We start from the raw sequence: 144179 nt of genomic DNA on the forward strand, positions 1-144179 counted from the left end.
CCTAAAGGACATTTGGACCACAGGACCAAACAAGAGCTTTTAGCTAACTCTGGTTTGTTCATGGAAAATATCCATAAGATGTGGTATCCAGCTACCAAACGAGAACATGACATTTTATCTTCTGAGGTCTGGAAAGATCCATTTAACTCAACCCAAGACATTTTCAGAAGCAGTTATAAGTTATTGATCCCTCAGTGCTGTCTAGTGGTTCCTCCAGTGGTGTGCAACTCCTCACTCCCCTCTCTCCATTTCCTTTCCCCAAGCATTAATGTCTAAAGCTGAAAACAAGCCCAAGCCAGCAATACCTTTCCCTGCATCAAACCCTTTTGATTTTCATGACTAATATAATTGCTTTCTGTCCACTCATTAGCACCAGGATCTACATCAAAATATCATTATTAGTTAAAACGTTATTCTAAATGATGTAAGACATTTCATAATTTAAATTTCTTCTAAACTTCCCTAGTCTGTGCTCTGGACAGTCCACAAAAAGTTATTTTGATACCAGAACCCCTTTTTATGGATTCATGGACATAGACTTGTTAATGAATACATAATAATATGAATAGTAATAATTAATACATAATGAATAAATACATAAACTGGCTTTTGGTGTTTAGGGGGTGATTGGTTTATAAGTGGATTGTTTGTTTATTCTGTGACCTTTGATTGTTTAAGTTAGAGCCATGGCATAGAAAAAGTTATAAAGAGTTACTGAGATTTACTCTCCTTTTGTTGCTCTACCTTCTGAAATATCTGATATATAAACACTCCTGAAAGCATCTCAGGAAGAAAAAAACATGGTGTTTGAAAGTAGTTCTAAAGGACAGGGAGAGAAAAGAAATGGCAAGAAGACCTTTCATATATATTTTTTAATATATGTGTATATGTATTTCTCATGCCCTTTTTGCTCTGTGCAAGGTACTCTTATTGGTTTATAAACATATATATGTCAGTACATATATATGAATGCATTTAGAAAGAGCAGAAGACCTGCACTGTGCTGCATGTGTCTTTGCTCTTATAAAGTGACTGGTACATTATATTTATTAAAAATCAATATGTCTTTTACAGATACATCCCCAAGCCATTGCTGTCTTAATGTTCTGCCTCTAAAGAACAAGACTTTGCCATTCAGCCAAAATACAATTTTCTAGCTTGAACTGTTGGACTAAATTTGTTTTTAAAGAGAAGTCATCCATAACAGTAATAGATATGGTGGCAGTTTCTTTAAAATGAAAGAAAAAAGTCTATTCTGGAGATTTAAGATTAAAAGATTAGAAAATTGCAGGAGTAGTGCACAGTGCACACAAGCTCATTCTGCTTGTTTAATTTCTAAATAGGTGTATGCATGATGGTTTAATTTAGCATAACTAGTTGAAATGCCCAGAACTGTTACAATCCTGAACCTTGCACAGATTACAGCATCACTTATAAGAAATAGGTGGATGGGCATTGTGCAGGGATCTCCACTTTCCCCTTGGGGGCTTGTTTGACCAAGTATTAGTGCTGCATAAAGGGAGCAGTGCTGCTCTCAGACCTTGGAGAACTGTTCAGTGGGTCCAGTGCAGAACTCATTTTTGGATGAACCTTCTATATTCTTCTATCAGAGGATGTTCAGATTGGACATCAGGAAGAATTTCTGCATGGAAAGGGTTGCTAAGCATTGGAATGGGCAGCCCAGGGAGGTGGTGGAGTCACCAACCGCTTGAGGTGCTCAAGAAATGACTGGACATGGCATTCATTCCTATGGTTTGGCTGACAGGGTGGTGTTTGGTCAAAGGTTGGACTTGATCTTGGAGGTCTCTCCCAACCTAAATGGTTCTGTGTGATTCTGTGATATTGCATTGGTTCATTTCATACAGTTGCATAAAATGGCCAGTAGCAGACACCTGAAGAAAAGTGTAAGAACAAAGTAATTGTGCAGAGATACTTTCCCAAAATGCTCCAATTTCCAGCAGTCTGTGTTGCAAAGACATCCTCTGGTAGATTTTTCTTCCATTAATTTTTCATATTTTTTTTAATTTTATGCAAGCACTCGACATCCAAACACTTTGGGGCATAGAGTTTCTCAGCTTACACATATTTAGACATCTGTATATTAAATTGAGATAGCATTAAGCTAAACCTGTCAGGTTTTGAATGGCATTTGCATTATCAACTTGAAGTTCAGGCAGGCAAATTCTTAGGGTTCAGTCATAAAGACACCTCCTTAAAGCAGAAATTGCAGTCTCTTAAAATGTGCAAGATTGGTAGGTGGAGTATGGCCTGTTAATTCTGGGGCAGCTATTCCACATGCAATTGGGTTTGTGGTTCACTTGTCCCAGTTTACCCATCAGCTTCAGTTTGTTATTCATAAGAAAAAGTTTCCCAGTACAGCAGGAGTCTGGTTGGAAAATGGGGCTCTTCCAGACTGTCACAAGCTGAGTAATAAAAGCCTGACTGAGTAATCCGTCCTCAGCCTCTGTGCTGAAACTCCCAGTACACCCTTTGTCAGGTTGGAAATTGGATTGCAGGCCTTGGAATTAAAGAAGTAGTTGGAAGAAGATAAATGTTAAGTATTATTGCCAATTCTCTAAGGTTTCACTATGGCTCTGTACCAACACAGCACTCCAACTTTTAAATTTCAGGTGGATCTCTGCTTATCATGTCACAGAGTTACCTGAGTAGTGTAGAAAGGCAGGAATGTTACAGTAGTTGTGCAAATTATTGGAGGCTGACATACATGAACTCAAAGAGGAGATATGTGGAAGGAAAACCGTTAAAAAAAGATTGCATGAGTCCACACAACCCTTTGAAAATATCTATACAACATCACTACAGGTAATTTTATTTGTATTGCTATTATAAAAATGGGGAAAATACTGTCTAGGGACTTTCCAGTGCCAAAATACTGAGACTTGTTTAGTTCTTTGTCCAGTTTTTTGTCCTGACTGGAAGTCTTCGCTGTCATGAAATAGGAATAGAAATGCAGCAAAAAGTCATTAACCCTGTTGACCCAATAAAGAAATACACCTTTGGGTCCATGAGTGGCTGGCAAAGAAAACCACCAACAAAAGTTCTCCTCCAACCTACAGACTGCTAATAAAATGTACAGCTAAAGAAACTTTTGTGCCAGAGGGTTCTTTCCAGTAGTCTCAGCATCTACAGTAAATTCCCTACATGCTGCTCAGTTAGGTTCAAATCATCTGAATTATTGAATATGACAGAGAAAACCATCCTCATCTTGAAAAGAGCTGCATGCTCCCAGGGGGTGTCAAATCCAGGGAACAAAAGTAGTGCCAGGTCCTTCTGGTGCCATCCCACTGATGTCAACAAGCTTCCATCATCATATCTGACAGCAGAATTTAACTCCTCATTTTTATGTAAAAGAAGCCTTTATGGTAGGATTAAGAAGCCAGGCCACTGCATGCTGAATTTAAATATTTCAATCCCCTAAGAACTGACTGTAGACAAAAGAATAATATGTGTATATAAATGAAAAGCCATATTTAAACCTTAAAATTATTTCTGTATATTTTTAAAACCCCCATATTATGTCATCTAAAAAAATACTTGCATTTAAGTAAAACTTTAGCAAACATCTGAAGGCAAAATAAAATTAAAATAAAAAAGATGTGTCTGGATGTAACTACCACACAAATGGAAAATATACTTAATATTCACAGAGTTCAGTGTATTGTGAAACCTTCATTGAGTGTTTCATGTGTAGCTTTATGTGACTGACAATATTCAGTCTCAGACACTGAGACTCAGCTGAGATCAGAGACCAAGAACAATAATCACTGAACAGATGTTTATAGAATAGATGAATAGATGTTTCATCCATCCCACCTTGGGGAGTTTTCAGCCTTGATAGAAAAGGCAGACAGGACCACCCAGGAGATCTGTGTCAGACCAGCTTTAGTCACTGTCTGGTGGTTGTGATCCCAAATCCATTGTGGTAAACTCAAACACACCTGGTGACAATCTTCCCTGGCATTGTCAGGATATTCCCTGGGATTAATCCAATCTTTTTAAACAGATTTTTTTCAGGAATAATTCCCACTGTAGTTTGGTGTGTAGGAAATTCCATGGTTCACTCTGAGTAGTCTGGTTGAGTGCAGCCACCCTGTTTTGAAGGGGAAAGCAGTTGGCTTCAGAGGCAGTGAACACTCTTTTAAATTGGTTCCTGATGCCAGGGAATGTTTCTGATGAAGTTTAATTGTTTAAATGTTTTCATAAGTGCCTAGCTTCCATTTAATCCATTCCTACATTAGGAACCTATGAGACATCAATTAAATGCAGAATGAAGGACCATCACAGTTCCAGTTTGAGATCTCATCTGAAGAATGATCTTTGCAACCCTTAACAAACACATGATGCATCTTCACCTTGCATACAAAGTGCACAGTTTTGTGATATCATGGATATGTAACCAACAGATATAAAGGTGAGTTATTTTTTTTAAAAAAGTATTTGAATGGGGCTCCTAAGACTGAAAATGCTCATAAATTTAGCATTATGGTAATATTGATCTACCAATCACCTGGGTAGAGAACAGAGAACAACTGGTCAGGTCAAGCAGTTTCTAACATTGTTAGCACCAGAGATTCATGGAATGTCAGAGTTTTGGTTCTTAGCCCCCAAGAAAAATGGTTATATTGACATGTTTACCCTTGCCTTTCCCTAAGGAAGGTGCCTAGAACTCTGTTCCTGATGTAATTATCTAATGGAAATGTGTGCTCTGAGCTTTCTTGTCCAAAGTTAATAAAGGTGAGGAGCAACCTGGAACTGGATGCTCTGATTTCCATGCTATAAATATAACTAATACTTTTGGCTAATTTCTAGTCTTGATTTTCAATGTTTTTTCTTCATTATAATACTGCTTAATATGCGTAAAATCTTTGCACACATGAGCCTCATTGAGACATAAAATAAAGATATTTGTCATTTACCATTATTAACAATTCTATGCCAATCTCAAAGAATGCTTTCTGCTTTTTTTCCCCCATCAAAAAAATCCATCATGATTAATTACACCCTAAGCACCCTGTCAGCTATGTAAACTATTTCTGCTTGATGCCTCTTCCTAGCAGTTGTTCAGTTTTGTTCTGCGTTTGAAGAGAGCAGCTGAATCCTACACCAGGGTGTCCTCCAAGAAAAACAAACAAACAAACCAGCCAAAAAGTGAACTTTACTTTGTTGACATGCAATTTGCCTGATCAATTAATATTCTTACTAGATTAATTAATTCATTTATGCAAAATCCCATCAGATATCTGACTTTTTATCAATTTAGTATGAGGAGTAAAGAGAAATATTGCATTCAGAAATCTTAAACCAGTTCAGAATGTCTATAAACCAAAAAAAAAAAAAAAAAGCCTGACCCAAAGCTACCAAGAACACAAGAAATTGTATCACACTGATTACAAGCTTGAGCAGAAAAAACCTGCTAAATCTGAAACTGAGCCCACTTTTGTAATGTTCAACTTTATGCCATAGACTCAGTACCTAAAAAATGAAAACAGCACTGAAAAAGTGCTTTAGAATGCACCTTCACCACATTATGGATGTTCTAGGTTTCCCATGAGAGAAATATCTAAATGAAGTCAATCCTCTCTCCAGGATCAGGATAAAAGGGTATCTTTTTTCAGTTGAGTCCACCTGATTTTAATTTTTCCAAGAGAGGATATTGCAAGCACTCTTTTGGAAAGCATTCTCTCTCCTTTGGTTGTTATTGGCAGAAATCCTCAAATTGTTTTTTCAGAGGGTAATTATCTTTTCCATGAAGAGTCATTCCCTGTTAATTATTGTGAAATGTCAGCTGTATTTGAGATGGTTGTAGGATTTATCATTTTCCTCTCTCAAGCCAGGATTGTCTTTTGTTCTTCACTTAGCACAGAAGCTGCTAAGCGCACTACAAAAGCAAAAGGTGTTGGAATGATTTTATGTTTAAAATGACATATTTTCATCAATTCTGAATGAATGTAGACATTGATTTAAAGACGGGTATATTGAGATATCTTCTAGAGCCATAGATATCCAGAACTATTCCTGATAAAATAAATAAATTAAAAGCCTAAAATGTTTTCAATTATAAAGTATATGCAGGAAAATCTAGACTGAGGAGTGGAAATACTATAAATTTTCCCAAGGGTATACAATATCATTAAGCTTTATTTAAAAAAAAAAAACAACAACATTTAACCAGATGTTAGGACTTCAGTGCTTTCTCATAAAACATAAAAGTTTTGATGCTATTAGACTGAAAATAGCTGACTGACTTCTATTTATGTATAAGAACACTTTCTTGCCTGATTCATTAGATTGTACCAGAAATTAAAATGCGTTTTGTAAATTACAGCAAGTATTTTTCAATGGGGGATAAAAAAAAAAAAAAACAAAATACTCAAAAGCTGGACATATACTAGATGGAAAGTATATGACTGCTATCTTCTTATGAAGGAGCTGAAAATATGCTGGATCTAAGGATTACCTTAAACAAAAACCAAATTTTCTTCAATAGTTCATTGGGAATTCTATTTTCAATCACAATGTCAATGGAAGTTCTGTGTAATTTATTTTTTTAAAAATTGATATATAGGGTGACGAATTCTTTTGGAAAAGAAGCAATTAGTAATAAATAGCTGCCATCCCGTAGTGTGATGCATCAGTTTAAGGCAGACATGGTTTCTGAACACATCCTTCAACTGAGAAAAATTTCTCTCTCCCATATGTACTTCTTAGATATGTTTGAAATGCTAAATCATCTATTTCCAGAAAATGTCAGCAACTGTTTCTAAAATATTTCCAAACTTTATTGTAAAAATGAAAAAGATATTAGTATTATTACTTAGGGTATTTAGGAAGTTTGGGGTTTGATCCTTTTTTTATGCTTTTCACTCTTTTTGTGTTGTATATGATTTAAAAAATCTTCTATTACTGTGCAACACTACAAAAAAAATCGGTGTCTCATTATATTTATTTTTAGTCACTAAAGAACACTATTATTGTCAGGTTTGTTGGGAAGGCGTTGAGCATCCCAAAATGTGTCCTCTTGACTCTTGAGTATGTTCTTTCTCTGTCATGTCTCACACTCTGTGTGCTTTTTATTCTCAGATTAGCTTCCCCAGGCATTTTTCAAATTTGGGAGCATGTTCTGGAAAATTGGTAGCCAATCTGCCTGAAGGAGGGCAAACATCAACAAAACAAATTTTGTTTTTGACAGAGAATAGTAGACCCATGGAATAATTTATGATGGATTGGCCCTCACAAGGTGTCTAATCCAACATCCTCCTCAAAGTCAGCTCAGCTCTGAGGTCAGACCAAGTTTCTTAGGTCCTCTTTTAGTCAGGATTGAAAACCTCCAAGGGTGGAGGTTGCAAAAGCTCCTTGGGCAAACTGCTGTTCTACATGACTGTTCACATAGTGAAAAAACTTTTCCTTGTATCTAGTCTGTGTCTCTCTTGTTCACTTTATGCTGTTATCTCTTACCCACCCACCGGACACTGCTGATGGGTCTGACTTGTGTCTTCTCACTGACTCAACCTCCATCAGATCCCCCCACATCTTTCCCTTCTTCAGGCTTAACAAACCCAGTTCCTCAGTTTCTCCGCACGGACTACATGTTCCAGCCTCCCAACCATCACATTAAAACATTTTTGAAGTGAACACTTCAGAGAGATCTCTTCAGAGTACATGCTCACTGTGATCTTTTTTAAATAGAAAGATGCATTTTCCCACCCACAGATGATGTTACTGTGAATAATTCAGAGATGATAACCGTCTCCTCTTGCAGATATTTGAGTGCATCTCATCTGTGCACTCTAAGATCAAATCTTAATCTACATGCCTTTAGGATTTTCTGGGAGACTCCTTCTTTTAGATTTCAAATGCAGTGTGCAGAGAGTAAATTTACAAGTATTGCTTTTATGGGGAAAAGTGTTCTCGTGTTCACAGCAATGATGGTAATTACCCTTACTTTACCCTATTTTACATTAAATAACCCTCACTTACAGTTCATGACCTTGCTTTGTGCTAAACTGATTCATCCTTATCACATTGAGGATGTGTCCACCTTCCCACCTGAAGGGAACTATACACATGTTAAAGGTTTCCTTTACTGAGCATCCTCCCACCCATGGAAAATTAATGTTAGGGGCAGCTCTGACTGCTCATCTGCCCACTCTGGTTTGTTGGTAAAATATTACCGGCAAAGATTGCTCTCTATGTGCTCCTTGAAAACACAAAAAGTACATGGAAAAATTCACCCACTGATCCAATGAATTGAATCTTTCATCCTTTGAGCAAATATAATTGAATTGGCTGTTATGGTGGCTGTTCTCAATTATTGCCTCAGAATTTATTGGCTTGTCATCCTGCTAGAGACCTTGAGAGGTAGGCAGGGAATTCTATCAGTGACTGCCTTTAAGAAAACTGTTGTGGTAGCTAGTCATGGTTAAATTTTAATATTTAATGTAATTGTAGTTAAAAGTGCACCTTGGCCCAGTGCCATTGCTGAGCAGCAGCTGAAGTAGCAGTCAGGATGCTCCACACAACCTAAAATGATGGTTGGTAACTATATTCAATCTATTGACTTTTATCCCTGATCAATAAAGTCCATTAGGTCTAGAAAGTTGTTTGTCCCATCCCAAGGTGATATCTCAAGATATCACCTCACTTACTTCCTTACTTGTAGTGGTGATAAAGCATCACCACAACATGGTGGGGTAGAGAGGAAGGAAAATAGAGAAAAGTCATGGCAGGGCAGTTTCAGGGAATTTGTGGCAAGCATACACAATGTAGAGCTGGACTTTGCATTAATAATAGGCCTCTGATTTTGGCACATCCATGGGAATCCATTTAGAAACCCCTGCTGGACAAATATTGTCTGTGGAACTACAGGAGCTCAGCACAAGGCAGCACCTGAATGCAGTTCAAGGATAGCAAGAGAATTTTGTAACCTCAGCTGCACAATCCACTGTCTGTAATATTTTGGGGATTTAAGCCAACTAATTTAAAGCTAGCCTGGGCATCTTGCAAACCCCCATCACACACCTGAGCACGGGACAGACAGACTTTTCACAGAAAGCACCTGTTCCATCTTGCTTTTGCATGGCAAGATCGGAGGAGAAATCCAGCCTGTGCATCCAGAGCAGGCTGTGACCTTCACTGAGAAGAGACGTTGTGAGGGAAGCAGGGTGTGAAATTGGAGCTACCTGCTGTAATTTTGCAAAATTAAAATGAGATGAGCAGCCAGTGTTCCCAGCCAGCTTCTCGCAGATCAAAGCTGCGCTGCTCTGTTCCAGCAGCTGACAGGCACGTGGTACTGGAACAGACTCGCCAGCTGACATCGCTTTCCTGAGAAATGCCATCCCCTTGCAAAGCTGCTGCCCTTGATAAAAAGGGATCAGAGGGTCATACTGCTCTCCCTGCTGAAAGTTTATTACACAAGCAGATGCTCAAGCAAAACTTTTTAGGGGATTTGCGGGATTTGCTTCATCTAACATCCATCTCCTGCCAAATGTCCACTTTGATGTGCTACCTGAGTTGGCATGTGTTGAAGCCAGGAGTGCTTTTTTTTTTAATTTTTCTCCTTTTCTTTTTTCTATTTTTTTTCTTTTTTTCTTCTTCCTCTCCCTTTCCTTCCCTTTCCTTCCCTTTCCTTCCCTTTCCTTCCCTTTCCTTTCCTTTCCTTTCCTTTCCTTTCCTTTCCTTTCCTTTCCTTTCCTTTCCTTTCCTTTCCTTTCCTTTCCTTTCCTTTCCTTTCCTTTCCTTCTCTCCTCTCCTCTCCTCTCCTCTCCTCTCCTCTCCTCTCCTCTCCTCTCCTCTCCTCTCCTCTCCTCTCCTCTCCTCTCCTCTCCTCTCCTCTCCTCTCCTCTCCTCTCCTCTCCTTTCCATTTTCAAATTACTTTTTTCTTTCTTTTTTCCTTTTTTTAAGTGCACCAGACTGTGCTCATTTGATTACTTCATGATCTGTCTTTTAAACACATATTTTTAATCTCTCTGTGTCTCTGGAATTCTCCTAGCCTACCCCTCAGTAGCCTCCTGACACTCAGAGCTGGTGTGATATGCAGTGATGTGAAAGCAACTAAAAGGGCAATGGCTTGTTCTTGTCAGATGACTGCTATGGACTCTGACTAAACCGTGTGCACAAAGTACTATATCCCCACATAAATTCTAAAAAGGACAAGTAAAGTTAAACCAAATTTTGGAATACATTGTCCCTGTGAATTTGATTCCCTGCAACACAAGAAGGTAGGAGTCAGGCCCAGGATGGTTTATGGCATTTACTGCGTCACTCTTTGCACTCCTCACTGACCTGCTGCAATCTGATTTTGGCCCTGTGCATTGTGTGAGGAAAGTGAGGACTCTACAGAAGTGCTCAACAATATAAATCAATCATAAATGATAAATTTGTAATGTGTGACAGTACAAATCCATGTGGTGTTAAATCTTGTGTAACTAATGGGGTAAATATATGTGAGTTAGCCAGGAGTCTCCCACTGCCCTGCCAACAGTATGTGATTAATTCTGTTCTAACAGCCTATGAAGATTTCTGAGTTACCACATGAAGATATATTCCTAGATTAGATATTATATAGACATTAAGTCTCACTCTGTTTTACCCAAATACACACACCATTTTCAGCTATATCTCTATAGCCAAAATTGTTACTTCAATATATGATACAGGCATCACCTATAATTAAAATGAAAATGGTGGCAAAATTGACACAAAGTAGGTTGTTTTGTTTTTCTGAGAAGCAATAAATTGTCATTTCTGGTTTGCTTCTGGTGCAAAACCAATCCAAATCAGTGATAAAAAGAATCCTTAGCAGTCTACACATAATTAGAAATTAGTAGTTGTATAGTTATTATTTGATTACTACAACAGTCCAGGAGGAGGCTTTCTTGGAGAAACGTGTGTGATCCTACAGCTGATGGGGCCTTCCACAGCTCATCTAACTTCAGAATGTACATTAGGACAAAGGGGAATGGTTTTAAACTGACAGAGGGCAGGGTTAGATTGGACATTAGGAAGAAACTCTTGAGAGTGAGGGAAGTGAGGCACTGGCACAGTTTTCCCAGAGAAGCTGTGGCTGCCCCTGGATCCCTGGAAGTGTCCAAGGCCAGGCTGGACAGGGCTTGGAGCAGCCTGGGACAGTGGAAGGTGTTCCTGCCCATGGCAGGGGGTGGCACTGGATGGTCTTTAAGGTGTTTAAGGCCCCTTCCAACCCAGACCATTCTGTGATTCTACGATGCCCAGAAAAGTAAAATAATTTCATCTGATTTCATTCCAGCTACAGATATGAGCAATGAAGTTTTCCATCCTATGGCTGTCAATCAACAAGGCTTTTTGTTGCAGTGTGTTTATTTCCTCCTGAGAAAGCTTGAAAATTCCTCATCTTTGCAGTGTTTTTGAATCTTGCTGAAGTCCTGCCTACACTCCCAGCTCCCTGACCCTCCTCTTACCTCCCCCACAGAGACTGATCCAGGAGGTAGCCAGGGAGGATGCCCAACAAACAGAACCCTGGCCACAACCAGGCTCTGCTTCAGCAGCAATGGTTATATGAGGAAAATGTTACTAAAGTTTCAAAAAAAAAACCTTAATATCTAGTTTCCTCCTCACCTGTAGGGACAAACCAGACATCACAGATGAATGTTGCAGCCAGCCAGGTATGAAAAGTATATGGTGAGAGCAACTCTCATCACTTATCTTCTGAGCCCTGATGCTTTCCAAGCAATTACAACTCACATCCTTCGCCAGCCAGGCATGTGCCCTAACCACTAGACAGAGTCATGATTCTTTTCACTCCTTCCCTGTAGCCTGATGAATCTTTAATTCTTTCATTAAAACTGGATCAGCTTCAGCAAGAAGACTTGTCACGGCCTCCCATTTTGGAGACTAAATTTATTTCCATTAATCTGTTGCTAGCAGCTTTTTACTTCTTGTGGCTCGCTCACTTGAAGAAGTTTTTGCTGACATGATTGTGTTGGCTGTTCACTTGCCAGTCTGTCCTTAGGTACTGGCATCTGATCTGTTGACCAATTTCATCAAGCTTGAAAGAAGGATAGAAGTCTTGCAGATAATTGAGTACTGAAAAGCATGATAAAGATGGACAAGTGGATAGAGGGGGAAAGATTAATCAATTTGGCAAAAAGAAGAGGAGGCAGACATCAAGTGTCAGCTTTTCTACTTAGCAGTGGGATTGCTTCATGTTGCAACCAGGCTGCAGCTGTGCCTTTGCTGCCCCTTGTGCAATGATACGACACTCATTGGTGGAAAGAGTAATGCAGTGAATTCCAAATTCCAGCAGTTCAGGGAAACAGGGTCTGCTCCTTCTGATGGAAGAAACTTTTCCTTCAGAATTGCATGTCCCAGGAAGTTAAACGAGATGACATTGTTGGTTCTTGTCTGTCTGCTACTTCTGTCCTGCTCTTACAATGTTTATAGAAAGTCATGACAATTTATCTTTTTAAGATTACTGATAACAATGGTCATTAAGTAAATGTTATCATCACCATGACTTGTTGACGGAAAAGAAAAATCCCAGTTGGAGTCTCAGCTCTTGGTTTTCCAATACTTTCCTACTTCTTGGACAAAACCCTAAAAATTATTAAAAAGGATATGGAGACCTTGGAAATATTATGTATTTATTGTAGGAAGTACCCTAAGCAATATTTGGGAAAAAGAAAATAAAACATGCAAGGTTCACATTTGATACCTGGGGTAGAAGTAAAGAGAAAGGGAGAAAGGAAGCATGCAGGTAGGAAATCAAGCATTGCTTTGAAAAAAACTGTTCGAATACCAGATCTGGGGAGGAAATATTGATAATCTCTGCCCAAATTTTGGTCATTATTTCCTAAATATCTTGAAATATACAATGATTTACTTTTCTCTTCTCTGTTTGTATCTCCCCTAAGTACCTGGGATTTGACATCTCATTTTTTCCCGTACCAATGAACAACACATTAGATTCTTTCTTTTAAGAAATTTAATTTTCATTTATTCCTTCAGATATGCAATATGGTGGAAACGTTACCCAGTTTGTTAATCAAGTGCCAGAGCTATCTTGCCTTTCTGATTCTTAAATTATCCTAAATACATCTGTATCCTGCCCCAAAATAAATTAATTTACACAGTAACCAAATTTGGAATGGGAGGACCAATCAGTCAATTTAAATGTGAGTTTATTTATAACTTGTTGGTTCAGTCACTTGGGAAGGCGGATGAAAGCTGGTCTGTCTCTCTCCTCTCTGGCTCTCAGCGATGCTGCACTGTCTGTTAGAGCACTGATTTAACAAGTAAGTACTAAAACTGATCTACTTTACGATGAGAAAAACTCAGGTGATCACAAAAGCAAACTACGCTGTTGCTTCAAATCAAAATTCACTCTTTGTGAAAGCAAAAGGCTGGTTGAGATCCTCAGTAGCTGAAACAAAGAATAAATACAGCTGAGGAACACCAGAATTCTCCATTAGGAGTACAGTGCTACAACTGTTCTTTGCATTTATTGATTTTTATAAAATATAAGATCCACACTTATTCTAACCCTGTCATTTAGTGATGTGACAATTAACCTTGTCTTTAATTGGGAAGTAAGAAAAAAGCCACTATGAATATTTCATCCTAGTAGAAGTCTTCCTTTTGAAACTGAAAGGGAGTGACTGTTCTTGGCATTTCTCATGAACTTTGTCTCTTACATTTCCATAGTAATGGTCTCTATGGTGAGCCATCAATCTCCATATCATCTCAACCCAGAAAATGAAACAAAACCAAAATAATTTAAGACATCAGGAAGTAATCTTGAAGAAAACTTGTTTAACCCAATATATCCTAGAATTGTCAGCAGCTGAAGGAAAATGTAATTTCTAGATAAAACAGAAGCTTTACTGTTGTTTACAATTCAGGATAGATTCTGACCCCTTCTCATGCTGGTGTCACTATTCAGCACAATAGGTGCATTCGCTTTCTTGTAGAGGAATATATTACTCAGCATGAGGATATTTTCCTAACATTCCAAAATCTGACAGTTATAAAGTAAAAGAAGGCAATACACTACATTAAGGAAAGAATAGGTAACTACATTCTGAGAAGAGTAAAACTGAGTCTATACAATTAAATAGAATACACTGATATTAAAAAAAAGAAGTAGATGTTTCTTTAAACTGCCAATTCTATGTAAGTAAGGAAAAAGATGAATAGAGTTATTCTGTTAGCTCACTGAGAGTGGACTGGATTTTCTTTTTTTGATTTTTTTTTTAAATTTTTTTTTTAATTTTTTTTTTTATTTTTGGAACACTGCCTCAAATTTCATCCAGTTAATTCTTGCCTCTACAATTAGGTTTTCACTGAATTTTCTGTGACTTCCACCAGCTGCGAACAATGTCTAATGTAACATTGTCTAGAATGTAACGTTGTCTCTTCTTCACCCTTTCCAAGGAGACTAATAAAGTAGTTACGAGCTTTAAAGAAGGGGAAGGGAAGCATGAATGCCCTGCTGGAAGGGAAATTATCCACCTTTACCAGGACAAAACAGGGAAATAAAAATCAATGAGCAACCTGGTCCAGCAGAAGGTGTCCCTGCCCATAGCAGGGAGATAGACACTAGTGATCTTTAATGTCCCTTCCAACACAAATAATTCTATGATTCTATGATTATTTGGAAAGAAATAAACTATTGTCATTTCCAGAGCAATTTTTTTTTTTTTTTCAAAGATCCTTGGACCCCAGAGCTGAAAATGGCAGAGTTTGGAAATTTACAGCTTGTATAATGAGAAAGAAAACAGGAAACTATGAAAAGCAAAATCAAAGCTAGACCCCTCTCCATTTTTAATGTTGTTGAAGGCAGCCTAGTTTATGGTGGATATAAAATAACTAACTAAATGCATGATGTATTCAATGTGTTCTATTTCGTGAGAGAGGGAAAAGCAGAAGGGGCAGAGCAGGAAGGCTCAAAGCCTTCTCTGGCAGCAGTGAGGGCAGCTGCTGGAGAAGTCACACCTCCTGCTGTGCCTTCTGGCTTTTGATTCCTTGGGCACCTCACATCAGCTGCTGCTCCTGCCACTTAATGATAAGAATATCACTGTTAGCTTATCTCTTTGTCAGAGGAAGACACTCCAGCACAGGCTTCTTATTCAAAGCCAGCCCAGCAGTTACAGATGTAACACCAGAGTGTGGACCAGCAAGGGGAGAACACCACGGGTGGAGGAGGGATGCTGAGCCATGGAATGAGAAGGTAATTGCAATTTCATAGAGCAAATGGGTGATGACAAAAAGGGAAGAAGAAAAAGAAAGTTTGTCAGGAAATCCTGGGAGATAGGAAAAAAAAAAAAATTGCTTGTACAACCAATTAAACCATGCCATAGGTTTAATTTTAGGGGATCTTACCCTTAGGGGTAAAGACCTGAATATCATAAAAAGATTCAAAGACAGTACATCAGAGAAAAGTAACACTCAAAAATATTGGCAAGACCATGGAAATGTAGGTCTGATTTTTATATTAGACCAATAGGCTAAATTCCCAATACATTTTAAAGAACAGAACTGAAAGTCATGTGTTTAAATCAGACACAGTGGAAAAGAGTTTTAAAAGGTTTTGTAGACAAAAGTTATTTCTGACATCCCAGAGGTCTTGTCTAATATGTCAGTATTCAAAAACCCCCAACCAACCACCAATATTCCCACAAAAAAAAAACAAACAAAAAACCAAAATTCAAAACCTCTTGTGGTTTCTAAAGTACAGCTGGAATTTAAAAAACCCTAACTACTTACTTGACAGTATTAAAAAAAAAAAAAAAGCATGAGGAATAAGAGAGATAGAATTACAACTCTTCCAAGGTTAGAGAAAAAAGCCCAGTTTTCACAGTCATCACCAAAGGAATCTGTGCAAGACTTGTGTTGTTTGAAATATTCATAAGCAATCCAAAAAAGGGGACAAGTGGAGAAGTGACAAAATTTGCAGATGACAGAAAATGATTCAGGACATTTTAAAGTGAAATACATGCAAGAAATTGCAGCAGGTTTTCCTGATGCTGGGTGATAGAGCTACAATTGCTGATGGAAGAGAGTTCTTGTTAAATCCTAAGGAGTAGACACAGGACAGAAATTCTCACTGTACATAAAGAGAGGCAACCCCTAAATTAGCTTTTGCCAGTCTGAAAAGGATCGAAGAGTCACTGCTTCTGGTCTCTTCAGAAATCCTGCTCAGAGATAAGGAGCTTTCACGCAGGAAAACAGAGCATTGCTGTTGAATATACTAGAGAATAAAACACAAAAAATGCTAGGGGGAAAGAAGTTAAGAGAAATACTTAACTTTGTGCCTGTATAGAAATTCTTTTCTCAACTTGAAAAAGGAGATAGAATTAAAAAAAAGTAGGTAAGAGCAAAGTCATGAAAAAATTTCTCTATAAAGAAGTATTTTGAGCAATTTTGCGATTTTAAGCAAGTATTTTGAGACTTTTCAGATGAGAAAAGTGAGGCAGAGTATGATAGAGACCAACAAAATCATAAGCTGCATGGAAAAAAGAGAATGAGGAACGGTCAGGAGTAAGTTCTTGCATTATTCACTTTTGAAAACAGAAAAACAAATGAGCTGCTCTGAAACTGATAAAAATAAGCATTCTTTCCACCCAGTGTATGATTAGACGGTGGAATTCAATGGGATTTTCAGAAGGTCAGACACTAAACAGGCTCAAAATCTGACACATTTGTGGAAGAGAGAGCTCCTGTGGCAACTGTTATAAATCCATCCTGCAGCAGAGATTGCAAAAGATGAGAGAAGGTGGGAAGGCTGGAGGGACACAGCACTCTGAACTCTGCTTTGGTGTTTGAGCAGGTGTTTTATGTAGCAACTTAGAACCACAAACATAATTGAAGATTTCAGCTCTTTCCCCACTTTTTGATTTAGACAGTAGTGTGAAAATTCGTGGAATGCTGCCCTGTATCTTTAAAGGAATTGCTTTCTGCACAGCTATTCATTATTTGTTTGTTTCCTTATTTAAGGTGTGTGAAAACAGTCTTTAAGTGTCCAAGGGACACAGCAGATGTTCTTCAAGTCCATTAAACTCCATGAACCAAATTCTGTTTCTCCTGTGCTGTCAATGGCCTGGAACAGAAAGTAAAGCAGTTTGGAGTAAGTTATTTTCTTTCTATTTCAATAGATTGATTAGATATGTTGAACTCTAAAAACTCCCCTGGCAAAAAATGTATTCTGGTTTCACTATCTGCTGCTATCTATTTTATCTATCCAAATATATACTTATAGGTTTTATTTCATGGACCCCTGAAAAGCTTTTAAAATGGTAGTGATGAGTACTACAGCTTTCCCTGGCCTGCCCTTTTTGATTGCTTGGGTAGACCCTAATCCTGTTTTTCAGGAAGTAGTAATTCCTGTATTTTGCAAGCAGACTGAAGGTAAATTGACATATTAAATTCTCCATGTATTTTGCAATAGAAAAATGCAATGCCTAGTGAATCCTTGCAATGCTTTAAATCCCTCATAAGTACTTATAAACTGTGATTTAATACCCTCTTAACTGCCTTTCACTAATCTAAATGTGTTCAGCTCTTGAATCCTTTCCTTGTAAGAGTCCTTCTGTTTGGAGGAAGCTGGAAAATTGTTTAGATAAGCAAACGAGTGCTCACAATGTTGTCTCAGAGAACTTTCTATTAGTTTTTGGAAAGATTCCAGATTCCAATTTAAAGTAAAGGGCACCAGACTGAGCTGAGGGGGGAAGAGAAGGGAATTATAAAGACTGACTCAGCTGCAACAACAAATATAAGTTTGACCCAGGATTTAGCTTTGGCAAGGTGCTCCAAGTAGTTTCCTTAAACAGTCTGAGGAGGAATGGTTTATTTGAACAAGTTCAAATGATGAAATATCTTAACACTGGGGTTAGTTATCATATTTACCAGGCACAGAGGAACACTGATTTAGTAGATGTGGGACATGTTTTGCATGCAATACACTATAATCACACAGTTTAGTGCTTCCTGTACTGCAGTGAATTTTGCATACAACAAATGTTCCCCATCAGCTCTCCTTTCTGTTCTTCCCCTCCATTCCAACCCCCTGCCATTCTGAGAATAAATTTTCTGTTAATTCTGTAGCAAGTTAAAAAAGTGTATTCTTTATTTTTTTTTTTTTTTCTTTTGGCCAGTGTAAGCAGGAATGCTACAAAATACTATATTCATCTTAAATCTGCTTTCTTAGTGTTTAAATTTGCAGCAAATCAACCCTTGGCTTCAGACTCCCTGATAAAGGCTTAAAGACATACACAGCTGGCTATATACAACCATAAACTCCATGTTTTCTAACAGCAAAGGTCTTGGCTAACCTCTTTTTCAACCCTCTTCCAAAGTTCCTATTAATTTAGATGATGCAGATCTGTGGCTTTTCATTCTCCTTGGAAACAGTATAACTGTCTTCTAAATTGTAGCCAAACTGCTTTTATCATTACCTATGTTTCTCACCACCAGCACCAGGAACAGGTGTTCCAAGAAAGAAATCCCAGATACTGCTGAAATGAATGGATTTGCTTCTCTTCCAAGTAAAGGCCAAGGGAATTTCATTCCTACACAGCACATCAGAGGTGCTCAGAAGACCAGGGGCATTGAGTTTTGGCCTCTAATTTGGTGTGACCTTCTCTCACTCCTTTCAGCTGTTCCCTAAATTGAATCTCAGCTGGTAATTATTGAATGGCTCAGTCCTTTTATGTTCATTTTTTTCTCTCTCCCATTTCACAAACGGAATTGATTGTTGCCAAATGATGCAGAGCTGTTTGGAGTAAGAGTATTGGTATTAACAGTTCTGGCAGTCCTGTTAGATTTGTTTAGTTTTCCTTCTAATCTCTACATCCAATCCCAGCTTCACGATTTGCCAATCCAGAAATCTTAAAAAAACTCAAACAAAAGAACCCATCCAACACTGAAATGTTTTGGTTTCCTTGATATAATTATTTTCATTCTGTTTCATTCACTCATTTTGCCTTTTTTACCCTAAATTGTGTTGCCTACATTCCACCATCTCCACATGCTACCCAGCATTCACTGAGGTAGCACAGACACTTTGGCAAAACTGTCCTCTTTGCTGTGCCTGCAAATTTTTTCCAGGACAAGAAGGCCACGTTAAATCAGTGGGTCCAGAAGAGTTTAACTCCTCTGACAACTGAACTTGAAAAATACCTGGCACTGACATTAAACCACTGGCATCCACCAGGGTTTGATGCTCCCCAGTGAAACTGCTGTAGGGGAAAACACTGAGGATGAAAGGCCTTGCTGGACAAGACACAACTCTTGCAGACTTCACTATACAAGCTGGAAAACCTTTGAAATTGGTCCTGCTTGCAGAGAGTTAGCATGTTTTAATTGTGTCAAATGCACAGTTCAATTATTGCTTTATCAAACTTTCTATTTTGAATTGGCTTGTGTCTTACTTTCTGGTTTCAGGATGTAAATGTGCAGAGTTTCTCTCTAGAAAGCAAGCTACATAAATAAATAAACAAATGAAGGATTTTGCATTAGTACTTTAGGAAATTTGGGGCTAATTCTGAGAGATTTTGAAGTGGCTATTTCTATTTATCTGGATGGATATTCAGCTCTGGGAATCCTTGCAAGATCTCCGTCAGTCTAGGATTTAGCAAGATTAACCTCCTTTCAAACCAAGGGTTTTTTGAGACTGACAGCTCCTTTTTATCTCTTTAAGTTATTACTGCCAGTTAGTAGAAGCTTTCTTGAACAGAAAATAACAGCTTATTTTAATCCTGATTCAGGAAAAGTTAACTTTATACACTCACTCGAGTTCCACAGAGATCTAACCAGAATCCTAAAGGCTATTCCGAGTAGAAATCCTGGGTCATGGCCTTCATAAACATCTTATAAAATAAATATAGTCCCCAAATTCAATGATATGCCAAAAAAATATTGCACTGAAATCTCAAATAATGGCATTTTGCAGTTCAGCATTAAAACAAGGCAAAAAAAATATAATGGGTAGAATGTATATCAATTGCACCCTCTTTTCTTGACACTAAAATTTCTCACCTGATTTGGATTTTAAAAATATATATTTATAAGCATTAAAATAAGTTTCTGAGCACATTTCTGAGCTAAAGGCTGTCCAGCTCTTTCTGGTTCATCTGCTGACAAGCTCCTTTGGTGTGACTATTTTTCATTTAGCTTATCCAAGCAGGAGCAGCCATGGTTAGAGCAAGCTGATATTCCACTCTTACGGAGAGGACTCGTGTTATGGGAGAGGTGTCAGTAACTACTGGAAAGCAGACTTGTGTATGTTGAACAACCAGAAATCCAAACTGCAGTAATACCAGGTAGAGCAGATAGAACTTGGCTAAACTCATCTCTGTGTTTTATATCTCGCTTACATGGGAATTTTATTTATGAGTACAGATGTTTTGTATTCTGCTTATTGTTCTCATAGAGGAAGAAAGGAGACATGAGCTCTCGTGTTTGGGCAAGTTTGATTTCTGGTGTGACTTCAATGGTCTTCTTTGGTCCTCCATATCCTCAAGCACAATCTATGTCTTTAACTCATCTTGTGGCTGTTTCATGCATTCATAACATTTTCTCATACTGCACTATTTGCTTAAATCCTCTTTTGTCAGCTCTCTGAATTCTGACAGACAGAAGTTCTGAAATATAAAGAACAAATTAAGATTTAAAAAACAGTTTACATGTCATTAACTTTCTACACAATTAATGAGCAAAAGCTTCTAGACAGTTGTAACACCAAATTTCAGCAACCATAATTAAGTTATGCTCAGTGTAGGTTGATTTCTCTCATTACATGAAGCAGTCTAGCACTGGAGTGTGATGCTACAGTGAAATAACACTGACCTTCAGGTTTTTCTAGTGACTACAGCTGCTGTGGGTTTCTTTTTAAAGAATTATTTTAATGTTAAGTCTCCTTTAGCCTTTAAATCCCAGCCTGGCTTCCTGCCTAGTTTAACAGCTGTCTCATTTGGTTAGAGTCAGTCACATGGGAAGGAGGATATATGATACATGTTGACATATATTTGTGACCCTGAGCATGCTTTACTGTGCTGGTCTTTTCTCAGTATACATGAAAGTAAACATATGTGGTGCAAAAGCTACCACATATAAAGTTACAGCTGGCAACAGAAGGAAAAGAAGTGGGAGCAGATAATTAAATAGTTAAAGAAAAACATCAGCTTTTTTGGGTGATGTATGAAAGTTGAGTCATTTTTGTATTGAAAGAAATATTTTTAAAATATTCACACAAATTTGATGTCCACGTGTAAAAACCTAGGTCTGATTGTCTTTCCATTTTTTCTTACATTAAACAGTGATTTGCTGTTCGGACTCTAAGAAAATTATATTGGGCTGAACTTCATCTAAGTGTTTTGTGAAATGAATCTCCAGTTCTGCAATGATTTCTATTCTTTGATTCCTCTAACCAGCTGAGAAAACTAATATGTAAAGGTGATTCAATTAAAAATGGCATTGAAAAGCAGGAAAATCCAGAGTTATATGAATAATTTCACACCCAATGCCAAATTGTCATATTTTATCAGCTAGCCCTGTGTAAAATGAGAATAGCATCTTTTGACAAGTCAAGCAGCATACATAGGCTAAGAGGGCAATTTGTCCATTCTGTTGTGTAAATACACTTGGGAAACAGAATTAAAGGGGAAAAAACTGTAGGGAACTTGACATAAAGCTTTAATCCAGGATGAGACTCATCTCTATTGTTGTTTAACATTAAATGTTTGAGTGCATGCTAGGACTTGGGTTGTCCCAATAAACAGCCCATCACACACTAGCATGGATCTTTCACACAGACTGGGTGAATTTCCCTCTGAGGATTCTTTATATTTTTTTTCCCAATTGTTATAAAGGGAACATGAGCTAACTAGCTCAGATGTACTTATCTAACTTTTAGATGAGTCTGGGTTAGATTAACTTCTCCCTTCACCCTCTACAAACTGTTCCTGGGTAACTCAGAGAACTTATAATTGTCTTTGGACTCCGAACAGGAAGGTATTTACTGACAGGGAAAGAGGAAAACCATCACCACTCCATTACTTGCTTTATTTATTTTCTTGATGTGTTTCTGCTCCCTGGTTTGTGGATGTTTCTGTAATACAGCCCAGCAATGACATACACATTTTGGGTATTATTAAATATTACTGGTTTTTTGTTTTTTGTTTTTTTTTTTATTATTCAGATACATAAATGGATTAAAACATGAGTGAGCACTATCTAAATTCTGGGGGGTTATCCACATGTATGTCAATCAGAGGTGAAAAGAAAAAATATTGTACAATTTGATAATGACTAAAATCAAGGAGAACCATTTTCCCCTGACCATACCTTAAGCAAGAATAAAGCAGAGGCCTTGCTATGAAGTAGAAAGTATATGTCCAAGTGTACCAAATATAAAAAAGGGCTTTTTAACAGAGAAAAAAGCAGAGAGTAAAAATCTGTGTTCAAGAAGGAAAACTTGTTGAAGTATAAAAGGGCAATTTGCCAAAGGAATTATGTTTCTGAAGGAAGCAGTGCATGCCAATTTTTAATCCAAAGCAAAATGTCTGTAGCTGAGGTCTTAACTTCTGGAACAAAGGGATTGTATGCTACATAACACTTGTAAAACAAGCAAGTAATCTCTGCACATGCCTATGTAAGAAATGAATGGAACATTCCCAATTTATAAATGAGTAATAGTGGATCCTGAACATTTTTAATTAGTTTGTTCGGTTCCACTACAAGGAAGCCAGAAAAAGAATGAGGATGGCATGGTAATAAAACTCTATACTAAAAAGAAACCCCAAGCCCACAAAGAAACACTGTCTACATTCTTCAGCAGAGTAAACCTGATATTCTAGACCTTCTCCAAACTTTTATGTACGTGCTTGGATGCAGCCCTTATTAACAGAACTAAATTTATGAATTGGCCCCTGTTCTTGAGTAAGAAAGAAGTGGGACAGGCACCAGTGCATGTTATGGATATATGAAGACAGGCTTCGAGAGCTGGGGTTGTTCAGCCTTGAGAAAAAGAGGCTCCAAGGAGGTGTTTTTAGCACTTTCCACGACCTAAAGGGGCTACAAGAGACCTGGAGAGGGATTTTACAATGGCATGTAGTGACAGGACAAGGGATAATGGTTTTAAACCGAAAGAGGGCAGATTTAGATTAGATCTTCTTTAACATGTGGGATTGATGTGTACATTCTTCAGCCCTGAACCATCACTGCTTGAAAAGACATCAGTTAAATTCTTCAGTCCTGGGTGTTTGAGTGGCAGATCTGGTATGGCATGCTGTCAACACTGGGATGTAGTGTGAGGTTTTGGGATTTAAAATGAGTCACTTGGTTCGCTAGAACATCACTTGGAGTATTTGGGATTACCCAGTATTATCCAATTAGTTTTAGGAGACTGTGCTAAACTGGAAGTGTATCAGAGAATCGTAGAATGGTCTGGGTTGGAAGGGAGCTTAAAGATCATGTGGTTCCAACACCACCCACCAGATCAAGTTGCTTAGGGCCCCATCCAGTCTGGCTTAAACACACTTTCTTGAATCTCAAGGCCAAGGCTTAGAGGAACACAAATAAAACCTTAAAGGTGCTCTGAAATTTGCTGAGTAAACTGTGGGCACAAACCCTGCAGAAAGAACAACACAACAACCGAAAATATTTCTCCCTTGCCAATTTTGAAAGAATTTTCTCTTTCCTAAATGCAGTGGCTTAAAGTTTTGTTTTGATGGAAAACATAAAGGCTATTTTTGCACTTCTGAAGAAAACAGCTTAGAGTTAACTGCCAATTCCAACCCTTAGGGGCATTCATTTTGCTAGTAGCAGTTTCATAAAGAGTCTTGGCTTATCTCCTCTTCACCTCCGCAGTGTTGTTGTTATTGCCAGTCTGCAGATAAACTCAGCTTTGTCTCAGGAGGCTGGAGACTGCACGAGATATGGATAAAAGGGAAAGAAAGGTCTCTTTTTGAGACCAATATGTGATTAATCACTGGCTTATATTCCCTCCACTTCTTTATAAGTTTCTTGCGTGAGACTCCTGACTAATCCCCCTGAAAGGCTGTAATTTGTAACAAAATTGAAGTGAACAATATTACTTTAAAACAAAACAAGTAACATACAGGAACAGAAGCCAGTAAATAAACACAGGGCAGATCCTATGGAAGTAAATTGATAAAAATTCAATTTGGTGAGGTTAATTATACTCAGAAGGGCTTTTCCTGCCTTAAAGAAAATCTGTTTTGGTTCCCTGTAGATATGGAAAATGCTTAATGGAGACCTGTGGGTATTGGAATAGTTACTTTGTGGCTGTCTCTGCTTCTCACTGGCCTAGTCATCGGTGTGGGAAAGCCCTAAAATAAAATGAAATTTAAAATTCTCTGCTTCTAAGGCATAAGTACTTCCCAGGGCCTACCTCTCACCTTTCAATAACACAGGAAAATACCAATCTATCAAAACTATGGCATTGCATTCATGACATGCACAGCTGGCTCCCTACAAAGCAACAGCATTACAGATGAAAGACCAGACAAAAGTTTTCCATCATTTTAGAATGTACTTCTTACCTAAAAACATCTTGTCAAGAAAAAATTCTCAATCACTTGCCTGAGGAAATCCGGGAATCTATTAAGTTTTGGGCTGACAAACTTTTAGCTCTGTAAAAGCTGGGAGGTAACACACCTTGCTCTAACTAGAATGTGTCTCAAGAGCAGCCAAGAGCAGGTTTAAGTATTCATGGTTCCGTGTACCTGACATAGGCATGCAAAGGAATGTGCTTTTGAAAAACAGTTCAGCTGCCTTTGTGAGTTCAGATAATATAAAGGTTTTGTGGTTAATTATTATTATTTTTCAAAAAATTCTGAATAAACAGAAACATTTTTCATTCCTCATTCCCAATTTCCCAATCTGTGTATTGTCTTCTTTCAAATTTCATCACACCACTGTATCAGCATTTCTGAAAGGTGAAACTGAAGTACAATCTAATATCTCGAATACAGTGAAATACTTTCTAATAGTTCTGAATTACACACACTTCAAACCTATTCCTTGGGAGGAAAATACCTTTTTTTTCATGTCAGAGGCTTAAGAGAATGACCATACTCAGCTGAATGAAAGATTGTTGAAGTTTAATAGCCTCTTAGGGACAGTGGCTGTAAGCAAATACAACTAGATTGAGAGGACTACACAAGAATATCTCATTTCTCTGTTTGTTTAATAAATTTCAATTAATTATTCCTTCCTCATCTAATCTTCCCAAGACAATAACATTTGGGAGAAGTTGGGCTTCCAAAAAGCAGTTAGGGATTGCTTTCATAAAGCTTTGGGGGATCATGGTGTCTTTTCTATCAGCCCTTCTGAGAAACATGAATTGAGGAACAGATCTGTGACATCAGTTCCACATTTCTTTCTTTCCCCTGAATTTTTCATTACCCAGGTCCTTTGCACATTTTCAGAGATTGCACATCAGTACCCTTTTTCCTTTTTTTTTGTAATATATTTAAGACATCAAAATGTACTGTGAGATGCACATAGATATTTTTTTCCAGATGTTAATATGAGACAAAGAAATTAGGGGACCTCTTATGTCACAAGTAAAATCTGTGGTACATCTCTGGATTCAGCACTGAGTTCTCAAATCCCACATTACTGACTGGTAAAATACACCAACATTTCCTTACAGCTGGCAGTCTCAAATCTGTGTTATTGCAGGAAGATGGAATGTGGAAGGCACTAGGTGGATTTTAACTCAAATGACTTTTTATCTCTGTTAAAATTAATCAACTTTATCTTCAAGGTTTTTCTTCAGACAGCAATCAAACTGAATCCAGAGGGAAAAAAAACCAGAAGGAAAAGTAGTTTATTTGCTGGGGAATATAATAGGATCTAGAGTGGAGTACCTACTAACTTATTCAGAAATGCTTTAAAATATTTAAAATCTATTTGGCTGATTCTGCCAGAGAGTCTGGGAATTCATTAGGATATAAAGGTATTTGTGGTCTGCAGGGAATAGTATAAAATGGATGGCCACCAGTACCTATGAATAACTTATTTGTCACATTTGAGTCATAACATTTCACAGCCTAATAAGGAAAGATGTGCAGTTTTATATGTTTAATTTACATATGTAAAACTGAATTGAGCATTTCTTTGCATACCCTAGCACCATAAATAGCAGTAGATTTGTGATAACAGCATTAGCTACAGCAGGTTCATGAATTACTATGTAATGTATCCCTGTACAATTTCAATACAGCCCATTTTTCTTCTCCCTCTTTGCTGCTGCACTAAATTCTTTATCTGGAAGCTGGAGACTAAATATAGCATTTGCTATGCCTTGACCTGGGAGGGATGGATAGACTGAAGATGGCTTTGAAGATTATATAGCTATGATTGCACGAATATTCATGTTTGCCTCAAAAATAATGTATATTTGGTTATTCCAACAGAACTGTACTTTTTGTTAGCCCTGGGTCACTGCATAGGAAGGAAAGAAGTTCTCATAACGTCAGAAGGAAAGAAGTTCTCGTAGGGTCAGAAGGAAAGCATCAGGATTAATACTCTCTTCTCTTCTGCCCACTAGTGTTTCCCTGGCTTTTATAATCTTTTCCTAAGCACCCTCAACCATTCAGAGGACCCAAGGGTAGAAAGGATATTTACACTTGTATGACCTTCCTCCGCACCCAGGTGGTTGGGAAGGTTAGGCAGGAGCTGGATGTGATGTTTCCTGCTCTGAGGGGTTAATTTCTTTTTGAGTCCTGTATAAAGTTTCCAAAGAGTTCAGGAAATGAAACATGAAATCCCTTTTCCTAGATCAGATCTCTAACCATTAGACTAAGATTTTTCTATATCCTTTATCCACTACCAGTGGAAGGGCAGAAATTAGGAACTTCTCCCTGGAAGGAAGAAGATAGAAGCTTTAATCTCTTTAATCCCCTCTCATTTATTTTAAAATATATATATTTAAATCCATAAGAGAGGATAGAACCTAGACTCAGGAAGAAGAGAGTGAATGAATTTTTATTCACACTCATATTCAGTGTTTCTCACTTGTTCTATCCAAGACATATTCCAAATGTCTGGTCATTTTGTGGGGTTTTTTCCAGTTTTTTTTTTTTTTTTTCTTTTTGTTCTTCTATTGAGGTACATTGCTCTCCCCTTGTTTTATATTGGTCATTTCTGCTACCAAATTTTGGATCCCGTGCCAGAGGCTTCCAGCTTAAGGCTGAGAGTCTGACTCTCTTCTGCCATCGTAAATATTCTATCGGTAGTGAAATGACAGTGCATATAAATTTATCTTTCACTGTCAAGTGCCCACACTGCAGACAGCCTCATAGCACAGTATGAGCAATTTTTTCAGGGAAATGTCTAGGAATAATAGGAGAAAGCACAGAAAAGTTAGAATTCAGTGGCAACTCAGATGTGCTTATTCAATGCACCCTGAGGTATCTATGTCCCTTTCTCAGGAATCATACCTCGAATTTAGCATTTTCAGAGAATAAAGTTGATTGAGAATTTGCAGTTAAAGCTTGTTTGAATTGCATAAAAGAATGGCCATATTGATGTAGTTTTGGTGAACTGCTGGTGAGAACCAGGAAGGTTTTCAATCAGCCTTTCTGGGAAGATGTTTAGGAACCAGGATACACTTTGAGGAAGTTTTTACATGGGAATTAGTCAGGACTCTCAGTCACACAGGTGAGCTGGCCCCCCATATTGCCAGACCTCATGAGAACTGGGAACCAGCTCTCCAGTGAATTCATGCTGGCCAGGCAGACAGGTAGCCCAGCAGAGTGAAATCTGTGATGTCCCTGGGACAGGGCTGCACAAAGAGATGGTCCTGACAGCTTTTACTGAAAACTGTCACAAATCATGCCAATTTTAGCCATTTTCTGCTGATTCCTAGGGAGCAGGCATGACTTCTCTAGTACAAAGGCTTGATATTTCTTATGTGATTCTTATTTCTCAGTCTGTTTGGGTTTTTTTTAGGAATACTGAGGGATGGTAATTTTCTTCCAAGAAAAATTTGCAGATCTGAACTTCTTCTGTAACATTTTATTTACTTCCTTTCTTCCTAGTGTTCCTGTTCTTCAGACAAAGAAATCTGGAGTTGAGACTTGCTTTTGTAACTTCAGGCATGATTTTTGTTGGACTTTTTGCAGAGACTTGGTTTTTACCATTTTATAATGCACTCTGATATCAGTTAATAGTCTTCACTAAAGAATTAGAGAAGCTCCAATAGAGGCAGTAGGTTTATATGGAGAAGAAACATTCAAACAGATTCTAGTTAAAACTACCAGAAATTTAAAAAAAAAATAAAATTAACCCTGTACTTAATGATTTAATCCAAATCCTTTGGGATTTCAATGAGACGTCCTTGGGGAGATATTACACATCTGCTGAATGGGAATAGGAGGATTTACTCATTCTTCTTCAGCATCCGGTTCTTGCACACATCAGGGAAGATGACAGTTCATGGGTCTGATCCAGTATAGCAATTCCACTGCTACACAAAATCTGGACAATTATATTCATTCCTTCTTTTCCAAAGCACAGTTTCTCAATTTAGATATTAAAACATAAAAGAACAGTGATTGCAGCATTCTTAAATGTCAACTGATAACAAGAACACCTATTAAACAGTAATATGAAGATGCATATCTAATTAATCTGCCAATTATGATGAAAAAATAACATAAACAATTAAGTCTTAATTGTGTTCATTAAAATACTTTAAGTGCAATCTACTTGAAAAAGATGATTAGGCTTTAACTGAGATATTTCAAAGGAGCTACAAATTACTAACCAACCCACTTCCAAAGTGTCAATTAGCACAGTTTAGCTACTTTCTTATTGGTATTCAAATGGTGTTTGAAATGCCAGCAAAACACTTTAGCACATCTAGATGCATGATAGGTTAATAAAATGGCAACAGATTGCTTTCCAATGTATAATTTTGAATTAATGACATTGTATCTAAGCTGTCTTCGACAGTAGCAATCTATTTTTTAATTACATTACAAAAGAAAACTTGCAATATTAAGTCTATAATTAAAATCTTAATTGAGTCAGGAAGTCATAACAATAAAAAGGTTTTGGAAAAGTGCATTTATTTTATTATCCGTTATTCCCTATGTTCCCTTCAAAACAGAAATAATATGCATATTATTCATGAAATTCTAAATCCATATTATTTAGACTTAATGGGACCCTCTACATTGAATTTAATTAAAGAAGAATCAGGCCATATCTATACTGTCTTTGTTTACTAACTAAGCATTCAATTCACAATTTTCCTGGCCCCAAGGATCCTTAATTTAAGGAACATATGACATTAACATAGAACAAAATCGCCTGGGTTTGCAAATCCTGATTTTCAGGCTTGCGTGTCCAGCTAAGGACAAAACAAGACCCGTCTGTGGGAGATACAGGTGAGATATGAGATCCTCCTGTTCATAGCCTGAATGAGATCTTTGGAACACAGTGTTGATGAACTTGAGACACCATGGAGTTATCACACCCTTCTTGGACCATTATCCATCTCACCTAAACAAATTGTGGCTTTAAGAGAAACACCAGGATTAATGTCCTGTCTCAACAGCTGTGACATGGGAAGAATGTTTTGGTGCTGATGTTCACACTGGATTTGCCAAGCATGGACCAGCACTTTGGAAGCATTCCAAGGGAACCATGAGAACTACTTGTCCAAACTGCTTGTGTATCACTCCTTTGTCCCCAGAACACCTGTGTTCTTTAAAGAGTGGAAAGTATACACTGGGAATAGAGATTTCTCCTAGCACTTTAGCTTTTTGTTCTACCTGTGCTTAAAGGTTTCATAAGGTTTGATCTTTATGCCTTATTTTTCTTTCTTCTTCTCTTTTCCCTCCAATTCTAGTTCATGTACCTGATCTCAAAAGGAGAAATATTCACCCAACTGAGTGACCTACACATTGGATAAATTAAGCAGTATCACATAAGAGCCTGGGTACACAAGTCTGTGTGATAATGGGTCATTGTGCAATGGCTTTTACAAATCAAGGAGCAGCACAGTGATTTCTATAATTATCCTGGAATGCACTTCCTGGTGTGTCTGAGGGTTTAGGACTCTGGACACTACAGAAATTAATTTCTGACTGCTTCCGAACGAGAAATATAATTTTCACCATTCCCTTGGAAAAGACAAGGATACAGAATTCCTTTTAAATAGTTTCACAATTTCACAATTTTGTAATTTTGTGTGTATTGGAAGGCATAAAGCTGCATACCTCACCAATGATGTAATTTCCCATTTCCCCCTTTCTGAAAAAACTTTGTTAACAATTCAGTAATATTTTAATTAATAAAAAACAAGGAGTTGACAAAGGAGATTTGCTTTCACTATATATATTTTTTTAAGCTGAATGAGGCTATAATGTTATCCAGAACATGATATCATGGTCAGTATAGGTCTGTCAGAATTTTCTAACTTCTTCACTGTCACATCTACATATTGTGCTTTCAGTTCTCCCTTGATAGCTCATCACAAACTTTTACACATCCCTGTGGCATATCTAATACTGGACTCATTTTGTGCTCATTTTGTGTAAGTGAATGTGTTCTGGATCCTTCTCTGCTCCTGTTCTGTGTTTCTATGTGTCCCTGTATCGTGAAACTTCGACCAAGCCTTTCTGAGGTGAATTCACTTCATATTGATAAGATATTGAAGCAAGCAGGGAAGGATCTGTGACTAACTCAAACTGCCGGAAATGCACATCTCTGTTTGATCAGATTATTCCTTCTTCACTGATTTCTAATTTCCATTGTAATTTTTCCATCTTTAGAAGGTACTCTGTAGTTATATCAAACACCTACAACTTTGGGAAATAACATCATCCTCCCAAATGTAAATGTTTTAACATACTGTATATAATGCAACATGATTGTTTATATATCTAGAGTGAGGAGAGACGAAGAGCTGCATTTATTACAGACCAAAAGTTGCATAAGAACACATTTTCTTGGATCTCCTGAGGTTCACTATTTGAGCTCTGGATGGCCTTGGCCAATCTTTATTTAGAATTCAAATGCTGATGTGGCTTGTGATTCAAAGAAGCAAATAGATGAGCTCTTATAAAGCAGATACACTTCTTTTAATACTGTCTGCAGTTCTGAAATCAGCACTTTGAAGTGAATTGAAATCTATTTGGATTGCATAAAATATTTTAAAAAATAAGTCTTTCTGGTATAACTTGATTCCAGCAGATTCCCCATGACCAAGTGTAATGGTACTGGATGAGGAATAAAGTATGTTCATCATATCACTGTTGAATCATTTTTATTTATTACATTGAGGAAATGAATGATGCACTAATTTTAGCATGTTAATAAAAATATAGTTCATAGCATTCTAATCACAATCTAACACAAATTTTGCTGCAGTAGCAATAAAGGTTATCTCTCTTATCTGTTCTTTAAGCAACTTTTAAAATAAATATTTTAGACATTAATCAGCCTCAATTGTCTCAAAAGTTCTGTTTTCTCCTGTATATGTCATTTTTAATAGGCTGTCCTTATGAACAGAAGTCCACAATGGTCTCCAGTGATACATTAAGATACAGCCTGGGAGAACCTCTGCTTGCTTAATCATTTACTTCATTATTTTCTGTTCTCATTTAGTGAAAAAAACCCACCCTTAATTCCTGGAATACAATTAGTAGTTTCAGGCTATGCTGTTAAAACATGCTGTAGATTGATAATGCTCCAATATTTAGATTTTAGCCTCGGTGTATATCAGCATGAAGTAACTGGATATTATTTTAATCAGACAGTGTGTCCCCTGATCCAATTCATATTTTAATAATCCAGAATTCATCTACGGGACAAATGAATATGAGATTAACCGAAGAACAAAAAGATAAATAAAACAATAATAAAACACAGAGGTAAAGACATTATGTAAATTGCATTATTAAGTTCATAAATCTGTAGATTTGATTCTCCTTTCATCCATCTTTTTCCCATTTTTATTTCTTGCTGGTTATGTGATTTGTATAATTTTTCTCTCACTGGGATGCAAATCATGACTCATCTAGAAAAACAAGAGAAAAGCAGTGGGGTTCAACTCACAGATTATAACAGTGCAATTTAGGTGAGTGATAACAAAACTCTACATTTGTGGTGTAACATTGAACTTATTCTTCTGTGTAAAGGAAGTGAGAAAGAGTGGAGTTTATGCAGCACCAAAAGCAGTCTGGGTTACACAGCAGGAAAAGCTTTTCCTCTGCAGAAAAAGGAGTGGGTTAGAACATTATAGGGATTTCTGCAACTTGTAACTCTATGTTTCTAAGAACAACTTAGAAAAACGTTCATCATGAACTTTTATGATTAATCCTTTCTCTGTGCCTGAGTGTAGTCAGCATGAATGACCTCTTTAAATTCCATCCTGACCCACTGTCTGTGATATATCATTTAAAAACATTTACTTTTGAAAAAAATACTTTGTGAGATCCTGATATGAATAAAGTAGGCAGTAAGACCTGGTGAAAAAAATAAATACATGTGTTTAAAGTATCATCATCCAGGAATCTGCATCTGAAACAAAGGTGTTTCAAATGCAGAAGAGGAAAAAATAGTCAAGAAGGGAATCCTTTCCTTGTATCAGTGCCTCAGACAGGAAACCAGGATGGGCGACTCATAAAAACGGGTCAGATGGGCTGGAAATAGTGATTCATCTTTCAGTTACTTATCAATCTATAAAAATTAGTGTCAGAAGGATATCAGGCTGTGAAATAAACTTAACCTAAGAAACCGTAATTATGAGAGACCTCAATCATAAGAGTGATAATCATGAATGAGTTATAAGATCCGTGGAGACAGCTTTTCGTATGGGCAGAAAGAGAGTTTTGAGAAAATGCCTGAAGAGTTAGTCAAGCCAATTCTCAATTTGAAAATTCAAGTGTCAGAAGATATTAGGGGGTGGAGGAGAAGGGGTGGTACGATGGATGGAGATATATATAGATACATATATATATATATAATATATATATATATATATATATATACACACACATTCACCAGCTCTGATATCTGTGATAGGGCTCTCAGACAGTGCCCCAGAGAATGCTTTTCTCCAGTTCCTCAGCTGCTCCCAGATCTACTTGAGTGTTCCCCACTCCATACCTTCTAGACAGTGCTTTGAGGCTGCTTAGGACAATGACCAGCCAAATTTTGTTTAAAAAATTATATATTTATATATTTTACACCAGTCAGACATGGCTGGCACCTCAAGATCAGAAAGACTTCTGCATTTCTAGAGCTAACTCCTGGTCTAACCACCACCCAAACTTCCAAACAAGGGCTGCTGAGGAAGCAGAAGCAAGTGTTTGTGTTCCTTTGTCTCATTACTTTTTATTCTTTTCTCCTGATGGACCACAAATAGATAAGGAACTGCAGTTGAGAGGCTGTTCAACAGCAGCTGAGGAAGAAGATGGGGAACAAATCACTGAAAAAAAATCAACAAAAAAATGGAGGAAAAATTTATAATGTCATTTATGAGTAAAACCAATGATGAGTAAAATTCATTTCTCTTTACTATTGAAAATGTAATTTCTTCTGCTTTTGAAAAGTATAAAATAGTTACTTGCTTTCCCTTTACTTTCTGAACTCTCAAACTATCATCTTATTCTTTTCTCTTCCCTTTCATTTTTACCATTTTTAGAAATTAATAATTCAAGTTGATTTCAAGATTTTCATCAACTTTCAATTTACTCAAGTAAAAAATTTTGATTAAAATGTTTCATTCACATCTGTGCTATTTTATAAACAGAAAGATTTGATATGACAACCTTAGGGTTTGCTACAGATTAGCTTCAACCCAAAATTCCATATTGTCAGTGACATATAAATTCTCCATTGCACTAAAATATTAGCTCAGCTGGTGTAGGTTGTAGTATTCTTATTGACTTCATAGGTACCTCTTGAACAATGTATGGTGACAATGATGACAACTCAAATCTCACACTTGGAAGTAAATTACTTAATCCGTATTAAAGTGCTAATTATTTGATTTCTGAAGATGGCAATTAAGTACAGCTTCGAGGATTTCTGCGTCAGCTGCAGGTAAACATTCTTCAAAAACTCACCACAGCTCATCAGAAAAAATCTCCTTGGTGATACTGCATGCTCTGTTGCAGAACAGATGTGTCTCACCATTATAAATCAATATATAAAATGAAATTAAATGGGGTGTTTGTCTTTGAAACGAATGCATTTTAAAAGCAAAAGAAAAAAAATCCTTTGTAGGTGTAATCTAAAACTCAAAATGTTCAAAGAAAAAAAGGATTGAATTGAGTGTTTCAAAACTTTTTAATCAATACAAATCTCTGCACTCTTCCTAATACACTGACTAGCATTTATGCTTTTCATGCAATGATCTGAATAATGACATTTCTTAGTGTCAAATAATCTGTCCAATAGTACTTCAAAAAGAAAACACCACATCCCACTCCATTATGAATGTTTTAAAATATTGATTAATTTATGGGTTTTGTTCAGGAGGTTGAGGAGGTTAAAGAAGAAAAATTAAAGTACAGACAATTTATTAGGAAAGCACAATGAGAAATTGAATGAATTTTACTAACTACTAGATACTATTGCCTACAAAAATGATATAAGGAAAAAAAGCCTTGGCTTTATGACCTTTATCAGTATAAGTAAATCTCTGAATGAAATCTCTGCAATGAAATTATGCAAGAATACCAGTTGAAGACATATTGTAAAACTATCTTGACTGTGATGCTGGAACAATTTGGTGTCTGACGTGTGTACACATCTAGCTATTAAACTTTTGATTTTCAGGAGACAAGAGTAATTAGAAGTAAAATACACCTTAACAAATGATCTAGCCTTTTGTCTTCCTCCGAGGACAGCGCCTCAAGGGTTCCTCACTGATGGCTTATACTTGATGTTGTTGTACATGACTATTTTATCATAGAATGTCAAAGGATTATCAGCCTTTCTCTCTCTTTCTCTCTCCACCCCTGCACTTTTATTGCAACAGATATTGTAGGGTTTTAGGTAGTGCAGACCGTGTGGGACAAATAAAACAGGAACAGAGAGGTGAAGATATAGGGAGAAAGCAAATCTGTGTGTGTGATTCTGCTCATGGAAGAGATTCTCAGCAGCTGCGAGTGGTGAGAGAGGATCTATATTCCAACACTTACTGTGATTTCCACCTTAATTTCAAGCTCTTGGATGAAAATGAGTATCTTTAATCACATTTAGCAACTGAAAATTTAAGTATAAATCCACCAATGTAAAAATTCTTTTTGAAATCTGAGCACTCAGCTTTTTACTCTCTTATATGAAAGTTTAATTTCAATTATTTTGATTCAAATGTAATATTTTCAAAAAGAGAAAAGGAGAACAATTAGCTGCATCCCCCAAGGCATACTCAGTAGTTAATTTGAAAACAAAGCCACCCAGCATGAGTGATCAAGTGATTAGTTATCTCATCAAAACCCACAATACAAGGAGATTATTCCAGTCTTTAATTAGAAGAGTAATGAAGAAGTCAAGCCAACAAAGTATTTAACTCATCCCATTTAATCAGTTCCTTGGAATTAAACAAAAATCTCACTTTCAGTCTGGCAGTTTAAGACATGCAAAGGCACCAACTGTCCAAAGAAAGCACCCAAATAATGTACATTTAATTTAGCAGTCAAGAAAGATAGCAGTTTTACAAATCTTCATTTGTATTGTTTCATCTCCTTTCTCCTGTTTGTGAGGTTCTTGTGAGTGGTAGGATCAGGTTTTTAAAATATCATTCTGCATAGTCCTACATTTTGCATTTGGAAAAGGTTTGTGGGCAGAACAAAACTCCTATCACCCACCTCTTCCTCATCTGTCCCTTGAGGCCTGAGGTGCATCATTTGAGAAGAGAATAGATGCTGTAGGCAGAAGTGTTTGGCTCAGCAGATCTGGATCAGCCCTGCTTTGCCATTTGGCCACCCTTTGACAATCTTTCAGCTGCCACAGTGTCAGGTCAACAGCCATAAAACAGGGATAATGTTCAGGGTTTTGCTCCAGATCAAGTAGGAGCAAAATCTTAGAACAGGTCTCACACCACCTATGCTGAAACTCATCAAAAGGTGAATATTTTCAAATAAAATCAGAAGGCAACCCAACAGAGCTCTGAGACTGAGGTGCTGGCCTGGATATACAGGCATGAATAATAATAATATCACAGTGGAAGTCCACATGCTATGCAACTTGCCTGGCAAGGTATGTAGGCAGTTTGGAAGGATCTGGGTGTGACTGAGGTGGTTAAACCTCCCTGTGTATTAAATCTGTGGGGATTTAACCCAAATTACATAGACTGTGTCCATACTTGCTCATAAAACAGTGTGAGGACTTGGGCTCAAGCACTGATCTGTGATTATATAATTCACCAGCTTTTAACCCTGGCTTATAATAGGCACCAGTGAGCACTTTCTGGGATAATAAGGAAGCATCAGTGGACTGTGATCCCCAAAAAAACCCAACATGGTGACTATTACCATGTATTTGAAGGAAGACCTAAATCACTCTGAAAGTAAATTGAGTTTATGCCACAGGCTTCAGGGGAAGAGCAAAGACCTTGTGGTAATTAATTTTCCTGTGTTCATTTTTTAAATGAGTTTATACTGAATTATCTGTATTGATCAGGAGACTTTTCTTACCTGATGATAAAAAGGCAGTAAATTCTCACGTTTGCATACTCTCCCTCCACTTTCCTCTACATTTTTTGCTAGGAATATTTGTGGCATATTTCAGAACTGATCCCAAATCTCAAACCAGCCCCTGGAACTAAGAGACCATAAATTGTTGGTTAGCCTTGAGGCTCTCAGATGGCAGACTCTATATGAGGGCAAATCCTCACGACTGTATGTTTTCCTTCTAATGAGGTGTGCTCTGCCAAGCTCTCTGATACAATGGATCAAGCTCCCTGCATCACTGAAGCTCCACAAACTTACATGCCTACAACTAAATTTGCTCCACCAAAAAATATTTTACTTTTAATACAGGAATGAGGTACTTGCTAGTGCTACGTTAAGTGAAACTTAACTGGATCAGGTAAAAAGTAGGTTGTGAATAATAGAAAAACTCTTTCTTTTTTAGTAGTTGTTGGATGAAATAAAAAGCACAGCGTGAACAATATCTGACCTGGTGACTTGCATTGGAATGGGAAGAATCATCTCTTTGGGCAAATGAAAAAGGAAAAAAAAATCTAACAAAAAAGGACAGTTTTAGAGGAAAAAGTTAAGAAATTAAGAACTAGGACAGTCAGTGGCTCTGCCTCAGCTGAAGTATGGTCTCTAATGACTCCAGTGACACATAATCAATTTATGAGCTTTGTTGTATTACATTTGCAGACAACGCAGATGTCATCATTTCCATGTCCCCTGAGAATGGGCAGTATTAAATTATATTCGCTCAAGAGTGCAAATGCCAGCAAAATTTGGCTACCCTAATTCACACAAAATTAATTCCTGCGTAGTTCTACTCAGATATTTTGCCTACCCAATAGTTGTCTCTCATAATGACTTTTTTTTGCAATCTTTGAGAAGCCTGTTGAAATACTGATGTGATCAGAACTGCAAAATCAGATTTTGGAGCCTTTCAAATTCTCTTTCTTTTGAATGACTTTCAGTGGTCCATGCCAGCTTTCAAACTAAATTTCTTAATACTCTCAGAAATCACAGGTTAAAGGGATTTGTAAACAGGGATTTGCTTTTTCACAGTCCAAATCTACCTCCATAACTGAGATTCAGCTATTTTATGCTTACCCCAGTAATACCTCAGCTGATTTCAATTAAATTCAGAATATATTGGAATGGGAGAGTGTGCATTCTGCTTTGTCATAGAGAAGCCCAGGCATAAATAAGTAATTAGAGAACTATAAGCATTTGATGCTGTATTTTCATATTTAGTGAAAACCTGTATTTTTAAAGAATTCCAGGAAGCTGTAGGTTTCAAGATTTCATCAACCAAGATGGCCAAGTACCATTTTCACAGATAATGGAGTGTAAGTGTCTAAATTCCTGATCAATACTCCACTGTCACTCATTTCTATTCCTGATAAGTCACATGTTGTTAACTGTCTCTTTCCTTAACAGAATTTATAGTAAGAGATTAGGATTTATGTGGTATTAAAGGATAAATAAACCTTTGTCAGCAACAGCTGGTGGTAAATAACCTACAACTATCTGTGGATTACTGAGACAGCAGAAGTTGTCTTCAGGTCTTTCAGATCTTCTATAAATATTAAGGTTGAACTACACTGAGAGAGGAATGGAAAACTTCTAATCATGAAGAACGCAGCATTTATTATTTTGGCAACTATTTCATAATACATAAAATGCATATAAAGTACTTATACGTATATAATTATGCCTATAAAATGTATAATACTTCATATGGGATAATTTGTATTATAATATTGTTTAATAATAATAAACACTGTAAAGCAGGATGGGGAAAAACCTTACACATGTTTCAAAAGCAGAGAGATTTGGATGACTTGGACTTGAATATTTGTGCATATGTTGTTTGGGAAGCAGGGGTTGTGTTTGCCCTCAAATTATATAGAATTCTGATGAATGCAAAAAATCTAATTATGAATGATTAATATTCAAGCAGGAGATTACTCATGTTTCCCAGATAAACCATTACTGACTTTTCTGTGGCAGAGGGTTAGGACCTAGAGGAAGGAATTCTGGGTTTAATAACATCTTAAAAATTACCATCATTTGCAAGTCATTACATACCTGCAGACAGTAATAAACAATACTGGAAAAGATGTTTGCATCCAAGCACCTTAAGAACATTGCTCTTCCATTCAAGCCAAAAGTTTAATTTAAAGACTCTAGAAATCTAGTAAAATTTCACAGTTCTCTTTCATGTTCCTATTTGGGAAATTGAGTTCCAAATTCTCAATCTTAATGCAGGTGTACAAGAAAAACAGTCTCTTACATTTTGAGCAGATGGGAGCCTAAGACTAACCTCAATTTCTATTAAACTTATCAACTTCTCACACTTGATAGAAATTTGCAGTATCACAAAATCAGTATCTGGTTAAAACCACAGTTCAACTGAATAATGATAAATGAATTTGGCTGACATGTTTTGTGCAATGGCAATATGGCAGAGGTCTGGCTCAAGGGGCCAATTTTAAGTGTACGAACTGTCCAGGAGGAATCACTGTGGTGGAATATGGGCTTAATCTAGTGATGGTGAAGAAGAAATATACTATGCTCAAGTCCTGGTGTCAAAAGTCAGTGGCATTAATGAGACTTACTCATACACAAATCAAATTTCCAGAAAAGGGAAAGACTATTGCACAGATCAGCCAGTGCAAGACATGGCTCCTCAGTTGGCACTAACTATTCTGAAGCATTAAACCAGGTAGGCGTTTGACTTCTTGTGAGCCCCAGAACAAAGCACCTCTTGGAAGGCACTCTCTGAGCACAGGCGTCTGGCCACCGCAATGCTCGTGATCCACAGGTGAGCTCAGGGTTCTCTTGTACTCAGAGGAGTCTCATTGAACTCTGACTTAGCAAAGTCAAGAGGTGGAAGTCAGCCTCTTCATTTTGAAAAATTGGCCCCATAGGTTTTTATTCATATTTTAAGATCTACACAACTCTTTGAAGAAAGAAGAGGTGAGAAGGGCAGAAAACCTTCTTTTTTCTAAAGGGTTCTTGTACTTATATCCAAGACTACAATAGAAAAGATGAGAGATAGGATGCATCTGACTGATAAAGCTCTTCCTTTCCTTTAGATGTCTTCCAAGTCATGTAAAAAACGAGACCCACCAATTTTTAAATCTTGGGGACACCTTTTGAACTTGTGGTTTTCAGATCATGAACTCTTAAAGAAGAAGTGTTGCAACTGAGCTGAACATTATATTTTGGTGATGTCTCTCTATCCTCCTTTGACCACAGCTGATAATGTGAACATATTTCTATTCTCTTCTGTAGCGGTGCAAGTGGCTGTGACCACCCTGACCCCCGAAGACACAACAGAAACCAACCTCCAGTGGTAAGGCACCAATGTTTAACAATACACTCCTGGTTAGGGTGAGAACCCATCATCCCCCCAGTTTAGTGATTTGTGTATTTCAAGATGATTCGTTAATGTTTTCCCCTCCCTGTTTTATGTATGAAGTTGTAAATATTCATTTCCCTCAGTTAACTATGTATTAGTTCTAGAAAGTTCTGTACTCCTCGACATCCCATTGGCTACTTCCCTTGTTCCCCCCTATGTGTTGTTCCCATTGGTTCCTTTGGCTTCAACCCCGCCTCCTTCCCTTTGTCCCATTGGCTGTATCCCTTATCCCTGCCTTTCCATCCTTCAGTATAAAATCCCTGGACCCACAGATATTTTTGGCTTTGTCCCCAGTCCCTTCACATCAATAAGCCTTCAGTAGAACTTAGGAGGAGTCCCCTCTCTCCTTCTTTACCTCCACCTGCACACCTGACAGCTAGCCCAGGAGTAGCTCCCTTGGGTGAGGAGCTCACTCTCTCCTACTTTTTGTGTGTGTGAAGCTGCCTGAGTCAGAGGGTGCAGCCAGACATCTGGGCTTCTTTTGTTTTCCTGGCTAGCGTGCCCTCACTTATCCTGTTCTTGAAACTATCTTTCCAGGGGGTTTTTTGGTTTATTTTTTAGTTAACATGGAATATTTAAATGCCTTGTTTTCTCCAGTTACTTACCGTGTTTTATGGACCTGCTTATAAACGTTATGCGATGAATAGCAAAAATGCGTGCAATTTTCTCTCAGGATCCTCCAATCAATGCTACAACAAGCCAATCACAGTTACTGCCTCTGATGTATCTAATGACTCTTCTTCCTGAGAGCAAGCAGAAAAGCCCCATTTCTGTGGTGGAGAAACCCCATCACACCCTCAGTGATCTGCAGACATACCCTCAGTTGCCCTCTAAACATATCCACTGTGAGAGTGGCTTTCTTAAAAGCATCCATTTCTCCATCTTTCACTGGGATAGAAAATATGTACATAAATCAGCTTGGAGTCAGTTTCCAATCACGCTTTTTGTCCTTCCTGTTTGTTTATTTTTATAAGAATGGACCTGTGTGCTGAAGGAATCTCACAGGGCTTGGTACAAGATCTGCTACCTAAAGTCTTTTTATTGAAATCTATAGCAATAGATTTTATAGGTGCCTATAGGGAAAAAGAAACTATTACTTCAGACTTTTTGGATGTGGCCTTTACCCTCATACATTTTTGCAGGGATTTATGTGTCTCAGATTTTAAAGAGTAATGAATAGACTTCGTTGTTCGTAATCAGACTTTCTTATTTTAAAAGACAGAAACTATAAATTCTACTTTACAAATGCAGAGGACATGATTCCTTTCTTTAGAGACAAAATATATGTGTATATTCAACGGGAGAAGAGAGAGAAGGGTCAGAAAAATATTAAAGTGACATGGTCTATGGATTTAGAGAATGAAATGAGATTCTGTTGAAACTTAACAAGTGAAAATGCCAAGTTGCACTTGACTTTCCAAAATGCTAAATTGCAATCTTAGAATCAAGTTTCTCAAGTTCCCAGTCTCCTTCACAAGCTGATTTCCCTTCATGGATTGTTGTCCCTGGATACATTATGTCTGAGGCAGTGTGCTGTGAAAATACCAATTACAAGGTGTTGTTGGACTTCTCTGTTGGAAATACGAAATTTTTAGTGGAAGATGCTTACTTTAAGATAGTTGAATGAACAATCGGACTTCCTTTACAAAAGTGAACTGCCCAGCCTGATACTGAAGGACTTCTGGAAAGGAAGACTCCTAGGACTGACATTTCATATGTCAGGCTGAATTTAGGCAAGAGGATTTATGCAGGCCACAGCCAAGAGAACATCTTCCATATTCTACACTTTTATGATGACATTATCTTCATTATGCATCTAACTGCTGCTGTTGTTGCTGGTGTTGTTTGGAATGATTTAGAATTTTATTTCATAAAACAGGGTATGACCTGTCCAACAGCTTTTACCTTTATCCACATGTGGGAGGATCAATACACAGTCCAGCCAAACTCTCCAGGCAACAATGGCAGGTTGCAGTCGTAATGGTGGGAAATGGGATTGCTTCCCATAACTGCAGATTAGTACATTTTGCAGTAGATATGGGATTTTACATAGTAAAAGCCTCTGGATATTAAGAAGCCCAATGGGATAAAATTTGGAACCACATTGCAGACATCTTGTGCACTTCCCTGCTTTAATGGAATCGCAATTTCACCTGTTCTGAACAAAGGTGGTTTTAACTTAGCTGCACAACAAGGCAGAGTTCTCATCACTCTGGCATAACAAAGTGCCAATGAGATTTAAGTTCTTACTCCATTTTCCTTGTTAGAGATGTTCAATTTTATGTATGCTTCACTAATTAAATGTTTCTCAAACTACTTAACAGATTTATTCATGCCATTCGTACAACTGAACATTGTTTTGGTTTCTTTTAAGAAGTGCTGAAAGTAAGAACAATGCTCAGATAATCCTGCTGGTCTTCAAATTAGCATATTTAATATATATAATTGTATCACCCTCATGGTGAAATGGGTGCACAGAGATCGACTAAATCAGAAGAAGAAACCAAAACCCCTCAAACGTTAATTTGTGTTTTCTCGGCGTTCCTACAGGACTTTGGTCAAGTGTCTTCTTGTTTTGGTTTATATTTTAAATGAAAACGATTACAATTTTGAATAAGAAAATGTGGCTACAGTGTTTTCTAAATGAAATGCTGCATTTGAAGTAGTGGTTCATTATGCAGCAAAAAGTCCTAAGGCTGGGAAGAAATGTTAGTGGTGTATTTGAATTTGCATTTTAGCTTAAAGCCTGAATAAGAAATATTTTCTCTGCTTTTCTAAAAGAGGTAGAGTGAAGGTAATGATTTCCACTTGAATAAAAAGTATGTACAATATCTAAAGAACTAGTTTAATATTAAACTTCTGGTGCAATTAATTACTTAGGCCTGAATCCAGAGTTAAGACTTTGGTCCCTAAAAGCTGTGAACTGGAGCATCAAACTCTTGAATGCCTGGCCCTCACAGTGAAACCCAGGATGCTCAAGAACTGCAGGTATCTCAAAGGTTTTCACTCTTTCTGCACATACCAGGACATGAAAGGTTAATAAGGTTTTCTGCCAGAGCTTCCAAGTCATTTCTGGCTTAGGTGACTTAATTACTGCAGATCCCATGTCATTTTTGGTCCTGAATTTTCATTGTTTAGCTCTTTCAGCTGCAGCTAAAATTATTTTTTAATAGCACTTAATGAAGAGTTCCTGATTCAAACACAGAATTAAGAGAGTTGTAAGACTTCCACAGCTTTTTAATTAAGAGGAAAAAACTTACACTAGCTGTGGGCTACAGCTGTAATGTTGGTTTTTGGTTGTGCCCATGTTAGAACAGAACTGAGTCATGTTGGATCAGTCTGGAGATTCACAGCTGGGTTGCTTTGGGAGGGAGAAAGTGTACATTACTAGCAGGAGTAAGTCTGTAGGAGGCTGTTAACTATAGACAAAAATCTCTGTGAATAATAATTAATTAGCACCTTGGAAGCAGAAGGGGTACCTTAGGTAGCAGTGGCTAGAAAGTGAGGATTTGGTCATGGTTCTTGTCTGGAATTTTGAAGATTTCAGGTTAGTCCTTGTTCCTGTCCCTGCCTCCAAGATGCAAATTAAACCACTGTTTTCTCCACGCTTCATTTCCTCTTCTTTATAATAACTCTTTGTCCACTGCTTGCTTGTTCTGGCTTTTTTTTTCTGTCTCTCACAAACTATTTTTCCAGCAACCTATGGTTACCTGTTACAATTAGTTAATTGGTTTTGCTACAATTAAGTAAATAATCTTTGGATACTGGTTTTACTTTCAAACACTGTCCTCACAAAAAGATTGCTACTTTGTACCAGAAAGAAATGCATGCTGGACAGAAATTGAGTGCTGAGTGTCATTAGACTTATTTTTGAAGGGAATTCTTTTTTTCATATTTTATAACATGATAATTGATTCATCTGTGTGGAACCACTTTTGGGTGTTACAAGGTCCACAGAGTCAGATGTAACACCAAACACTATTCTTTGTAATGGGCATAGTTCAGCACTGTATTACAAACAGATTTACAGGGTTTTTTTTCGTGTTCATCATGACTGAGATATAAAAGATTAATAATTACAAGTGCTGAAAAAAAAGGATAGTTATGCAAATTTTAACCTTGTGTTCCTGGAGGGAAAAACCTTTCCTAACTAAGCACTTTAACAGAAGACAAACAAGGCATTTTCAAAAAGGTCCAGCTAACAGCCTCATCAAATAATTCTGATACCTTCATTATTGCTAGTCAGTCCCTCCAGAAAGACAATCTCTTCTGTTTTACACAGTACTGAGTCTTTATAGTTGAAACTTTCCTTCCAATATGATTGTTAATAATAAGGGATCATTGGCATATATTTTAATGAAGTCAATAGACTGTATTCTAACTAAACAACTCCATGGACTCTGGCCTCCACTGCTGGATTTTTATTCTGATGGCTGTGGATAAAACCCTCATTGGAAGGACTGAGTCCAAAGCTGTCATTAATGTGTTATCACATGGGGTCAGGCTTAGCAATGAAAGCTAATGGAACTCTCCCTGAGAGCAGGAGCTCATTTTGTATTAACTTTCACAATATGGACAAAATCCATCTTTCAAAACATTCAGCAGACATCCAGTGTTCCTACCCAGACTTACTCCTTTCGGAATTTTTTTTTTGCCTGTGTGTGCTGCTTAGATGTGTTTTGCTTAAATGGAAATTTTACAACTGAGAGGACAGAGTAAGATGACTTAATTGCATTTCTGAAATGGCAGATTCTGTTCTACAGCAGCTCTATCATCCTTGCACAGGTTTTTTAAAAATGAACCATATTACAAATTCAAATTCAGTACTGTACCACAGTTTATTCTCCTCTTATTATTCCTCTATAAAATGAGTTATTCGTAACTATTTTTAGCAAATTTAATCCTTAGTAGGTTTATCAGTGAAGTTGACCCAAATCCATAGATGCTATTTCATGTGAAGACCTCATAATAATACCTCCACCTTCTTGCAATTAAAGTCTGCAGTACTTACCTAAATACTGACTTTAAAAAGGAAGAATCACCTGTGGTCTGTGATTCCACTTCAGAATTTCCTTTGGGGTGTTTTATTTAAATCTGCAGGAGAACAGCTCAGCATGCACAGGGTCACAGCAATGTTGACCTCCTGATTGAGGGCAGGAATAGTAGAGAAAATTCTCTGTAAGTCTGGCAAAAACGGAGTTCTTCAGCAGAAAGATTAGTCTTTTGTCCTCACTCTTTTAGGTCTTTGGCTAGAAAGATTATGGTCTCTCTCCGGCTGGCTAAAAAAAAACGTGTGAGAGTAAGAACTTGAGGTACTCTGAAAATAATGGCCTTAGAAAGTAATTTTTGTACTGTTGGGCTGAGACAGACTAAACTCCAGCAGGATGAGCACAAGCCACCTCTGAGCTGGAAAGGAGTTACTCACACCGGTGTGCTCCTGGTCAAGAGAAGATTCTGGCTGTCTTTGCCTCCTGCTCTCTGTGATCCATGGCAGGGTGGGGACTTCCAGGGAACCAGCTCAACGAGGAAGCTCTTCATTTGGAGCTGGATTGCAGCCTGACAGGCCAGACCCTCGATGTCCCTGAACTCTGAGATTCGGGGCGTTCCTCTGTGTTTTTGCAGTGATCTGCTAAAATCAGGCACTAACATCTCAGTCTGCAATCCTGCATCTTTCTCACAGTCCTGAAAATATGGTTGATTCATTTAAAATATTTGTACTAAATACAGAGCAGAGGTCTCAGAAAATCAGGTGCACTCTGCATATTTCAGAACGTCATCAACCCAGGTTTTGGTCTCTTAACCACCTCTTTTGATTTAAGACTTCATTTTGCCATTGTTTTCCTAATCACCGTACTGTTTTTCAGCCTGTTTAACAAAAGCAACAGAAAGGCTAGAAGTTTTGATATTTGAAATTAATTTAAAATAGGACGAGTTTAGCTGTCCCTCCCTGCCAACGATACTTTCAGTTCTCCATTTCATCATTTTTAATAAAATATGTGCACATTACATCGAGTTATGAAAGGCATTATGAAGAATCCTTGTTATTATTCCTCTATAATACAAAAAAAAAACCTGAAAAAAAAGCCAGCCAAACTTGCAGGCAAGAAGAACTAGAATTGCAAGCTACTTAGACCATGCATTTTACACTGAGTATAGGCACATACAGCCTGAGGTGTTGGTTTCATTAATATCTCATTTTCCTATGCGTGCATTTGTCTTGACAGTGCAAATTAATGTTCTAGCAGTGGTGGGTTCTGATGTATGGCAGGAAAAATACAAGCAATCAATACAGCTTATAAATATTGAAATGCTACCATATAGAACAACAGGAAGCACTGGAATAATAAGACCAAGAAGAGAAAGAAGCTTATCAATATACGGTATAAATCCTAATAGTTATCCTGCCTGTGGTTCCTTCTATCATGCAGTGAAATTGGTTCTGAATGGTTGAAGCATTGTGAGATGCAGAGCTCAGCACAGCCCAGACTCAGGGGAAGCTGTCTCAACACGGGCACTGTTCACTGCAGGTGCTATGAAATGGTGCTGTCACTGACACAGTGATGCCAGGATGCTCCTTCCCTCTCTCTGTATATTCTGCCAGCCAGGATCAGGTTTTCCTGATCAGAAAAGAAGTTTGTATTCACTCCTGGATCAACACATTGGCATTAGTTCATATCTTGTTCCTTTCTCCAGGTTTCTCTGCCTTTGTCGCTCCCTTTCTTCACCCCAGTCTGTTCCCAGATAAACTGTACAAAGTTCTTCCCTGTGAGGATGGTGAGGCCCTGGCACAGGTTGCCCAGAGAAGCTGTGGCTGTGCTATACACTGGATGGAGCTCCAAGCAACCTGGTCTGGTGAAAGGTGTCCCTGTCCACAGAATTATAGAATCATAGAATGTTAAAGGGTTGGAAGAGACCTTAAAGATCATTTAGTCCCAATTCCACTGCCATGTTCAGGGACACCTTCCACCAGACCTGGTTTCTCAAGGCCTTATCCAACCTGGCCTTGAACACTGGCAGGGTTGGGGCATCCATGGCAGGGGGATTGGAATGAGATGATCTTTAAGGTCCCTTCCAACCCAAACCATTCTGAGATTCTGTGGTTCTGTGAAACAACCTGTCCTAACTACTTTTGTCCCCATTGCTACTTCCACACCCACATCTGGTATTTCTGGGATGGTTACCTTGCTAAGCTGATCTTGCATGGTGTAACTAACATGGTTACTTAGATTTTCCTATAAGGCTTTATTCCTAGAAAGGTCCCAAACACTCCCCTCCCATTATCTATGGAGTTTGCCCATTTACTGACATAACTTCCTCTCTCACCTCCTTTTAAATGCTCTCACCCTGCACAACCCTTTCTGCAACTTCCTCAACATCTTGTATTACCCTGAGATAATTCTGTATGTCACATCCAGCAATTTCTTTGTCATGTCTAGTAGTTTTCCATGCCCATGTGACATCCCTGACAATGTGAATAATTTAGGGGAAGCAAACCAGGTTATCCCTGATGAGACAAGAGATGTAGAGCAGCCTGGGAATGGGTCCAAGGGCTGGTGCTGGCACTTTTCTCCAGACACACACACATGATACATTCTGTTTCTCACAAACCTTGGAGCCATGTAACCTTCCACTCACTCTTCTTGCCCTTCCTGAGAAAAGCATCTCTCAAACCCAAAGTCCAGCCCAGGCAGACATTTACAAGCTTCTCAGAAAAGCAGTTCCCAATATGTGAATAGGGAAACCTCTGCTCTGGGCTTAGACGGAGAAGCAAAACCTCATAATTCAAAGAGAAATGTCTGATGAGAAGGCCAGTGAAGAAACAGAAAAAAAGATGCAGTTACATAGTTTCCAGCATTTCTCCTACAGTACATGCAGTAAGAAGTATCTGCTTCCTGCCAGATGCTGATAACCTTGGGTTTAGCCAAAAGTTTCTATTGAAGAATTCCTCTTTTAAGTGATTTGCTGTCAGACTAACTTTATTCTTTGTAACATTATCACAATTTTTTTTTTTTTTTGGGGGGGGGGTTTGGGGTTTTTTTTGAGGAACAGTTGTGAACTTGGGAACTGCAAGCTTGACAACCTGTTTCTCTTTCCAGTGTTCTTTATCTCAAACATGAAAAATGAAAAAGTCTTCAGGCTTTTTGAAAAGCAGGAGGTAAATTTAATGACTGATCATTGACTCTGCAAGATGACTTCTGCATCACTGCTGAGAATTTCCAATCACACAACTGAAAAACTCGCAGCAAAGCTCTGAGCTCCAGCTTCTACAGAACAGATGGTCTGTTGCCAGGAGATGTTGAGGCTTCCTTCTTTGAGATGTAGGTCTGCTGTCACTCGAAAGCAAAGAGATGAGTTGGTGCAGAGCATTTTTCCCTGAGACAGCTTCCCCAAAGGTCTCCCAGAGCTCCCTGTCACTCTCTCTCACAGTGCTCAGCCTGTTGCTGGAGTGGGTGAACAAATGCAGCAGATGAGAATATTGCAGCCATAAACTAGAAACCACTATTTTGGTCTGCACATACTGTCATTTTTTCCAGGAATAATTTGTTTACATTTACATTTATAGGATATTGAAAAATATCAAATAATATATTTCCTAAAGTTACTCTATTCTTCTCCCTTAGAAATAAGCAGTAATTGCACTACCAGCCAGCTTCCAAGGGATGGATGCCAATAATGTAAGCAGCTGTATTTTTACATTTTGTTTAATAAAATTGCTTTTATGTAAAGGTCTGCTATTAAACATTTGATAGCTTTGCACGAAGAAACAAATCTCTGGTATGGAAAGGCAATTATAATTTGAAGAATTATTGCCATAAACTTTAATGTTTTTCAATTTCAATCTATTGTAAGGCAAGAATTTCTCTAGAGCAGTTGTATTCAATGTTCCATCGTAAAAAAGACTAATGGAATAAAAAATACTGGGCGATGGATGGAATTTTATGACAAAATGGCAAAACCCCCTCAAATTCTTCTCTTTGTAGTCATCTCTACCTTTAGTCTTATTAGTTGCCATGAAAAATATCTCAAAAAGTGCCTGTAAGCCCAAAGAATTGTGTACCTGGTTGCATAACTTGCTGATAGAAGCTGAATATCTAAACATTCTTTATGCCTTGGCCTTGCAGCTAATTCATTTTGCCACTGCTGTCCCTAGATTTATGTGTTTTTAGCTAAACTCTTTTGCTGGACACTGGAGGGAAGTATCACAGGAGGTGATTTACCCTTTTCCTCTGTTTTGGCATTGGACGCTCAGGTAAAAGCAGTTCTGTTTCACTCCTAGGTGACTGAGATCAGGGGAAGTCCTATTCTGGATAATTAATTTCATAGAGAATCACACCTTCAATGAACTTGACATCATTAGTGTTGCTCAAGTCTTACACAGGGCTGTGATAAGGCAGTGGCTCAGTTAAATCAGTGCGAGTGGGTTTAGATGGGTATTGGGAAGAAATTCTGTGAGGGTGGTGAGGCCCTGGCACAGGGTGCCCAGAGAGGCTGTGGATTCCAAGTCCCTGGAAGTGTTCTAGGCCAGGTTGGATGGGGCTTGGAGCACCCTGGGATAGTGGAAGGTGTCCTGTGGCAGTGGGGTTGGAACTGTGTGATCTCTATGGTCTGTCCCAACCCAAACCATTCCATGATTCTGTGATTTTACAAAAGAGGGAGTGAACATCCTGCAGCTGTGTTACGGAAGGCAGACAGTCCCTGGCTGTTTTGTTCTGCTTAAAAGCTACAAACCACTCGCCCTGGAGACACTGAGGGACAAAGAGCAGCTTGGTGCATGAAATTCCCCAGACTGTGCAAGGTGTTGAGGCACTGCTCCAAACCCAGCAGTGTCCCAGGGATGCAGAATGACTCTGTGCTCATCTCCTGCACAGAGCCCAGCTGTACAGATTTAAAGCTCTGGTGGTAGGGGCTGACTTTGAGGTGTCACACCTCACCTATTTTTGACCTGCTGACAAAAAGAGCAGCTGGTGATTCCACCAAAGAAGCTGCTGGGCTAGAAATCACTATCTCAGACAGCCAAAGGGAGGATTGTTTGCAAAAATCTATTACCGTTACTTAGAAGTTAAAACTAAGTGATCAAAAGACCTCATGTTCGACATCCTTCCAGTGATGGATTGCAGTCCAAAACCTTCCAGTTATAAAGCTTCACTTAAACAGTGGGCTAAAAAGAGGGAAGAAGTGACGAATTTGAAGAGTTCTCCTGGCTCCAGTGATGATAAAATGTCTGATCTGCTGTAATTCATCAGAGCAGTTGAGCACATTCTTATGTTGAAGCTTGCAGGCTGGCACAGTGATTTCAATTGAAGATGCATTTTATTAAATACTCCGAGTTAAGTGCTTTGCTGGCTCCCTGCTTGACACAAATGCCTCTTGAAATGACTGTCAGGGTATTTCTGTAAAAGAAATCAGTGGCTAAAGTCATATAAACTGAAGTCTCCAGGATGCCAAAATAAGATTTAGTGTGACCACGAACATTCTTCTCTTGGGAATTCATCTTCAAGTCCAAAAAAAAAAAGTATCTTCATTATAGTTACAAGATCTTATTTTGAAATCAGTATGACCTATCTGTTAAAATATAGGCAAATAAAACAAAAAATAGTAAAATTACATTGTTTAGGAGTTTTGTTAGTTCTGTTATTGTTGGTTTTTGTTTGTTTGCTGGATTTGTTGTCAGTTTTTTTACGTTTGGACCATCACAATAACTCTTCAAATACAAGCCAAAGAGGAGAAATACTATTTTTCTCTTCAGCTGTGCCGAGTTTGAGTAGCTATCCATTTTAGTTACATACAGATGAGTAAATATTTTCAAAAGTTAATTTATCTGAAGAGGATAATTTATTCCAACTACTTGTTAAGAAGTAGAGAGAAAATTTATATTAGAAATTTGTATTAAATGTTAAAAGTGTCATGATGCTTTATGTTGGTGCTGTAAAAAATTGTTTTAAAAATTAAGTTCCATTTAAAATATAAAATAAATGGAAGGGTTAATACAATACAGAATTTGAAATTAAATATTTGATTTGGGAATGAAAAGCAATTTTGAGTTTATTTTAATTAACCTAGGGATGTTTGTTGTAAGCAAGCCCATTCCACTTCGTCTCAAATATGCAAAAAATTCCTTTCCTTGTGTCCTGTACTTGATTTTTACCTCAGGAAAGCCACACTCTGAGCTCTGCAACTGAACACAATGCAGGAGAGCAGGTGCAAATAAGACAAGGAAATAGGCTAGTGATTTGTCTAATAATCCTAAAAGGAGATTAATTTTGGAGGTTAATATAGGTAAAGGAGCCTCTAGAAGATCTCATAACAGTGATTATGCTACCTAAGAGCCCAATGGTGAATTAATCTGAGGGGATGCAGTAGAGATTAATGGTTTTTCTGTTGAAAACATGGGGTTGGGTTTAACCGTCTTTTTCCCAGTTTGAAACATAAGCATTTTCAAGGGGATTGGTCACAATGCTTGTGAAGTTTGAAAAGAATGGGCAAACAAAACACCAGGGTAGTGATTATCCAATGTTTTCAGACCTATTTTCCAATACACTTTCCAGAGGGGAAGAGTGCACAGTGCAGGAGGAGTTGGATACTTGCAGGGCTGTTCTGTGTCCCCAAGCCTGGGAGTAGATGACTGAATTGTACAAAGCATTTCAGGTCACTCAGGAGCTCTGCTTCTGATTCCTCTTTTCCAGATTGTGGGCTGATGCTCATAACAGGTGCTAAAGTACTCAGCTGATGACTGACAATGCCTTGTTTCTCTAAATGAACAACCAAATTGACTTTCTTTGGGGAAGCAATGGAAGCTCTTACATTTTACTTTCAGACTTACCTGTTTTTTCCAGATGTAAAATCTTAAACTTGGCACCACAAGTACCCCATTTGGAACTCTCTTGAATTCAGTTAAGCTCAATGAATTTGAGGTATGTTCATGGGTCTGTTTCCCACATATGGCACACTTGTAGGTCAGACGAGGTTACCCAGTTGGAAGGAACTTCATGACTGACACCCCAACATTTTTATGTTTGATGAGTGTGGAAGGATTCATATGGAGGGATCTTGGCCAAGCCAGCTCAGGCAGTGAAATACAACAAGTGAAAAGGAAAGCAGTCTGATCCCTGATTTTCATGGAAGTAACAACCCATCGCTGCAGTTCACCTGGCACTTCGTGTGTCAGCACTCCAGAAAACTCAGCATGATTTCATAAAGGAATGTCTGACTGCAGTCCAAGCAGTAATTGGAAGAGATTTGGCTGATGCCCACTCAAAAATGGAGTTTTGGTTCCAAATTATTTGTCTCTAAGCGCAGTAATAAATTTTGAGTTTGAACACATACAGCTTTTTTTTTTTTTTTTTTTTTCCTAAAGAAGTGACAGCTCTAACAAGGAAATAGCATGAGTATTTTTTGGCTGGCTTGAGTCTCATAATCATTTTCACAAAACATCTCTGCTGTTTTTAAATACTGAAGTTTTGGCATTGTATAAGACCTATGATTCTGACCTAGGGACTGTGGTGGTACAGAATCCAGACTAGCTCACTTTTATAAAAAGCTGTGGTAACCTTTAAGAGGCTGTTTGCCATGACCCTGGGGTGGTGATCACCTGCACGCTTTGAGCCGGGGGTCCTCGGCAGGTGGATCCCTTTGCATCTAATTGTGCTCCACAGCCTCAAGTTTTAGTTTAATTCTTTTATTCTCCCTCTCTGCAGCTGACCTGCACACTTGCATTTTGGCTGCTAGCAGGATACAAGACTATGTTTCAAGATGCTGGATTGAGTTTAGATAATGATTTTTAGGCCCAGGCAGAATTTGGGGATACATATAACACAGAGCATCAGCTAAGAAGAGGAGCTTGTTCTGCATTGACCATTCAGGCTGCTCACAGTAGCCCTTAAATACTTTTTTTTTTAAATTAAAAATATTGCTGTTTATATGCAGCTTTTGGCAGCTTTAATCTGAAGTGCCAGACTCAGCCATAGCATTTTGTAGCGTTCAGTGGAATTGCGTAAAATCCAAATCAATGAAAACTGGCATGGTGTGATACTTGTGGTGTTTAGTAAACAAAGCAGATGAGATTGACCTGACTGAAAGCTGTGATCAGCACAAACACGCTGAATGCAAAATGTGGTGTTGATTTGCAGCACAGCTGAGCTGTATGTGCATTTATCCAGCTACTTTTGCAAGATCTAATAACTAAGTACATGATCCAGTCTCAGGTGTAAAGCCCAGTACCGTGTTTGTAAAGTCTTCACATTTGTCCCCATGTTTAAAAAATGAAAATAAAAATGGAATACATTTATGCACTGAGATCCTCTCAGAAATTAGTGCTTTGCTCAAAACTTACTGGATTCCCTGCCCTCCTCTTGCCACTTACAAATTCCCTAAAAACAGGGTAACAGAAAGAATTTTTTAAAATCTAATAAATTGAAGATGGGCTTTTAGCTGGTTTTGGATGGAAAAGCATTACAGCAAAAATCCTGTTAAGTAACCTTGTCAGGCATGGGTATTACAGAGCAAACGCCATCAGATTTATCTGGATTTTCTCTCTCTGTTTCTCTTTTAAGTAAGCAAAAAGATGTGGAATGTAGATACAGGAGGGAGCAAATCTTTGGTACAAGAAATACAACATTTGGCTAATTAAATGTCTGTTTGTTTTCCCTGGTATTAAATTCTAATTCTTGTCATTTAGGACAAAACAGCTATGGAAAAGGAAAAGAGGATACAGCCCCAGTTTATGGAGATTGGCAGCCTAACATATCTCCTGCCTTGCAGAGTCCATGGAAGTGTTTATTTCCTCTCCAGAGCTGGGACTAAGGGACTTAATGAAGTGTCTGATAGAGGAAAAACATTAATTGATGTTGCATGGGAAGATAAGTGTCATTATATCAGTTTTATAGGTGGGGACCTGTGGCAGAGTAGCCATGTGTTATGATGAAGTTCCTATATCAGGTCAGTGGAAAGCAGTTTCCCTCACTCCCATCTATAAATCTCTTTGAATTATCCAAATTCTGCTAATGAATGTATTATTAACTAAAATACAACACCAGCTGATTCTCCAGGGCATTTGCTATGAAGTGGCATTTTAGCCCAGATGCACTTGCTAAGCCTGTGAAATTGTCACTTAGTGTAAAAATAAAATTAAATGCTGCCATGAATTCTGAGGAATATATTCCAGACTGTCCTTAAACTAAGGTGGCTAAATATTAGCCCAGCTTGAACTGTTTTCTACTGGGTTTTGTTCTGGATTTTTTTTTTTCTTTCTGAAGATCAGATTATCTTTCTTAACATGCCCTCTAAAGCTCTTGCTTAGGTAAATTTTTAACCTGCATACTGGTAATATAGGTAAGAAATGGCATAGGAATAGAATTTGTTTTCTTCTAAAGTTCCAGGAAAGTAACCAAGAGACAAACCCAAGTTCAGGCTGATCCAAAATAAGGCTCAGATGACTTTGGGGAAGATCTGAGCAATGACCTTTAAAACATCTGTGATCTAACACCCCCACAGACTTTTAATCTCCGTATTTTCTGAGTGATTTTTTTTTATTATTTTATGTACAAGCATAAATGCCTTAATTTTGTAAAGACCAAATATTCTGTTAGTGGCTTTGGTATAAAAAGATTTCAAATCATTTAGAAACTCAGAGGTTTTGATTTAATCAAAGTGTACTTAACTATTCCAAGTGGAGACAATGTATTTTTTTTTTATTATTAGGATATCTGCACTATAAAAAAAGTGTGATACCTTCTCTTAGCAATGAAAATTATCTTTCAGCACACAGCTCTACAGGCTCCAGTGTACACAGAAAATGAAATTTGGATGATTATATGTTGCCATAGTATGATATTAAAGGATGGATGGTAAAATCTGAAACTTTTTAACATCCTAGAAGGAAAACTTCTGTTAATATCTACTTAAATTTACATAAATTTACATAAATTCAGGTGAAAGATGTCAGAGATAAAAATAGAGCAGGAGGGGAGATGGATAGCAGGGGATCTGAGCCACCACTACTGTCAGTGAACAACTTTGTGACCATGGATATTTCTCTTTATTTTCTTTTTTATCCATTTTTGCCTGATCTGATAAATCCTTCCAGTTCACTGACAGGTGGCAACATTTAGTTTTGTTCATCCTTTTCTACATCAGCCATGATTTTGTGGGGTTATCCAGAGTGGCAGTGGCAGATCATCCTGTTCAGTTGGGAAGATTTAGATGGCAGAGAGGCCTCTTGACTGGATGTTATCTGGAAATCTGGATGTCTTCTGCAGGTTTTTTTCTGCTCAATCTCTTAAAACAGGAAAATGGATTTGTCACTAATCAGGTCAGCAGAATGGAAGAGAGATTCATTAAAAGATAATGTGGCAGGAAGGAGCTAACAGAAAACAAGGACAAAATTAATGTTGTAAGATATTATCTTACGAGACACGGGAGGTTTTTACAAAACATTCTATGTTAAGATATTCTTCCACCACCTATTTTTGTCTCTCTGCTTTTGAAATCAAGCTCCATTAAGTCTTCATGAATCTTAGGACAAGTGCTGTGTTCTGCCAGGAACTGTTACCTGGCAAATGGTGTGTAAAAAGAAAAGTAGAAATCCAGACAGGGATAACTACTTACTACAGCGTGTCGCAGTTTGTTAATTTATGAGAGGGTTTTGGTCCTCTATCCAGAGCTAGCTTATACCATCTTTCCAACCCAAACCATCCCAATGTTAAAGCTTTTTTCTTTTTCCTTATGAAGGGATGAGGCTGGATCTTTGTTAGTTATTTAGAAACACACAGGAAAATTACATTTGAAAGTTAAGTATGCTTACAACAGCACTATAGGAAATATACAAAAGGAAATTCAGTTTTGCTGCCCTGGCCATGCAGTTCTGGCAGGCTGCAGCTTTGATCAAATTATCTCTGTGACAGGCATTTTGCACGAGATCCTGAGACAGGTAAATAGTTGGAATAGGGAACATCCCCCAAATGCTATGGAAAATAAAGAAAGGATTCTCAGTAAAGTGTGATACAGGACATCTCAAATGTGGCTTCAGATGAATAAACAGCAGATAGATCCCTACCCTCAAAGAAGGTAAGGTACTGATAATGGTGTTGGAAATGGTTTTGACAGCATGAACACACTACCCACAAAGTAAATGCGTGGACTGTGGGCTTAGTTATTACAACTAATTTTGACTATGTTGTCATTGTTTCAAGCTTATGAGACTTTTCAAATGGGTTTCCAGCAGAAACGTTGCTTTCTAAAATCTGAACATGCTTTGAGAAAAAAAATAGCTTTTGTAGGTGTTTTGCTTGTAACTAGAGGGTGATACTGTGTAAGTCCCTGTTCTGATATTTCTGCAATTAAAAGCTTATTTTCTTCTGTTTTGGAAACTTAATTTATTTTCTGTGTGTAACACGAAAATGTGGAAAATTGCCAAATGTTTTAACTGACTGACATTTTAAGAAAGCACTTTGAAATCTTAAATGAAAGAGTGGTGGATAAATTACTCCTTTCCCAGTCATGGATTCTGCTTCCTTTCCATTCCTACTGACTCTTATTTCACTGCTGTCTTTGAGTTCTTCATCTCTGTGACTGGTTTGCACCAGGACCAGGTGTCTCTCTTGAAGTTGCTAAACCAGCAAGAAGCCAACAAGTTAAAAAAAGAGAAAAAGAGAGAAAAAAAATATTAGACACAGTGCTTTTCTAGATGGGCTTTCTAACTAATGTATTATAGTAAAAGTCTGGATCTACATTAGCATGAATAAAACATCAGGCAAGGGAAAACATTGAATAATTTTATTTTCCAGTTCCTCAGGTGCCCGTCCTTATATTCTTTGAAAAATTGTATTATTCTCTCCTCTCATGAGGAAGTTGCACAGAGAAGTCCACCTGTGCATCAGAAACCAGCTCCAAGCCCTGTTGCCAACACAAGAAACTCTTTATCCTCTGCCTAAAATCGATTCGGCTCATACAACCAAGAAAGTTCTGAAGCATGAAGACACACAGAATGCCTTATACCCTGAGCAACAAAAAATGCCAAGTTATTTTTTTAAAGGGAAGGATGAATCATCTGTGTGATCCAGTGCACTGCAAAGTGAACACCTCCATGAGTTGCACAGGAAGGGGGACCTGAGACTAGAACAGGGCACTCAGTTTGTTTATTCTGATGGATGTTGGCTATGGCTGCATCTTTCCACTGCTGAGAAAAAAACGTGGCAGTTCCCTGGCTGGGCTGTGACCTGTTCCTCTTGTTTGTCTCTAATCTATGATAATTTTGTTGCATGTTTCCCTCGTGCCACTGGTTCTCTTTCAACAGCTTCTTCAAACACCGTGCACTCTTCTTTAGAGCTGCCACACTGACATCCTTCTTTACATGAACATCCCACAGCTCTGCAGCTGCTGGTATCAGAAAGTGAAAAATAACTAAAAAAACACCCCAAAGATAGGGAATTCCCTTCATCCCCTTCCTGCTGTGTGAAATGTGATTCTCTTCCACTCTCTGATATTCACACAGGGCATCACTCACAAGATTTGCAAAAGGTTGTATATATAGAAGGCAACAATACTTTAATAATGAGTGTTTTCTCTAGTAAAAATAGGCACAAGAAGTGACATAGCACCTATTTGTTCAAACAACACAGTGCATGTTTCTTTGGAGTGAAAGTAATTAATCATTATCTGAATCCTCCAGCAATGGTCTTTGCTGAAACTAAAACTGAAAAACTATGAACATAAATGTATAAACATATGTATATGAGATGCAAATCAAAGCATGGATTGGAAAGATAAATTGTTCAGTGAAGAATTACACTTGGAAAGTCTTGATCTTCTGGTTTTTTGTCCCAAACTGCTATATTCAGCTTGTGCCCCATGGAGCTGTGGAGCATTAGCTAGCAATCAGCAGCAGGTAAATAAGAAGAATATGTTATTAGTAGTTTTAAAATTGCTACAAGGGAAACTTTATCTGTGCTGAAAAATACACAGGGAGTGTGTAAATCTGTGACTGGAAATGCTGGACACACATGCTGGAAATGGCTCCTTCTGCCATCTCACTTGTTTTCTGAATAATTCCAGCTATTGAAAAAAAACAACACAAAACAACAAACAAACTAAATAAGAATCTCAGCCTTCATTCAAAGCCATTGCACAACTTGATATGTAACACCTCGTCGTAGTCTATTTCTGCAGAAAGAGTTTCCCCCCCTTATTTTTTCCCCAACAAGAAAAAAGAAGTTTAATGTCCCCTCTTCCTCCTTCTTCCCCCACTTTATATCCTGAGCATGATACCATAAAATCTGGAATATCTCTTTGGTCAGTTGGGATCTCCTGTCTTGGCTGTGTCTCCTCCTACCCTCCCAGGCACCCCCAGCCCCTCCCCAGCCTGGCCTTGGCTCTGTGTGAGCCCTGCTCAGCAACAACAAAAACATCTCTGTATCACCAACCCTGTGTTCAGCACAAACCCAAAACACAGCCCCAAACCAACCACTGGGAAGGGAATTAACTCTACCCAGCCAAAACCAGCACATTCAGTAAGACAGTTTGGTGATAGCTGTTATTGCCTTGATTATTTTTTCCCCATCTCACAGTTTTTCACAGATATAAGAAAGGAACTTACTGTGCATTGCACACACAAACATAGCCAAATATTTTGGTTCTTCTCCCAGAACTGAATCCCCAGCACTGCTGTGAAGCAGCTGGGAGCTGGAAATGCAATCTTGGTACTGGTATAGCAGGAAGAATACAAAGTAGCCCATCTTGGGGTTTCAGACTCCTGGAGCTGCTCTGAGTAACTCACAATCCAGGGCAGGTTTTTGCCTGCTGAGGGGCTCATTATTGCAGTGACCTTTTCTGTCCTACAGATCTTCAGCCCTGCTCCTGCTTTTGTACTTTTATCTGCTTTGCCTCACTCCTGTCTTAATCTCCCTCTTTGTCTCCCTAATTTTTTTTTTTGCATTGTTTCTGCTTTATTTTTTTCCTTAAAGCCTTCTGCTGACAAAATGACAATTTACACTGAAAATAGGTGTTCCTAAATTCTATAGGAAAGGGTGTAGCTTGGCACAGGCACTGAGAGGGTTGAGGATTGTAGATTTATATCTTCTACTTAACTCTAGTTTAAGCTCTGACTGTATTTGTATTCAGAGCTGGTACAACTGGGGAAGGAAGACCTCCCATCTCCAGTCTCAGATAAAATGATAGATGACAGAGATAATGAAATGAAAGTATCAAAATTCAGTTATGTCCATTTGGATATTTTTAACATAAACATAGACTGGTGCACATACTGTTTCACAATCTTTATAATACAGCAAATGTCTTACATTAAATGTTAAAGAAAAATTATCTTCCCTCTGACCTCCATACTGCTTGTAAGCCACAACTTAGGATGCTTATGTTATTTTTAAATTTTGCCTGAGTTTCAAATGCAGGTACTATCTAATTTCTCTTTTCTTGCTGGCTATTCAAAGTGCTTGTTACTGCATAGATGTGGAAAGTTAACTCAGGATGAACATATTTGGTGATTTATTTCAGCATTATCACTATCTCAGTGTCACAGTTCTAAATACACAGCTGTGACAACCTACACATGCTCAGCCTACTGATGTTGATGACCACAATTGGAGGAAGTGGAATGGGAAGAGATGAATGGGACAGGAAGGACCCCTGTGATCTCTATGCCTTACATGAACAATCTTTTAAGAATGTATTGTAGAGAAAGAAGAAAAAAATGTGAACATGGAGAATCTTTGTTTTCATTCCTGTATTGCTGCTGGCACTCCAGATGCAAACCTTCTGTTTTCACTCTTGTATTTGAGATGCCCAACATGCCATCCAGAAAGACAGTGCTTCTCTGCCTTGCAATAAGGAAAAAAATAGGTATGGCAAGTAAAAAGTTGAAATTCACATCATGGCAGCCGAAAAATCCAGCTTTTTGTCTAAAAGTAAAAAGCCTTTCAAAGCCAGGAAGAGGTCTTGAACAAAAGCTTTTACAATCTGAATAGAAATAAGAGACAGAAAAAACCCTTTTCCAGCCTCCCAAGCTGTTGCATCTCCATTATGATTTTCTCTGACCTTGACAACTTGAGTCTGGTTTTGTTTAGCTCACCTTTTTGTTTTGGCCTTTGCACACTACTCTGTACATTTCCCCACATGTGTCTGGTGCATCTGATAAGCCCTTTATCTCAAAGCCTTTCATTATCATCATTCTACTGCTCTCTGTGATTAGGTATTCAGAAATTGATTCCCGCTTTTGTCCTGCCCATTGCACAAACATCCATTTCCAGCCTATTCAGTTTTGCAGTTATGTATGTTCATGATTTTTCTGTGGGGAAAATGCTGGGAAGAAACCACCTTTTCTTTCCATTGTCACAGGCCAAAACCTCCTTTGAGACTTCCCTTTGTCCTGATACTTCTGAGAAATCTCGGCGGAGGTCCTGATGTATAAGAAGTTCTGCCTCCCTTGCAGAACAATAAAACACCAATATTTCCCTGTACTTCTTGATCTGTGTCTCAGCCATTTCTTTCCTCCAGTCTCCTATAGAGATTAAAATCTACTTTAGATCCACATTTTAAAAGTTCTTAAAGTCAGATCCTGGTCATAAGTGTCACCACAGAAATTATGATGGAGAAAAAGGTATTGCTATCTCACTCTTACAGAGAGTTAAATCAGGAAGACAGCAAGTAACACATCAGTGGCAGAGCTGCAACTTAGCCCCTATCTTCTGAATTCCAAAATGGGCTTTCTCTATGGAAACAGCCTTTCTTGCTTACTAAATATTCATTGGAACTGTGCATTACCTTTCTCTATGTTATGTAGTGTGTGATTAGCCTGAAGTCAAATTATGGGACTTTCATTGGCATTCCTTTCTGTCAGTGCAAGAGATCTTTCTTAACCCTTTGCCCATACTGCCTTTAAGCAAATGGTATTGTTCTGCCACTTTTCAGAATCCTACATTTATCATTCCAGGAGTTAAAGGCAAAACCAAACAACTTACTCCTTTAATCAATATGATGGCAAATTTTATTTATCCCACAGTCCCCTTCACTCTCCCTGCAGTTCTCTTCATGCTCTCAGAAATGCTGGACTTCTAGGGATTTTTTTACCCGTTTAGCTCTTCACTTTCCAGTGCCTTCACTTCTTTGCTTGTAACAAAGACAGATGCGTGTTGACTTCTGTGAAGCTGGTCAAATTCAGGTGTATGGTCTTGTTTACCTGTTTATTTTATTTTATTCACAGCTACCAAAGTGTCAATATGAGCAATGCCAGAACCTAACATACGCTGTCTTGGTCTTACAGGACTTCAGCAAACTATATACAGTGGTAAACTTTAATATTTCCAATTTGCCAATAAGCTAAGTTTATCTGAAGGAGTTTGGATTGGAACTTAATATTATTATAATTGTTAATATGCATACGACAGACCTCAAATCATAGCAAGAATTTTTTAATAAGAAAAACTTTCTGGCTGTCAATGATGAACTTCACCTGCACTGTATTATTGTAAGACCTGCTTAAGATTTATAACATCTGTGAATGGATGAATTTTGTTATGTCTTTTTAGTAACAGGGTAGTTGAGGCAGAAGGGAGTCAGCCAGCACTTCTTGATGTACGTACTTGGTGGGTTCTGTGTGCCCTGAGACCTCACCAATTGATTTTATCTCTGGAACTGTTGCAGTATCTATGCCCCATGGAGACTAATGCACACAGAGAGAATCATACCACTGATTAAACGGTCTGAAAACACATTTAGATATCTACCTTCAGGGGCTGAATTTTATAGAGAACAACATGTTCTTTGCAAGCTGTGTTTCAGTGCCCAGGATGTCACATCCCACTGGCACTCAGCTGGTGTAAACTGGAAGAGTCCATTAAGTTCCCAATGGGGAGTTAAGCATTACCAAAGTGTGAGCTCTTGGAAATGATGCAGCTCAGGAGGACTGTCCACATGAGTGTGAAAATTGCAGGTTTTCGGCAATAGCAGGAGTGCTGGCAATTCAGCACTGTCAATTTTAAACTTGGATGGTGGTTTCCTGTCTAGTAGGTCTGCCCAAGTTATGACGGATTATAATCATCCTCAGTTTCTTTGGTACCAAACTGATGTGACCATTTTATAGACATTCAGAGGTGTCTATTTTTTCTGGGGGGGTTGCTGCTACCTGTGGTGATGCAGAGCATTTTTCTCTGGAGTTTGAAGTCACATGCAACCACCAGAGCTGAGTGCATACGCAAACCCTCATAAATTAACTGTATTGCACTTGGTGTAGCTTAGTAGTAATGGCTCGGTTGGCTCCCATAGCAAACACTTATGCAGGGCATAAAACAGTTGTAAAGAGAACCTTCAGTTAGAATTTCGGATATAAATGTCTGCATCCATCTAATATTAAGTGAGAAGACTCCCACAGCAGATATATAGAAGTTTGGCATTTAAGTTGCATTAAATGCAAAATTTCTGTACTGATCTTAATGCTGCCTTGAATGAGGAAAAAAAAATTAGATCAACTGGTGCTTTGATTAGCTTTTTTTTTTTTTTAATATTTAATCAATTCCATACCAGCTGAGGCTGCTAAATTCTATTGAAAAGTTTGTCCAATAGATGTTCTGTGCAATCTTTTCATTGTTTGGATTTCTGGAATCAATAACACCTATGAAAAGTAATTTGTTCCACTGTTCTGTTTTAAGTTCCAATTCTTACACTATAGCCAATAATCCCAGATATTTCTTAAGGTATATTAGTTTCATAATTTAAAACTGGGCAGTGCAACAGAAAAATCTTTCTTGTAGAGAGTCACCAGCAAAAAAATTGCCAAAATTATATATGTAATAAATCATAAAAATAAATCAAGGAACTTCTGTTGAAGAAACTGAGTAAAAAAAATATTGAGCATCACTTAAGGTGATGCTTTGCTTGTCTTCATTGTAGGTTGATGTGATCTGCCTTAAACACAGGGGAATACAGATAATTTCATGAGTTATGAATTAAATATGAGTCAGCGATAGGGGGAGTGATAGGAGAGCACCAGTGAGAGAGCAGCTGTTGGCGTGTGTGAGTTTTCATGGCTTACATATCAGTCTAGCTGATGCTGACCCAGTTCCGAGCTGTCCACGCTGATGTTGCTGAACAGAACGTGGTTTCATCCACACAAATCAACTTTGCTTGCTGCCCAAGACATGGTTCTGCATCTGCATAACAAATGTTCAGTCATATTTCATTTTCTAAACGTTGTTGGGGACCAGAAAACCATCTGTGAATCAGTGGAATCATAACTTGCACATGGTTCGAGAGCCCTTCTGTTGACTTTTGACTGGGGCTAATTTCAGGCCATGAACTACAGACAAATGTGGAGATTTGGGGCTGAAAAAATAGCTGGGTAAAGCTACCAGTGACCATAACCTGATATAACATACTGCCCAAAGAGGAATGAATATATCAGGGGATGTCAGAGCTTATTTTTTAACTAATCTATGATACAGTTTAGGTGGCTTTAAGGAAAATGGGATTAATTTAGCAGTGGCAGTAGTCCTGAATACAACAGATGCCCACGTTGTTCATTTCCTCAGCCACAGTCCAGATGATGGGGCACAGTGAACCTTCAGCAAACTTGTAGATTATGCTAAATTATGGGAAGAGGCTAAGATACCAAAATGTAGAGTTTCAGACCGAGTTTGTTAGTCTGCAGCACTGAGACAGGAGACAACCTGCAAAGTTCACCAAGGAGAAGCTGAAGTTTTTAATGTGTGCTGGGAAATGCTCCAAAATCTTGCTCACAGCTCTTCAAAGCCTGGGAACTCCCTTCTGGAAAGGGCCTGAGAATTACTGTGGGTGGAGTAGGAGCCAAAGGTACACTCTCATCTTGAGTTAAAGCATTCCTGAGGTTCAGGTCATTTCATGCAGCACAGGAAGAGGTTGCCCAAAGAGACTGAAATCTCCACCCTCAAATTTTTAGGGTTGACTAGGTAAAATTGCCAGTTATGTGGTTCATGGTTGCCCACAGCCCTACTTTGATCCAAAGGCTGAAGGTCTCTAAGGGTGCCTTCCAAAAAATATGTAAATAATTCCCTATCTACATCAGGCTCTGTAGCTCTGAGTTGAAAACAGAAGATTTCTGGGTTAATGCAGGTCTCCAAACCTGCACGTTTCAGGGCTGTGCACCAACCTCAGCTCATGTTCTGGGACCAGAACAAGGCTGTCCTCATTGAAGCAGGATTATTAGTTCAGGAAAAACATTATACTGACACGACTGCTGCATTTCTACATCAAGAGCTATTTTGTTTGCAGTTATTTTGAGTGTCTCTCTAGAACACTGTTTGCAAGAAGGTTGTCCTGGGGTTTAAAACAAGTAACAGACATTTCAGTCCACACTGAAAGCAGCAATTCCAGTACACAAATTCTGTAAAGTACTACACTAGGTGTTGTAAAAGAAACTAGAATTTTGAGGCAGGAGCAAATTTTATGCAACTTTAAACTCATTTTGGACACCACTGATATAAATTTCGTTGCAGAGATATTGAACTGCTACACAAAATAAAGAGTTTGAATTGGTATTTTGGTTTATGTCAATATTGGAGGTTTATATCAGTATTTCTCTTTGAGATCCTAATTATTGTTTTCAAAACAAAATGAATCACAGAATCACTAAGACTGGAAAAGACCTCTGAGTTCATCAAGTCCAACCTCCAACCAATCCCCTCCCTGTCAGCCAGACCAGACGACTGAGTGCCACATTCAGTTGTTCCCTGGACGCTTCCAGGGACAGTGACTCCACCACCTCCCTGACCAACCCATTACAATGCCTGACCACCCTTCTCATGAAGAAATCCTTCCTCATGTGCATGAGGCCCTGGCACAGGCAGCTGGGGCTGCCTCATCTGTGGAAGTGTTCAAGGTCAGTTTGGACAGGGTTATGAACAACCTGTTTTAATGGAAGGTGTCCCTGCCCATAGCAGGGGGTTGAAACAAGAGTCCCTTCCAACCCAAACCATTCTGTGATTCTGTGACTCTATGATTTCCAGCCACCTTTTCAGACTTTCTTTATTTCAAGTAAATAAGTTACGACTTATTATGGTTCATATGTTAATTTGTGAAGGGAAATCTGTTCCTCCCAGTCATTTAGCCATTGTCATATTGCCTATTTGATGCACCAGAGTCACAGGCTTGGGGTTGACTGCACATTAAACACTGTGGAGCAGTTTCCAAGTTCTGAACTTGCCATAAGCAAGAGATGCAACTTCTGCTGCTGCCCCCAAGGGCTATTACAACATCCAGCAAGATGCCATGGATAAATAATAGGTTTTGCACCACATATGTTAAATTCTACATTATCCTCAGAGGAACTTACTGAATATAAAATTTATAAAGTTTATAGAGGCATAGCCTATCTAAATCTTTCTTTAAGACACGAAATCTCCCTGACTGACTTCAGTATGGAAACTACTTACAGGAAACTCAGCTGTTTAGCTGTTTTATACTCTGGATGACTGCTCACTTTTCAGAATAACAAAGTTCTTAAGCATGTGAATGCTCCCTTGGCTTCAAAGCAATTTCTCTTACTTTCCAAGTTATGCACAAAAGCTTAAAAGCTTAAAATCTTTTGTCATTCACAGTTCATTTCAGAAAGAGTAGTCATTGTGCTGTACTTCACCTTTGAGACAGTTCTCACAGAAAGTAAAATATCCGTTGCTGCTTGAGCAAATAGTGGAAAAGTTAAGTGTGTGGTTAACTGCTCTAGCATGATATAAAGACTTCAGAATACTTCCGTTTAGGACAGAACTCAAACACAACTTTGTTTCCTGTAAGCCATCTGTATTTCTGTAATTGGCTCCTATCGACCCCTCAGAATGTGTTTTCACACCCCTCTAGGACTTACATTTTAGTCAGTGGCCATGCTGACACCATTCTGCTGCAATAAACCAGGAGCATGTCCCAGAGGACAGATCCTCTGAGCTCCTTACAGAGATCCTTATGGCATCACACGACAGTCTGGAATAGAGTTCCAGGAGTGCATTGAGGTCACTTACACACCTCCCAGAAAACGTGTCTGAGTAGTGCTTGTCGAGTGCTTACCACACTCCTGCTTCCTCCTGAAGGACGCCGCTCTCTGAAATATCTCACATGAGACTCGACCCTTTTTATCTGCTTGGCTGCTCTGCCCCACACAGGATTACCCAGCTCTCTTGAAGTACCATGGAATCTCACAACAAACTTCCACAAGGGTGAGACTGATCACAGATGTGTTTACAGCTGGGATGGAGCTCGGCATCAGCTCCCAAAAAGATCTGTCTGGAAAATTCAGTACAGCAACAAACTCCAGAAGCTTTGCTCCTTCCTTGACAGCTGTTTATTGATTTTATAACCAAATGCTCCCTAGTGAGGAGCTCCATGAGCCAACACTCTTGGCTGAATAGAGGTTTTGTTTGCCAGAGAGCTCTGATTTGGTTGTCAAGCTGGAAAGCCAAAGCCAAAATAGGCACCTAGTCAATGCTGGTGAATAATTAGGATCACAAGTCCCCTGAAGTTAGTGTAAGAAGTGAGAAGTAGGAAGAAATCAAAACTTGCCCCATAGCTGTAGTGTGGTATAGGAGGGTATCAGTATTCAGATGGAAATTTTCAGCTATCCCCAAGATTTTCACCAGCAGTTTCTCCTGTACGTAGACTGATAGGCATGGCTTGTGTGCTTACATGTGTTAATTGACATCCTGGATGAAAAGTCTGACCCTCCCAGAGATTTCTGAAGGAATTCCTGCTGCAGAATTGGCCATTATGCATAGATAAGGAACTTGTAAATAATCCATAACAAGTACTCCTGCAGATGAGGGAGGCCTTTAGAAATATCACAAACCACTCTCACATGTGCTATATATTGGAAGACTACAGCTTTCCACTTTTGACTCTAAGAGGATAAAAAGTAAAAATCTAACCTTGGGTTTTCAGAAAACATTATATACACACAAATGTGTATGTATTTGCTTTGACACACCAGAGACCACGATCCTAAATTTGGCCAAGCTTGTAGGATTCTTTTTATTCATTTCAATGGATTTCTACTCTTATGCTTAGTTTGGCAGGACTTAAAACTGTTACCTTTGATGGCTGGCCTTTAAAATCAACTTTTATGTTGAAGCCCGTATGGGGCAGCACTGTCCTTGGTACATAAAGCACCAACAAAGAGGAGAATTGATCTAATTGAAGCCCCTTGGGACTAATGCTAATCAAGATTAATGAGTAAGAAGTGAAGAGTCCATACGAAGATGTGCAAGGGGTTTGGGTACAACTATAAATTGGAAAGGACCTGGAATGGGTGGAATTCATAGCATTTATTAGAATGATTACCACACACATTCACAAATCAGAACACATTTGTAAGAAATTCTGGGGACAGATCCCACTGACTGGGTAATGGAAGAAAAGAGCTTGTTTATAAAATTGAAAATGCATTTATAAAATTGAAAAAAAAGAGAAAATGTCTGATGTTAAGTGTTTAAGACATGTATCTTGCCTTGCCTATGACCTGCAGTCATTGCTGGAAACATTCGTAAAAAACTGGACAAATGTTGAAACTAATTATATATTTCCTCAGGAGGAAGAAAGGATGCTGAAAGACTGCTCTTGGGGTGAAGAACCAGCTGGTGGAGATCAAAGCTGTTAAAAGAGTATGAGGTTTAAAAAAATCTTGCACAGATGAAGCAACAGTGGTTTATAACAATCACAAGAATGCTCTCCTTGAAATGATGGAAGTTCATCTTTTGTTGGAGAATGTAGACAAATTAATAAGGGAAAGCATGTACTGCACCAGAAGAATAATGGTAAAATCTGAAACAAGATAAAAGCACAATGTGAGATTTACCAAAGTAACTGCTTGTCACATCTGCAATTTGTTATCTTCCTGTTTTAGCTTCATTTCATGAGAGAAAAAGCTATTTAATGATTCAAGAAGGGGAAAGGGTCAATAGCAGAACTGTTTTCTTCATATGACCTGAAGCTGTAGGGCTGGAATAAGGTAGAGGTTGAGTCTTTGAACTGAATATTTTTGAATATTTTAGAGCAAAAACCTATCAGAAGGATGGGGAGGAAGGTAACAGTCTATGAGATAATGCAGACAGTTGGACTTGCTGTGTTTATTGTAAGGCTGGAGGCAAAGGACTGAGTGCAATCAATGAGGCTGAGAAACATAAGTGTATAATTACAATTGCTGTAAATATAATTACAGAAAAAAATAAAAAAGATAAAACTCAACTGACTAGATCTTGGATCCAATTCCAAAATGAGCAGTACATTCCTTCTGAGAGTCATTTTTAGATGGATGTAAAGAAAAGATACATGAGCAGAAGTGATTAAGTAAAAAATTATTTGGAAAAATGTGTCTGTGGGAAAGAAGTGGTTGGTGGTTTTTTAAATGTTCTTATGCAAGAAAAAGAGAATAACTAACTTGAAGTGAATTATTAAAGAACAGTAGAAAATGGAAAATGTTAACTTTATATTGCTAAATTTGTGATATTTACAAGTATAACTTCAATTAATCTTGTTGTAGTCACTCCATTTATAGCCCATGGATGAAGTGGACTTTTCTAGGACACAATTCCTTTCATCCTAATGAAGACATCTAAATTAAACCAGATGAATTGCACTCAAGTAGTGATTCTGTCATCCCAATGAGTACAAAGAAAATTTAAATGCCTGCCTCATATGTAGATATCTACATTTGTAGGCATTTCAAGTCGGGTGATATGAATCTCATTCTACGACTTTATTTAGGGTGGCTCCAGTCACAAGTAAAGCAAAGGCATTAGATAAGAAAGGATTCTTAAAGTTAGATAGCCAGACCCAGATTCAAGCAATGGGATGAGACTGTCAGATAACAATATCAAACATCACCAAGTCAGAAGAATTTCTCCCTAAAATATGGACCTGAAGCAGAAAAGAAATATTAAGAGTGTCAAAAATGTTCATGTAAAAAGAAAAGGGGGGGGATTTTTCAGCTCTTCTTTGACTTACTAATGAAATGTGTGTTAGATTTTGTATACAGTAAATAAAAAAAAAAAGGGAAAAGTAGTGAAACGTTCATTTGATTGTTTATGTTGAGACCAGCAAAAATATACCAGTATCTTCACCAGGAGCTGAGGAACAGCTGGGTAATTAAAAACGTGAGCAAAAGACCAATTATTATTGTTATTTTGGGGCTTAATGACATCCCCCAGGGCAAAACTATTTAAGATGGGATTGGATCTATGTTGCACTTTTTTTCCCTCAGTATCCTTCCCATAGTAAGGAAAGACATAAACCTAGCATCAGTGGGTGAGTCAAAGCTTCCTCATCAATATTTTGTTTTCTATGTATGTGTAATATCTTTGTCTCCCTTCCTCTATCCTCCCAAGATTTAAAGGAGAGACAAGGAGACTTTAGGAGAGACAAGCAGCCACCATATCACAAAGAAATTTGGGAAAAGGGCGTGTAACTGTCAGATTCGTAGGGTCATACTTTGTTTGCATTATTGTACTGGGGAAAAATAGAGATGTACTTAAAATTTCTCTAATGGGAAAGCTTCTTGAGCTTGGATTCCATTAGGCATTTGATGCAAACCAGATCTGCAGCAGAAAACGAATACAGAGGGACTTAACACCTTGAAAATTGAAGTGTAGAAAACAAATTAATGGATGCCTGTGGAGTGGTCTTCCTCTGGCAATGAGAACAGTTCAGTGCTGCAGTAAATTAGACCAGATTATTTCTCTGAATAGAACTTTATTGCAAACGTCTTCTCTTATTTTGTTGGTAAATAGTTTACAATTGGTTGTGATACCCTACAACTATGTTGTGCTTATTATTCATAAGAATTTGCCAAGAAAATGCACTCTTAAGTAATTTCCAATCTCTGAATCACTTGCTAGCTGCTTCTCAGAGGCTGAACTACGAAAACAGTCTGTCACATACTTAATCTGGGATTAATGGAATTTATTTTACACTGGACTTGGGGTCAAGCCACATTCACAAGTCTGTGTGCATTTTATTATGTTGGTTGCTCACACATTTTTCAGAGACTTGATTAGGTGACGAATATGAAAAAAAAGGAAAAGAGAGGAGGAATGTACAATAAATAATACCATTTGCTTTTTAAAATTAAAATTTAAAAAAGAAAATATGTTGGCTTTAATAACCTCTCAGGATTCAAGAACCTTTTTGCAAGTGGAAACCACACGTTCAGATACAGACAAATAACTAACAACACTTTATGAATCAGGTAAATTGGATTTTGTCCTCTTTCCTGCAATGAATTCAGAAGAAACTAGAGCCCTATTTGGCTTTGATCTGGGAAAGTATAAAATAGGTAAACTTAAAAATTTGCTGCTTCAAAAATAAAACATGCACAAGAGATACAAGACGTAAGTAGAACAAAAGGAGTGAGGACATGATCTATAATTTTATTTTTACTTAATAACTTCATTGTGAGGATCAGGCAGATTTTGTTACGGAGCAATAAATTACAGGGTCAGCCAGGAATAAACATGGAAGCCAAGGAATCCAGCCTGTTGGTGACAGACCAGCAGCTTCTTGAGAGCCAGTATCTCGACAGGTTTAGCTCTCCCTGGTGCAAAAACTTACTTTTTCCTCTGTGAATCTATTTGCAGAGCTTCGGTGTCCTGGTACAGGTTCATTTCTAATGAAATAGAAATGAAGACTGCCCAAGGAGTTACAGTGAAGGTGTTGGGAGGATGCACCACCCACAGTGACGCCAGGTGCTGGGAAATGCAAGTGTAACTGCAGAAACAATACTCTGCACTGTCTTTGGAATGATTTCACTGCTCCTGGAGCCACAGTCTGCTCTTCACTTGTCCAGCCTGCACATTTTCAGGTGTTCAGCTTTCCACCTGCCTGCTGCCCACAGCTTCTTTCCCTGGGACAGTGTCAATGTGGGGCACAGGGAAAACTGCTGCACAAGTCTAAGCAGGGTTTAAAAAATTCCACAAAGTTCTTTCCTTCATTGCTTTCACTCTGCTGATTCACAAGCTGAAATAATTGTGTTTTTCACATTATTCCTAAATCCTTATATTATCTGCTAAATAATTTCTGGTTAATTCCAAACTTGTACTTTTTTGCTACCATGCCCCAAAGAACTATAACTTCATGGATTCACTCATTCCTTGATCTCTCCAAAGGCAACAGGAGTTCCAAGTAGCTCAGTAGATCACAAAAAAGGTTTTTGTGGTGTGGAATGGTTGAATAAAAACTTGTGTTTATGAAACTGTTGTTATTTTCTTCCTCAAAGAAATGATTCAACGATTCAAAATGCATGGACGGATGGGCCATCTCTTTATATTGTCTTCATCAGATCCACCCTGGAGCAAGAAAAGAAAAGCTAATGGATCATATAAAATGAAACAGTAAAGTCACATAAATGCAAGCAACATTTCTTTTCCTTTTAAGCCATTAATGTTGAATACCATAATGCATCAGTTCGTATTTTTGCATCACTACATTCAGAATCAAATCACCTCACTTACTTTGAATGAAGTAAAGTTGCTTTGTTTTTCAGGACACTCATGGATTATCAAATGATCTATGGAAGAATAAAATACGTTAGAATAAAAAAATATATATTGAGTTATAAATCCAGTATTTTGACCTAAATAGTGTAAATCTTCTTATAAGCAAAAAAATTTAAAATGCTGTACATTCCTATAACAAGGATTTCAGAATATGATAGTATATAAAAATTATTTTGTATTTTCTTGGTGTAATAAAATGAATGTAGTATATGTCTATGGATGGAAACTCCAAATGTTAATGTTAGTACATTAACAAAAAGTGACAAAAAAAGTGATACATCAAAAAGTAATTCCAGAAAAAGTGGGGAAAAAAAAGTAGTACACTGTGATTTTCATATCAGGTTGCATTATGTGCATGACATATATTCGTGCCTGTGCATGCATATTAATGTGGCACTATGAAGTGCTAGAGGTTTGGTGAGCATTCTGTCTTGAATGATGATATCCCTGTTTTCAAATCCATTGAACATCAATTTGTAAATTTTTTTTACAAGTTGGGGTTCAACTTGTAAAGAATATCTCTTATTTCAGATTTTCCAGGAGATTGTCATTGTTGCAAGTGTAAGCCAAGGCTGGTCTTCAGATATTAATTTTTCTAAGGTTTTTCTTTTTAATCTTCCTCACCTTTTGTTAGTACAAAACCCATGCTCTGCAACTGATTTTATTGTAAGAGGGAATCCGTTCATGGGACAGTTGAAGTGGGATTTATTGGACAAAATACAGACAAGATCATATCCAGCCTTCACTAAGCAACCCTTGGATACTTTATATTCCTTTCAGAAAATTGGGTGGTTTTAGAGAGTTTGAGTATCTAAATCATAAGATAAAAGGTTTCTAAACAAGCACCTTCCACCAGACACCTTCCACGATCCAGGTTGCTCCAAGTCCCGTCCAACCTGGCCTTGGACACTTCCAGGGATCCAGGGGCAGGCACAGCTTCTCTGGGCACCCTGTGCCAGAGTCTCATCACCCTCACAGGGAACAATTTCTTCCCAAGATCTAATCTAAACTTGCCCTCTTGTTTAAAGCCATTGCTCCTTGTCCTGTCACTTCAGGCCCTTGTCCCAAGTCCCTCTCCAGCTCTCCTGGAGCACCTTCAGGCACTGGAAGGGGCTCTAAGGTCTCCCTGGAGCCTTCTCTTCTCCAGGATGAGCACCATCAACTCCCCCAGCCCATCAGTCTTCATGTAACATGAAAATGTGCATTTGAGTCCTGGAAGCAAATAGAGAATTTGGTGATGCACCAGGATAAAAACACACTCAGAACGGAGGACAGAGGATTATTATTGGCTGTGTTTTTTCCATTTACACGGCCAATGTGAAAGGATATGATGCACAATGAACATTTCTAAAGACTCCTTGTCACCCTAGGGAAGTTATTTGTTTATTTTGGTTCTAAAGTCATGTACAGAAACAACTATCAGCTTTTTCCATTTAATGTGTTTCTATTGTATGTCTTTAGTGCAGGACTGGTCTTTGTTACATGTTATCTTAGTGTCATTTCCTAAAGAATTCTCTGCTGACTGTGAACCTAGAGAGAAGTAAAAACCCCCAAAATAATGAAAATAAATAGGTTGTTTTTTTTTATTCATGACTGCCAGTGGTAGATGCATTTTACACATACATTTTAAACTTGTTCAGAGATTCCAGTTTCAGTGCTCTGATGTTATATCAGTGTTCTCAGACGTTGCTATATTGCAGAAATAAGTCACACTCAGCTGAATGACTGTGAGGGAGAGTATTACATAGAATAACTCCAAAGCAGAATGTTAAACTTTGTGTTTTCAGATGCAAGCAAACTGATGGTTTGATGAAATGGTATCAGTAGTACAGGAACCTCCAAGGGCCCCTTCAGCAGCCACAAAAGGGGCTTTAAAAAGACTGCAGTAATTGCCTGAAAAGAGCTGTGTGATCATTAACTGTTAACCTGAAACTTCAGTAATGTTTTATTTTACCCATGAGTGCTTTTTTCTCTTTCAGAGTGAGCTCTGCTGCACTGTCAATCTTCCCAGAAAAATCCCCTCAACCTTGCTGGTGCTGTGGTATGAAACTCCACCTGCTCTCTGACCAAAAATGACCTGGCAGGTTGCTGGCACCAGCAGAAGATAGTAGCATAAAATCATCACTTATGCAATGTAATTGGAAGGACTGCCAAGAATAATATGGAGATTTTTTTGCTAAATCACAAGGGGAAAAAAAAAAACCTGGAGATGATTTTAAACCAAGTCTAGCAAAAAAAAAAAAAAAAAAACCCCACCAAAAAAACCCACAAAAAAACCCCCACGGATCTTTAAGCTGTATTATGCAGTTATCCCCCACACCATCAGTTTTAGCATGGTTTTGTCACAGTGTATCATCAATGTGGAAATATAAGTTTGTGCCCTGGAAACTTTATTGACAGATTAGCAGGTGTATAGGCAGCATAAATACAGTCAAATGCACACAGGGAAGCTGGAGTTGCTATAAGAGCTCTACTTCTCCCTTTAACACTGACGGGTGTGGCAATTCTCTCAGTTTTTACTGCAGGACTAATTAGCTGAAATGAGTAACATATTTCGGCAATAGCACTGCTATTAGCTCAGGAGCTGCCACATTTACAGGAAATGTGATTATCTCCTGGTAAATGTGCTCTCTGTATCAGGGTTAATTATGCCCTTGTAGGATGCCATATAATATTTTTTTTTTTAACCTAAGGATGACAAGCATGGGCTTTGCTTTCTCTTTTGCAAAGGTTACAGCAGAAATTCAAATTCCTACATAAAAGTGTCTACCAGCACTGCCAAGTTATTGAAAAACGAGTAAATATAGTCATTTTCAGTTGTCTTATTCACTAAGAGGGAGGAGGAAGGGTGTTTAATGAAAAAGTTTGTGAGAAATTATTTGAATTTAGATTTCATAAAAAGATGAAATATTAACACAATTCTCAGGTTGAATTGATACCCAGGATGGGTATCCTGTGGTTTTTCTTGGGTTTTTTTCAGAGAGCTTAAACCTAGGCAATCATTTAATTAATCTTTTTCCTATGGCACAGAATATCTTCGTCCTCACCATTTCCTAGACCAAATAATCAAGATCCAGTGGTTTTTGGTGCCTAAAATGTGACTAAAGCATAATAACACAAACAGTTGAAATGGAAGCTGAGCTAAGGTTTGAGGTCCACTCTTATTGCTTTGGGTTGTGAGTTCATGGGTTCTCACAGACAGATTAGAGAGGGAAAAAGAAAAAAATAAAAATAGAATAGCAATACAATAGATTTAAACATGCAGTAAGCAAGAATAGAGCAGATACATTTTGATTGCGACAATTAGCAGAATTATGGAGATGCATCAGTTTATCTCATGCCAGTCTCTTGGGGTATCCTGGAATGAGACGTTCTACTACAGGACAGTATAGAACAGGAGTTAATATAAAGCTTTTACTTGCCTTTTCTTTACATTTTTCCCATTGACAATAAAGTGATTTGCACAAACTGGAGGTTATAGTCTGGATTCACATCTCTGTCTGCTGTGAAAACCCTGTGGTTCTAAGGGCAGAAAGAACTTCTTGGACTGCTGCTCTCCCACAATGTTCATATCTCAGAAACTGGATGAAAGAACAAACAGAGAAAATCTCATGAATATGCATTTTATAATTTCTAATTCACATTTTAAAATAGAAATAAGGCCTGAACTCCATGATCTTACCTTAGAACGGACTGAAGAGAGGTGTGTGTATGTTGTGTGTGTGTATGTATGTGTGTATATATATATATGTGTGTGTGTGTGTGTGTGTAAATAGAATTTTGATTAAATTTTCTAATATCAACAGAAAAATGATGTCTTCTAATTAAATTTACAAAACTCCACAACCTAATCTGTAGTTTTCTGGTCCCTGTTTGCAGCAATAAATTTGAAAAATCATTTAAATTAATACACATAAAGAAAAGAAACTACAAGTCATCCTAGGTGATAGGTTATAGAAAATCAAAAGCGATAGAATCAAAATGAAAAAAACCCTTTTTACTTCTTTTTAAACTATTCAGCTAGTTAGTGATGAAGCCTGTGGAGAAACAGAAAAATAATTTTGTGGTTGAGTTACCCAAAATTAGGCTGAATAAAGCTTCTTAAACAATGCTATAGAGAACAATTCCACAGTAATGGCAATAAACTTAGATGATCTCAGATTATCTTTTCCAAAGATGATTCTTATGGGGCTACTTTTTTAGCTGACATACCCATTAATGGCTTATAAAGGAGAAATAAAGAGAGTGAATACAAAAGGCTGTTAATCAAACAAGTTTCCCCTAATTGGTCAAGGCACCTTTTTACACTCAGACATCCATTAGAGTCTCTACCACCTTGATCACAGTGTTATGTTACATATTTTCCTTAATGTAAATAATTTATGTATTATGTGTTCGGGCATTAGAAAAAAAGCTTGAAAAAACACTGTAGAAGATGTTTAATTTGTCATATGCTTTAATGCAATGGGTTTTTTTTTTAATTGTCAATGCCTTTTTGGTCCAATAGGTTTTATTGTATGTTCAGCAAAGTGACTTTGGAGTTAGACCCAAAGCCCAGCCCTCACATACAGCCAGGGCACATGTGTGCCACTGGAATCCCACTTCAACAGTTCCCACAATATTAACAGCCACTATAAGCAAGGTGATCTGGGTTTTATCCCCACTGCTGCAGTGAAACAGGAGACATCTCAGGTATGAAAAGCAACTGCAGCTATAAAGTCCTAAATGGCTGCAGATCTTGTCCAGTGTACCACAGTTTCGTGGCATGCTGGAAATTAAGAAGTTAGAATAAATCACGGTGTGAGCCCCCAAAAAGAACTCCTAAAAAAACATAAAGGGCTGGTCTCAGAAGCCTTTGCTCACCATGATATTGCCCTGTGGCCACAGACTATTGTCACTGGAGCATTGCTCTTGCATTGTGGTCTCTGCCCTGTTAAACACTGGCACTGCTGTGGCTTCTCCAAACTTTTCTGTTGTCCTTGAAAAGCACTCTCTTGTACTCATCAATAAATCAAATCACAACGAGAGCTAATGAAGGCAGAGTCTTTGTTCAGTAAGATAAGAGTGCCACTTTTGGTATTCACTCAGTAAAAGTATGGTTGGTTACACATTGCAGATGATGGTTTGGGTAGGGACTGCCAGGAGGCCAAGTCATCATCATCTCTCTCCAGTGGGATGTTCCCCAGCTCGTCTTGAGGCTGATAAATGTTTCCCAAATTACTTGACTTCCTGTGAAATAAGTCAGCTGCAAAATCAGAATGAAGACAAGGGATAAATGTGATCTCAAGTGTATCAAAGGGTAATAAAAATTGCAGACCAAGCTTTTCCGCTGTGCTTAGAGAGTGCTTCATTTAGATTAACACTGCATGGACTTCAGGTCTCATCTGTTTGCTAAAGGATTTTCATGGTCCCTTCCCACTGCCACTGCTTTTATTCATACTAATTGCTTTTACTCCAACTACCAACCACTCCAGAGTCTGCTCTAATAACTAGGAATCCCAGACACCCAGCAGAGCACTCACAAATTGAACTAAAGAATAAAAGGCAAAAAAGGAATATTTTCTCACTGTATTACAGCTGACTCACAGCAAAGAGCCACATTCATCACAGAATCATCACAGAATCATCATAGAATGGCTTGGGTTAGAAGGTACCTTAAAGACCATCCAGTTCCAACCCCTCTGTCATGATCAGGGACACCTTCCACTACACCAGGTTTCTGCAAGTCCCATCCATCCTGGCCTGGAACACTTGCAGGGATGGGGCAGTCACAGCTTCTCTGGGTGCCCTGTTCCAGGGCCTCACTGTCCTCACAGTAAGGATATTCTTCAATCCTTACTCATATTCAGGTGTAGATGACATAACAACTCAAGTCCTTACACGGTACAAACCAGAGAAATTGATCCTGGTGTCATTCCCTGCCTTGTCTCTATCCAGATTCTATGTCTCCATCATGATGTCAAATATGTCATTCTACAGAGGAGAAAACTCCCATCTGTGTGACCCTGCAGGAAACCTCTGCTGAAGAGCACCCAGCTCACTCAGTCCTATGCAAAGCATTGTCTGCAAACTCCTTCTAATTTTTACAGTTACAAAATAAAAAACATCTTGTAAAGAGGTAATCAAATAAAACAAATGCCTATCAGGAAGAAAGAATCATAGTTAGATTCTATTGTTTGTGACTTGTACAGATTTACACAAAATTATCAGCAAAATGGAGTTTTTCTGTTCTCTGTTCCTGCACATTTCATTTTGATGTTCTCACAAAAGAAACTTCACCACTGAAAGGACCTCAAAAACTTAAGAAAGAGTAGGCAGTCATTTCTATCTGTATTTGTGCCGCAAAACACAAAATAATTTTATGAGATAGTGAAAAATAAATTCTCCTTTGCTCTTCAGATATGGGAGCCACATTTTCTGGATACAGAGTCTATTATAGAACAATTTTAAAAATTACACCAGGGATAATTCACTTGAGAAGCTGAAAATGGCAAGGCAGCATGAGTCACCTTATTCAAAGTGGCAAAAGAGAAGAGTTGTATTCTTTGACAAAACAAAATTGGACCTAAATCATGAAGTATGTATTGCCCGTTATTTGAAGTTTCCAGTGAAAATCCTGTGATTCCAAAGCAGATTGGACATTGTCCATAGTTGTCTTCCTTGTCTATGGGAGGATGAGAAGCAGACAGTAGCTCATTTTAGCCATCCTGCCAAAATCAATAGTATTTTAGAGAGCTTCAGTGAGAAACAACTTGTTGTGCCAGCAACTGCAGTGCGAGTGCAGTTGCGAGTCAAAGAAATTAAACTCTTCTTTTTACAGGCTTTGGTGTAATTGAAGGGAATGTGAAGGAGGTATTCCGTGAGCTTTGCAGCCCTAATAGTTACCTCTCTGCAGCCTCTGTTCTGCAATACTGCCCTCAAGGTCAGAAAAACTTTGAGTGAAGACTGGAGGGCTGGAATAAGTAGGGGGTCTAAACCTCATCAGAGGTGTTTGAGTGCCTTAGTTTGGAAAACTGATCACAGACACTCAGTGTGAGCTCAGGCAATCCCTTTGCTTCAAAGGCAAGTCTTCACCCCACCACAGCCATTCTCAGGTGTGTGGGCTTCAAGGATGTTTGAAAATTGACATCTGTGGGCCCTGGAAATCATTACCAGTATGCATTAGACTTGTGATTACTTATGTAACTGTACACTTTGTCTCATACCTTTCTCTACCCAGCAATGCTCCTCTCCATGAGCTGGAATGCAGAGGGGAAGCTGGGGGTAGGATCCAGCACTGTCACAAGCAAATGTGTCTCCTTCTAGAGGTCAATTCCCTACTGAAGAAATCACAGTACATAAAAACATGAATTCCCTTAAGTCTCCTTCTCTAAGGCCATTACACTTTTGAAACAGCTTCTTATTCCTAATAAGCTGTCCCAGTGCCTAAAGGGGATGCAAGAGAGCTGGAGAGGGACTTTGGACAAGGGCCTGGAGGGACAGGACATGGGGGAATGGCTTTAAATTAATGGAGGGCAGGGTTAGATCAGATATTAGGAAGAAACTACTGAATGTGAGGGTGGTGAGGCCCTGGCACAGGGTGCTCAGAGAAGCTGTCACTACCCGATCCTTGGAAATGTCCAAGGTCAGGTTGGATTGGGCTCTGAGAAACCTGGGATAGTAGAAGATGTCCCTGCCCAAACCATTCTATGGTTCTATGAAATCAGCTGCAACTGTTGAAGCTCCCAGGGCTGTGTGATTAGCTTAGTTGCCAGGACCAGTATTTGTCTTTCAGGACTAAGATTGAGCTGCTTTGCCTCAACTTGCTGAAAGAGTAAAATTACAAAAACCCTATCAAAGAAAAAAATGAAACATTAAAAAAAATGTATAGGTTCTTATTTTTGCCCTGAGGGAAAATGGTCCATAACAAAGCACAATCCTTAGATTTGGTGATTTCCAGCTATAAACCTCCCTCAGAGATTTTGCAAGGTCTCCGAGCCCAGTACCTACAATAACTATAACTCTAAGACATGGGACTGTATGTACCATTATCTCCATCATCTGCTCTTTTGAGAAGAACAGGAAGAAGAATTTATAGTCAGCATTTCCCATAACCAGAGGGTTTGTCACAGAAGGGACCCACTGTACATGGTCTGATAAATTTCTCAAAAATCACATACTTCCTTTGTTTCAGCTTTCTTCCTTTTTTTGTGTCTCTGTTGACTGATGTATACTGTGTTTGTCTCCAGTTGCCCTTCCATTGTGACACAAAATAAAACAATAAAACATAAATGTAAAAATACAGAGTTGATTAACTCTTCGAGTCTGGGATTGGAAAGAAGACCATAATGGCATGACTCAGCACCTGGACTTTTTTTTCCTCACAATTCTTTAGATGAAAACATTTCTGGTGAAGTAAATATTCCTAGGTTGAAGTGTAATTTAATTGGTCATAGGAAATGGGATTTACTCTACATTCACTTAATAATTCAACTGGAAAGATTTATCTCTGAGCGCAAAGAAGTAAACATGTTTGAAACCTACATAGCCTGGGAGTAGTTTTATTTTCTGAGGCATTCATAAAGGACAACTAAAATGTTTAAAAACATTTCACCATAATAATAATAACAATAAAGTGTAATGTTGTGAGGCTTCTGAAAATGTAATTTTCTTAGAGAATAACAGTGCCGCACCTGGTTCGTCCAGTTATTTTAGGGGGAAGGAATTGTTAGTAGCCTGCATAACCTGATTTAAGGGTTTATTTTCTAAAATAATATTCATGATCAATTTCTGGACATTAAGTGTTACAATGCTACAAATGTTACAATGTAAAAAGAATCTAATAAAATACTGGTTTTTGTCATATGGGATTTTATTATACAGCTTTTAAATTTACTTCTGAATCTTGCACGAGGTGATAAATCAGTGTGTCCCAATAACAGCAGCTATTCAGTCACACACATGGTGGCTTCATGATTTCAGAATACTAATTTTGACCACTAGTTTTAAAGTGTCAGATCTCAGGTGATTACTTTCCCAATGTTTATTTTCAGAGTTGTAGCAGGTTCAGTTTGTAAACCAGGCAGAAACACCAATTCAGTGTAGTGGTTTGGGTCAAAATATCCACTACTTACTTATTTTCTTTCCGTGAGATATGAATTAGGAGAAAGCAAAGCAGGCACAAACCTTAAACAGTTGCAGTAAAGAAAGAGTTTTATTACTAATAGAATTAAAAGTAAAGAGAAATAAAAAGAAATTAAAGGAAACCCCCTCCCCCTTTCCAGCACTTTCCTCTTTTCACCCAACTCACACAAAGGGTAATAGAACATGAGACTTTAGTCAGTGTTGCAGTTCTTGATAAGTCTCTTCTATGCTTAAGGAAAAAAAGGTTTTCTTCAGCTGCACATGGTTCCCAAACTGCCACCAACAGCAGACCCGCCCAGAAAGAAACAATCTGCTGTGGTGTAAAACATCTCTTCCATGAAAAATTTCACAGTTCCTTCACACTGCCAAACACAGGCTATCACATGGGGTTATTAATCTTTTTAAGGATGAGTTACTTTGGCCTGAACACAAAGGCGCTTTTTTTTTGCCACAAGTCTCTAGAAGCCTCTCACTGCTTCTGTATAGCCTGGCATAGGCACTCTTCACAATTTTCATGGGCCACACGTGAATTCTCCATCCCCCCATGTACTTCAAATGGATTAAAGAGACAAACAGTTTGTGGTATTACAGTTTCTTACCACGGCCTGCAAGAAATTTTTTAAGCTCCGCGCGAGAATCGCGGCACCGCCCTCTTTTCTCCCGTCGCCATGCTCAGCTCCGTCCCACGTGACTCACTTCTCTTTCTCTCTGACTCTGAAGCCGCCATGTTGAAGAGTGTTCTTGTTCAGGCTTTACGGTGGGGAAAGCCTCGCTCCCTCTGTGCTGCTGGCTGCACGGTGTCCTCTTCAGTTCAGCATGAAGTGTGCTGGCTGCAGACAGGAGGCTCTGCCGGCTCCCGTTGGCTCCGCCGGCTCCGCATGGAGAGGAGAAGGACCTGCTGGTCCCAGGAAGCCGCACCGGATGGGTTCAGCTGTGTGGCAGTCCATGGCTGGTTTGAGCTGTGAGCAGTCCATGGCTGGTTTGAGCTGTCTGTTGCTCTGGGACAGTTCACCCCCCAGCAACCCAGGGTCCGTGCCACAGCATTGGGAAAGGGGGGGTGGGGGGCAGGGGCCCTGGCCCAGCCCGTCCGGGCCTGGAGACTCAGAGGGCCCCCCCACCTTCCAGCAGGCGAGCTGGAACCAAAGGCAAATCCCGCCTTTCCGCGCAGTTTAAATATGTAAATTGTGAGAAGCATCATTAGTCTTAAAGACTGTCCATCCACTCAGGTTCAACCCACTACAAGAGTCCTTTTTTTAGGCAGCTCTGAATACAAATATAGGTATGGCAGCAGCTCAGCACAAACTGTGCTAGAAAACCATTTGTCTTTCCTTGTTGAAATAGTTTTTGTAGATATCAATTCACATTCATTATTTTCCATCCAGACTCCTTTTACTGCAGCTACTTCAAGAGTACACGATAAAGTGTGTCCTTAATGGAATCATTTGCATATTTTTTTAGATCAGTAGTCTGTTTAAAATGGAGTTTTTCAGGCTGAGATCTCATTGCTTATTTGTTCTTTCATGGTAAAAAGAAAGAAATAGTAGGTAAGTAGGTGAATACATAAAATTTGTAAAGCTCCACTTATTTGCTCCACAAAAGAAAACGAAGATTCTTGCCGTCATCATGCCCTCACTGTACCTTGTTAAAAGACCAGCTGAAAAAAGTGCTGGTTGCACATTGCCCATTTAAAACAGGTGCCATTTAAAACCCTGATGTGAATGCAGCAGCTCTATGGGTTTGTGTGTGGTATTTACTGCTGGTACTGCAGTGCATTTTAAAATGGACATCTGCCGTTCAAAGCTCTCAGCCAAGTCCCAGTAGATCTTAAACTACTGCTGACACCTTCCACAGACTGCCCAGGTGAACAAGAAGTAACTTAATGTCTTAATACCATTGCTTCTCAACCTTAACTCCACTTTGGGGATGTCCTTTGTCTTAAAAGGTGAGAATTGAATTGCAGTGAAACATTCATTTGATATCTGCTAATTCTGATTAATATTTTTAAGGAGAGTAAATATCCCTTCCTAATTCCCAATATTATCTAATGCTAAACAAGGGAAAATACCTTCTCTCTCTACTAAAGTCATAACCTCTGAGCACTGAAACATAAGGATTAACAGGCTGCTTAACACTGCCCTATCTCACAGAACAGAAAGAGCAGGGCTTAACCAGATATGTGTGTGTATTTCTTAAAAAAAAAAAAAAAAAATAGAAATCAAATTATTTCTTCTAAAAACTGTTGAGGTGAATTCAAAGAGTTAATGGCACCAAGTGTGTTAGCAGTTCTATATGAGGTTTGCTTTATGCTCTTGTTTATTTTGGGATTAGCTATTCCCTAAGAGTGCAGTAGAACATCTGTGTAAACTGGGAAAAGTATAATATTTGATTTACTAGTGCTCCAGAAGGCTTTTTTTCTGGTGCTGTTACATGTTAACATTGACTCTTCAGCAGGACTTTTGACCTTCCCTAGGCCTGCCTTAATACCTGTCCCAAGCAGCAGCCACCGCACAGATATGCTTTGCTCAGCTTTGTGTAAGGCAATACAGCAAAACAAGAAGGGATTGCTGATCATCAGCCTGTATAGCCGAACTTTGCTGGCAATGCTATTCCAGCACAGAGTGCTCTCCTACACTCCAGAACATTAAAAATATTCCCACTTCAAGGCAATGTGTATAAAATCAAAGCAAGACAGAACTACCACTCCAGATCACAATCCTAAGTGTTCTAGTGCTTGCTTACACCTTGATAACGTATTCCTGCACTTCTGCCATCAAAATCACATTTTCAAACCTTACTTTTTTCTTGCATGTTACTTAGGCATTATTGATATCCTTAACACTACAGAAGTTTTAGGGATTTGTATGGTTTCTAGGCGACTAATTAGTTTTAAAGATGTTTCCGGGCAACAAATTCCTACTAAATTTGAGGGCAATTGGTTGGTTCTGTTGGCTTATATTCTTATGAAAAATCATAGACAGGCATACTTAGCTTAAAAGTAAAATAATATCTTCAAGGTAATTAGAGGTATTTAAAATAAATTGCTTTGTTGAAACCGAAGCATTTCAAAATAGTGAATATTGCTCAAAGGATTGTTTTTACTCCACTGAGGAATAAAAACAAATTTCACAACATTGAAAAATGTTGAAAGCTTCAGCAAGTAAGAATTCCTGCTGTAGTTCTTGGAGCAAAAATAGCAGATGACCTGTTACTGATTCAAACAAATACTGTTTGCACTCACTCATCATGTCTCCAGTAAAACTTTGTCGGTCTTCCTTCTATGCCCCTGTCAGAACAGTGTGGGGAGTGGTGAAAATAGTGCCTAAACAATACAGTAAAGAGGGAGTTTTGTCATCGGGATGGATTAAAGGTTTTGACTAAATAAATTACATTGTTGAAAGGAGTTTTAAACTGTACATCATCAAAACCATTTATTTGACAGTCTAAGTTCATCATACGTGTCAAGGTGCAGCTCTGCAGGAGAGAGATGTAGCTATTCCCACAAAATCCCTTCCCTTTGCAGAAGGGACAGCCAAAAGCTCCCAGACAAAGACTCTGGGGAAGATACACAACTATGCAGAACCATGAAGGTGCTTACAAGTAAGGAGATAAGGACATTCTTCAGTACCTGTGAAGAGAATGTTATCAGGCAGACTTCTCCTTAGATCATTGGAGCCACACCAGCATCTTGTTGCTCGTAACTGAAGCATTTGAGTAAATGTCAAAGGGATCAGACTAAGAACTGACATTCATCATGTATTCATAGTCCACATGGAAAAAGTGAGAGAAATGCAGTTCAGAAGGAAATGAGTGGGGCCACTGCAAAGTATCTGGAGAGGGACTTTTACAAGTGCATGCAACGATAGAAGGGGGAATGGCTTCAAACTGAAGGAGAAGAAATCCCTGACTGTGAGCATGGTGAGGCCCTGGCACAGGTTGCCCAGAGAAGCTGTGGCTGCCCCATCCCTGGAAGTGTCCAAGGCCAGGTTGGATGGGGCTCTGAGAAACCTGGTCCAGTGGAAGGTGTTCCTGCCTGTGGGATTATCAACAAGATGGTCTTTGAAGTCTCTTCCAACCTGAACAATTCTGTGAGTCTATAAGACTCTGTCTATAAGACAGAGTAATCAAAGCTCCTGTACATCCCAGATTCTCAGAAGGCTGTTGGAGAAAACTAAACCAAACTCGGTAAATTTGTCCATATGGCAAGTGTTGTGTGTAAACAGGCTTTGCTTCTGTATAATTTCTGTATATTCCATAGAGATCCATTCACAGGCAGCACCTGCACCAGACTGAGGCAGTTATTTCCTTCTGAAAGAGAAACTGGGAATAGCTGGAGTCTACCTAGCACAAGGCTCTAAATATTACAGCAAAACTGCTCAATGCCAGTTCCCTTGTGGAACTCAAAACAGATTCTGGTACTGATCCATAGACAGTGCCTTCATAACTGCATGGCAGTGTGGATGGAGGACAGGAGGACCTGGCTGATAGAAACTTCAGCTGAGAAGGAACTTAGATAAGCTGGTGCTAAGGAATGTGCTTCCTTGGCCCTAGAGCTGACTATTCTTTTGACTCAAATATGTGTAGAAGGATAATCTGTGCAGCTTGGTGGGAAGAAATGGATCATGGTTGTTGATTGCAATGTGAATAATTTTGGTCTTTGGGCAGTCAGGGAGGTTGGACTGTGCAGTGATATTTCAGTTGGAGAGGCATTCAGGTTCCTTTTCTGCATTTCCAGTCCTTGTGTTAATGTGTGTGCCCACACATGTGCCCGTAATGTGGGGAGAGCTGAAGAAGGAGAAGGTATTTTATGAACACAGATGCATAAGATATTACCTTTCACAAGCAGCAGAAAAAAAAAAAAGTGGATTTGACAAGAAAAGAGAAAAAATTAAAGAAAAAACAATTTTTGTGTGTTTAATTCATTACATCAATTCATATTAGACTAGTCCCAAAAGAAAAAAAGGAGGAATGATGTATTTGAATTAGCTGATATTAGTAAGGTTGTTAGAACCCCATTTACCATGACAGACTTTGTAATAATACTGTCATTTATTAGTTACTGTTTAATTTAAACCAGTGTGATGAGGTATGTTGGGATCTTGACCATCAGAAAAAGAAAGAAAAAACCAAAGCAGTTTTAAAAAAAAAAAAATAGCTTAGACACATTGCTTAGACTGTGGTTTGGCTTTTATTATGACAGTCAGTGATGGAGATTTGCCATAAGATGTCAGAATTGACTTATAACCTTAATTTCACAAGACTTTAATGATCTCAATATGGGTAATCTACAACCAAACAAATGTGGCATTTCTTAAATATTGTTAGAACTTAATCATTTGCAAGAAGAAACTCATTTAATAGAAATCAATTATTTCATTAAATAGAGAAGCTCTCTTGAGATCCATCACTGAGGACCTCCACTATTAATTATTTTTATTATTAATATTTTCCTCCAGCTTTTCAAAAATGCAGCTTCACCAGTAGCCTCTGATCAAAAGTTTTGGCATTTTATTTATAAGAAGAATGAAAGAAAAGAGAACAGAACAAGTTGCAAGAATAGATAAGGAAGAAATAGTTATGCTCCTCCAAGCCCAACATCCAGCACGAGGTGTTTACTATGTTAAGTACTAACAGACACAAATGTCTTTATTAACATTATTAGCACCTTTTGTAGCATTCACAGCAGAAAAAAAAAATAAAATAAATACTCTGGCAGGGACTTTTTACCTAATTTCCTTGAGAAATGGGGTTCATGAGTTCATTCTTTCTTTATTAGTCCACCTGGCACTTCTGCTTCCATTCATGTTGAACACATTTTCCAGTTTCAACAAAGAATCCACAAAAGAAGACAATATTTTGTGAATGCCTCAACAAAGTTAAAGCTTTAGCAGCTACAGCTGTGGTTGCCATCTCTATGGAACAGACTTGTCCAGTCATGGACTGCGAAGAAAAAGACAGAGACAGATCTAAGCACTGCTGGTGGGACGATGCACTGGCACGGGATGAAATTCAGGCCAAGGGGAGAAAGGATTTATTTTCACAGCTTTTTGTACTCCTGCCCTGGCAATCTGAATTATCTTGGTTTGAGTTTAAGAGCAAGACCCAATCACAGAATAACAGAACAATTTGGGTTGGAAGGGACCTTGAAGGTCATTTCATTCCAACCCCCTGCCATGGGCAGGGACACCTTCCACTATCCCAGATTGCTCCAAGTCCCATCCAACCTGGCCTTGGACACTTCCAGGGATGGAGCAGCCACAGCTTCTCTGAGCAACCTGTGCCAGGTCCTCACCAACCTCACAGGGAACAATTTCTTCCTGAGATCTAATCTCAGTCTATCCAATGCCATACTGGTTCCTGCCCAAAACAACCCAGTGGCTTTGAGATTTTTACAATTTAGTTGGAATCGGGTATTTCTGCTTAATTTTTAAGAATTTAGGGAAAGATCAAACTACACTAAACAAAGCAGTATACTAAACTCAAACTGCAATTTTACTCAGCTAATTAAAGCTTCATTAATGAAGTAATCAAATAAATGTCATAGTTAACATTAAATTCATAAAGTTTTTACACTGTTAATTCATCAGAATAATAAAGAAATTACTACATTAAATTTTCATTTAAGTACTAGAAGAATTGTTCATTTTTAGTCTTTTCTTTGCATTATTTGGAGTCCTTGGCTGGGGTTTATCTAAGATTCAAAGTTAATTCTGTCTTAGTTGCTGCCTTCACAATTGAAGGTCGGTTGCAAAAAAAAAAAAAAAAAAAAAAAATTAAATATTTAGAGGTCTAATGCAGTTTGGAAGTCTATGCATAAAAGAACAATTAGGAAATAAAGTCGCTAGGTGCCTTGAGATTTTCCTTATCTAGAAGATGAAGGTAAGCAGATTTGGCATGATCCTACTTGCAGGAACTCATGCCTTCCAATCAACAAATCGATATTATTACACAGAAGCTTCTTATTGTTTAAAATACCCCTGTGTTCACACATCTCACAACTTTGACATAATACCTTACTTAAACACTTTGCTTACTTATACATTCTACCTACTTATACATTTCACTTGCTTATCTTATACACATCACTCTACTTACGCATTTTCTTACTTATACTTTTTACAACTTCTACATAACACAGTACTTATGCATTTTACCTACTTATACATTTTACAACTTTTATATAATACAGTACACATCCATTTTGCAACTGCTGTGCATGAGATCTCGCATTGCTTGATTGGTTTTTCTATTTTGTGCATGAGCTCCACACACACCTTTCTGATAATATGATTGGTTTTAATCTAGTGCAGCACAGTCCTTTTTATCTATTCCTTGCTGTCTTGGTATTTAGTTTTTCAGCTTTTTCTTTCCTAATTCAGCACAGTTTACCTTTCAGTCCTTGATGAATTCCTGAGGGCTCTAACAGGTGGGGCTTCTGATCCAGGCAAGCAGCATTGAGATGATGACAGCAACAAAACCCATCCAGTGATCAGCAGCCAAGTTAGCCCAGGAGCTCACGCCAACAAGGAACAGATATAAACCTGGCCCACCTCTCTCCTCAAACCTTCAGACTGGAGCTTAAAAACCCTCTTGGGGCTGATGTGCTGCAGCTGAAGGTGGAAAGGCCAGGTGAAGCTGGTGAGGGTAATTCCAGCCTGGTCCCACTCTGATGGCTCTGGTAAAAGTAACTATAGATGGTTTGGCTGGGGCACACTGTCAAGGTTCAAATACTTTACAACATCTACTAAACGGTTTGGTTTTTGGTTTGGTATGTACCATGTTGTCTGTTGAGGTAACATATCAATGCCATACATCCATTGCAAGCTACATCCATGAAAACATTGCATGTGCTGACTAGGAGTGCCCTGGCATCTGTACAAGGTCAGGTCTAACAGCCTAAAATGATTTCCTGTCCTTTAACATTTACAACATCTAAAAAGCAGTAGATAACAGGCTTTTATTTTTAAAGGAAATTAATAGTGGTGTCACTCCTCTTTCCCACAAAGCCTCTTGTTAAAAAACTGCAGACCAAAAAAATATATAAGGTTATAATACTTTTGGTTTAAACCACACCTTTCATATGAATTCAGTCCTGATCAAACTAATTATTTTATTTAAGTGAAGAGGACATTTTCTCTGCTAAAAGTCGGATGGGGTAGCAAAAGGATTGAGAAATCCACAAGATGAAAAAATAGGTGAAGGAAGAAACATCTTGTTAAGCTCTTCATTGCGACCCAGGCACCTTTCACAATGCAGCAACCTATATTTGCCTTAAATTGTGAAAAGTGGGGAAAAGGGGGTGGGATCAGAATGTTTCTGCTGTGTGAGTTCATCCATGTTTTTTACTTTGTGTATGCGTGTTGGCTTTGATTTCCTTTTATTTCATGTTCTATTGAAATCAAGCTTACAGAGCTGATGTTTCTTTTTAAAAAGGCTGACAACAGATTTCTGAAAAAAAGCAAACATAAAAAGGATGGACTTTGCCTTCTGTTTTCAACCCATTATTTTTTATATAAAAACCAACCCTAAAACCCAACAAAACACAAGAATGATGAATTAGCAAATGAAATCCTTTTTCCTATTTAAACACAGTTACTTTGCACATTTGACATTTTTTAGCAAGTCTTTTTTATTAGCTAAAGAATCCATTCATTTGCTATTAAAATTTTCACAGGCCGAACAAATCATTTTTGCAGAATATACTTATCTCATTCATTTCATTTTTTAATACATAGGACGAATATCTGAGTCATTTAAGGAAACACCACAATTTCTGCAGTTTTATGTTTGTATATTGTGGCAAAATTGCATGAGGCAATTACTTAATGTTTTAATTTTTCTTAAACCCTGGAAATGTGCTTCATGGATTGAATACTCATTTGAATACAGGAAAGAATCTTTGCATAGAAATGAGCCAGTCAATCCCTTTCACAGCACCAGCTCACAAACATGTCTGGATAATAGAAAGATCTTGCTTAAATGCTTAGTGCCAGCAGAAACAAAAATCACCCAGGCTAAGCCATTATTAAGAAATAAATAGGCTTGTAAACAATTTAATTGCATAAAAGAGTTGGTTTCCCTGGGACTACAGCAATTTGCATAATGAACTGCAGCAGTAGCCCTTCAATATTCTCTGTTGACATCAGGTGAGGTTGTCAACTCTCTCAAAACTAGGCAATATTTGCTTGCAATCCTTCATTCAGGGGAGGAGCTCTGAGAAGGGGAAGTGTGTGTCTGGGGGGCCGGGGGTGTGTGGAATTTTTCTACACATTTGGTTTTAGGATTTCATACAACCCAGTGTTTTATATAAGCACTGATAAATAACACATGCTCTTTTCAAGCAGTATCTTGATGAGAATTATTATCTCTCTTATTAAACTTCAGATTTCATTAAGAACCTCTCAGTCTACCACATCTATTTTCTTTCTAGCCGTGCCCGAAACAGTGGCATAGACCTGAAGGTTTCCCTTTTTCTGAACATCATCTCCTGAAGAGCCAAGTTCATTTACAGTTATAACTGTGGGTTTTTCCTGTTCAAGGGAACAGATATTATTCCACTATTTAGTTGTCTGAATGTAAGTGTTTAGCACCATTTTGGATAATCCAAGGATAATCAAGACATCATGATGAGACTGGAAGATAAAGAGTCACAGGATTGGAAGGAGGTCTCTAGCCTGACCCCCTTGATCAAAATCAGGTCATGAATCCAGATCAGGTTATTTAAAGCTTTATCCAGTCTGATCTTGAAAATCTCGAAGGGTGTTAATCCTACAACCTCCCTGGGCAACCTCTTACCCTGCTTCCTTGTGGCTCAGATCTCTCGTTTTGAAGGAGCAGCAGCAAGTCAGAAAATTATATCCTAGAGATATTATAAAACCATGAGATGCACTAAAATATCTGGAATTGTTCATGAGGAAGTAACCATGGTGTTGCTGATGGAGATTTCACCTAATGACAAAAAGGGACTAAAGTTGCAAAGTTGTTCAACTCATCTTTCATCAACAGACTTACCTGCAAAACTTGCCTATCCCAGATGCTAGAATTTTACAAAATTTTAGTCTAACTTTAAGAAATGCTGGCAGTAAATAGGAAAAAAATCCTCTGAAAAATAAAAACATTAATCAATCTTGATAATAGATTAGGGTAAAACCACATATATATTGATATATATATTCTTAAAATATCTTGTAAATTTAGTTTTCGAGTAAGGCTGAAAAACAGCCTTGTTGTGCTCCTTAATCTGGGAGAGTTTTTGTTTAAGTTTTGTTGGTTTGGTTTCATTTGATTTTCTTGGGGTTTTTTTCAATCCCAGAATTAGTATGGGTTTAAAAAAAAAAAAAAAAAAGACCTTATCAGGTTAGGATGTTTTACAGATAAAAATGATCCCAGGACTTTGAAACTTTTAATCTTTTTTAGCTGTATTTCAGCACACGTCACTGTAGAGAACACCCCATTTTGACTAACCAGGGTTCTCTGGCCTGAGATTCAGCAACAGCAATGTAATTGCAGAAAATGAAAATATTTACTGAATATGATATTTTTCCTTCTCTTTGGACATCAGCGTGAACTTTGGATTCCTATATTACTATCGAAGTATGTTCTTGGATGGATGGCAGAAAGGGGATTTAGGGGAGGATTAAGGATAAGTCCTCTTCAAATATATTTTTATATGCAGCCTTGGGAACCTCACCAATGAAAAAAGACACCCAAGAGTTATAAGAGACACCACTAACTGCATCCCTCATTGCCACTTTTGGCTACCTCTTTTCTGTCAGTTTTCCCTTTGTTCAGAAATACTAATTTTGCTTTCATTTTTTTCTTTATAAACAGAAAGAATGAAAAATTGCTAATTAAGGTTTTTTCAGTCTTTTAATGGCCCTTAATGCTTAATCTGGAGAAGGTTTAGCAAGTGTGATAAATGCTGAACTGATGTTACCTGGATGTCAAGGACCAAAATCTCTCCTAGGATATGTAAAATATTCACAGCAGATGCATGGGCCAACCATTTGCTGATGCAGCACATACAACAGTTTTGGGACCTTTGAGGCCGTAAGAAACTGGAAAGGACTTAAGGGTGATGACTACATTAGCACTGCAGATTTCAATTTCACTGTTGTCCTGATACATTTTATTCAATTTCTCGGAATGAATAATGTCATTAACACTGAATTTCTTCCAAAGGAACAACACAAACATATAAATTAAATTCATTTTGAATCCGTTTCCCTCCCTACTGTCAGCCAGTGCTCTTGGTCAGACACTTTGGAAGATTATTTCCTGGACAGAAAAAGAATGAAAAATGCTATTCTGTCTAAAATTATGCTGCATATAATATTTCTGAAGGATGATAAAATTCATGCTCATAATAGCAGCTGTTTGCTCCCTGTATTTTCATTACTTTTCCCTGTTTTGATCTATTCATGGTGGCATTGGAGGGAGATTTAAGGATTTTATTTCTGTTTGACTCTGGAAAGTTAGATAACTACTTTTTCAGCTTGCAGAAAACTATTATCTACTTCCATAGTCTTCTTAAATGGGAAATATCCATTTATACACAACTGCTCTGCTCCTGGAAAAGATAGGAGCAATGTTCATGAGATTAAAGGTTCATGCTGCAGTCATGTGTCACTCTCTGCCTGCAGCTGAATTATGTGAGGAAGCTGCTGCTTTAATCTGTCCCCAACTGCTCCTCACTGTGTCAGGAATTTCTGCACCTTCCAGTTTCCAGAACACCAACTTCTGTGCAGTTGCCCTAGGCAGGTTCAAGCCCTATAATCAAAATTATTTATATGTATATAGGTATTTTCTGAAGCATATTTCACCTAATCTGATAAGAGAGTTACTGCATATGTGGGTATGCTGGAACACCTGAAGGCTCAAGAACCTTTGGAGGAAGAAGGGAAAGAGTCTGCGGAATCACGTGAAGCAGAACACAGGCATTCAGGACTTCCAGCCAAAACAGCAACATCCCAAAGCTTGGTTCCAATGGTTCCAGTTTCCTCCACAAGAAGAATTTTAAACCACAGAGGGGGAAAATCACTTACTGCAAGAGGACTTTGGAACAATGCCAAGAAAATCCTGAGTACTGTGTATGAGCTTGAGAGGTGGAAGATAATGAATACCTGTTTCTTTGAGGTTCAAAGTTTCCCTTTATAAGTGGCAGCTTCCTTTTCCTTCTATTCCATTAAAGAGTTTAAGCTGATTCGTTGTTTTTCGAGCAGACTTGTCCAGGATAATGACACTGATGATGATGGAAGTCTTCTATGGAAGAGATTAATGATGTTCCCATTGGCTCTTTAAGAGGCAGAGGCAGGGCTTTTGCAAGGGGAAAATATCATTTTGTGTGCAATTTTATCTTCTCAGTTCTCAGTCTTGGTTGTGGAATCTGCTTTTGTTGTAAGTCTGCTGCTTTACATAAGCAGTAAATTAAGTCAGCTTTTTAACAGTAGTTTCTATTGGTAATAAAATACTACATTCTCTAGTAAAAATAAAATATTGTCCTCACTAAAATATAAAAGAGATAATTTTGAATAAAAAAGCATTTTCAGACCGATTGAAGGCTGGTATACCTGATTTTGTTAAATTTTAAATTATTCCTTTTCTGCTTGCCTCCATTCAAAGAGTGTTTCTGTAATTACCACTTTGTAACAATTGTTAAAAGAGGAGGAAATAAAATGGTTTAAGTACCTCTCTTTTTTCATAATATTAAAGCTATTTAATAAGAAAATTTATATATCCTCTTCCCCGTGAGAAAAAAAAAATTAAATACACCTTACATAGGTATTGCAGAGATACCAATAAGACACCATTATTAAATGTGTCATTATGTGAAAGCTGCATGCAGAGCCAAATAAACTGAGATCAGGATGACACCTTTCAATTTTTCTGCATGGGATTAAGAATTTATGAGCAGGTGTTAACAGATGCTGCATTCCACTGCTCACAGCCCTGTTGAGCACCCTGATAACACATTGCCCTCTGTAGGACTGAGCGCAACCTCAATCCAAGGAGAAGTGTAATGATGGGGAGTCTGGTAATCCATAGGAATAGCTCCCAAATCCATGCCTACATTTCTGTTGACTTTACAGAGTCAGAGATAGCTGTTTCTGAAAGATTTTCTGGAAGTTTGTATTGATCTAACTCCTGTAAAATTTTGAGCTGTATTATAAAAAAATGAATGGCATCTCTGACTATTGTGGGAAGATATTGCCTTACTTTTGCTCTTAAGGTTTTTTTTTCTCAAAATCATACCTTTATGTAAGCAGCCTCATCAAAGTTAGAATTTTTCATAGGTACAAAACAACACAAAATTGACAGTTGTGCTGTCAGTGATGGAGATAAAGGGATGGCAATTCATAGCAAGAAGTTATTTTCCCTTTGATATTTACCAAATAAGCTTGAATTTCAACTTTGTTATATTTCTGGGAAAGGCAGTTTAAAAAAATTGGTTTTCCTAGCACTTTGTTTAACTGTGTGTTTCATTTTCTAGGTGGGTCATTTGAGACATCTGGAGGTTTTGGTGTCTGTGGAATATTCACAACATCCACTGAAGAAAAAGTGAGCACTGCAGAAGCTCAAAACCTCAGACAAAAGAGGCTGAAGGAGCCCCAAATATTGATCGAAGTTCCAAAAATGACTTTAGTTCCAGCTCCTGTGAGCTCCTGATTTTGTCACTACAAATCTGCTACTGATGTCAACCATCAGTTTTAGTGGATAGCAATTGTGCTGCTACTGAAAATAGCGTGGGAAGAACTTTTAACTTAAAGCTCTTCTGATATAAAATCAGATGTATTTATGTGGTAGTTTTAAGAGTGATGGTACTAAAGAAAGAATAGCATATATTAATATTATTTGCAGTAATAGAAAAGCATTCTTCTTCTGTGATGCTACAAGTCAAATGCTCTTAAAATTATGAAGAGAGCTAAGGGAAAAACTTTTCTCACACTGTATCAAAAGCTTCAGGAATATAGTAACCTAGAGAAACTAATACATTTTTAAGGGTTATTTAATTATAATTTTAAAGAAAATAGGAGGGAAAAAGGAACATTATGGGCAAGTTACCGAGGAAACCAGTTCAAACTGAAGTCCACAAATTTAGCCTTAGCATTTGGAGACACAAACACAGACATGCACAGACATACACCCCTAATTTTAGTGTCTGCAGCTATTTTTACATTCTGCCAAAAGCTAGAGACTTCAAGGATTGATTTCTTATGCAATAAAATCAATTTATATTGCTTGAAATGTACTTCTGACATTATATTAAACCACATCAATGCAAATTCATTTGATTGGATAAATGGATCACTTAGCTGTTCCACTAAAGTTGGTAATCTTTTATTTCTTTATAATCAATGCAAACACTACAAGAAGTAATTTTCTTCATGTTTATATCTTCAATACACAAATATACTGATAACTAATGGAAATCCTGGTGTCTCTGCAGCAAAGTAACACAACAGATACTGCTTCTATACAGCTGAACTCTCCCAAAGCAGTATCTGCATTCAAGGAATTTTAGTCAGGAATTATTTGACGACATCCTCGTGACGAGGGATAAAACCATCTTGTAAGGTAAAACAATCACAAGAAAAAAGGGGGAACATTTCTTAAGTCCCTGTCCTTGCACTAATTTATTTTTGCTAATGTAGCCTTCATTATAAGCCCAGTCAAAAATTAAGTCTCATTTAAGCACAGAATTATTTACCTAGCAATGTCTGGAGGTCCTTGATGTAAAAAAAAATACCTTGGAAAGAGCCCTCAGCACTTTGAAGGATATTTGTAAAATGCTGAAAAATATCATGGCAAAACCAGCCAGAAACCTCAGTGTCCCAAAGGAGAAAGGCACTTCTGTGCTATTTTAGGTAAAAGAAAAAATTAAATAAAAGGAAAGACATCAGAGGGAGGAGCTGAAAGAAGGAAGAACCTCATGTCCTTACTTCCAGAAGGGAAAGAAGGAGGAAACTCATGTCCTTACTTCCAGAAGGCAATGAAACAAAAAAGGAAATCAAATTGTGGACAGATGAACTGAGGATGCTGTGGGAGCAGGGAGAACTGAAAACATTTTCCACAGAATCACAGAATGGTTTTGGCTGGAAGGGACATTAAAGATCATCTAATTCAACCCCCCTGCCACAGGCAGGGACCTTTTCTTTTATGTACATAGCAGAAGTAATTTCATCATTACTTTTTAGTACATTTAGAACTCAATAAAATGTTTTTAAAAAGCCACAGCTTTTGGGCTGAGGTCAGCGCCAGTCCCACCACCCTGGACTGCCAACAAAGACAAATCACATCTTTTTACCATTGGCCATGTAGAAAGAAGCACTGAGTGTGCAGGTTCACCCTTCTACTGCTGGGCACAAGCCTAGGAGTGTAGAAATACGCTTTGCCAGGGCTTTAGAGCACTTTATTACTCACCAAGGTGTTTCAGAAATCTTAACTTTTGTATGAAGCCTGATTTTTTCTCCATTTTTTCTTGTGCAGTATATCATCAAGTCATGTTCTGTCTATCACCTTTTCACATCTTCTCTTCCAGTGCACTACTCTGTACTTGGCAAGAAGATGCACTTTTCACATCTTTTTTTTATTGCCTTAAAAAATTGGCTAAGACATTTTCACTGCCAGGTGCTTATTTGCAGTATTTCCCCCTTTGTACTACAGACAGAGCTGTTCAGGTGGAGAGATACAGTATGAAAACCTAAGTAACAAAGAGACAAGACAGACCTTCAGAGGCACTGCTTGATATTTAAGATATAAAGGATATATAAAGTTTCTAGTAGGATAAATGGCTAGCTTTTTATAAGTGCTGTGCACTGCCCTGAAATTGTTTCAGTGTTTGGCTTAGATAATTAAATATATTGTCTCATTATTAAATTTTGAAATACAGTCCATTAAAAATTAATTTACCAGCCTTTAGCAAAGAAATCCAGTTACAGTGCTGCACTGAATAATAGAGACTCTGGCAATAACTAATTAATTAACAGTAAAACAACTTTCTCCAGTTACTGCTAAAACTTGATTAGCATTTAAGGATGATCACACAGAAGTCACTAATCCAAGACTTCCTCATTCAAGAAGTAACAGGTATGAATTTAGACTGACCATGGTAAGTCCAATATGTTATTCTCTGATAAATAAAACTGACCTCCTTTTCTTTTGTTAGGTCAGAATGTCAAGCCAAGTGACCCACAGATTTAGAAGCTGCATTCAAGATAGATATTCTTTACTTTATATCTATATTTCTGAATACCATTCCAAGTGTCAGAAGAACATCCTGTGGATCTATTTATGATCTTAGAGCAGAATTCGCAGAAATAGTTGAAGTGTACAGCTTCACATGATGACCACAAGTTGAAGGTTGTGGTTTTAATTCTTGTTCTACAGCAATCTGCTCTGATTTGTTAATTTGATTAGCTTAATAATTTGATACATCTGAATCATTAATTCATATTTAGCCACTATTAAGTATTAGCAAACCACTAAAGGATTAAAACATCTTTCTGTATAAATGCAACTCACTCTCCTTCATTGCTATTGCACTTGCTTCATTTTCATTTTCTTCAGATTTGTTGTTCAGAATTAAAACTTTAATTACTTGAAAAATATTCAGGAATTAATTACTTGCAGTGATCAATACATATTTATTTGTTTGCAATGCACTTTGTGCCTGTGAATCTATAGCAAAAAAATCCTTGCAAACTGTAGATTAAAGGATGAAAAATAAGTAGTTACCATCTTATGCAGGACTGGAGGGAAAATGGAACAGACAGCAGCTTTCCACAAGAGAAAGTAAAGGTTTCAAGATGACAGATTGACAAATACTTTCTTTATTTTAAACCTTTTTCTTTTTTCTTTTCTTTTTATCTAATTTAGTTTTCAAATAATAATTCCTAATCAAATACTCCTGATGGCTTTCTGGTGAGTCATGAAGTTAATGGGAGACAGCGGGAGAGTGGTGAAAAACGTTCCTTCTCTTCTAGAAGAAAACTGTCATTAGACTCTATCCCCACCAGGTAGGCAAATCTTACTGCAAAATTAAAATATAGGAGAAAATGTTTTGAGTGAAAAACTGGGCACAAGCAGCAGTGAAGAGCTGCACCATCCAGGAATACAAAATGGACTTTTGCTAGATCAAAGTCTAACATGTGGGTCTTGCCTTTAGTCCATGGAAATGCAAGACCTTACAAACTGGAATTCAAGCTTGGATTCCAAGCTATTAACCTAAAATTTATAATAATCTGTACAGGAGAACAAGTAAAATGAAATGGGATATTTAGTTAAAAAAATTAATTAATTCTATCCCAAAGTATATTGCTGTGTATCCTTTACCTCTATAAATTCAATTTACTAGTACCCATAGTATGGCATTAACTTTGAAATTACTTCAAATGTTGTACTGGCGTGGTCTTATCATGGAGAAACTTCCTGCTCAGGAGGAAAATTAGGTTTGTGTGAATCCCCAGACAAACACACTTGCAGAGGGACACAATATGGCCTGTAGCAGTTGTCAAGTGGATGAAGGTTTGAGAAATCATGACACTGATAGAAAGTCAACATCATTAGCTCACAGGAGACTGACAGTTTTAAATCTCTCAGATTAGTCTGTCATTCCTATTTTGTTTGTCTTTTAATCTTTATAATACACAACGAAAATAAAAACAAATAAAAAGAAATTTTGGAACCTTAGTTTCTGCATTTGTACCATAAGCCATGACCCTTATTCCAGATTTCAGTGTGATTTCTTGAAGCCAAACTTATGTAATACTCCAGCCTCCTAATGATAATAATTCCTCAAAAAAGTATGTCTTTATACTTTTTTTTGTGATATATAAAGTAGTGTAAAGGTTCTGCTTCAGCCTGTCAGAATTGTATTTTTATACTGTGAAATTGAGAATATGCACTCTGTGTCCTGGGAAGGAAAAAAGACATATTGGATATTTGCTTAAGAGAGTAAATTCTGGAATAGTGTGAGAGGCTGCCTGGCCCATAAGTATCTCAATTTGGTACATTCTGGACGTTGATGTTCCATGAGAGGGATCATTGGGGCAAATAATCTTCAGAACTACCAACATGATTTGTTTTGTACTTTGCTGAAAGACAAACCAGGAGAGAATTGATGTATGTGCAGTGTGAATTGTGATAAAAACAGTATCTAGCTCTGAGAAATTGTTCACCTGGGCATGTAAATATTTGTTTATACAGACCATACCACCCATGCCTGCTTCTGTTTGCAGGAGACATTCTTGTCCTAAAGAAAATAAAGTCTATTTTTTTTAAGGTTGTACAGGCAAAACTTCCCCAGTGAAATCAAAAGGGATTGTGATGATGAAGGCTGTCAGGGACAGAGCCCCATTCCTGCTTTTAATATCCAGTGTCTTTCTCAAAGCCTGTTATTGACTGGAGACACTGCCACCAGGACAGGCCCATTTCACAATTATTTTCAAAGCTTCTTCTTTATAACATTGCTTTGGCTTAGAAAACATCAACCATCTCATTGTTTCTGCAGTTATTGCTGGACAGTCACAAAGCAAATATTAATCATATTAATGACAGTGTACATCACTGAAATGTTAACCTTCAAGCCAATAACTCAGATCCAATGGATTGTTTTGGTCCAGGCTTCCGAATTTGAAATGACCTTTCCTTGTCTGAGAAAAATTGACACTGTCCCATTTAAGTCACAGTTTGTCAGCCTGGATGGTCACAGACAATCAGTCCGTGCAGTTTAGACTGGCATCTATGGAGGCAAAAAGAAAAATGAGTCCCTTGGGGTTCAAAGAAAAGCACACAATATGGTCAGGGCAGTGTGGGCTAAGCCATAACATCTTAAAGAGGAGCATCAGCCAAAATGGAGATGACCCACGCAAACAGCCATCAGATTGCTGGTGAAACATTTAAGGTTTTTAAAAACACAAAGATGAAAAAATTGCTCTCATTTTCATTGGGATCCAGTTCATTAATCTGAGTTGGTCATGGTGAGTCTGGACATACATTAAGTCATCTCTGAAAAAAACTTTTAAACTCCCTTTGAAAAGGGGAAAAAAAACCCCAAACAGCATTCCATATTGCTTGCTGTTTGATTTCTTTTAGATATTTTTGTTGTCACTTCTCTTACCCACTGTGGATTTGGGAGTCAGGGAAAGAGGGTTTCATTATGTGCATTACTGAATTCCTAACTCTGTCAGTGGGAAAAAATGTTTCCTAGAAACCACGAGTGAAATATACCTCTGAAGATATACAATAAACCAAATTTTCACATATTTGCAAAATTTCACTTTGCATTCTTCCTAATTTTTTTTTTCCAGGATTTGAAGTTAGAATCATAGAAACATAAAATCATAAAAACATTTCATTGCATCTCTTAGTTGAATGGACATCTTGCTTTGTGCCTGTTCCCAGAAGCTGAGTGATAAGCAAGAGACCAGTTTTGGTTTGTTGTGGTTTTTTTTTTTCTTTGCACTGAGACTTTTTTTTTTCTGTTAAAAATGGAGGGAAGTTTTAAAAATAATAAAAATGTTGCAATTTAACATTCTCATTAGATTAGGAAAAAAACCACAGCAAATTTAAAAAGCCTACTCTCTCCTACCATTACAGAACCATTATTTGTGGTGTAGTGCTTTTTATATCCTCAGCTGTCATTTTAATTGTAGGGTTAAAAAAAAAAGAACCTGAAACTTTTTTTAAGAAGATAATACTTTCTTCTCATGCTCATTTTTTCCAAGCAAAGATTTTGTTTGAAAAGAAAAAAAGCTTAGCTAATGATTTAACTGGTTCTATATCTCTGCAGACTGTGATCTTCCTTACGTGAATTTCAACCACATCTCACATCTGGACTTGTCCAAAACACACCTGTAGTACCCGTTTTGGTAAAAAACAGACATCAGGGCTGTAGAAAAGTGCAGCAGAAGGGGAAAATAGATCTTAGAACAGTTATCAAAGTCAACAATTTCTTCTTCAAGCTAAGAAAAAATATCCTTCCACTTGGCAGAGGGGGATGTTGAGCTCTGATGCTGCTCTAGTGCAGAGTTCACATAAAGAAGGAGATCTTGTTCTGTTTCACTCTCTACACCTCTAAAGCATGTTTGGGCTGCATGATGTACTGGTTTCAGGGAGGAAAACTGATGATAGATAATACAATGTTTCCTTAAGTGCTGCAGAACACCACTCACCTTGAGACAATAAACTCCTTAAGAAAAGGGAGGATTAGATTATAGTTTACACTAAATTAGATCAAAAGATTTATTCTTCATTTATGCTCTAGTAAGATGGAGAAGTCTCAGGACCTATTTTTTGTAAAACCTTCACTAAATCAAAACACTGCAATTCATCACTTTACACAGAAATATAATTTGCTGGTGAAATTTTTATCTTTGAATTCCAATACCTTTTTTTTCCTACGTTCTCCTGTGAAAATCAGTTGCTCTGCAGCAATAGGATCATTGCATAATAAATATGGAACTAACAAGAAAGTCTGTATTTGGTTGTTTGTAACTTTTGTGGGGATGTCATCACTATGGAAAATTTTAGATTAAGTTCCAGATACTGAGTACTCAAATAATCAATGTCTTTTGTTGGAATTTTGGGTTCATCTACAAATATGTACTGGTTGCAAAATTTGATCCAAAATATGACAATGTTGGACTCTAAATTCAAACCCAAAACTTGAGCTCTGTCAGTTTTATAATCATTTACAGTAAAAATCACTTTCTTTGAGAATTCTGATATAAATTTTGAAATTTAGGGATGATCTGTTCTGTTTAGAGCACTTTCACCTTCTTGCTGGAGATAGCCTGGGGATCCATGTGCTGTAAAATCAAAGGAATAAGGGGAAAACAATCAAGGAATAAAATAGTAAAATCAAGGTTGTGTTATGCTATTCAAAGGGAAAATCACATTTTCATTTGGAAAAAGAGAGTTAATCCACTGGCTGTGTATTGCAGTGTGGAGAAATTCACTGTGATCTACACACACAAGTGTGTGCTCAGCTGTCACCTGGGAAAGGAGTGATGTGACATTGCACACCATGCTCAGGGAGAGTTCTTCTCTTGGGACTGAGTGAAAGCCTGTGGGACTTGTCCTCTTCCGTGCCCATCCTGTGGCACTGCCTTCATCTGTTCTGAAAATTATTCTCAGACACATCTTGTCAGGATGGTTTGTGAGGAGCAAAGCTCAGACCACAGCACATGGCAGGGTATAAAACCAACGAGGTTTTAAGATACAGTAAATCTGACCTTGAGGTCCTAATATCTGAAAAGTTTCCAGTGTTAATCTGCTCAGGTTTTTTACCATTGTGACAGTCATCTTTTTGTCTGCACTCATTAGTACTGAGCCAGGATCATAACCCTCAAAGCAAGAGGACAGCATTTCAGCAAAAGTCTTTAGATATTGCAACCCACAGCACAACAATGTTTAAAGTGTCTGTATGAAACTGTCTAATGGAATTTGCAGACCTGCAGAGTCTCTAAAGTCAGTAATTTAATGATATGGAGTCTCAGAGCCCGAAATTGCCAGATGTATTTAAATATCTCAGCTGAAATGATTTTAACTAATCATTTCCACACCCAGAGAAGCCCCCTCTAGTGACCATACTAGGAACCCTTTCCAGATTTTTTCTTCCTCTACTGTAGCAGAAGAAATAAAAAACCCTCATAAAAAGGGGATTAAAAAGGCCTCTGACCTGCACTACAAACACAAGAGCAAAAAAGGAACTTTTCTTGAAAGTTGAATTCTAGATCCTGTTTCCCTCAGCTTTTTAAAGGAATTTATATTTAACGGCTATTAGCAAAAGAACCATAATTTAAGAATCAGACTTGCAGTCCCTAAATGCTGACATACAGACTGACACATACACTGACACACCAGAAATTGAAATTCTTGTCTGCTTTTTTCCTGGATTCCTGAGCTTGAGCACTGGGCTGAGCAGTGATGACTCCTGCCTTCTCCCAGGGTTAGCAGAGGGAACACGGTTCCCATGAAGATTAACCCCTCAATTCCAGATGAAGGTGCTTTGGATTCACACTGCAAAACAAGGGCAGGATCAAGGCATCCCAGCTGTAGGGACAGCATTATTGTCACTAGTTTCTCATAAAAGGAACTTCCAGCAGCAGGTTTTTAACTCAACATTGTTTTTTGCATAAGAATAAGGCATGGAGCAAACATTCATAGCAGATTAGACTTCCTTTGCATGCACAGGCAAACAGTTACCTGTGTTTTTCCATCATTAACAGAAATTGGAAGTGGAAACAGACACCCAGTTTAGCAAGAGTGGCAATTTAGGAGGTCTGAGAAGCATCACCTGAAACTGGAGGTGTTGATGGCTTCTTAGATGTTAGGTCAGATTTTCCTGAATCATTCTTTTAGCTCAGACTTCTGTGTTTTGCCAAAAAGGGCATTTCAGGAACTCAAGTGCCCTGCCTGATGGGTGCCAGACGCTGTTCCTTCAGATGAGGAGCCAGCACTCACTGCCAGATGGTTCTCATGACTCACAGCCCTCTCAGGCAGACACAGTGAGCAAGGGGGAGAACAGAGAAGGCACATTCATTACCTTTTACATCTGCTTTTCACAAATCAAGACCAAAAAAAAGGTGCTGCCACACTTTTCCAGAGGCAGGAGGCAGAAAACTGCATCCATCACCTGGAGAAGTCCCACAGAAGGGATGAGTCTCCTTGGCTTACAAGCTAACTAACGTGTCAACACTGAAATTGTGCAGGATGCTGTCTACATTCCCAGGAAGGAATTTATAGTGGAAGTCTAGTCATGATAAGGCCATCTCTTTATTCAAGTAGGTACAGCAGGAATGGCCAATGACTTCCAGACTGTGGATGAGGTCGTAAAAACATAAAGGTAATGTGGTAGAAGGCATCTCAGAGATACCCTTAGGTGTGTGTGGATTTTAATGCACTTTTCTAGACATTATTTTAAACAAGGGTTTAAAATAGTCATTATTAGCCAAAAGAAGAAACAAATGCTGAACAGAAACAACATTTCGGCCCCTTTTCAATCTCACTGAGCTTTACATGTAAAGTGTGTCTGCTCACTTAAGCATGGCCATGATAAACAAATGTAAAACAATGCCTGCTTAACCTGCAGCAAAACCAGCACATTACAACTGTCAGAGCAATGAAACTTCAGAGTCTTTTCAGAATGGAGGCCCAGTTTTGGACCCCCCCCTTGGTCCAGAATTTAAGCCACCAGGAGCATTCCCTAGGGATGAGACAGTGTTCAAGGTGAAGGAAATATCAACAACAACAGTGACAATTAGCAAGCTAATTCATTAAGAGACATTCTGAACTGGACTTCAAAGGAAATCACAGTGAATTACAGTGAATAACTGTCTTTGATCCACCTTTACTCACCACATGTGCCACGGGGTCATGCGAGCTCATGGCAGAGAGATTAAATTACACCTCATTATAAACCAACCAGTTGAAGTCTGAGAGCTTTTCAGAAGTGAGATTTAGATGTTCACGTTACCTGAATCCAGACCTTTTTGTTCACGTTACCTGAATCCAGACCTTTTAATCTACTGAGCTGCTTTAGTTCCAATCAAACATAGCTAATTAGAACAAGGTGTTCCTGAGGATCTTGATTTCATGTGAGAAAAGATCTTCATTATAAATTGGTTAAACACAAGAAGAGGGATAAGCAATGGGGATAAATCTCCATCCTTGCAGCTTTTCAGAACTTGTGTGGGCAAAATCCTGAGCAACCTGATGTTCACATATATAACCTCATACCTGTGTATTTATGCATAAACATACCAATATAGGAAATAAATATAAACATATCTAAAATTTCAAGTACATTTTGAAACATTCTTACTTCACAGACACCTGCTACAAAGGATATAAGACACCAGCCTTAGAAGGGAATGACACTATAAATTTTTATTAGATGGATCAGAAATATTTTCATGCTGTGGGCAGTGTGGGCTCATAAGAAGTACAGATTACTATCTGCTATAACAAGGAGCATTAACTATGATTAATGAGCTAACTTTGAAAGTCAGACCGTCTCCACAATATAATCTTTTCTCCTCTAAGGCAATATATAAAGAAACTTTTTAATATTTAAATAGTTCAGCAACCTTCTGAAGCTGGTGCTGTCTGAATGTCTTCAACAATTTCTTTCTAGGCCTAAATTGAAAAAATATGATCTAGTTGTCCCATTACATTATGTGAACAGAAACAGAATATGTATGTTAATGTAATTACATATTGGGAAAACACAGGTCTGGTAAAAGCATTCATGGTTTTGTTAGCTACATTTAAGCTGATCTATATCTGAAGAAGTTTTGCATTGTGGTTCACTTTTTTTCTGGTAAAGAAGGGGGAGTGTCACTGACTCCTTTAAAATGGGATTACTGACCTGGTGATTTGAGCACAGCCCAAAGATCAAACAAACCTGGGAGGAACTGCACTGCTCATGAATGCAGAAAGAGCTGGTGCCCTACCAGAGCAGGTTAAAATGTCAGGTTTCTTACATCCCAGATGGGAGCATGAGGTCAGCTGAGCTCATACAGCTTAATTCCAAAATGGACTGATGAGAGGGGTTAATCACATTATTGGTGCAGGGCTTGTAATGCCATTCTCAAATATGACTTCTGACACTTTGATGTAGCTCCTCAAAAGTATTCAAGCATTTAACTCTCCCTCAGAAATCTGAACTGAATGGCCCTTGTGTTAAACACTCTCTGGTTTATAGTTTGCATTAAACTGTCACTGGATGAAACATAGGAGCTGTTCCCATAGGAGTGATTGGAACAGGACTGTCCTCACCTGCAGTGTGGACATCCAAGCAAATGCACTTCACATCCCTCTCACATGAAATGTTCCAAGGGCAAGAGAAGAAATTAACCCACATGTACTGCCAGTGAATACTCTAATGCTCTAATTATTATAAAAAAATATAGACAGATATACACATATATGGAAGCTAATTTTAGATGCATTAGAGAAAAAGGAGATAAGCATTGCCTTTGTAGGTACGTATTACTCAAGCTGTAATAATTTGGATTAATTTCCTCAGGGGATCCAACAAAAACTGATCTGTGTTCTGTCCTGACAGCACAGTCATGGTTTTATGACTGCATCTAGTATTTATTTCCTTGTTTGCTGGTTGTCTGGAAATCCTACATGGGTGGAATGACACAGTGAGTGATGTGTGTTTCAGCATCTCGATGAACTCTACTCAGTTCTGCAATTTGGGTCTTCTCAGGTAATCCCAAATATCTGAGTTAGCTCCTTGTTAGCAACATAAACAGTGAATATCTTGTGTGTGCAGCTACAGGAGCCATAACACACCAGAACCATAACAGCAATCCCACTCAGGTAGCTTCCAAGCAATATCTTGTTAAATTTATGGCCCCTAAATTGTTTAAATAAGGTGTTTGCTCACACAGAAAAATTGTCACCCTGGATGTCATTGAGGAAGTTAATTAAAAAGTTAGCTATTTAGGGCATGACCCCCAAAATCATCCATATTTGCAAAATGTTTGGGTTTATGCTTTAAATCTGAAAACACAGTGAATTTTTACTGAGTGGTAATAAACAATTATTGCTGCTCACTCTCAGAGAGGCAGACATTTCAGGGGAGAGCCAAGGAACACAGCAGTATTAAGAATTAAAAGTTAACAATATGGGCTATATAATAATTTTCAGAAAAAATGTTCCCTTGTATTTCTTCCTAGCATGCACTTTGTGTGTTTCTGAAGTGCTCTGGGACGTTTGCAAATGAAAGGTTCCAAATAAATGGGGGTGATAAGGTAGTTACCATTTTACAGTTTCTTACATCTATTATTATAGCTTCTTATGTCTATTCAGTCAGTTTTGTCAGCCCTTACTGAAATATCCAGACTGGTAAACTCTCATTCAACATTTTGATTTTGCAAAGGCCAGTTAAACACTATCAAGCCTTTTTAATATTTCACATTGGTCACAGGAGCAGAAAAACAGGGGTGGCCACAACTGAAAATGTGCAAACCTCTGTGTTTTATTTCCTCAAACTTTTATTTAGTTTTTCAATGAAAACCAACGCCAATAGCAAAGTGCAATGCACTCCATGACTTATGCTGTGCATAAACCTATGGGATTTACACTGCCATGGGAAGGAGGCTATTTGCATGTTAAAAAGCCATTTATGATACTAATAAAAGTCCATGGGATTTACTTTACAATGTGTGAGGAGCCATTTATGATGTTAAGAGTCAATTTACAATGTCAACAATTGTGTTAGCAGTAAAAATGCAAAACAGATATACAGCATTGATTTTTTTTTTTTAAACTTGTATTGTTGATATTTCCCTGGCAGTGATTCATGTCTCCACCACTCAGATTTTCTGGTTTATGTTTTAAATGAGAAAGATACAGCATAAATTTTTGTTCTCCTTAAGTGAGTTAATCTTAGAGAAAAACTATTTACACAGATGCGTTTGGGATAGCTCTGGAATATGGCAGAGATTTCAGGCAAGTTTTCTGGCTGTATCAATTTGCTACAGTACCAAAGATGTTCTTAGTCTTCACACTTTCATTCACTTATTGGACATTCATTTGATCTAACAGCAAACTTTGAGTATTTACTCCAATTTAAATTTTTTTATTATTTCTTTTTAATATTTCTTGGGGGAGATCAAATACCAAAGACTTCTAGAGTATATTTTGCTGCCACTGTTACTAGTGGACTGGATGAAGAAAAATAACATTTCTTAAGTTCAACTTAAAGGTTCTGAAGATGTTGTTTAACCAAAATCTTTACTTATATACATTTTGATTATAGAACATTCAATCCACTGGGTAATCACACTAATAATTTCACATAACTGAGCTGTCATCTATTGGTTCTTACTCTGGTGCCAATCACAACTCACTTTCTGATTGTTTAATCTGATCAACTGTGGGAGAAGGATTCTCCTCTCCAGGCTGAACAGCCCCAGCTCTCTCTGCACAGGAGAGGTGTTACAGCCCTCTGATCCTTTTTGTGGCCCTGCTATAACGAGTCTTTTATTGTCAGTATAATGAAGGCATTAACAGTCTAATCCAAGGATTGTTCTTACTCTAAATCTAATTGCAACAGAAAAAGAAAATGCAGAAATGCAGGTAGAGTATTTATTAATAGAAAAAGTCACAGTAATAGCAGTGAACCTGTTAAAATCAGAACACTCACATGTAGTTACTACTCCTGCTTTGGGGAATATTCCCACCTCGCTTGCTGCTATAATTTGTATTTCTTATTTTACCAAATGCAAAAAGCACATCAGTAATATTCTGACTGCTGACATAAGGGACAAGTCTGAAATTTTAAATACTCTGAGCTGTGAGGAGAAAGATATGTTTACCCTTTCTCTGAAATACAGCTCTTCAGATTTTCATCTTGGTTAAATGTTCTTAGGTCTCCGCTTTATAAACAACTTTCCTAAGTTTGTGAAGGAGAAAAACCAGCACTTTTTTTAATGGCTGTAATTCTAAGAATTCATTAAGATTTTAAAAGTGCACCAGGAGGCCTGAAAAGCAATAAAAAGAAAGGATTTTTGGATTTAATTGAAACAGAATCCCAAATGTAGTGTAACTCAACAGGTAATATATTATATTCAATTAAACACTTTAAATTTTTAAAAACATTGAGCTTTTTTTCTGCTATAAGAACATCAGCAATTAAAGTCTGCTGCAGTTATTTGAAGCAGAATACATATCCATGAAATTAAGATGTTCTATGGTTGTTATGACTAACTCCTAAGTGCATCAAGCCAGGGAAACAGGAGCTAAACTTAATGAGCTACACACATGGATGGATGAATAACATTTTGTATCCCAAAATAAGCTATGAAAAACAAAGGTTGTGAAATACTTGGAAATAAATTGAGAAAAATGTAATGTCTTAAATACCTGAAGTTATCTGCTGGGTTTTCATGAACAGGTAGGGAGAAGTTGCCATAGTCAAAAAATAGACAAATAATCAGCACCCTTTCCATGTGCTCCGGTTTTCAGTTTTATAATGCGTGTCATTTCCCATTCTGTTCAATTCCTCAAAAAAGCAGGAAGCCAACAGTTGAGGAAAAAACCCCACAGTGACAGCAGAGAACCTAAAAGAACACAGAACTCCAGTTCAGGTGACAACATGACTGGGATTCGGAAATGTGTTGGCAAAATAAAGCTGGAAGTCATGGCAACTGATCAGATTTGTAGCTTTCATTATTGATTTTAGCAGAATAAAATAACAGTTCTGAAATTCAACTTCTACTCTCTGCTCCAATTAGACATCAAATTCGCTGACATCTTGAACTTACAATCAAAAGTGACAAGTGATTTTTGGAAAGTACTTTTTTGATTATATCATGCAAGTCGCCTGTAGAGAGCTGCATGTCTACATGTCAGTACTAGAAAATAGTCAGAAACCCTGTAAACACAGCACCAAGCCCCAGTTACTAAGTTCTGCCTCTAAATAAGAGTTAGGAGTGCAACAGAGCCATGCTGATATGCCAAAAAATAGCTTGGAAGATAAAAAATTTATCCAGCTCTGAGAAAGGATGGAGAGGATACCTAAAAGTCTGTGCCTGATAGAGTTCCTGAGTGTGTTTAGCAAACTGATAAGGCCACATTTTTTCTCCCTGGGGTCAACTTGGAACAGCACCACCTATTTCTTGGCAGCTGAACTTGCTTATTTCCCCAAAAGAGGGTGGTGATGGAAAAACTGCCTTGTGGGAATATCTCCTGGCTTGTACTAGCCTCTGGGATGTGCCTGGGAATGGCAGGGTTACACCAGAGAGAGTTAAAACTGCAGTAGTGACAAATGACAAGGGCTGGACACTTGCCTGTGACTGCAGAAGAGTTTTGAGGCCTTCCTTCTTTGATCAGTGCACACAGAGTCCATGGGCCAAGGGATGCATGGGGAGCACTGCACAGCACTGAGGGGAGTCTTCAAATGTTAACAATATTCTGGAGAAATTGCTGTGGGAACCTGCAAAATTTAATCCAGGTAATTTCTTCAAAGCTTCAAGGAATTAATAAATCTTCAAATGGCTGAAAGAGATCTGCTTTATATCTATAAGCTTCACGTGGACAAAGCCATTTCCAGCTTTAGGCAGCAGAGGTGGATAATTCTAATCATAAATCACCAGAAGCAACATCATGGCCACAGCCTCCTTCCTGCTTTGCCTGTGCCACTGGTGTGCTGGCTACTTCTGCTGCTCCAGGAGCAGGGATTAAGGGGTGATACTGGGGATTGAAGGGAAAAATAAGACTTTCAATGTTACAGCTCATTCTCAATACTTCACTTTTCCTTGCACAGCAAGGGGGGCTGGGAGGCTGATCCCTCTTGGCTCTCCCCAGCCCCTTCCTCTAGCCCAGTCCTTCTCCTTATCTCACCCTCAGACCAGAAAAATTCATGTTTTCCTTCCCTGCTCAGAGACCCAGAGTGCATTATGCTGTCTCACGTGTTCACCTCCCACAGAGCACAACATGGAGTTTACACTGAGGTAGGTATTGGCTCCTTTTTTTCTGTAAAAATAAAGCATTTTTCATGTCTTTCACCCCTTTAAGACTGTGGTGATTTTTTCTCTAATCTGATAACATAATTACTCTTTCTCATTTCTTGATCCTTTGGGTTTGGTTCTGATTATGATTTTGCTAGTTACACTTGAAATGTCATAGGGGATTCAAAGTTCCAGAGAGAAATAGCCACTTTTATTCAAAGAAGCAAGTGTAGCATAATCAGTCATGTCTTTCAAAGCCATTTGCTGAATTTGTAGTAGGCATCAAAGTAACTCCAAGGATGTTAGTGGGGTCATATCACCATCACTACAAATTAATGAACCGTAGGTTTGCACAGACTCTCAGACTTTATTGTGATGGAGGTCAGATATGAAAGCTGAAGGAAGATAAAAAGGAGGGAAAGATTAATTCAAAATTATGTGCTGTGATCCCATTTTAATTTTTCTTCTGCTGTATTTTGGCAAGTAAAATGCCACTGCATTTGAAGTCTCAGTCCCAGATGCTTCCTGAGAAACTTGGAAAACAATCCATTGAAGAAATTTCCAGTCATTTAGTACTGTCTGCCTCTTTTTCTCTCTTTTTCTCTGATCTCTAAATTTGTTGCCTCAAATGCTTCAGCACAAATGTGAGGCTCTCTCCTGAACACCTCAGCTATTCCTGCTGCTCTCACTCACCTGTGGTCATCATTCTCTCCAATGATATTCCTGTGAGTGAGGTGTCACACACCTCAAGATGAATTCAGCTGAAGCAGAAGCAGCAGGAGTGAGGAGCTGCCAAATCAGACATGACTTTTTCTTGAACTAGTGATGTTTGAGATGGGTGATGAGGTCTCTGCAGGATACTGTATGTGCGTAAAGTCCCAAGAGACATCAAAATAATCATAAAATATGTAAGGGCTTTAAAATGCTTGAATACCATCAAAAATTTTACTTTTTGTCACGTTGTTCCATTACTGTGCATTCCTGTGATTCAAAAGATGACAATCAGAATGCTTCCATGTGTTTTTAAACTCAGTTGTGCAGCTTCCCCCACTGTGATGAATCTCCCTACACACTCCTTGACTCATTCTGAAAATATAAAAATGAAGTTCTAAGAATGGAATTCTGTGGCATTGAGATTTCCCAAAGAACAAAACCTCACATTTTATTTCAGCTTCTTTCAATTGTTTGCATTGTCTTAATCCCATTTTGCTTCACTAGAACTTATTTTCCCTCATCGAGTTCCATTTCAATGCCTGAATCCTCATCCAGAAGGATATTTGTTTACTTAGCCTTCATCTCTCCCTGTAGGGCACTGTGAGAAAAACCCCCAGGGGCAGCAGCTCCAAAGTGTTTAGTGTGGTATTATCATGTCACACATTAGGGACTGCAGAGATGTGGGGCCACTCTCTGCAGAGCTTCAAAATTTTCACTTATGAAGTAACATCAAAGACAAATGAAGCATTGCAGTCACAATTTCCAAGTAAATGAAGTTGCAGGGCAGTGAGATTCTGCTGGACCATGTCATGTTCTAGAATATAAAGTTGTGAGATAATTAGGGAAGGAGTCAGACAATAACGAAAAGGAGACTAAAGTGTATTCAAACCATGCTCTTCTCCCCCTCTGGCTCTTTCCAGGACCAAAGAGGGGTGACCAGATAGAGGTGCGGATTGAACTTGAGGAGCATTAGTTCACTTCTTGGCTTCATCCCAGCTTCTCTGTGTGGCTCTGCGAAAGCCTCTAAATCTGTTACATGTGCCATTCTCAGGCTATCAAAGCTGTGAGAGCATTTCCCTGTCTCACAGGGATAAAAACCATTAACTACTGCAAAGTGCTCAGCTCTTATAATTAAGGGGATTGTGTGCAATGGGTAGCAAGACCAGGGACTTTTAAACTGATATTGAAAGATATTTCGGTGTTTAAAAATGCTGAGCAATTTAATTGAAACCTGGGAATTAAGAGCTTTTGAAAATCCCAATATATAAAAGTCCCTAATTCTGCCTTTACAACTTAATAAAACACAGCCAGGGTAGGAATCACACCATGGAATTTGCTATGACAAGCTTTCCATGCCCGAGTAGGCAATGCATAAATAGGAATCTAAAGTTCTTTGGGCTCTTGCTTTCCTCAACTGATTTAAAAATCTCTCTTAAATGCTTATGAGTGACAGCAAAAAAATTCAATTTAAAACTCTTATTGGAAAATAAGATTCAAGGTTTAGGGTTCATTTTCAGTGACAGACCTACATTTGCAAGAATAACCACCAAACCTTAATTCTGTTGAAAGACTCGGGTGCATTCCTTACAGATTTAATCCATTTCCCATTTGAGGGGCACTATGTATTTAGGTTTTGTTTATTTAGAGCAAAAGATCTGCATTGACGTATTTAAAGAATCAAAGTAGAAAACTCTGGAAAAGCATATATTTTGATTTATTTGTTGTAGAGGCAGAGCCACACACAGTCTTTGAGAATGACCACAGAGAATGACAAACAATGACCAGAAAAATCACAGCCGTGGATTTACTGTTATTGCTTTATTATAATGTACCATATAATGTATTCTAAAGTGCATGCATGTTTGGATTAAATAATAATATTGTATTCTGTGTATAGCAGTCTTATTATAATGCATATTTTGTACTCTCAGTGATTCATTCCTTCATCCATCCATTTCTATGACATCAAAGTAGATTTAATGATAAAAGGAAATAAGTAATGGACATAAATATTATGACTTCATTTTCTAGCAATATTCTAATCTTAAAGCTGTTTATACTGCTTTTCATAGCTTTTAAAATATTTTTTTCTACATTTAATCATTAAACTATTTTGAGTATTTTTTGGTAGGAAGGTTGTTTCAGAGTGGAAAACAACATGTGATCCACACATATACTGAACTATTGTTATATTTTAAGATTTGGGATTTACAGACACTAAACAGTGAGAAAACAGTCAGCCTATTCACCTCTAAAAATTATTAACTCATTTGCTGGTGCCTGTATCTCTGCATTAGTTCATACCATAGCAAATTTAGGGTATAAGGAAGTCTAAACTTCTTATTTTAATTCAGGTGCATATCGGTGAAAAGAAGAACTTAATCCTAAATTGAATGAGAAGAAACCTGATGATTTGGTTAAATTATGCTGCTTATTATAAAGTGCAAAATCATGTCTAATCTTTTTATATAATTGCTTCTTTTCCCAGGAATCATTCTTCAAACTGCTGGAGTGATAGTTCAATTGTTTTGTATAGGAAATTTCATTTAGTTTTTGCCTAACTGAAAATATTCAAATATTTCATTTTCACCTACACTTTTCAATTGCTCAGAAAACTTTCTTATTACGTTCATTCAGAAATGGGAACAAATAAGAACATTATTATGATATAAGGAAATTTGAAAGAAAATAATTTGCAATGCAAATATCTTCAGGTCTTAATTAAAATATATGATTTTCCATGGAAATAAACATTTGAAAAAAAAAAAGAGAAGCATTTTGGTTATTTGATAATACTTCTCTTGGAAAAGCACAAAGAGAACAATGAGTTCTAAACAAAGGAATATTAACATTTTTAAAGTGTTTAATGAGAAACATTTCTCTTTTCTTGATAAATCCAAGCATCTGATATTCTTCATAGTCTTATCCACAGTGCCAAATAGGTGTAACAATTTTACTGACATCAGAATACAATTAAACCAAATTTTTCATCACTCTTCAGAGTACCTAAATATTTACCCCCACTGATTTGAGTTCTGTGAAAAGTCTCCTGTTGGCCATAGTGAAAACAACATATATTGGTGTTGGTGATAATGTTGCTGTTATTAGTAGCTGCAGTGGTAAACCAGTAAATTTATCATGAGGCTCAGCTCTCAGTTATCCTAAAATTTTAGAAACCAGACATCAGTTGCTCAAAAATTGTAACTGGAGATTTATTTAATCTCATGGAAACAAAACATTAGGTGGTGCTATCCTTGCTAGAGACACCATGTCAGTGGTTAAGAAAAAGTGAAGGAAGGCTCAAATTTCTTTTCTCCATCCATCAGAAAGGAGCTGCTTTTCAATGCCACCTTTTGATTATTTTGGTTTTTAAAATAATTGTCCTCATTTGAATGGAATATTTTCTGTAATGCACACATACATTTAGGCTTTTCAGCTCCATCTAATCTAGCTCTTTCTCGCTGCTTGGCCACACAGTTCAATTATTCATGCAATCTCTCTGTGCACATTTCCCACAATGAAGAAGCAATTAACAGCTGGACAGAGCTGCCACTGTTCTTTATCAGAGTGATCCACAGTCCTTTGTGAAACACTGAGGTAAACAGGAACAGATCTCAAAAAAACTCCCCCAGTGTATCTTGAAATATTTGTATCAGTGGAAAATATGACCCACTACATTTACTTACCAAGCTTAGTGTCAAAATTATATTTAAATGGAACATTAAAAAGTTAATATTGGAGGGTTTGTTTTGGTTTTGTTTTGAATTGATGTAAATCTATTTTCCCCATCCTAGGAAAAAAAAAATCTTTAAAAATTGAAGTGCCCCAAATTCTTCAAGTCATTGAGATTCCAGATCTTTTAATAGCTTCCTTATTTTTCCTGTGTTTCTACAAATATTCTCAGTGGGAATACCCACAGTCAGTAGAGCAAGTTCTTCATACATCCTGCTAATGCCTACAGCTCATTATTAATGCAGCATGGACCTTCCATATTCGCTGAACTAATCAAAAGTAATGTTAATAATTGGCAATAGGAATTGCCTCTGGACAAAGAACATTGCACATAAATTAGTGTTTACTTAGCTTCTGAGGCCAACAACAAACGTAGATTTTCCCACCTTCTTGATAACTCTCCTGGTTTGGGTTTTGGGTTTGTTTGTTGTCAGATCACATTGGCTCAAAGTGATACTGAGAAAGTCCATGAGTAAATCTAGAGATGGAAATAGCTTCAGAAACTCAAGTACTGGTGAGTGGAAAGAGCCTTAACTGCTGACTGCTGGTGAATAGTTTGGGGTGTTTGGTGATACCTCACTGTTCCAGAGCACAGCAGAATATGGGAATCTGAGATTTTGCCTCAGGCGGTGCTGAGCAATCTGGCCTAGTGGGAGGTGTTCCTGCCCATGGCAGGGGGTTGGAACTGAAGGATCTTTAAGGTCTCTTCCGACACAAACCATTCTGTGATTCTGTACTTTGTGAAAAAGGCAGGAAAAAAAAGAGTGTTTAGGTCTACTAACTAATCTATGCATGTATTGCCTACATCTTCTCTTCACCTGAGCACACTGATGTTTCAATAATAATTACACTCTGTTCTTATATCTTCTCTTCACTAACACCAATAGTAGCTATACTCTATTCCTGCTTATACATGCTGCCTGCAAGACTACCCCAATGGATATTATTCAGAAAAAAGTGCTGCCCAAAGAGTTTATTAATAGTTGCAGTCACTGGGCACCATGGCTTTCTGCTTTGTGCCTCACAAATAAATGTGAATTTCTGGAATTCATAAAAGAGAATGGACTATAAAACGTGCAAAGCAAAAATCTTTAATGTGGTGCTTTTTGTTTAGTGCTGTGGTATTTTGGTCTCCTAAGTGCCTGCTGTCCTTGGTAAGAGGCATTGTGGCCATACGTTAAAGAGCTGGCTTGGGACTGCAAAAACCTGATTTCAATTCATGGCTTTTCTGGTGCTCTGTGGAGTGACCTTGAAAAAATGAATTTTTGTCTTTTCTCCCTGGTTTTACTGTCCATTAAAAAAAGCCATAGGGATAATAATAGTGACCTTTTTATAAAATGCTGCAAGCTGTAAAGTTGCTAAGTGATAATACTGATGCTGTCATAATAATATTTTCAGAAAATTGCTATAACTGCTGTTGTTATTAATATTTTATATATTTTATAATGATAACCTGTAACTGAACTGAAACTAAGATGCAAAACTAGAAAGATTGCCTCTTATTTTAAAACAGCCAACCAACAATTATTTCATCTTTCTTTTTTCCCCACCATGCTCCTCTGCAGAGTTTCAAACATCAGAGAATTTCAGATTGATGGACACAGAAAGAGCAGGGCTAAGAAAAGGGTAACCACTTCTGTCTCCAAAGAGAACTCCACAGAATCATGGAATGGCGTGTGTTGGAAGGGACCTTAAAGATCATTAAGTTCATACACTGCAAAATGCAACAGTGACAAAAAAAAAAAAATTACAAATATTATATTCTTTGTCATCAAATCCTTTGCTCATCTATTGCTGTTAAGAAAAAAGAGCCATAATCACTGCTGCAGTATTAATGGTCTTAAAGGCAAATTGATAAAAGTAATGCATGGATTTTCTCTCTTCTACCAAGCCAAAAGCTGAGTGAGTAAGTAGTGAACAGGAGGTGTCTTTTGCATCTAATACAGAAGAAGCTGTTAAAGCAAGTTATACTTACGTATTTTTAAAACAACAGCTTGAAAGTTTCCCAAGAAGGCCTTTCAGTCATTACAAGAACCCATAAATATTTCAAAGCTGCAAGAGTAGAAAGCTTTAAAACTCTGTGAGAAATGCCTGCAATTGGTGAACAAGCACCACGTTTCTCTGGAGTGGTATCCCAGGAGGTGTTATAAAGACCCCCACGAACTTTAAAGGGACTAACTGTGGCCAGGTTTAATAAAACTAAACCCACTGAAACCCTTCTGAATCTGCTCTAGCTTTTAGCATTCCAGAAAGCCTCGGTGTTCATCCACCATAAATCCAGACACCTGAATTTCCCAGATATACACATCCAGTCTCCTAATGGTTCTAGTGCACAAAGAGATCCAGAAGTTTGGGATTCCTGAGTCAGTCATGGAATGGTCCAAAGATGCAAGGATCTAGGAGCCAATTCTAGTAAAACTTCCAGGATAGTTATCCGATTGTCCCAGGTCTCTCAGGGTTAAAGTGAGCTGGGAGGCTTCTTAATGTCTCTCAGATGCTGTTCTAGGAAAGTGTCCTGTAGCTGCTGTTTAAATTATTGCATCCCATATTACATTCCCATAGCCAGTGCTCCCCAGCTGTAATACCAGCCCATGGAAAAATCCGATAGTAACTCATGGGTCCAGATTTGCACACACACCCCTGGGTCAGCAGTAGCATCTCTGACATCTCTGCAGTCAGTGCTGAGTTTAAAAGGGAATAGATGAAAGAAGGTTTTACCATATATAGGTCGATGTAACCTAGTTTAAGTTTTTTATAATTCCATGAATTTCACCAGAGTTGCTCTGTGATAGCTCGGGCAGGAACATGCTGCTCTCATCTTGACATAAAACTGCTTTGGGAAAAGGGATCTCTTTAGGTGACAGGCTGCATTTGCATCTGGCAGCTGTGATTGATATAGTGCTGGCCAGTATATAACATCACTGAGCTGCAAATGTCACATCTTTTAGAGTCACTAATCACCTGAGGTAAGACCACACAGATGGGTGCATCAAAAATACAAAATACCTCTGCTGGGAATACCTGTTGGAGCCAGGAACACCTGCTCATACTTTTTTTATCTCTTTCTACTTTTAAAGCCACAGTCAATAAATTTTGCTACTGGAGAAAACACTGTGAAAGAGTTTTGGCTGTAAGGAGTGATGTCTGCCGTGAAAATAGGACAGTGTGATGTGGTGGTCGAGTCACTGTCCATGGAGGTATTTAAAAGATGTGAAGATGGGGTGCTTATGGACATGGTTTAGTGGTGGTGCTGGGTTAACTGTGGGACTGGACAACTTTAAAGTTCTTTTCCGGCCTAAATGATTTTATGATTCTATGAATGACAGCAAAAGAAAATATTTTCACTTGATTCTGGCTGGTTTGTTTAAAAGTATTTTTTAATTCCTTGCTCCCTTTCCTGAATTACTGAGGCAACTGGACAAAGAAAAGAGCATCTCTGTACCCCTATTTAGCCTAAGAAAACTAGATAAGCTTCACCTGAAAAGCAGCATGGATGACTTGCTTGGAGGAATTAGCACAAATAAGATAAATTAATGCTTTTATGAATTTCAAAAAAGATTGTGGAGAGCTCGAGTTCCGTATCCACTGACTGAATACCATGAAGCAAAGCATGGCCCCTGTTACCAGACTCATGAGTTTATTAAATCTGCCCAGGTCATCCTCTGGGTGCTATGACAGAAGTTTGGAAGGGAGTGATGCCTTGTGTTTAAATATAACCACAGCTAAATCCAGGAGACCTTTTCTACTACCTCGATTCAGGCCTCTAAAGGGGCAGATACAAGATTTTGTGGGTATGTGTGCACAGTGGGTATTGCTTTGGTTTGCTTTTTCGTACTTTTTACCCTCCAGCAAATGTGAAGGATAAGCAGTGTTAGAAAAGACATCAGAAATTTTGGCTCAGCACTGGTCCAGATGTCTGCATCTTTGCTCACTATGCTACCAATTGCATCTTTAAAAGACAAGAAACAATGCCCCATCTACTCTGGGGACACCGTAGATGAGAATAAAAAAGAAAAAAGGAAAATAAAGCATTTGCTGGCGTAGAGTGATTCTATCATCAGGCCAAGTGTTTTTTAAAAGCCTCTGGGATCCCAAGTTTAATTTTGCTGTAAGGCTCCAAATCCAGTACAGCTATCACTGGAATCACATTTGTGAGGGCAATTGTCTCAGGATGACTGGATAGACATTTTGCCTTTCAAGCATATGTCTCTGAAATGGTGGTTGCCACCTGGCAGACTGTTAAATTTCAGCAAGGGATGGAAAATTTATAATTGTTTTTCTTAGCCTGAAGAGGAGAGTTTATGATTCACCCCTAACATGACTTTACTGCTAACATGCAGATCTTGTATCATCTTTGCAGGCCCTGTTTCAAAATCCATGAGAATGGGATAACAATCAGGCCCAAAGAGACTTTTGCATCATAATCTTGCTGGTGGAAGAGAGATACACAACAAATCCCCTAAAGAGACATCTGCATTAATTGTCAAATCAGCTTTCATCACACTTAGCTCCTGTAAGATGATGAGCTGCTACCAGATGGTGCAGTTGAAGATGATCTTGGTGTCATACAGGTTCTTTCAATCAAAAGCCTAGGAATCAGCTTTTTGAAAATGATACTGGCAAGTTGTGTTAACTTCTGGATGTTCAGCATAAAGTCAGTAAAATTCAATCTCACTTTTCTCCTCTCTGACCATTCAGGGTCTCCACAGCCAGACTGGGCACATATAGAGTGTGGATTTAAATACAGGCTGACCACAAGGAGCTCCTGGTGCTGGAAACTACCACAACATTTCTTACAAAAGTGTCTCCAGAGTAAGGTGTGGAACTGATTTTAACAAATTTCAGGTTAGTGCAACACTTCTTCACTGTTTCCAGGGTTATCTCCTTCCAGCTCTTTTCAGGAGTTCAGGAACACACCAAGTTTTCACAGATATTACTTATTTCTGAATGCTTCTATTAATTTTGAATTTTTCCGCTATAGTGAATATTTTCTTTATTTTTGTTAGGTTTGATTTGATTTGATTTGGAGCTTTTTTAGGCGTAAAAGATGTCACTTGAAAAAAAAATGTCACTAGAAGATCCTCAAGCTTTCATAATTTAAATATTTGCTGACTTTTCATATATATGTATATACATATCTAAACATATTTATGAACATAGACATATATACACACACACAAACGTATACATGTATGCCTGTGTATATATATATTGCATGGAAACAGCAAAAGAATGAAAAACAATCACATTAACATGTCACCATACATGATAGAAGTTTTTCATGGGTTTCATTCCTTCAAATCCTAAGGAATCAATTTCATAAGGTGATTTCATGTACTAATTTGATTTTTTTTTACTATGCTTCTGCCATTTGTTCTCATATGAATGCCAAGGACTCCAATAAAATATCTTGTTATCTTTTTGTTTTAGAAGCTCTCTAGCCCAATCTGATCAAACCAACTTTTGATTTGACTACCTCTGAAACACAAGGGCTGTGAAAAAATCTCACCCACACTGAGGTCTCTACAGCTCAGCTGTACAGAAAGTTCTGTGGAAGTGGAAGGAAATAGAAGTTGTTAAGTAGAGATTCCTCTAGAATATTTTAGACTGTGGTAAGTCATATTATTTTAGTACCAATCTAGATATCTGCATTTTATCAGAGGAATCTTTTTTCTACTTCCAGCATACATAAAGAATGTACACAGGCAGGTGATTCATCTAACCTGTATTAAACATCTTTTGGGGATGAGATGACTTTGAAGGTTCCTTTTCCCACAAATTGTAGAGGGATCATAAATTACTTCAATGGTACTTTTGATCTGATTATTTCCAATTTGTTCTGGTAGTCATGGTTTTCATCAGGCCAGTGCATTTCTAGAAGAAACAATAGGAAGAGTGGGTAGCTAACAGCTGGAGGTTTTCACCATAATGTTGTTTTGCATTTTTATTGTAAAACATGCTTTTCCTTCACTTAAAGAAGCAGCAACCTTATTATTCCCTCCCTCAAAATTTCCTTTCAAAAGATTACTATAAGATTACTATCAAAACTACTAAAGACTGTAACACTGCTGACAACATAAGTACAAGTGATCAGTCAAACACCTTCAAATGATGAAATCACTTTAACTACACTTTCTTTGTGTACTACTTTCCAAAGGCCAGATTGTTTTCCTCCTTTTATTCAAGGACATTTTATGGAGTCAATCAATTTTAGTTAAGCATCAGATTTTCTACTTCTGTTTCCACCTCCAAGATTAACTGGCGTAATTAAAGTGCGGTTGCTAAGCAAAATGCTGATTACCTTTTTGATGGGTAGAAAGCTCCATCTGGATGTTTCATAGCTTTTATTCATTTTACACAACTGATTTATTTACCTTTAAATAGTACAGAAACATTTTATGGTTATACAGTGTAAAGCGATAGCAAATTCATGCAAATATCCAGAGTTTTTTTAGTCCCTAGTTCTAGAAGGAAGGGAAAGGGGAATGAACCAGGATAAAACCAGCAAGTACAGGTCAGTGAAATACAATGATAAGTACTTCAAAATTAGCTTAAGGAATAAAGTAAAATCAAATTCAATGGTGGATTTTTAAAAAGTATTAAACATTGATCTATGTCTAAAAATATTGTCATAAAATTGAGTTTGTAAATAGCGAGACACAAGATCCTCAGAGTTATGAAAGAAAAGAAGGTAAAAATATATTCTTGAATAAGAAAATCTATTCAATGTTTGGAATTTTACTGCTGAATTAAGTAATTTCCTACTGAATTAAATTTGGTTGATATAAATCATCATATAAATGGAGTCCAGGGTTGGTTATTTCAGTGGATATCTACCAATATACAGACAGTGAGAAATTCTTCTGGTTTACATCAAAAAACATTGTAAAATATAAAAGTTTTCATAGCACTGAAGGAAATGTATTGACATCATATTCCAAATAGCAGAAGAACTAAAAATACACTGAAAATTACATTTGAATTTTCACTCTGATTTTATGGAAGAAGTTAGGAAAAGAAATTGCCAAGATGGTGGGAGTTCCTTGTTTTTTGATTCCTGTTTCTATATTAAGATGCATTGTTTTAAAGCACTTGTGAAACATTTCATACCAGCCACAAAGGAAATTTCTCCTTGCTTTGGTAAAATCTTGATCTGAGTTATGACAAAGCAAGTACATTTCAGTAGATGAAGTAAGTGGCAGCGGATTTTCCCTTCTCTTTGATGATACACCACCAATCCCATCAATGATTAGAATAACAATATATTCACTTGCATTGCTCTGGTGCTTTTGGGGTCACACTGCTCCAGCAGCTGCAGCAGCAGAATGTCCCTGTGCCAGAAAGTCTTGCAGCCTGGAATTCTGCTACTCTTGCTTATAATTTCAATGCCAGCCTATTCAAGATGAAAGTTCAAGTTTGTGTTCCAATCCCTTGGCACACAAATCCCAACAACCTTTCAGCGAGAGCATCCTTCTTCTCCTGAGCTATTCATTTCTCTGCCACAAAGTCCTGTTGGACAATCTCTCTGGAATTTAGCATGTTATATCTATTACAAGAGTTTACACACTAATAACGCATCCCTTCCCTTTTAAAACAAATGAATAAATAAATAAGTTTCTTAATAAGACAAATGTGAAATCGCACTCTTAAAATGGTGCAGCCCCATGGGTCAGTAGAGGCTGGGGAACAACGGGCCAGGTGCCACAGCTCTGAAGAAAACCCCTTAGGGCCAGGGTGGGCAGCAGGCAGTTCCTGAGCCCTCAGGATAACAAAGGCAGGCTCTTCTCAGGTTGTGAAAAGATATGAGTGCAAGTTGCAAAAAGGAACATCCTGGTTAGATTAAATGAAAATTTATTCACTGTGTTGCTGCAAAAACCTATTGCTGCCCGTATCTGTACTGAAGGGTTTTAAGAACTTTGATGGACAAGGTCCTCATAAACCTGCCCTAACCTTTATGTCAGTCCTGATTGAAAAAAAGTTGGATTAAAGACCTGGAGGTTCTCCTCCTGACATTGCCCATACCTCAACTCCAACCTTTGCCAGTCACATCTGGTTGTCTCAGGTAATTTCTGCAGACTTGGTCTCCTTCACATTCTCTGGGCTTCTCCCTGCCAGGCAAGGCTACCAAAATTTTCCAAGTCCAGACTTTGCTGTTTCCTTGGATTTGCTCCCAGTCCATAATAGTTTATGGATGACAGTTTATAATCCACCTGAAAGGATTACAATCCAAAGGAAAGGCAACTCAGTTTCCTAGAGGAAAGGCATTCTCCTGAGCTCTGGAAAAATCTTTGAAGAGGGACTTCTTCCTCCAGAGCTGTGCTCACCTCTTTTCCTTAAAGCTCAGATTACTCAGGTACCATCAGGCCTCAAATACCTGGCTACTTCTTGGGTATTAATAAAAAACAACTGAGCATACAAACAAATGGGTGAAAACGCTATTTTCTCAGCCGTGTTTCTCTAGTTCATATTATCATTTGTTCTATATTTGTTCTATAAAATTGCTTTGCTTTCTTGGCCCATGTTTCCATACTACCTCGTTACTTATGTGGAAAACTAATTAACAGGCACAATGTATTGCACTGCAGGCTTCCTGTGTTGTGTAAATTGATGATGAACTTCTCACTCCCATCATTGTTCTTACAGTTCTGTTACTCAGCCTGCTGCCACTCTCCAAACAAAACGTGAAACTTCTTCCTTTATGTTTCACAGGCCACATTCAAAAGGGCAGTGGTTTATTACACATGTAATTAGAAGCCAATTTTCCCAACAAAATCTGGTTTTTGTTTAATGGGATACACATTCCAGGAAAGGTATCCTTCCTTAGGAATATAAAAATATGGTAATGCAAAGTAGAATCTTTACAAACAGATTTCTCAAAGCCAATTACAGGGATTGGATACTAAATTGTCCTTGAGTATAAATGGAAATTGGTGCTTGATTGTTCTCTACTTCTTTAAAATTCCTCCCTTAGTGATATGAGCAAACTTGAAGAGACATCTTGTCTCCTGCTTTAGGAGCAACATGAAGCTGGATCCCGAGCTGACATAAATCAACACAGCTCTGACTGGTCTCTGTTGATTTATACCAGCTGAGAAATTGTGTCTCTGCACAGATATCTATTGCTGAGCTGTTGAATGATTAATATTCACATCCTTATTTAGCTTTCTACCTTTGTCTTGGGATTGTTTTTCTTCACATCCATCAGATGGTTCCTGAAAAGGTATTTTGTAGTAATTTATTTCTACCACATGCAGTTCTAAGATTGTCTAAAACTGCAGTGAATGTTTCCTGAGACTGTTAGAACTGAAAAGGTTTAGAGAGCAAAACAAAAACATTTTCTTTTCTAAGCTGTTTTTTTTCCAATTTGTGCACACTGTACTTATTCATTTGGGAGCAGGGGAAAATGTTGCCTACTGACAGAGAAGGAAAACATTTATTGCTAATAGAACCTTAACATGTCCATATCACTATATTTCTCTGATTTATATTAAAGGAGCCATATTTGCACTCATTACAGAGAAAATTGACCATTTTGCATGAGAAGAGATGGTGTAATTATTAGCATATTGGCACAGAACTGCAAAAAAGGGGACAGGAGGACATAATAGCATGTTTTAAATACTGACCTTCATCCCAGACCTAATTTAATTTTTTTGTAGAGCATCTCTGAACCGTGAGATGCAGATGTTGTCCCCTGGCTGTGAATTTGACTCCAAAGTATTTTTCTTTAATCACACGTGTAGGTCTCTGTACAGGAACCTCTCAGTACTGTAGAGAGGTTCCAAAAGACCAAACTGTATCCCATTATTATTAAAAGAGTCCAAGAAGTGGTTCCATTAGAAATTATGAACTCTTCCTCAATACAAAAAAAACCCAAACCAAACCAGAAAATTAAAATAGAGACAGTGGCATTCAGAGCTGTTGTTTCTAAAAAGAGAAGAGGGGGGAAAGCAGTGATGAAGGTGCCAAACCCATAGGTCCACCCTGGCACATGGGGGAGCTGATACTTTACAATTAAGACCCTAAAGCAGCTACAGTTCAATTAAGTTCCCTTCAATAAAACATCTGCCATTGTGGAATTTGCATAGGCAACCTGCTTCAAAGAAATATGCTTACTTAAATAGAAATTAGATCGATATAAGTATTTTATGCATTTCTTCCAAGATCACGTGCAAGGTATTGATGACTTTCTTGCTTAATTTTCTGCAGTCTCTCCCCTGGGAGTGATTTATAAGGAAAAGTCTCAGAGAAGCAATAATAATTCCTTAGGGCATAAATACCACATCTGTACACCAACCTGACTGATAGCATGGTGGCAGAAATTTAATGTTTATTTATGTACATGGGAGATTCAATTTAATATTGGCTCAACTTTTTTATCACTATTTGTATTTGCTTGCATACTGAAATGTGGGTAATTTCAGAACATGCATAAATTCTTCCAAATGAGCTAAAGGAGAAACATGATAGCTTTCATTGCCTACATATTTCCTGGAATTATTAAACTATTTTTAAATCCTACCATTCCATTTTTTTTTAATTTAATTGATTTGAATACAAATAAACAAAAACTTGCATGAGGTGAAACTCATCCCTGTGCCTCTGTAGCTATTTTAACTATTTAAGCCTCATTTCAGAATTTGTGTTCAGGTATTATTCCAGTCCCTTCCTCCGGGATTTTCAGGACACCTTGAAGATAATTGTAGCCACTATGATATTTCATTTTATTTTCTGCACAACAGGTGAGGAGCAGAACCAAGCAGAGATATCAGCTCATACAGAAGAAACATGGGTCTGGCTTTCCATCCCTAGAAGTGTCCAAAACCAGGTTGGAATGGGGCTTGGAGAAACCTGCTCTCATGGAAGGTGTCCCTGCCCCCAGGGGAAGATGGAGCTGGATGACCTTTAAGGCCCCTTCCAACCTAAGCCATTCTATGCCTTTGTAATTTAATATTCTGACTCTTAAAATGCAGATAGACAGCTGGTGTGATGTTATATATAATTTGTTGTTTGGTTTGCTGAAAGATGTATACAGAGCACTCCTAAATCACTAAAAGAAGGATGTTTAATGGAAACCTCTAACAAGCAGACTTCCCCAGCTGCTCTCCCAGAGTGGAGTTAGAAGGAAAAGCTGCAGAGGGGAATGTGCTGTGGTGGCTGTGCAGACAAAACACAATGAGATAACTGAGCACTGGGGAACAGCCTTAGCCCTCGGGACAGAAGGACCTGAGAGGATGGGCACTGAGCTGGGGAACTTGAATGGTGCAAGGACCACCCAGCAATGGGGGAATGTGGAGGAAAAGCAGGTCAGCTGCACTGCAGGCTCAGGCTGGGCAAAGAGAGCCTAAATTTGGCTGAACACTGTGCAATCCTACCAGAGAAGAACAGCATTTAGAGCTACTGTTCCTGACTCTCCTGGGTTGCAGTGTATTCTATTACCATCCTCAGGAGCTGTTGAAATCAGGTGGGGCAGTGTTTCCTTGCCTCCTCCCCCCAGACTATCTTTCTGTTAATGGCCCATCATTGTCCTGCCACATGACTCAGAGATAACTCCCTCCGGACTATCTTCTGTTAATGAGCCTAATCAACACCTGGCCTCATGACTCATTACCCCATTGTGAGATGCTCCACCCAGAGGGAGGAACCAAGCATTCCATCCTGGATATAATCTGAGATGCTGAACACCAGAGGGAACTTTTCCACTGGATTTCCAGAGGACAGGAGCTACACAGCCACTACTGGACCTGAGGAAGAGCAGACCCTTTTTCTACAGGATCACTGCTTCAGAGGACTGCAGCCACCATTCTACCAGACTGCTACCACCACCCTGCCTAGTAGGGAATCAGGTTGTATCTTGACTGTGTCAATTTGAACCAGTGTTTTCTTTTAGTTTTTCCTTTTCTTTAATTTCCCCATTAAATTGTTATTCTGCCTCCCACTGGTTTGTTTTCAAACTAGTACACTGACAGAATAGGTAGGGGAAGAGAAAAGAAATAAAGGGGGGGTGGGGAAAAACCCCCATATTATTTGAATCCCCCCCAATGACTCTAAAAAACAAGAAAATATTTTGAAAATTTTCAGCATTATCACACGTTCCAATGGTTGACTGAATATGTACCTCTGTGGTTCTGCCCTGTTCTCCTTTTCCTGCAGCTATGAAAGATAAACTTAAAAAGTGTTCTTCTAGCCTTCACTGTTCTTTAAGCTCATCTAGGAGATTGAAGATTCTGTTGTTCAAACAAACACCAAAATCTGGTTTTTACATTGGGTTGTTTTGTTTTGTTTTTAAATTAGGAGCTTCTCATTTATTTCAAATGACATTTTTGCTGCATTTAGTATTCTCCTGAATTTTCTAAATGTTTTTCTGTTAGAAGCTTGCAAAGCTTGCTGGTGTCTGCAAGTTATTAGTAAGAACTACATTAAAGCAATCCATCAGCCCTGGCACTCAATCAAAGTGAAACAGATGTTCTACTGCAGTGTCTCCCTGGAAAGGCCTACAAAGAAACGTGTTTTCTTTGACTTTTAGCACTTCTTGATTGACCACAGTATATTGGAATTAAAACCTTTTAATTTAACAGTTAGTAACAGAGGAAATTGTCCATCTACAATGCTGACTTACTCAAACAGGACTTTTGATGTCTCCATTTAGTTCTCACCTATAATAGAAAAAGGCAGATTAAAAAAAAGGGTTGAAGTTTCTTATTCAGAAATTAGACTATTTCAAATTTGAAAGTGTGTATAAATCCTAATGAAATATTTACAAAGATATTTTTAAAGACCACTGATTGAATGCCCAAATATTGGTATTGTAAAATAGCTTCATTTTTGGTTTTGGACATGCTTAACTTTGTTTGGTATCACCTTTTTCCATGAGCCCAGCTTTGTAAAACAGAGTTGTCCAGTGGTGCAATCTTGAAAGAAGTTTTTTACCAGTAGAAAGACCGGGGGTGATGACATAGAAATATCATCATTTAAGAAACAACCCCTAGTGCTGACCATGTCATTGGTAACTTTAAAAAAAGCATGAAATAAATTTTTACAGACACAACACCTGCTATATCAACAAGTTGTGCCCTAAAGATGAGTACTGGGAAATCAATTATGATGATTTTTGAGGTCATTGTGGTGTTTCCCTTCCTTTCAGTCAAAAAATAGTTGCATTTACATAAAGAGAATATAATTTCCTGGGGTGTAATCAGTTGTGAGATTGATATACACAGAATCAAGGACCAGTTGAGGCTGGAAGGGGCCACTGGAGATCATCCAGTCCAACTAAAATTCAGCCTTGATCCAGGCTTTTTGGGAGCCGGCTGCTGAGGACTTTTTCCTGTTTTTTCTTTGGAACTAAACTTGTGGAAAGCCACATCAGGTGGGCTGTAAGTATGAACACCACTAAACACAGGAGTTTTTTAAAGCTGAGGTGAGTGCTTTCAAGGACAGCGTTTCTCATTTGGAAACATCTGTGAGTACACGACTTATCTGTCAAGCTTACAGGCTGACAGTATTAGATCCAGGTAATGCATTAACCACAAGTTTTCATCAGCTGATTTGGCTTCTCTGTCATTTCTGCACAGCACTGTAATGTTGATATTGGCTTAAAATCTCTGTATTACTTGGTCACATATTTTTGAGCCCATTCTCAGGCAAGAGAGATCATTGAAAAACTGCCAAAATACAGTTTCCAAGGGGAAAAAAAAATGCACTTTCACTGAGGTAGAAAAGTTTAATGAGAAAGGATTGTACTAGAAAAAATGAAAATTCAGAGCTGAGGTTTCAGCTCTAAATTTGTGAGTTCTTTGTAGATTTCAAAGCACTTTAGATAACTGCTAAATATGACTCTCCCTATGTTACAAATGTGGAAAGACCAAGTCAAACCCCAGGTTATTACAACTCAGCTCTCAGGAACAAGTTTCCACTGCTGAGCAAAAATAGCTGGATTTGCAGAAAGGCTGAGGAACCTGAAGAAGGCTCATTTTAGGGAGCACACCTCCAACTCCAGCCCAGGCAAAACTAATCACAGAATTATTTAGGCTGGAATAGCCCTCCAGGATCATCAAGCCCAGCCTCTGACTGATCATCACCTGGTCAACCACACCAGTGAACTAAAAGTCAAGCAGATCTTCTCAGCCTAAATTTTGCAGCTACAGAGATAACAGCCTGGGTCTATCCTGGGCCTGTCCTGAAGGGTGAGTGAGGGCTGTGGCAGATGTGTTATGGATGAGGGAGAAAGGGTAAGTAGTGCTTTCAGAAAGGGCTACAGCTGCCACCACCTCACTTGTTTGCATTGTCACAATGCTTTCTCTTTTTCTGAGGGGCAAAACACACAGGAAATCCTTATTCTTGTCTTGCTTCCACCTGCTTCCTGCAGCACTCAGCTGTCTCTTCTGCCTGCCCCAGGAGCTAATAACCCTCTGAGCAAGTCAATGAAAAAGACACAAATCACCTGCCAGTCAGTCCTATCTGTCACCGAGTGGTCCCCTCTGCTGCCCACAGATAAATCTACTCTGACCACGCTTGCCACTGTCCTGGAGGTCAAAGCTGATGTAAACCAAAGGGACCTGGTTTATGCCTCCTGAAAATAAGGTCCATTCCATCTGTCTATTTAAAAACTGAAAGACATAAACAATTATAAACACTTCAAAGATTTCACTGTCCTACCTTGTAACAAGTTCCAAAGCTTATCTGTGTTGATAACGGACCTTTTTCTCTCTCCTAGCTGATTTGCTTGTTCGACCCACTTTTTCAACACTTTCCTTAAAGGTAACACAAAACCTTTCAGAGTTCCTCATGCAACTTTTGATCATATTTAATAACCAGGACCTCTTTTTGAAGGCTGTGCGTGACTATTCCCACTGGGAGAAATCCCAATGGCTTTTCATCGTCCAAGGGATTATTTGCATATTGGGTCAGGCAACAGATCCTAGCAGCTACATGTCTCTCCCTCAAATATACAGAATTTGAACAAAAAGATGGGATTGGCTTGTTATGTGTGTGATCTTATTTTTTCCATCATCAATATTTGTCAGTTCTGCAAACACGTGGGATTATGGGCATCTGATAAACTGCAAGGTATCTGAAATGTGCTCAAGGGCTTGGCAGACATGACAGGGGGCTTCTGGAAGCTGTACCTACTCTCCTCTTCCTGTTTGCACTTTTACACAGGGCTCCAGTATTTCTATCTCAAAACTCCTGTAAATTACACAGTTGTCCTTTTTAACTGTTAAAGGAGCTATAACTGACTAGTTCAAACTTTCATAAGTGCAAAGAATGGTTTGGGCTGCAAGGGACCTTTAAAGGTCACCTAGTTAACTCCCTGCAATGTGCAGGGACGTCCTTAACTAGATCAGGTTGCTCAGAGATCTGTCCTGACCTTGAATGTTTCCAGAGATGAGGATCTACTGCTATTCTGGGCAACCTGTGCCAGTGTTTTACCACATCCACTGAAGCAAACTTCTTATATGTAGACTGAATTGACACTCTTTTAGTTTAAAACCACTACCCCTTGTCCTATTTATCTTTTAGACATGTAAGCTGAAGCAGTCTTTGTGTCCCAAATCATATTCAAAGTCCAGTGATGCAAATGTTCATTAATATGCAGTAAATATTGGTAGTATCCTGTTACATTTTTAATGCATATTTATTATGATTTTGTCCTGTCAGTTAAATGCCCCATTGTCAAGATTTAGTTATGAAGTAGGGACTGATACAGTAATCATGGCAAAACAAAGCAGAAAGAAAGCAAAGAGCATTTTTTAAACAATTCTTTATTTATATTTGAGTTTGTGAGTAGTTATTTAGAGTATGGATTCAGCACCAGAGATGTGCAGGTACTTTTCTACAGAGGAGGGAGTTTTCTAAGTTCTTGCTCAGTGCAGACCAAGTCAATGCATTTAATGGAGTTTAGGAGGATTTCAGCTGATCCCAAGCCATAAGGAGTTTTAGCACCTGAGGTAAGATCCTAGATTCCAGGGTTAGCTACATCAGTTGAGTGACAGAATCTCACCTGTAGCAAAAATCCTTTTTTGGAATAATTCCTTGTATTTCTGCACTCAGGAGATACTAGAAATCCTCTCTTGAGGAGGGTTGGGAGGTCAAGAACCCGGGAAGGGATAAGGGAGACAGGGCTATAACAGATGACTTACTCAGAAGCTCTTTTATTCTCATCTGAGAGTATCAGGACGTATTTCTGTGTTATCAAGAAGTCACTGGCATTTTCTGTGGTTAATTAGTGAAATCACTTTAAACAACGGATGGCTCTTTAAAACTGGAACCAGGAGCCAGCAGAGAAATGCAGGATAAAAAACCTCTCAACATTTCTAAGGCTACTGCAGAAGAAAATCCTCTCCTGAAAATGGTTCATCCTGGCTTAAATAAGTTCTAAAATTCCTTGTCTATACCTCCCCATATTGTACACAGGGAATATTCAACTAAAATAGATCTACGTGCCTATATTTTTGATTTTTGAGGTAAAGTGACATGGATCTCAACCACCCTCGTCAGGTGACCAGGGATAAACCAGGGCTTTAGTGTTTAAAACTCAAGTGAAACATTTTAATTAATTTTTATGGGACTCAGAGAAGTCAGATATTTTTCATTTAAAATATTTTAATAGTCAATGACTCTTCAAAGAACTTGAGATGTCTTATTTGTTGAAACCATATCTCACTCCAGCTTCTTTTCTTTATCTGCTCCTCACTACTATGCTGGAAGGTATGAAACCAAAAGGATTTAACTTAACATGAAACCTGATGCCATTAAAACCTGAATGAAGATAAAATGTGAGGGGAAAAAAAAATCCAGAATGCCATGGAAAAAATACCAGAAACTTGCACCAGAGTATTCCATATTACCTTTATCAACTCAAGAAATGTAAATGAAAAAGAAACCAATGAAAGTTGAGGGAAGCTGTGTTTAGGACAGAGTCTAATAGTGCAGTGCTGTCATTCATGCAAGTAAAAGTTAAATTTAACTATGCTAATGTAATTTTTAACTAGAGGAATCATTACCTGAACAACAGTGCTGTTTCTTGGAGGGAACTTAATGAGTTTTGCCTGAAACAGTGACAGGAGGTTTTTCTTTCAAAGGTAAAGCATGGTAAAGAATGCTGGAAATCAGAGCTTTTACTAGGATTTGGTTGCAGGTGAAAAATGGAATATAGCTATTGTATTTTACACGGAATCAGCTCCTCCTTTATCCCATTGACTTTCAGGTTTAACAGCAGAGGACAATTCATAGCAAGAAGGCATTAACTTCATTTGCATTGTGAGTTAATAACAGATGAAGTTCTTGCCAGCCAGCTCCTTGCAGTGCACTGAATGAAGCATAGAATTGATTTAGTACACCCAGTAAAATTAAGTGGACATTTTGCAATGCCTGAATTAATTGCAGGATGTATTTTTGTTTATTACTTCTGAGGGAAACTTCAGTGGTTCTCATTAAATGCATGGATGGATGGATGGATGGGTGGGTGAATGATTGATGATACAGGATCAAATACAGCCAATTATTTTTCCATTTCTTCTAGGCATATTGCTCTATTAAGAACCAGAATATAGCAATAACAATCAAATTTAGCAGAGCCATCCTTATTTGCTCTTTAAGGCTGAAATTCAGCCCTGTGAATATGCACAGCAAACACCACTTTGCATTTCTCCTTTCTCCCCACACACACTTGTATTCATTAACAAGATGCTGACATTTACAATAAGGACAGATTTTCAAAAGTGTTCACTTTTAAAACTGCAAAATAAGTAATCACATTTTCCAAGGAGCTTGCTCTTATTGGTCATTCACAGCAATTGCCACCCTCCTCTGAAGAACACAGCCCAGCTGCCCACTCAGGCCTAAGAAGAGCTTCCTGGAATCAACAGTAGGAGGAAGTAGAAGAATTTCATTACCATGTTTCAAACCCTTCCTTAAAATTTGTGATGTGAAAAGGAATAGATACAAATAGCAGATAAATATATCTGTTCAATAACCAGGAAAAGGCTCGGTCTGTGGTTTTTTTTGTCCTAGTGGGGTTCAGCTGTGACAAGGGGATGCAATTCACACAGTGCATTCCAGCACTGAGTCAGGGTGTAGTGGTTTGGTCCAAAATACTCATTACTGTTTATCTTCTGTGAGATAAGAATTAGGAGAAATGCAAAGCAGGCACCAAACTTGAAAGAATATAAAGAAGTTTATTAACAGACCTAAAAGAGTAAAGAAAAAAATTATACCACCTTCAGAACTCTCCTCCTCCCCCCACCTTCCTCCCTTCTCCCACTGACAATGTAAAAAGAAAACCCTTAAGATATTCAGTCTGTTTACCACTTCCATAATAACCTTGTTTAGTCCATTTAGAAAGAGAAGTCTCTTCTTGCTCATGCTATGGGAATATTATCACAACGAGACAGCCGCCCACTTCCAAATATTGTTCAGTCCATTTAGGAAGAGGAGTCTCTCTGCCTGCGTGTGAGTCCTTTCCCCCGACTTGCAGCTTTTCCCGCAACTGCTTTCGAGGGTCCACTCTTGAAGTTTTTTGGGGTACAATTTTAAGGTTGAGCCGTTCAGAAACAAAAACAGAGGCCCTTCTCCTTCCCTGGGAGCAAAGGGTCTTCATCATCTTCATCGTTAGGACTATCTCTGGGAGCATCTCTAGGAACTGAGGTTTTCTCCTTTCCCATTTGGAGCAAAAGTCCTCATCTGGTCCATCTCTCCCTGTCCAAACTTCTCATGAAATTACAGCTGCGTCAGCATCTGCCTATCTCAGCGCAGGTGCTTTTGCTCACGAGTTGAACACTCCACCCCCCATATCTTCATGAAATTACAACAGGATACTCTGATATATCATAGCTTCACAACAGAATTTCAGCTTTAAGCATCTCCTCTCTCTCTTCCCTCAGGTTTTCAGCTCTTCACAGCAATAAAAGGGTTACTCTCACCTCGGCCTTGCAGCTTTGCAGCTGGAATGTTGAATTTTTCTTATCGCAGTGGAGAGGGGGGAGAGCCGAGCCGCTCCGGCTGCCCACGGCAAGGCAGTGGGGGGGGGTTCCATGGCTGGAACAGGTCCATCGGCTCCAGGATGGCCGTGGCCCGGCCCGGCCTGGCCCAAGCAGGGCCTGGCTGGGCCCGCTGTCCCCCACACGGGGCCCGCAGCCACCTGTCCCAGTGCCGGAAACGAGAGAGAGCTTGGAGGGGGAGTTTGTCTATTCTTAAATGTGGATCACAGAGGTGATCACAACTTTTAAGTGGCTTAGAGAATTGTCCATATTCAAACTGGCCAGCTGATAGGTTCTATCAGTTCCCAGAGGAAGCTGTAAGCACCCCTTAGCAAGGACATCCCTTCTGGGACTATGCTTGCTAACCTATGACACAGGGCTATTCCCTCGTGTTCACCACTGGGCACAGCTCTATTTGGAAAGCTGTTTTACCATCAACAAACAGAAGAATACTTCAAAGTGGAGGCAGTTTCTGTCTTGGGTGCGTACCCTCATCCTGGTTAATATCTCTGGCCTCACAGCCTCTCCTTTCCCACTCTGTCTGTCTATACCCAACCTTTACCAACAACCTAAAATGTTATTTTCAAATACCAAAGCCCATTTTTGGCCATGTCTTTTTATTATGGTGGAATCATCATCCATTAATTAATTCTCTCCAGCCCAATTAACAGCACCCAGAAATCTGTGACTGATCACACTTTGCACTCTGGATCTTCATTCACCCAGACTAGAACTCAGTTCAAAATACAGTAACTTGCAACTGCTGCAGCTGTCATTTGAAACTTCAGCTTGCTTTTGTGTGGATTTTTTTTTTTTAATTTAACCTTGCATCTATTTCTAGTTTCTAAAGTTTGCTTTAGCTTTGTGTTCACCTCCTCAGCAAAGGTAAGCCTCCCTCTGAGTTCAGAAATTCTTCTCTTGAAAAAAACTTTCCTTCCTTGCAGCAGGTTCCCTCTTCCACCTTAAGGATACAGCAGTGTATATATTCCCAGAAAGTGTCTTCATTCTGCCTGAATTTCTCACATTTATGGGCTTTAAAAAAACCCACCAGGTATTCCATATTTCTCTCTCAGAGCTGATAATCTTGGTTTGCATAATTTTAACTTTTTTTTTTTTTTTAATATTCTTCACATCAAATCCAATTGGTCATGTGATTTGCCTACATTCACCTTAAATAAAGGTATGTGAGAGCTTCTAGATATGGTTGATTCGACCCCACCACCCCTAAATTATCTATAGGCTGCTTTGACCACATTTTAAATAGAGATTTCCAGGGCATAGCTCATATGTGCAGCATCAGCTTCAGGCACAGTCTTGTTTTAGTACCTCATTGTAAATAAGAAATAAATCTGCTTCATGATACCAGGGTAAAAATGAAATAACAGAAGGTTTAGTAACATGAGAAACATCTTGTTTTCTCAGAAGCTAGACCTAGTAAGCTGCAACCTCTACACACTGAGCTGTTTAATCAATTCTGCATTGACTTCACTTGTCAAAACATTTATTTTTAATGTCATTTGTGTTTAAATTGATTCATTTTATTTGATCCCTTTCTGAACTGATCCTGAGTCTTTCAAGATATGGGTTGTTTATAAATATTTATTTAATGACTGGGATGATTAACTTGTACAGTTTTTTGTCTGTTGCACTAAGTTTTATATGTTTTCTTTTGCTGTTCATTGATGACCTTTAAGTCTATTGTCACTTATTTTTGCTGTCCAACAGTGAATGGAAATGTTTTGGTTGGGTGTCTAGACATGCTCATGGAAATCCTTTCGAAGAACAGAGATGCTGAAGAAATATCTAATTGAATGCAGCTTTTGCTGAAAAATCTGTGAAACGTTCCGGAGGGGTGAACACAACTCATGGCTTTCTGAGGAGTCCAGTGATCACCATGCTCAGCCTAATTACCATGAAACAATCCCAGCATCAGATTTGCACCCATTGCCAAGCAATGTGTGTTTCCCAGTTCAAATATCAGTGTTAGGATGAAAACAAGGTGATAATATTGCACTGCAGCTCCTTCCCTGCCACAGAGCAGGTGAGGAGGAGGAGCACAACCCTGTGATGCCGTCTGCTAAATCCATCACTACTGGTGCTGAGAGATGACAAAAGCCAAGTTTTAACTGCATCTGCCTGGGACAGCTGAATTTAGGGTCTGGTGCCAGGAATTAATTGGAACTAAGCCAGATGATCATCCAGCTTGTGTCTTGATCTAAGTACAGCCACACAAAATTGTATTTGTGTTCCAGCTACTCCCATGTGCAACATGAGGAGGAGATGAGGCTGAAATCTGTCAGCACAAAACTAGAATGTGTTTGACACATGGTGGCAGTAGTTTGGCCATAGCAGAAGTCCTAGAAGGTGTCATGCTTTTTTGTATTATTATGTATCCAGATAAAATATGCCAAATTTCCTTTTCAAACATAACCAAAGCCTAATTTTAATTAAAAGGTAATAAAGTTTATTTTAGATTGAAAGGACAGCCAGTCTTCTGAGAAATATGAAAACTGCGAGGGGAAAAATTGTAGCCTGTACATAAGTGAGTTGCACTTGTGATGTTGAGCTTAGAGTGAAAGCAGCTTTAATATGAGATTCTTGAGACTCCCCCACATCCTCCATCTCAGGCACTGTCTTTAGAACTACTGTGAGTCCCAGATGAGAGCTTCAGTTTCCAGTTAACAGGTATTTTCTTGACAGCAGATATGATCTTTACTTTAGAGCTGCCAAGCTTTACAGCTGAGAGACCTCTTGCTCCACTGAGGAGCTGCAGAATCCTGCTCTCTGTGCTGTCAGTGAAGGCAGGTAGTTGTAAAGAATCTGATTTGGGCTGAGTCATGCTCTGGTTCTGCCCGGATTTCTCTGTTGTCCATATGGTGAGTCTAAAGCAGAGAGTTTAGATATGTGGCTCTCCAAAATTAGGTAAATAGGAGAAATATAGGGATTTTTCTAAAAGTGAACAGACTAGAACAACCACAATGTCACCCAAAAGTTCTGCACTTGTTTTGTAAAGACAGAAAAAAAACCCCACCCAACAACTTTCCTTTACAACCAAATAGAAAGGAGCCTTTTTTCCAGCTGTTCTAACTTTTACAAAAACAACATCAGTGTGTGAAAAGGTTGAAGTAGATATTGGCTTGATCTACTAAGGTTTGTTTGCAAAAAACCTCCTCCCGCAATCAATGTCTGTGCTCTCTGGAAGTGCAGTGTTAATTCTGACTTTCAATCATGGATCAAACAGTCTTGATTTTTATCAAGACATAAAGAAACAAATGGGTTCATTATTTATCTGGTAGAAATTTTCTCTTTGACATGCCAATATATTAGGCTAACATGGGATTTGGTAGCTGCAGCACTTCATCATTTTTTATTTGGGAAATAACAGAAGAAGAGAAGGTAAAGCTGCATTATTACATGGCAGTAATTATTGCATAGCTGTCATTTGGATGTGACAGACTTCAGCCTGTGCCAGCTTTTCTTCCTTTCTCAAACCAGATTTTGCTAGTGTCTGCAGCCTATTTAATATATTAGTGATGAAGCAAATATTTCTGCTGAAGCAATCACCCAACCTATAGGAGAATCTGCATAAAAATTCATGTGCCTACACAAGTGCATGACAATCTCTAATAGGAATCCATACCCCCTAATGCTGGAATCAGGTGCATTTCTAACAGGCTGCAGGTGGAGACATGAGGAAATTAATTTCAAGGCCCTTGATAATTGTTCACACTTCATCTTAAATATGCTGGTGAATCTGTCATTTTTTGGTAATTTACTTTTTTGTTGGATTCAGTGCTCACAATAAAGAGCCTCATCTCTTATCTGCCTCCAAGGCATGTGATGGACACAAAAGCTGTCCATGAAGAGGAGGAAAATGAAACATTAAAAAAGAAAATGCAGATCGAGCTAAGGAGATAAAAGATGTCAGAAGAAAAAAAAAAAAAAAAGACAAATACAGAGTTGTGATAGGGAGAAAAGAAGCAGAAATCTAATTTTGGTGGAATGGAAATCTACCAGCAGTGATATGGTAGGACACTTGTGTCACACCAGAGATGTTACCCTGTGCAAAGGCTCAGTGACACTAAGTTTAAGAAGGGGAGCAAATAGACAAGGATTCAAGCTCCACCACACTGCAAAGCTGAGTAGATTTTCTGATAACCTAAAAACAAATCCCAGCTCTGAAATATATTTTTTTTTATTCTCACACCACAACAAAACATTGCTGTTTTACCTCCTGTGGGATAGATAAGAGGTGTACTGCCAGATTCAACCAGTGAAATAGCTGCAGATCTTACATATTCTCCTTCTTGGTCCCAACCTGACGGTTGTATGCTTGATTGCTTCTCTGCAGGAAAGGCTGATGATCCTGTTTCCTTGAAGAATATTAAAGCCTGGAGTGCCACAGAGCACACCTACCCTGCAGAGCACACTGCTGTGGAAAGGCACCCTGCTGGTTTAAACGAGGCAGTGTGTCTGCCTCTGCTCCGTGTTCAGGCTGGCACAGCACGGCCCGTGAGACAGCAAATCCTCCTCTGAGCTGTGTCCAAGCACAGCAATCAGGAGCAGCCTCTCCCTAAATGCCCTCTCTCCTCTAGCTGGTTATAACTTGTGTGCTCCCTTTCCTGAAGCGTCCCAGAGCCTCCACTGCTGTGCTCAGGTGCATCTCCTTTGGGATCCAACCACTGTGAAAGCACAATTTTCCCACAGTCTCAAGGATGCTGTTCTTTCCATTTGCGTGGGATTAGCCAGGATTTGTCTCCTCCCAGAACTGAGGCTCATCTCAGCAAATTTGTGTGCCTAGCATCTCATTTTGCTTCGTGCCTGAGTTCCCTCTGCATTTAATAGAGAGCTATTCAGGACATGATTCATCTCAACTATCCTGGACATTATTTTGGGGATGTGATTGACCAATCTCTGCTGCTGTTTGTCTCAGTTAACTAGGGCTGGATGACTGGCATAGTCTAAACACTCAGCCAGTAGACAGCAAAATTTAGGTGGGGTATTTCAGGAATATGTGACAAAATATTCCTATTGTTCAGCTCCACGAAACCAGGCTCAAGTCAATGAAGTTTAAAATTCAAACAAGAACAGCAGCTCGTGGGTTTTTTGAGCTATCACTCTGCTGAGGGGTTCCTCTCTGGTCACCTACTCCTGCCAACAAGCTTTGACTGTATTGCACGCTTAAAAAAAACCCAAACAAAAACCCTTCAACATAATTTAACTGGACAAAGGTAGGCAGATGCAACCCTAAGTATAATCAGCTTTCTGCCCTGTTTGATATGAAGAAAGAGGGAGTCCTCTTGTCCAGTCCAAATGATGTTTGCAAATCGCTGCATTGAACTAATTCAAGATGACACAATTTCCTTGTTGTCTGATGAACCTTTGTATCTATCATTCTTCTGTAAACTGCCCTCAAATGTGGTCTCTCAGTTGCTACAAAGTCCTGAGGAGATGCAGGGCTGCTGAGCTACAGCCCCTTACATCGGCCAGCAGGTTCACCTGGGAAGTTTTGCTCTTAGACAAACTGGAAAAGCCCATGAAAATCTTCCTAAATGCTACTTTCTACAACTACCTTGAAGGATTTTGTTTATTTAAGTAACAGAAAACAGATTTAACATCCAGTATCTGATTTTGTTTGGGTTTTGGTGGTTTTGGGCATGGTCATTTCTGTTGTTTGTAGGGAAAATAAAAATGTATTTCACATCAAAAGGTGTGACTGCAAAAACTGTGGTAAGTTCCTCTGAGTCAATATCCCATAAAACTCTTTGTAAAATGGATGATGAATACTGGCAGAGAAGAAAGTGGGAACCTGCTTTCTTTACTATTTATATATTAAATTTTACTATCTGATGACCATGTGAAGTCTTTGGGGATTATTGCAATAAAGCCCTTTTATTGTTCCATATATATTTTGCTACAGTTAATCTTGGATTCAGTTTATGAACTGATGTTACCTGCTTAAGATACCATTTTCAGAGAATGCATACAGAGCAAAAATATGCTTTTGCAAGGAAGATATTAGATAAATATTGTACCTTTGTCTTTGTAGTCTGGTTTCCGTAGCAACTTGAAGTTGCACTATCATTTGATCAGCTCTTGACTGGAAAGCAAAACATTATTTTGGTCCAGAAAAGAAAAAATAAAAAGACTTATTACCATCTTCAGTAAAACATATCATGGTATCCTTGGTAACACCACCATCAAAACCAGAGAGCATGCACTTATGCTGAAAAATCAGCTATGCATCCTGAAGTTTTGAAATATGAAAAAGGGGAGAGAAGGTGGGGGAAGGCTAGGAAAAATGTATTTTATAAAAAATTAATGGTGGATTGAGGTGCCAGGGCCAGCTGGCAGAGGGACAGTGGTGTCTGTGTGCTAAGGAGCTGTAAGAGACACCATGAGATGAGAGTGGGAGGGATGGTAGAGAAGATCAGATGTGCCCTGTATGAGGGACAGCTTCCATTTCTATCTTTCAGCTGGAATAATTCTTCCTTTTATGAACTGAAAGCTTTTGGGTCAGGTTTATTGAAAATGAAGCTGTATAGTTACATGTCTCAGTTTCCTATACACTGAGGGAATGGAGTCCTTTCATATGTAAATCTGATTTCAAGAAAGATGTTAAACCAAATAAATATAGAGTTAAAATACATTGGAAAATATACTCTTCTCCATTTAGTGCTTATCCAATTTTGGTCAAGTCTTCAGAGTCAGATTAATTTGATACAAAGGACTGTGGCAGAAAAACCCTTTCCTTGGGAAGCTCTCTGCTGAGAGAGGTCCCAAAATATTCCCTCAGAGTGGGACTATTTGATAATGTGGAAACTTTTGCAGTGAAAAGGACACTTTAAATTCAGAAAGCAGCTTCCACAGCAACTGGGTAATTGAATAGAACAGTTTGTTAGCATGTTTCTAGTTTTCCAACCTACGTTACTTGGAGCACACCAGTCCCACAACTTGTTGGAATATTTAAAATGGAACAAACTGGATAGAAATTGCCAAATCTTGATCTTCAAAACATGCCAGACAATGAACTTGATTTTATGGCATCACTAGACATGATCAAAACTTCATTTCTACTTCCCAGTCCCCTGCCAATGAAAGAAAATTCCTGGCAAATTGGTATTGCACTTGCTCCCTCTCTTTCTGTCCATCTCATTTTCTCCTAAATGCTGACAAGGCCCAATTCATGAAACAGATAATGTTGAAGCTTTGCTAAACGAGTGACAGTTGTAATGGTTATTTGCAACGTTTTACTTCTGAATTCAGATGAGCAGTTCTAGAGCTAATCTCCAATATTTTGCATTCATCATGAGCTGATGTTTCCTAGGTATTCACCCGTGATGTGATTTACATTCACACTGATTTTCTATAAATGTTGAACTTCTGTGAGTGACACTGGAATACATTCTCTGAACCTGAAAATAGACAGGCTCTGCTTAAAAATGGTGAATGGAAGTTTAAAGTCAACAGGTACCATTAAAAATTTTAATTTTCCCCATTTCCAGAGAAGAGTATCTGCAAGTATATGAAATTTGGCTTGATTGTGCCATTGCACAAAGCACTAAGGAAGGGGCTCTTGTGTACTTACAGAGCAATTATCAGATATTCAGACCTTAATTTCCTTCCAAGGCAGGCCAGTTCAGTCTGAATTTATTTCCTCCTTTCCCTTCCCCATCTCCTCCCCACCCTGTATGCTTTATTCACTTGACACAAAGGAATTAACCCTGGACATGGAAGAAAACAAAAAAAAACCATGCTGTATAAAAAAAGAGCCAATACCTACGGTCTTTCTTTCACAGCAATTCTTTATTTCTTTCGATGTGGCAAAAGACTTACCCATGCAGCCAAAACACCTTTCTTTGTTCTCCTTCTTCCCTCAGCTTCTGTCGAACAACACTGAAACTCTGCTAAATGCACCAAAAGAAGCCCTTTGAAACATTAGCTCTTACCCTGGCCGTTCCTTATCAAAGATGAAATGTTTCTTAATCAAATGGATATTAAACTTAAGAGCACTGCTTACAGTCACCATGCAGGTCTTGTAGCCAGTGTTTAAGTAATAAAGGGCACCAGCATCTCCACACAGCCAAAAATCCTCTGTGTGCTGAGTAAACAAAGCTGATAACGATCATTGTCTTTAGCATTCCGGGGAGATAACACATCATTCAGACTCTAATAAATGGGTTAAAGCAATACTTTTTGTCAGTTTCTAGGACCTGGAGTCATTAAGAATAAATTACTTTTTTAATTAAAGGTATTTTTTATTACCTAATGAATGAATTTAAAATGTAAACTGCTGATTGAAAAAGGAAAATGGACATCAGCCAAGACTGTGAATTCCAGTATATAAGAAAAAAATTGATGAGAGCCAGCCATACACTGCATTGACCTTCTCCAATTTGAACAGGTAGTTAGCATGTTTAAAGAGAATGGTACATTAAAATAATCTGAATTATCATTATTAAAATGCTGCTCCAGGTATAATTAGTATTTTATTATCATTACTGTTATGACTCAATTTCTGTCCTGGACAGATTTCATCTCTTCTTACTTCTCTCCTGTCTCCATGAATTGTGAGTTCAGCAGCAACTAACAATGAAAGCTGTCACAGTCGTCTCACAAATTAATAGATCCTTGAGTCAGATGGAGTTCTCCCAGAAATTTATTCCCCAATCCAATTTGCCTGCACTGCCCTGTGATCCTGTAGTCCTGAACAAACCTGTGCTGACTGCTTCTTTAAGGTTCTCTTTCCCCAGTGGTCACAAAAATACCTGGACAGTCTTACTCAAGTGCTCATATCTTTGGAAGCCCAGAAAGCAGGAGGTGAAACTGCTCTGCTGGTGATCAGCCACACAAGCCTCCACCTTCCTGCACCCCACAGTCCTCTGCAGGAGGTAATATTTCCCTCATACACAAGAAACCTGTTCTTACAGCTTGGTTTTGTTCATCATTTGATTGTCATCATGCAATTATTACACACCCCCCTCCCTGCTGATGCATTTTAATCACATCATCTCACCCCAAGTGTTCTCTCTGGAGACTCTCAAGGTCAGAGATTCTCACATCAAATTGTGTGAGAGGGTCATCCTCACACTCCTTACGTGTTGTATCACTCCTGGCCAGGCAGTGTTTAATATCATATCATAATATCTTTGTGTTTCGAGTGATAATTAAAATCATCACTTTCCTGGGGATTTATTCTTGGCGTTGCTTTTCTGTGAAGCCTTCACAGAGCTCTGCTTGCAGCCAGCAGTCTTGTCACCCCGTCACTTGGTGTTGGTCTTGGCTCAGAGCCACTGAGATAGAGGTGTGCAAGTCCTCAGGAGCCACCACTGGATACTCACCCACGGCACCACTTACCTTGGCAGATCCATTTTCTAGACTTTTCTTTGTCTTGTCTGAAAAACCTAATACATTCCTTCTAGAAAATCATCCTATTCTCACATTAAAAAATCACCATACTCAAAGGCAGAGTATAGGAGAAAGGTTCACAAAGGATGTCTGGACTTCAGGTGGCTCTCTTGAAAGCTGTTTATTGCATAGGCGAAGTTACAGCATTTCAGGGAGTGGGTATCCAGAGCCAGCCCTACAGCTGCCAGCTCCAGCTGTAGGCATACCTGGAGCCCCTTTCTGTTCAAGTTACAAAGCATTTTATACTTTTCTTTGCAGAGTATCTTAACACATAACAACCAATAAGCACCATACCCAATACCTTTACATTTGCCTATAGCCTATCATAACTACTACCATCACCATATTATAGTCATTCTTATCCAACCACGAGAGTAAGTAAGTTACAATTTAAGCTTACAGTGGAAAATTCTCAGACTTCTCTTTTTCTTCCTACATCGACATTTCTTGTTTGCCTGCGATATCTCTCTTTTTGGTAAAGACATGTTTTCTATTTACTTATGCTCTTCTTGAGACTTATTTACTTGGTGAAAAACATGTCTTTGTTTGTAGTCACATACCTTTGTCCTGCTCCTAAAAATCTCCTTCCAACTCATCTCCAACCTTTGCCTTCTCAGCGATCAGTGTTTCAGCAAAACAGCTTTTACTCTATATCAAAACTTGCTTCCATTTCTACCTCATCCTCAGTTTCTACATTCAGAGATCTTTCTGCCAAGCCTACATACCTGTGAAACTTTCTTACCAAACTTTCATCCTCCCCAACAGCAAAGAGTTTCCCTGGTGAATTATCTCCTCCATTTAACATTTGCCCATATTTTTATACGTACCTGTTCAGCTTTTACTTCCAGTCACTTGATGTAATGATTGGTTTATTCTGTTTTATGTGCTGGGTGTTTTTGCTAGATAAAAAAATCACTTTGCCCGATGGAGCCAGTGATAGACTGTGAATTGATCACCTCTTTATCATCTCTTATATAAATGATATTTATATTTAATGAACTAGAAGGAAAAGAAAGAAAAAGTAAAGAGAGACAGTGTGTAAATATGTGTATATACATATATATATATATGCACACACTTTCAATTTTTGGTGATTTTTCAAAATTCTGTCCTTTCCATTTCCAGGTGTTTGGTTTTTTTATTT

General features: G+C 38.2%; 1 long non-coding RNA gene across 2 annotated transcripts; it reads left to right on the forward strand.

Annotated features, from left to right (window-relative positions):
• The first annotated feature begins 14970 nt into the window (after nucleotides 1-14970).
• On the forward strand, nucleotides 14971-68990 carry LOC116443685. Of its 2 annotated transcripts, none has more exons than XR_004240025.1 (4): nucleotides 14971-15224; nucleotides 16991-17120; nucleotides 39979-40039; nucleotides 67653-68990. It is a non-coding gene; the product is annotated as an uncharacterized LOC116443685 (long non-coding RNA). The 2 variants fall into 2 exon arrangements; XR_004240024.1 differs by lacking the exon at nucleotides 67653-68990 and adding an exon at nucleotides 48727-48781.
• Nucleotides 68991-144179: the final 75189 nt, after the last annotated feature.

Source organism: Corvus moneduloides, chromosome 5, assembly GCF_009650955.1.
Source record: "Corvus moneduloides isolate bCorMon1 chromosome 5, bCorMon1.pri, whole genome shotgun sequence".
NCBI lineage: Eukaryota > Metazoa > Chordata > Aves > Passeriformes > Corvidae > Corvus > Corvus moneduloides.